Source organism: Eumetopias jubatus, unplaced genomic scaffold (assembly GCF_037043125.1).
Source record: "Eumetopias jubatus isolate StellerSeaLion01/CBP00866 unplaced genomic scaffold, mEumJub1_p1.0 scaffold_10, whole genome shotgun sequence".
Classification (NCBI taxonomy): Eukaryota; Metazoa; Chordata; class Mammalia; order Carnivora; family Otariidae; genus Eumetopias; species Eumetopias jubatus.
The window spans coordinates 54,188,664-54,324,763 of NW_028274816.1; the positions used below are offsets into that span (position 1 = coordinate 54,188,664).

The following is a 136,100-nucleotide window of genomic DNA, read 5'->3' on the forward strand; positions in this document are numbered from 1 at the left end:
AAAGGAATGCTACATCTGGACCTGATTTGGGCAAATATTGACACACATTTTTAGTGTTCATCTGTTATTCCCCAAAATGCTTTCCAGTGCAAGAAACAGGACTTGTAAGGAAAGTGTGGCCCTCCTAAAGGAAAGCTGCATTTGGATGTGATTTTTGTGAATATGCTTTGATTCATTAATAATATCATTGTGCAAGAATTACGATTCATGTGAGTCTGCTATGACACTTGATTACTTTGTGTGACTGCAGGAGTTAACAGGAGAATTTAAAGAATATAAATTTTGTGGTTCTCAATTTTCCATTGACTTTTTGGAAGAGTGAAAAACAGTCATCAGTAAGAAATAAGTAAAAATTGGTACATAAGCATAGTAGAATACAGTGTAAGCTAATCAAAGGATGTAGTAGATTAATTTGTTGATAGGGTAAATGCTTTTAACATATTGATGAATTTTTTAAAAGTTAGAAAGTAGTATGCATGCTATAATTGTAGTTTTGAAAAATATACAGAAGCATTTGCCTACGTAACATGAGGCATAGATCAAAGTATTCACAGTATATATCTGAGTGGTGAGTTCATGAGTTTGAATTTTCAAATACTTTCACTTACACGTTGAGTTTTTCTATACAATTTTATTTGCAATGTCCAGGCATTCATTTCAAGGCAGTTTATTGAGGTGTAATTTACATATGATATTTATTCTTTTTAGTATACAGTTCTATGAATTTTGACTAATGTGTCACTGAAATCAAGATATGAGACACTTCCATCAGTCCCAAAATTTCCCTCATGCCCTTTATACTCACCCCCTTCCCCATCCCCAGACAAGCCATGATGTGTTACTAGTCTCTGCTGTTTTGCCTTTTCCAGAATGTCATATAAATGGAATCACACAATATGTAGCCTCTGAGTCTGGCTTCTTTCCCTTAACATAATCTGAGATTCCCTCACGCTGTTGTATCAACAGTTTGTTCTTTTAACTGCCAAGTAGTATTGCATTGTATGTATATAACAGTTCGCTTTTCCACTCTCCAGTTAAGGGATATTTGGGTTGTTTTGAGGTTTTGCAGCTATGATAATGTTGCCATACACTTTTGCATATTTGCTTGAACCTGTTTTCATGGTATTGCTGTATTGTATGCAATGTATATGTTCTTTATAAGAAACTGCCCCACTGCATTTCAAAGTGGCTGTAGTATTTTGCATTTCTACAGCTATGTCTGGGAGCTCCACTTGCTCTGTATCCTTTTCTGCACCTGATATTGTCCAGCTTTCTCATTTGGGTCATTCTAATAGTGTGTAGTTCTATCTCATTATGGTTTTAACTTGAATTTCCCTAATGACTAGTGATGTTGATCATAGTAGAATATGTTTATTTGACATCATATATGTTCTTTGGTGAAGTGCTTGTTCAAAATTTTGCCCTTTTTAAAAATATGAGCTGTTTACTTTCTTAGTATTGAGTTTTGAGAATTCTTTATACAATCTGAATACAAGTCCATTTTATCATGTTTTGAAAATATTTTTTCCCAATCTGTAGATTCTCTATTTTTAAAACAGTGTCTTTTGAAAAGCGGAGGTTTTAAATTTTGATGAAGTACCAGCTTACCAATTTTCTTATATGGATCATACCAAGAACTCCTTGACTAACTCAAGATGATAAAGAAAATTACCCTACATGTTCTACACTTTTTATTGTTTAGGATTTACATTTAGGTCTAAGACCCATTTTGAGTTAATTTTTCATATGTTATGATGTATAGGTTGAGATTCATTCTTTTGCACATGGATGTTTAATTATTCCTGCTTACTTTGTTGAAAGACTATTTCTCCCATTGAATTGCTTTGGCACATTTGCCAAAAATCAATTGACCACATATATGTGGGTCTATTTCTGGACTCTATTATGTTCTACTGTTTTATGTGTCTATCCTTTCCCCAATACCACACTGTCTTGATTATAGTAGCTTTATAGTAAGTCTTGAGATCAGATAGTGTGAGTCTTCCAATAAGTGTTTTTTTATTTTTTATGCCATTCTTATTTCTTTGCTTCTTGCAGATTTTAGAAATAGCTTGTCAATTTCTGCAAAACTTCCTGCGGGGATATTAAGTGGGACTGTGTTGCATTTATAGATCAATTTAGGATAAATGGCTTAACAAAATTGAGTCTTCCATTCCATGAGAAGCTCTTATCTATTTGTTTGAGTGGTCTTTTAAATTTTTCAACAGTATTGTGTAATATACAGCATAGCGATCACACACACTCATGTCCCCCACCGCCCCACACATATATTTGGTGCTATTGTCAATGGTACTGCTTTTTTCTTTCTTGATTTCAATTTCCAATAGTTCCGAAAAAGTAGTGATGTTTGTATATTAGTCTTGTATCCAGTGACTTTGCTAAACCAATTTATAAGTTCTACTAGCTTTTTTGTTAATTCCTTGAACTTTTCTGCATAATCTTGGCGCCTGCAATTAGAGTTTTATTTCTTCCTTTCCTATCTTTTTTTCTCACCTTAGTGTGCTGGCTACTACCTCCCATTATGTTGACATGGAGTGGTGAGAGTAGAAGTCCTTGCCTTGCTTCCAAACTTCAGGTGAAAGTATCCAATCTTTTCTTCTTTTTTCCTTCTAGCAGTTTGTATTTTGTTTATTTTTTACATTAACTAACTGGAATTAAAATAAAAATTTTAAAAAAGCATTCAATCTTTCACCATTAAAAATGATGTTATCAATATTTTTGCCAATGTTCTTTATCAGCTTGAGGAAGTTTCCCTTTAATTCCTAGGTTTGGGTTTTTTTTTTTAAAGTCATGAATTGAAGTTCAATTTTGTCAAATGCTTCTTCTTCTAACTGAATTAGACAGTTTGACTTCTGTATATTGAAACAATCTGCATTTTCAGAATCTATACCATTTGTGATGAATTATCCTTTTTAGAAATTGCTAAATATGATATTTTGTTGGGAATTTCCATGTCTATGTTCATGAAGGATATTAGTCAATAGTTTCTGTTCTTATAATGTTACTGTTGGCTTTTGTTATCAGGGTAATGCTAGCTTCATAAAATGACTTAGGTTTCATGTTTAATTTTTTTGAAGATTTTGGTTAGAATGAAAATCATTTTTTTCCTGAAATATTTGGCTAGAATTTGCCAATAAAGCCATTTGCCCCTAGGTTTTCTTTGCTGGATTTTTTTTTTAATTTAAGTTCAATTTAATTAACATATACTGTATTATTAGTTTCAGAGGTAGAATTTAGTGATTCATTGTTGCATACAACACCCAGTGCTAGATGGTTTTATTCTATACAATGTTTAGGAGATATAGGACCATCCAGGCTGTCCACTTCTTGTGTATGCTTTGGTAAGTTGTATCTTTCAAGGAATTCACACAGTTTGTTGAAATTGTTAATTTTATAGGCGTAAAGGTGTTCCTAATGTTCTCATGAAGTTGTTCCTAGTATTTACAGGGACCTTGACACCTGCAAGCCATGTAATGGGTTGACATTCTGGAAATGCTGCTCCTGGTGGTTGGCAACAGGTATCCTTGCTTGATACAGTTTAATTCCATTTGGATTAGAGAACATACTTTGCATGGCTTTACTTTTAAATTTGGTAATGGTTTGCTTTATGGCCCAGAATATGATTTATCTTGGCAAATGTTCCAAATGCCCTTGAAAGTAATGTGTATTCAACCACTGTTGGACGAAGTGTTCTCTAAATGGCAAATAAGTCAAGCTGGGTGGTAATGTCGTTCGTTTCCTATATCCTTATTGATTTTCTGTCATCTTGTTTTGTCAATTACTAAGGGAACTATTAATTTTCCAAATATACTTAAGGTTTTCTCAGTTTTTGCTTCATGAATCTTGAAACTCTGTTGTTAGGTGCATACACATTTAGAATTGTATGTTACCTGCTGTACCCTTGGTAATATTCCTTGTATGAATTCTTTGTTGATATGAATATAGATAGTCCCAGCTTTCTTTTGATTAGTTTTAGCACAGCATACCTTTTTTCATCCTTAGTCTTTTAGCCTACTTAACCTCTTTATCTTTGAAAAGTGTTTCTTACAGAAAACACATAGCATGTTAGGTTTTGCTTTTTTATCCAATCTGACAATCTCCATTTTAAGTGGTGTGTTTAGAACATCTACATTTAATTATTGATATCACAGGACTTGAACCTACCATCTTGCTAATGTTTACTATTTCGACCATGTGTTATTTGTTCAATTTTCCTGCTTTTGGATTGAGTTTTTTTTTTTAATAATTCCATTTTGTCTCTACTACAGGCTTATTAGTTATATATCAGTTTAAATTTTTTTTAATGGTTGTTCTGGGGCTTATGAAATGCACCTATAATTTTTCACAGTCTACCTTCTAATATTATGCCAATTCATGTAGTGTAGAACAGCATACTTCCAATTTCTCTCTGCTCTGTTTTATGGTATTGTTACATTTTACTTCTTATATATGCTATAAACTCACAAAACTTTGCTCACATTTTTGCTTTAATGAATATTTTCAAGTGATTAAAAATAAGAAAAACTTTTACATTTGCCTCAATTTTAAGCATTTTCGAAGTTCATTCATTCTCTCTTTCCATTTCTTTCTCTCCCTCTCTCCCTTCCTTCCTTCCTTCTTTCCTTCCTCCCTCCCTCCTTCCTCCCTCCCTCCTTCCTTCCTTCCTTCCTTGCCTTCTTTCTTTTTCTTTCTTCCCTCTTTTGATTCAAATTTGCTTCTGGTATAGTATTCTTTCTGTCTGTAGAAATTCCTTTAATATTTCTTATAGTACTGATCTGCTGGTAGTAAATTCTATTAGCTTTTATTCATCTGAAAATCTTTATTTTGCATACTTTTTTGAAAAACATTTTCATTGGGTAGGAACTTTTGATTTTGTTTGATTTTGTTTCGGAATGTTAAAGATATCACTCCGTTGACTCCTGGCTTGAATGGTTTTTGATGAGAAGTCTGCTCTTTTTCTCATTTCTGTTCCTTGTATGTAATGTGTCCTTTTTCTCTGCCATCAATATTTCCTGTGCCTTGTTCATTTTCAGCTATTTGGCAATAACAGATCAAGTTTTTGTTTGTTTTTAAATCCTGTTTGGGTACTCTGAGGTTCTTGGAGCTGGTAGAGGTCTTTTATTATTTTCGGAAAATTCTCAGCTATTATCTCTGCAAACATTTTTCCTCTCATGCTTTCTTTCCTCTCTTCCTAGATTCCCAATTACATATATTAGACCATAAAAAAAGTTTTCCCACAGTTCTTTGATACTCTATTCTGTGTTCTTCACACTTTTTTAGTTTGGATGATTTCAATTGACCTATATTCAAGTTCTGACACTTTTCTCAGCTTTGTTGAGCCTACTCATGAGTTCTTCAAAAGCATCCTTTGTGATAAATTTTCTTTTCTAGCCTTTCCTATTTGATTCTTTGTTAATTTCCACTGAAATTCCCCCATCTGTTCATGTATATTGTCTGCTATTCTCACAAAAGCGCTCACTACATCAATCAGTTATGTAAAATTCTGATATTTCCAAAATATGCTCATCTCAATGTGTGACTTATTTAGTCTGCTGTTGCTTGGCAGAGGATTGTTTGTTCTTTTCATCTTGTAATTTTTTAATTGCATGCCAAATAACATTTATGAAACAGTGGAGACTGAAGTAAATACTATTTTTGTCTGCAACTGGGCACTGCTATTCTGCTAGGATGTTAGGGTGAACCAATCTGGTCAGGAATTATGTTGGAATTAAATTCTGTTGTTGCAAAAGTTATCTTCAGTACACCACTTCAAATTTTTCTAATGTTACCTTGTGCTTAGGGTAGGGGCTGGAGTGCTGGAGGATTCTTCTCCATGTTCCTCCTTCACCCTCTGCTTTTGGCCATCCCTGTGTACCTGTGTGCCACAGGATTCTCTGTCCATGTTCTTACCATTTTCCCAATGTAGCAGGCTATTGCTTAATGCTAGGAGCAAGCTAGCCTATTTATGGGAAAGAGGGATATTCTTTATTGTCTTGGTTTAGTCTCAGTTTTGAGTGGAGATTGGAGAGGACAGAGATCATATGCATTTGGGGGAGCTAGGACTACATAACCCTAAAAATGAGACAGAAGCTCTCTTCCCTCAGCTGTGAGCAAAAAAGGTGATACCACTATCTTGTGACCAATCTAAAGACAAGAGTTCACACAAAACGACAGAAGTGAGAGAATTCAAGAAATACAAAGTCTCCTTGGCTAACTCAGAGCCAGGTCTTAACCTACCTGTATCTTTTCATTTATATGAACTGAGAAATATGTTTGGCTTAAGCAACTCTAAGTTATATTTCTTGTTACTTACAACTAAAAGCACCCTAAATGATAAAACCACCATGAGCTCTCATGATCTTCCCTTGTAGGTGATGACAGTAAAGAAAGGCATTAGAAGCCCAATTTCTGATGATATTGTGCAACTTGAATTAGCACCTTGGAAGCCAGGTTAAGTGAGTACTTTGGTCACCTTGTTCATCCAATGAGGGAAATCTGATAGAAAAATGATAATGAACCAATATATAACACTACTGAATTGTACTAGGGCATTCTAGGCTGCATGGTCTTTGAGATCTAAAGAAATTTCACAGAAAGATAAAGGTGCTGACATCTAATTTATCTGTATCCTCAAAAACCCAGGGAATTTTGAAAATTAACCTCAGGAATTTTATTCTTTAGTTTTGGCCATAATGCCATCTAGTGAAATAGAGCAATCACATCATGAGTTCTTAACTATAGAGGATGATATCTCAGTAGTTTATTACTTCAGTAAAATTGGCAAATGTTAGTTGAAAAAAGCTTTAAATGAAGTATGCAAAAGACTAAGCCAAAATTTTGTTCGTCAGACAAAACTACTGTATATATGATGACACATAATCTTTCATACATCATCTGTGAAGCATGTATTTGAACATATATGTATACAGACTTAAATTAACTGGATATTATGAAGGTACAATCCACATTTTCACTAAACAATATGCATGATTCTTTGTCATTTTAGATTGATTACTTTTTGTAACTCCATTTTATAGGAACTTGGGAGAAATTTATTCAAACCCCTATTTATTTCCGGTTTAAAAAATTACCCCCATTGTACAGATTTTTTCTATTAAAATTGCTTTATCATAAATTATTATTCTATGTTTCCAAGTGGGTATGCACATTTTACATACAGATAGACAGATATGGTATTTCCATACATATGTATGTATGTAAAATGTGCATACTCACCTCGAAGTACTATACGTACTATATATAGTGTACATGCACTATATATACATGTACATACATAGTATGACTCTTCTCTAACAAACTTGTGTATTTTTCAATCCCACCAACAGGATGCATTGTTTTTGGAAGATAGAGACTAGCAAGTAAAAGACAATCCTATCTTAATAACCAATATATTTGATAAGATGTTTAGAAAAATTTAAGATTTTTCCTTTATTTGTGTGAGTGGGAGAAGGATAGGGATGGAGAACTTGATAAAATTAAAGCCCTCCAAAAGCATCACAGATTCTGCCTAAGGAGGTTTGAATTGGACAAAGGCTATAACTCTTAGAAATTAGTCAGATCCAAAGAACTTTGACGTCAATATGGAGACTAAAGAACCAAAGTATTGTAATTTTGACATTTATTAAGAAAGTATTTTTCATTAGTAACCATTTCTGACACTTTGCAAATATTACAGTTAAACTCTGCCTTAACACACAGGGTAGGAGTAAAAAGTCAATTATGTAAAATGCAGTGTAACCAAAAACATTGTTTATCAGTTTGTACTGTCATTTAAAGTGCACATATGTGTATACACACACTCACACACACACACACACACACACACACAGCACTAAACTTAAACTGATGGTATACTGTATAGAAAGAGACCAAATGGTAAGAATTCAGCTCATCCTCTTTAAGACAGGACAAAGGATGGGAACCAATCCCCACAGGGTCACAGCCAAATTTATGTTAATTTCAGATTGCAATATTGTTTGACATCCTACAATTCAAGGAATATCTTCCCACTTTAAGTGCTTATATTAAGGTTACTTGCAGGATTCCTCCTCCAAATACATTTTTAAATGTTTTTTTGGGGGGGGAATGAGCTTAACAAATTTTTTAAATATGATACTTTTATACATTTTTAGTCATTAGGCAAAAAGTACTGAGCACCTACACTGAGTTATGCAATGTCATGGTTTTGTAAACTCAGCAATGAATGAAGCCCCTTCCCTCACTAAGCTTACATTAGACTGGTCATGGATTTAGGCACACACATATTATACTTTTGTTACTCTTATCTTTTATAAGCCCTAGTACAATGATAGTTAAAGTCATGTGCAATGCCTGTTAAAAGTTGTGACAAAATTCCTTATGGAAACTCTCTTGTTAGATGTCTCTGCTGTGTGGTCTGACTATTATGAATGTTGAGGTTGGGCAGAAACATTACATTTTCATTAAAGAAATTTTTTCTACTATAATAACTCTAGTGAATGGAAAATTTCAGTTCCTATTTGAGAACTTCAAAACAAACAGAACTGTTTTATAGAACTTCATTTCTGTATGGATTCTCTGATAAAGGATAATCCTTACCATACTCCTCACTTTTATAGAATTTATCACCACTATGGACTCTCTGATGAATAAGTAGACCTGAGCTCCAACGGAAACCCTTACCACATGCATCACATTTGTATGGTTTCTCTCCTGTGTGGACTCTCTGATGAGCCTGAAGGTTTGATCTCTGACTGAAGCCCTTCCCACACACCTCACATTTGTATGGTTTTTCCCCAGTGTGGACTCTGTGATGAGCTTGAAGACTTGAAAACCCACTGAAACCCTTACCACACTGTTCACATTTATAGGGCCTCCCTTCTGTGTGGACCCTCTGATGTGCTTGAAGGCGTGAACTCTCACTGAAGCCCTTTGTGCATACCTCACATTTGTATGGTTTCCCTCCAGTGTGGACCCTCCGATGTGCTTCAAGGCGTGAACTCTGACTAAAGCCCTTCCCACACATCTCACATTTGTATGGTTTCACTCTAGTGTGGACTCTCTGATGACCTTGAAGATATGCTCTCTGACTGAAGCCCTTCCCACATACCTCACATATATATGGTCTCTCTCCAGTGTGGACACTCTGATGGCTTTGAAGGTATGATCTCTGACTGAAGCTCTTACCACACTCATCACATTGGTATGGCTTCTCTCCTGTGTGGACTCTCTGATGGGCCATAAGAGTTGAGGCCTTACTGAAGCCCTTACCACATTCTTCACATTTATAGGGTTTCTCTCCTGTGTGAACTCTCTGATGAATTTGGAGATTAAAGCTCCAACTGAAGCCTTTCCCACACTCCTCACATTTGAATGGTTTTTCACCAGTGTGGACTCTCTGATGGCCTTGAAGGTGTGAACTCCGACTGAAGCCCTTCCCACACTCCTCACACTTGTATGGTTTCTCTCCAGTATGAACTCTCTGATGTCCTTGAAGGTATGAATTGCGACTGAAGCCCTTCCCACACTCTTCACATTTGTATGGTTTTTCTCCAGTGTGGACTCTCTGATGGGCTTGAAGGTATGAACTCCGACTGAATCCCTTGTCACACTCCTCACATTTGTAAGGTTTCTCTCCCGTGTGGACTCTCTGATGAACATTAAGAACTGACCTATGACTGAAGCCTTTACCACATGCATTGCATTTGTATGGCTTCTCTCCACTGTGGACTCTCTGACGATCTTTAAGTTTTGAACTCCAGTTGAGGCCATTCCCACAGTCCTTGTAAGCTTTCTCTCCAATGTGAATTTTCTGATGACCTTGAAGATAAGAATTTTGGCTGAAGCTGTTACCACATGCATAATGTTTATATGGTTGTTCCCTAGTGTGGACCATCTGAAGGTCCTGAAAATGTGAGGCCAGACTGAAGTCATTACCACATTCCTCGGAATTATAAGGAATCTCTTCCATGTGAACTCTACGCTGGATGTTAAGACTTGAGCTACAAATAAAACCCTTCTCATATTCCACATCTGTATATAGTTTCTCTTCAGTGTGGATTTTCTGGTGGACTTGAAGACAAGAACTCTGATTAAAGACATTCCCATTCTCCTCATATTCATGGGGTTTCTCCACAGTACAGACCCTGAAAATACTATTAAGGTCTAAGCTATGACTGAAGTCTTTCTCATAAATATTGCATCTATAGGATGTCTCCCCTGTGTGAATAAGTTCACAAGTGTTAAGAGAGGAGCACTGACTGAAGTTCTCACCATATCCACATTTACATGGCTTCTCCTCTCTATGTTCTCTCTGATGGGATTGCAGATGTGAACTCTCAAAAACACAACCATCTCCTCTATGAACACTCTGATGAATATGAAGAGCTGAACTATAACTACAACCCTTTCTACACGGACTGTAGGAATGGGTCTTCCCTTCTAAGTGTAACTGCTGATAAACTTCTGATCTGGAGTCATTACTGAAGGCTCTTCTGTACTCATTACAGGGGTAGGGCTTTTGCCCTGTTTGAATTAAGTCTTGATTAAGCGATGAAACCTTCATGATGTTCCCTCCACAGTCATGGCAGCTGTAGTTTTTTTCTGTTCTGTGTATTCCCACATCATCATTATGATGTGATATCGAACTGGTGCCGTCACACTTACAGAAATTATTTTTCATCAAAATTTGCTGACATCTACACTGATAATTATGTGACTCTGTCAGATACATTTTCCTCCAAGAATGCTGGGCTCTCCAAGATGGAAATTCTTGACTTTTTAGGCAATTAGAAACATCCTCTATATGAGTCAATATACAGTTCTCATCTTCAGAAATATGAATTGGCACTCCTGCCCAAAGCTGGCAGGGAAAATCACCTTGGTTTTGAAATTGAGAAATATTCCCTTGAAAAATTTTCATGGAATCTTGACACCTGGTTAACCCGCCTGCACCCTGTTGCCAGGTCTGCTGGGAAGAAAGCTCTTTGGGAGAAATGTAGCCTAATCCCACTTCTTGATTACTCTCCATAATGTGTTGACTCTTGGTTCCTATAATGATAAAGAGAATTTAGACATGTGCACAAGTGAATGTTTTTGTTCAGATTTCAAGATTTTGCACTTAGGTCATGAAATGAAACTTCAATGAAATACAGGAAAATTCATGTTACTACCTCTAAGAATACTTAGAAAGTGGCTCTTCTGTGGTTATATCAGGAATATAAGGAGGATCCACATAATTCAGGCTATCTGTATGCCTCAAAATCAGGGCTTTGCAACACAACCTGGAAATATCAAACATGGTGGCCCTGTTCAAAAGGCCCAGTAAAACCATATAAGTATTATCATGGGTTTATCATGGGTTGCCTAGAGATCCCAAGGACAAAATAGAAAGGGGTATTCTCAAACTGGAAAGAATAGGATTCAAGCAGACAAATGCTTTTAGTCCTGATAATAACTTTTGCTTTTTTCTCTGGCGTGTGGGTATGGCAATATTTTAGTTTGTGTTAGGAGACAGTGTTAAATGCTGTTCAGACAAGGGTCAACACAGAGGCATTATATAGCCTCTCTCTAATAAGCTATTTATCTTCATGAGAATAATAAACTCTTCTAAGTCACTGTATACCGTATCAGTTTCTTTTTTTTTTTAAAAGATGTCTATTAGTTTCTTTAAAAATAAAAAAGATATTTCACAATTAGCAAAGGCCATTGTATAGATCAGAATGTGAAACACTGTGACAGAATTCAACTCCAAAGACAGAAAAAAAAAAAAATCGAGGGAGGGAGGAAGTGGAGGGAGGAACAGCCAAGTTCCCTGGCACCTTTTAGGTGTCTTTTGAGGCAAATCATCAAAAACCAAAACTCAATGAACACTGACTTTCGCTTGTGTCCTTTTACTGGAAAAATAATGTTTAGGGAATTAGAAGCACCAGGAGAATTGAAGACAGGCACATTTGGGTGGAAATGGTCTGTCACTTAGTTATCATCACTCAGCTTACAAGCAGACAGCAAATCTTCATATCCTGGTAAGAAGTATCCTCCCTGCAGACACTGGATTCAGCAGGGTTGATGTAATAACATGTACTTTTCTTTTTTTTCTTTAAAGATTTTATTTATTTGACAGAGAGATAAAGGGTGGGGGGAGCACACGCAGTGGGAGAAGCCGGCAGAGGGAGAAGGAGGCTCCCCACTGAGCAGGAAGCCCGATGCGGGACTCGATCCCGGGACCCAGGACTCATGACTGAGCCACCCAGATGCCCCAACATGTACTTTTCTAACACTTGGCAGCACATTAATTCTCTACAGCATCCAGAAAAGAAAGCAGTAAAACAGGATTCTTTTCACACATGAATACTATCCTCAAACATAATCATTCTTCCTTTTCTATTTGTTTGTCTGTCTGTCCATACTGGAACGCATTATCTACAAGAATGAGCGCTTTGTTTCCAGCAAACAGGAGTTACTCAATAAGCACATAATGAATAGGTCACAGGGTCAGTCATTTTCACTCTCAGAACTAAAAGGGCATGTATATGTGTTGTTGTTCATGGGAAAGAAACTGGTGATGGCAATTTTGCCACAAAGTTGAAAAGCTGTATAAAAGGCAGGGCTACACTTAGGGGATGACCTGCTGATGAGAAAAGCAAAGGTCACAGGAATCTCTTGTGGATTGAGTCTTTTTAATTTTTAAAATAAAATAGTGTATTTTTTTCTTGTATAAAATCTTACGGGTAACCCCCCATTATCCCCAACTAAAAAAAAAAAAGAAAAAAAGAAAATGCCACACTGATGACTGGGTGGCATTAGGTTCTGGGGCACTGCAATGACTGCAGGGTAACAGTGTATGGCACATCCATACGTACTCCTCTCGGTACTTTAAAAAAAAATGCTAGTGGGGCACCTGGATGGCTCAGTCAGTTAAGTGTCCAACTCTTGATTTCAGCTCAGGTCATGATCTCAGGCTGTGAGATCGAGCCCCACATCAGACTCTGTGCTGGGCGTGGAGCCTGCTTAAGATTCTCTCTCTCTCTCTCCCCTTGCCCTCCCCCCAAACACACACACACACACACACACACACACACACACACACTTAGTGATGGCTTCCAGTTATTATATTAATATTTTATCACCTAAAGATGAAGTGAAGGAACATACTACAGGAGGCAGATAAAATAAATAGCTTATGCATGAGAAATTTGGCATCCAGCTAGAGTTCATCATAATGCTTACAGTTTTGTTTGGTATCATCAGAAACACTCAGTATACATCCATAAAGATACAGGTTAATATGTTATATCTTTTGGGGCTAACATGGTGGCTTGAGGACATGATGGCGGCTTGCTAATCAAAACCCAGTTTTTTACAAAGCTGTTTCACTAGAAATTTGTATATCATTTATGACATGACCCCTCTCAAATATTTAAGAGATTAAAGTTTCCTTTTGGCCAGTGGCTTTACAATGTTAAAGCAATACAGGAAGGGGAAAAAAGGCCATTTCACTTAGTTTCAGGCTCTATGGAAAAATCACATATTTAACAACAGCAACCTGAACTTCCTTTAGCCAGTGGTGCATACCAAAACGCCTTGTCATTTCCTTTCCTTCTCTCAACATTTAAGTTCCATCTTAGTATCAAAGGCAGGGTGCTGATGAGAAATTGTGTTAAGTCAAATTAAAAAATGAACTTATTTGATGGAGAAAATATGCACTGCAAAAGAGCACTAAAAGACTTCATTTCAAGAAGGAAAGCTGAGAATTTATTTCATCTTCTTAGTGATCCTGCTTTAGAGTTGGAGAAAGCCAATAATTCCAGCATCCTCTATGAACGAATTTAACAAGAAAAACGTTATAGGTGTTGTAAATACCAAAGAATTCCTTTAAATTTAATAGTTAGCTAGTTAGTAATAGCTAATAATGAATGAAGAGAAAAAAAACCCTCAATTTATATTTTCTTTTTCTCTCCGCTTTTAATAGAAGCTAGTCAAGAATATCAATTCAGGTGACCCAGGCTGAGAATGACCCTACATTCTTACTGACCCCCCTTTTTTTAATGTAGCGTTCAATGATTCATTAGTTGCGTATAACACCCAGAGCTCATCACATCACGTGCCCTCCTTAATGCCCATCACCCAGTTACCCCATCCCCCCACCCACCTCCCTTTCCACAACCCTCAGTTTGTTTCCCGGAGTCTTACTGACCTTTTAGATAGTAAGAGAAAAGAAAGCACTTTGAGGGCAGTAGTGGATAGATAAATACTTACACAGCTGGCTAGTCTCCTCACCACTTCTGAGGCTTAGCTCTGTGAGAGTATATTTAACCTTTGGAGGATTTCTTCTGTCTCCACTGCTTTTCCTCACAACTGAATGAGTTCCATCTTTCTGTTTTGGAAGGTTATTAGTTATTGATTCAATTTCCTTAACAGATTGTCAATTTCTTCTTGTGTAAGTTTTGGCAAATTAGGCTTTTCATGGAATTGGTCCATTTCATCTAGGCTTAGAGTTTGTCCACAGTATTCCTTTATTATCCTTTTAATGCCCATAGGACCTGGGTGATGTCCACTCTTCCATGTCTGATATTAGTAATTTGTATCCTCTCTGTTTTCTTCTTAGTTGGCCTGACTAAACGCTTACCGATTTTAATTTTTCAAAGAACCAGACTTTGTTTTCATTTTTTTTCTCTATTGGTTTCCTGTTTTCAATTTGATTTCTGCTCTAATTCTTACTATTTCTTTACTTCTGCTGACTTTGGATCTAATTTGCTCTTCTTTTTCTAGTTTTCTAAGGTAGGAGCTTAGATGGTTGATTTTAGATCTTTCTTCTCTTCTAATATATCCCTTCAGTGCTTTAAATTTCCCTCCTAGATCCAATTTCTATTTAAAGGCTCCTTCGGCCCTGATCATCTGAATCGATGCTATTCTCATGGGCCTCCCTTAAATATGCGTGCTTCATGCCTCTTCCCTGTCATGTAGGTCATTAGCCATCAGGGAAATTCAAATCAAAACCACATTGAGATACCATATTACACCAGTTAGAATGGCAAAAATGGACAGGGAAAGAAGCAACCAATGTTGGAGAGGTTGTGGAGAAAGGGGAACCCTCTTACACTGTTGGTGGGAATGCAAGTTGGTACAGCCACTTTGGAAAACAGTGTGGAGGTTCCTCAAAAAGTTAAAAATAGAGCTACCCTATGACCCAGCAATTGCATTCCTGGGTATTTACCCCAAAGACACAGATGTAGTGAAAAGAAGGGCCATATGCACCCCAGTGTTCATAGCAGCAATGTCTTTAACAGCCAAACCGTGGAAAGAGCTGAGATGCCCTTCAACAGATGAATGGATGAAGAAGATGTGGTCCATATATACAATGGAATATTACTCTGCCATCAGAAACGATGAATACCCAACTTTTACATCCACATGGATGGGACTGGAGGAGATTATGCTAAGTGAAATAAGTCAAGCAGAGAAAGTCACTTATCATATGGTTTCACTTATTTGTGGAACATAAGGAACAACATGGAGGACATTAGGAGAAGGAAGGGAAAAATGGGGGGGGGAATTGGAGGGAGAGATGAACCATGAGAGACTATGGACTCTGAGAAACAAACAGGGTTTTAGAGGGGAGGGGGCAGGGGGGATTGGTTAGCCCGGTGATGAGTATTAAGCAGGGCACGTACTGCATGGAGCACTGGGTGTTATACGAAAACAATGGATCGTGGATCACCACATCAAAAACTAATGATGTAATGTATGGTGACTAACATAACATAATAAAATTTAAAAAATAAATAAATCAAATAAATTTCCCTACTAGCACTGCTTTCTCTGCATCCCTCAAATTTTGATAAGTTGTGCTTTAATTTTCATTTAGTTCAAAATGTCTTTAAATTTCTCTCGAGATTCGACTTTAATCCATGTGTTATTTAGATGTGTATTGTTGAATCTCCATATATTTTAAGATCTTCCAGTTATTTCATTTATTGATTTCTAGTAAAATTCAACTGTGGTCTGAGAGCAGACATTGTATGATTTCTATTCTTTAAAATTTTGTAAGGTATGTCTTACGGCCCAGAGTGTGGTGAATATCCCAAGTGAGCTTGAGAAAAATTCTACCTTTCTAATTATTCATGTTAAAAATGGCTCTGACACTCCCACTCCATGCCACAAGGCTATAATTTTAGAATCACAGTTTTAATTCAGTCTGCAGGGGGAAACACATAATGTATGAAAACAAGAACAGGTTATGTAGAATGGGGGACAAAATGCAGAAAACAAAGGTGACCCTTTATATTAGAGCATAAAATTGACCGGCCTATCACAGCCTGAGATCTAATATCAGAACCACTACTAACAATCAAAAAAATTATAAGAAAAAATAGACTAAACATATGTGTAATTTAAAAAACAGATTTGTATATTTTATTAGCAACATGTCATTTTCTCCACATCTTCCTTATGTCTGAAGTTAGTTAAGGCAAACGTGGTAAGTTTTCTATTAAAAAGTAAATTTTGGCAGGGAATTGTAATTCCAAATAAACATCTGTTTGGCACCTGTAAGACATCACTAAATATTTGTGAAAGGTTGTGTTAAAACTTGAGGTTTAGGGGCATCTGGGTGGCTCAGTCAGTTAAGCATCTGACTTTGGCTCAGATCATGATCTCAGGGTGCTGGGATCGATCCCCACATTGGGCTCTGCACTCCTGCGCTCAGTGGGGAGTCTGCTTCTCCTCTCCTCTCTGCCCCTCACCCTGCTTGTGTGCTCTCTCTCTCTCAAATAAATAAATAAAATCTTTAAAAAAAAAACCTTAAGGTTTAGTTAAGGTTAACATAAATTTAAATTACAGTTGCAGCAATCATTAACAGTGATGTTTGATATCCTAGTAAGCCATAAGGGAATTAAAATTATTGAAGGAAAAAGCTGAGAATAGCTGGGACCCACTGATAGGAATGGGAAGTTTCTTTGTTCGGTGCCAGATAATAATAAACTAAAGAAAGCAGAATTAAAGATGGGGAATTCTTAGGGACTGTCTCTAAGAAAAACAACTTCTCAGCTGTTCTTTTTCACTGTGGGGAGTGACAATCAGGTTGGGACAGAGAAGATCAGAGTGCAAGAAAATACCTATGAGAGATTATTTAAAGATAATGCTGAAGAAATCTGGCCCACCAGTAATCTCATGGTATTTCATTTTTATGTTTAAATTTTATTTACTTATTTATTTTTTATTTAAGAGAGAGGGAATGAGAGAGCAGGGGGAGGGGCAGAGGGAGAGGGAGAAGTAGACTCCCAACAGAGCATGGAGCTGGATGCGGGGCTTGATCCCAGGACCCAAGGAGCATGACCTGAGCTGAAGGCAGGAGCTTACCCAGCTGAGCCACCCAGGTGCCCCTCATGGCATTAAAAAAACAAAACAAAACAAAAAAAAACCTGGGAAGAAATCAGAGAGGGAGACAAACTATGAGTGACTCTGGACTCCGGGAAACAAATTAAAGGTTGCAGAAGGGAGGGGGGCAGGGGGAATGGGGTAACTGGGTGATGGGCATTAAGGAGGGCATGTGATCTGATGAGCACTGGGTGTTATACACAACTAATGAATCACTGAACACTACATCAAAAACTAATGATGTACTGTATATTGGCTAATTGAACTTAATTTTTTTAAAAGGGGAAAAATAAAAAAATAAATGGATTAGTGCTATGAAGCCAGAAAAGCTTCAATACTGAAAAAGCTTAATATGTGTTCTGAAAATACTTTGGTCTTAATTGAAGGGGAAGTTTGTTTCTGGGTTTCCTCAAGGTGCTCAAATGCTGGTACTGGCCTCAGGGTCCCTCAGGACACTAGAAGAGTCATTAGAACCAGAAGAGCTATGCCACTTTGGGGTGTGTGTGTGCGCGCACGTGTGTGTGTGTGTATGTTTTTTTTTCCAGAGTCAGCTGAGGCTTTATTTGGGAAAAGATACTTGAATTGGCTTTTAGTTGGCGGCATGGACAAGAGGGGGTACCCAGGGCAAAACACTCCCCACAAAGGTAGGCTGAGGACTAGGGCTGAGTCTTAGGTGGCTCTTCTGTTCCTGATGCTCCCCGGCACAGCTCCTTTCCCCCCAAAGGCTCTCTGGCAGCCACAAGAGTGGGGAGGCTGAGAGGGACCACCGTGGTTGTTCACTTGGACAGGACATCAGACGACTCAGACACCAGCTTCCTGTCACGGGTCTCGATCTTCTTCACAACCACAGCCTTCGAAGAGCGGCTGCGGCTGAAGGAACCAGCAGGGCCAAAGCTGGACTGGAAGGAGCTCAGGCCATAGCTGAGGCCAGGGCTTGTGAGGCCCCCATAGGCTGAGCTCAGGCCACCTGAGTAGCCACTGGTGGTCTTAGTATGGATACTCATGTTCTGCATCCCAGACTCCAGCCGGCTCTCCTCACCCTCCAGCAGCTTGCGGTAGGTGGCGATCTCGATGTCCAGGCCAGCTTGACGTTCATGAGCTCCTGGTACTCACACAGCTGCCGGGCCATGTCCTGCTTGGCTCGCTGCAGGGCGGCCTCCAGCTCGGCCACCTTAGCATTGGCGTCCTTAATGGCCAGCTCCCCACGCTGCTCAGCAGCAGCAATCGCCACCTCCAGGGCAGCCCTCTGGTTTTTGAGGGCCTCGATCTCAGCCTGGAGTCAGCTGATGCTCCGGTTCATCTCAGAAATCTCCGTCTTTGTGCAACGGAGGTCATCCCCATGCTTCCCAGCCAGTGTCTGCAGCTCCTCGTACTTGATCTGGTACATGGTCTCGGCCTCAGCCCGGCTGTGGTTGGCAATGTCCTCGTACTGGGCCTTGACCTTGGTGATGATGCTGTCCAGGTCCAGGGAGCGGCTGTTGTCCATGGACAGCACCACAGACGTGTCCGAGATCTGGGATTGCAGCTCACGGATCTCCTCTTCATACAGCTGCCTTAAGAAGCTGATCTCGTTGGTCAGCCCTTCCAGGCAGGACTCCAGCTCTACCTTGTTCATGTAAGCTTCGTCCACATCCTTCTTGATGAGGACAAATTCATTCTCCATGTCTGCACGCTCTTCGATCTCCTCCTCATATTTATTCTTGAAGTCCTCCACCAGCCCCTGCATGTTGCCAAGCTCCACCTCCAGCTTCAGCTTCTCCTGGCCCAGGGTGTCCAGCTGCCACCAGAGGTTGCTGATGTAGCTCTCGAACATGTCTATGTTGCTCCGAGCGGTTTTCTGCTGTTGTAGGAGGCTCCACTTGGTCTCCAGAATTTTGTTCTGCTGCTCCAGGTGCCTCACCTTGTCGATAAAGGAGGCAAATTTGTTGTTGAGGGTCTTGATCTGCTCCTTCTCTTGGGTGCGCACAGCTTGGATGTTGGGGTCCACCTCCAGATTAAGGGGGCTCAGCAGGCTCTGGTTCACTGAGACAGCCGTGATGCCGCCCATGCCCCCGGCCCCAACGCCGCAGCCCCTGACCACTCATGCTGCTGCTCAGGCCACCCCGGAAGCTGCTGCTGCCGCCGCCCACCCAGGAGAAGGTGGAGGAGCTGATGCGGGAGCCAGGCCCGCTCGTGTAGGAGCGGCTGCTGAAGGCCCGGGGGCCGGAGGTGGACATCTTGTAGGACTTCTGGGTCACCCTGATGGACATGGTGGAGGCCGGAGTGGAGGCTGGAGTGGAGGCGAGTAGGCTGAACCTGACAGAGGTTCCAGAAGGAGCCGAGAAGCTGCTTCTAGGTGGGTGCGTGTGTGTGTATTACACACACACATGCACACTCATGCCCAAGTTGCTCCTGGTAATGTGTATGTGGAAGTTTCTCTCCAGTAGCTGACAAATATAAAAATCTCACAACATTCTTCCTGGTGTATTTGACATCCTTGACATGTACTTCCGAGTTTGTCATTCCATCCCCAGGCTTTCTAGGAGCCTGAACAGTAGATAGGAATATAAACTGGGAAGGACTGAGATATGTTTAGTGCCTCTTGAGAAATAAGAAAACCTGGGCCACAAGGATTTGCTATCAAGAACATGAAAATGTATCCCTGGTGAGAGGGAACACTGCCTTCCTGTGGATTGGGGGTGGCCTCTTGCCAGATATTGTGCTCACTGATGTACAGAGTTACTGCTTTCCAGTCTCTTCCCACAGCGAAAAAAAAAAATTGCCAAATACTTTTCTGGAAAGTTTCGTGGATTCAGATCTAGCTGTAGCCAGCAAATTACCAAAAGGAGAAAACAGAGCAAGATAATTTGCAGGGAGCACCTTATTACTTGAAAGATGAAGGGGCACCTGGGTGGCTTAGTTGGTTAAGCGTTTGCCTTCCACTCAGGTCATGAAATGCTTATTTCAGATGTGCACATCTGTACATATACATACGTCTATACTGGGTTACATTACGTACCGGGGGGCATGATCAGCAAAGTATGAAAACCACTGGTCTAAATATTTGAGGAAGGTATAAACTTCATAATGAAACAATAGCAAGGCTCAAATGCAAAGTTCAAATGTGGAAACATGGAAAAATAACGGGTAGGTTTGTACCTTTTAGTTTCATGCCTACTTGGGCTAAAGTTTCAAAATATAAGGAATAAATTACCACTTGAAATAGATTCTTTCTCTCCCTCAGGATATGTGAACCCTGAGAGTACAATTTCTTCTTTTTTTCTGTTTACAATGGTCACCAGTTGAAAGGTATGCACTAGATCCTCAAGAGAATGAAGACTTGAAAACTGTCTGAAATCTACTTTATTTTTTTAATATTTCCTTTTTTAAAATTTTTTTAAAAGATTTTATTATTTATTTATTTATTTATTTATTTATTTATTTATTCGACAGAGAGAGAGAGACAGCGAGAGAGGGAACACAAACAGGGGAGTGGGAGAGGGAGAAGCAGGCCTCCCACTGAGCAGGAAGCCCGACAAGGGGCTTGATCCCAGGACTCTGGGATCATGACCTGAGCCAAAGGCAGACGCTTAACCGACTGAGCCATCCAGGTGCCCCTTTTTTTAAGTTTTTTTATTTTTATTTTTGATTATGTTATGTTAGTCGCCATACAGTACTTCATTAGTTTTTATGTAGTGTTCCATGATTCACTGTTTGCATATAACACCCAGTGCTTATTGCAACACATGCTCTCCTTAATACTCAGGCTAACCCATCCCCCCACCCTCGTCCCCTCTGAAATCCTCAGTTTGCTTCCCGGAGTCCACAGTCTCTCATGGTCACCCCGTCTGATTCTACTTTAACAATTGTTTATTTAATGGTTAACCTGGAGGGAGTAAAGACGAGGAAATACAAACTCATCTTTGAATACATTTTGAATACATACTCATTTTATAAGTCTTGTTTTTCTCACCCTGAATCCTCCTTGCCTGACAAGAAAAAGGGAATCTAGGGAATCTGTGTGTACGCCAATTTGGATAAGATGGATGGTCTGTAACTTAGAAAATCTTGCGAGGAAATGAATAGTTTAGAAACTGTTATTTATTGACATCTTTCTCTTTCCTGTTGTAAATGGAGAGATTTCTTCTATGAGGGACCTGCCAAGAGAGTGGTTTTAAGAATACTAATTTTAAAAATGTTTCTTTACCCAAATCAATTAAATCAGTTGCTATAGGCTGCAAGAAAGCCAACAGGGGATAATTATGTCTCTTTGGGTTATAATTCCAAAGCTAAACTTTGTACAGGATGGGTTTTCTCTTTGAATCTCTGAATCACCAGGTATTTTATTCTACAGAAATAAAATCACTAGTATCTAAGGACATTTAGATTGGGGTTTTATTGCTGTACTTTCTGTATTAGTAAAAAAAGGGGGGATAAACTAATACCGATCAATTAAAAAATGGCTAAATGATGCATGTTATATCCATATAATGTAATATTATATAGCCATGATTTAAAAAAAAAAAGTTATAATCTCTGAGTAGGTTGGATTTCCCCAAGGTATCATGGAAGAGAAAAATCAGTTTATTAAAACTAGTTAATTAAATTAAATTAAAAATTAGTATATTAAAAAATACAAAGAATATGTTCTATCTAAAGAATGTATTGTATCACGTGTGACCTTGAATCTTAACTAAGATGGCAGCAAAACATTATAGAAATGAAATAGCTTGCTTTGAAAATTTTTACTGACTCTTGACTACCCAGGAGCACCCTTAGCTACACAGTTGTCAGAGTCTTGTGGACTCCAAAAATGTTACTAAAATGTTTGGACTCACATAAATGTCTAACTTGAATATTCTACTTCAAAAAGAAAATTACAGGCCACTGGGTCTTATGTGCAACTAATGAATCATTGAAAACATTACACCAAAAATGAACGATGGCTAATTGAATTTAAAGTAAAAAAAAAAAAGAAAAAAGAAGAAAATTACAGGCCAGTATTCCTGATGAACATAGATGCAAATATTCTTAACAAAATATTATCAAACTGAATTCAACAATACATTAAAAGGATCATACACCATAATCAAGTGGGATTTATTCCAGGAATGCAAGGATGGTTTGACATTCTCAAATCAGTCAGTATGATACACCACATTAACAAAATAAAGGATAAAAATCAGATGATCATCTTGATAGATGCAGAACAAGCATCTGATAAAATTCAACATCCATTCATTATAAAAATTCTCAACAAAGTGAGTATAAAGGGAATGTACTTCAACATAATAAAGGCCATATATGAAAAGCCCATAGATAGTATGATATGGTGAAACAAAACTCAGGAACAAGGCAAGGATGTCCACTCTCACCCATTTTATACAGATTTCGAGAAATTAGGCAAGAAAAAGAAATAAAAGGCATCCAAATTAGAAAGGAAGAAGTAAAACTGTCACTATTTGTAGATGACATTATTATATACAGAAGCCTAAAGACTACACACACACACACACACACACACACACACACACACACACACAAACTGTTAGAATAAATGAATTCAGTAAAGTTGCAGAATAAAATAGCAATATATAAAACTCTGGGCATTTCTTTAAACTAATAACAAAGTATCAGAAAGAGAAATTAAGAAAACAATCCCATTTACAATTGTATCACAAAGAATAAAATATCTAGGAATAAATTTAACCAAGGAAGTGAAAGACCTATATGTTGGGAAAATTACAAGGCACAAAATTAATGAAAACAAGAATTAATGAAAGAAATTGAAGAAGACACAAATAAATGGAAATATATTCATGCTCATGGATTGGAAGAATTAATACTGTTAAAATGTCCATACTACCCAAAGCAATCTACAAATCCAATGCAATCCCTATCAAAATTCCAATGGCATTTTCTGCAGAAATGGAACAAACAACCCTAAAATTTGTATGACAAAAGACCCCAAACAGCCAAAGCAATCTTGAGAAAGAACAAAGCTAGAGGCATCACACTCCCTTATTTCAAATAATATTATAACACAACATAATTAAAATAGTGATGAGCACTGGGTGTTAATACACAGCTGATAAATTATTGAACACTACATCTGAAACTAATGACTTACTACACGTTGGCTAATTGAATTTAAATAAATAAATAATAAGTAGTATGGTACTGGCATAAAAAAGGCACACAGATCAATGGAACAGAATACAGCCCAGACATACACCCATGTTTATATGGTCAATTAATTTACAACAAAGGAGCAAAAATATACAATGGGGAAAAGAAGTCTCCTCAACAAATGGTCTTGGGAAAACTGGACAGCCACATGCAAAAGAATGAAACTGGACCATTTTCTTACACCATACACAAAAATTAACTCAAAATGGATTAAAGACTTGAACGTAAGACTAAAACCATAAAACTCCTAGAAGAAAACACAGACAGTAAGCTCCTTGACATCAGTCTTGGTGATTATTTTTTTATCTGACACCAAAAGGAAAAGCAGCAAAAGCAAAAATAAAAGGTGGGACAGCAACAAACTAAAAAGCTTCTGCACAGCAAAGTAAGCCGTCACCAAAATAAAAAGGCAGCCTACTGAATGGAAGAAAATAATTGTAAATCATATAGCTGATAAAGGGCTAATATACAAAAACAGGAATAACTCCTACAACTCAATAGCCGAAAAACCCCCAAACGATCCAGATAGAAAATGGGCAGAAGGTCTGAACAGATATCTTTCAAAGAAGACATACAGAAGGCCAACAGACAAGAAAAGATATGCAGCGTCACCCATAATCAGGGGAATGCAAATCAAAACCAGAATGAGGTATCACCTCCCACCTGTTACAATGGCCAGTATCAAAAAGACAAAAGAGAGAAAGTGTTGGCCAGGCTGCAGAGTGAAGGGAACCCTCATGCACTGTTGATGGGAATGGAAACCTACAGTATATAGATATATACCTACTTATATATACATATTATATATATGTGTATATAGTAATAGTACTTGGCCACAAGAATGTAATCTTGCCATTTGCAACAACCTGGATGGGCCTCGAGGGCGTTACGCTGAGTGAAGCAAGTCACACGGAGAAAGACGAACACCGTATGCTCTCTCTCATATGTAGATTAAAATACAACAACGAGATACCAAGCTTGCAGACACAGAGAACAGATCGGTGGTTTCGAGAGGAGGGGGTTGGGGGGTGGGAGAAATAGGTGAACTGATGGTTTTGGTGGTGTTGGTTTTTTGGTTTTTTTTTTTCAAGTTTAAAGAAGTTGAATAAGGATTTTAAGAAAACTGTAGCTAGGCCAGGAGACCGTCAGGATGAAGGATGAAGAGGATGAAAAGAGAGCAGAATGGGAAGAAGAGCCAGGCGTCTGGATAAGGAAGTTAATGCAAGAGTGTCTCAGTTGAAATTGCTTTTCAACTTCCATGAGGAGGACCAGTTATGATGTTGGCAATGATCACTTTGATATGGACTTTAGCTGACTGGCCATTCTTAATCTTTTAAGGATAACGGCTACCTATCTATACTCAAGGACACCTACACAATTAAAATTAGTACAGGCCTTCATCAGAAAACAAACAGCATTCTAGAGTATCCTTCGATTGTGCAGACTTATTCAACGCCTACCAGCTGTCCCATGGAGGACTGAAGACAGTGAGGACCACGCATCTATTAACCAACTCATTCATTCAAGGCAAAGAGAAAAGCAAGTCAAGGAACCTAAAGCAGAAGCATAATTATGTCGGGTCTGAAGGGCAGCAATGGGGCAGTGCAGAACAGAATGAATGGGCGGAAATAAACAATTACAGATAAATATGGAAAGCCAGAGGTGGTTGAGGGGATAGACATCGTAGGGCCTGACATGTTCTGACTTGCCTTAGGAGAGGCTCCCTAGCTGCTGTGTTACTGCAGGACGGTTCTTACCTAAATATCCATCTCTCTGGGTTTCTGTCTCCATCATCAAAAGCTTTTCTTCTCTCTCCAGCCGGAATATAAGCTCTGGCTTGGAGGGCTGATTCCCTGTAGAAAGGCAAGGAGAGCATAAGTTTTAAGTTTTGATGAAGTCCAACTGACCTTTTTTTTTTTTTCTTTTCTGAATCATGCTTTTGGGGTCTAAGAACTGTTTGCCTAACCCAAGGTCAAGAAGATTTTCTCCTGTGTTTCTTTCTAGAAGTTTCATACTTTTACATTTTCCATTACGTCTATTATCCACCTTGAATCAATTTCTTAGTGAGATGCGAGTCATGGGTCTAGATGCATACAGAAGTCTAAATGTTTCATCACCCTCTGTTGAAAAGACTATACTTTCTCCAGTCAATTGCTGTGGCACCTGTAATACATCTAAAATAGCTTCAGAATGGCTTCTTCCATCTCATTACAATAAGCAAATCCACTAAAAATTGTTCAGAATTGCAGTTTGTTTTCTCATCCTCCTCCCACTGTACCTAACACTAAGGGGATACAGTTATGTGCTGTGTTCCTTAGCTATGTCCGTAAGTTCTTTCTTTTCTCTCTTCAGTGTGGTTATGATATGTTTCAAATATAATTCATTTCATTTTTCTTTTAGTTTCAGATTACCATCCCTTTGCATTCTTACTTTTTTCTTTCAAGATTTTATTTAAATTCTAGTTAGGGCGCCTGGGTGGCTCAGTCATTAAGCGTCTGCCTTCGGCTCAGGTCGTGATCCCAGGGTCCTGGGATCGAGCCCCTGCATTGGGCTCCCTGCCCCGCGGGAAGCCTGCTTCTCCCTCTCCCGCTCCCCCTGCTTGTGTTCCCTCTCTCGCTGTGTCTCTGTCTGTCAAATAAATAAATACAATTTTTAAAAATAAATAAATAAAATTCTAGTTAGTTAACATATGGTGCAGTATTAGTTTCGGGGATAGAATTTAGTGATTCATCAGTTGCATATAACACCCAGTGCTCATTACAACAAGTGCTCTCCTTAATGCCCATCACCCAGTTACCCCTCTTACTTTTTTCTTCTTATTTAATTTGTATAATGTGTTGAAATAATGGATTTTCAAAAGTCCAAACCAGGCAGAAAGGCACATTCAAAGGAGTGTGACACATAACTTCCACACTCTTACCTCCCACCCACTATATGAAACTAATTTCATGAATCTTTAATTAATCCTTCTTAGGTTTCTTCTTATAAAGACAAGCAGATATATGTAGGTTTCCTTATTTCCCTTCTTTCTTACATGAATTGTAGTATACTATTAATGCTCTTTCGCACTTTGCTATCTTTAGGGAAAATTCCTAGAAGCGAACTGCTGGGAATATTGCTGGATAATTGTCAAATTCTCCTCCTTCAGGACCGTTTCATTTTGCTTTCCTATTTTCAGTGCATGAGAGTGCTTTATTTCCCACATCTTTTCCCAAAAAAGTACAGTGCTGAGTGTTTGAATTTTTGCTCATCTCATGCGTGAGAAATGGTATTTCAGGATGATTTTACTTAACATCTCCTTTATGTTTAATGAAATTGAACATCTACTCATGTGTGCATATATGTATATGAATATATCCACATGCACACACACACTCCTACCTACTAGTTCTAACCCCTGAGACCAAGAAACAAAGCCACCACAGTAGCAGTGGCAGTACCTAGCATTCAGACCTTGTTGTTAAATACCATTCTCCAAGAAAAGGATGATTCCAGAGCCAGGGTATAAAGTAAAAGATGAACACAGAACAGCATCTATGCCATAAAGTAAGGAAATGCTCAAAAAAACTGGTGGATGAGTAATATTCCATTGTATATATGGACCACATCTTTATCCATTCGTCTGTTGAAGGGCATCTCGGCTCTCTCCACAGTTTGGTTATTGTGGACATTGCTGGAACACTACCTCAAAAACTAATGACGGTGACTAACATAATATAATAATATTATATAATAAAATAAAATAAAATAAAAAGTGGTGGAGGCATATTACAAAAAGCCAAATTTGGAACAATTTTAGCATCAAAATAATTACAGTAATATTAGAAGCCATTTTTTAAAAAAACAATTCACAAGTCCCTACAAATAAATAAATAAATGATTAAGGCATGTGGGACTCTTGCTTACTGTAGAATGCCAAGAGCGGATTGCTAATGCAATCAGGAGGTACTAAAGAAGTACTAAAGTAGAAAATCATTTTGTAACAATCATGGTAAAGACCAGATAAGGCAAGGGTCATCACTGGATGCTAAATCTATAGGGAAATATTTGTGTGGTCTTAAAAAGCGCTGCCTTATGATTGCAAGAGAAATGAAGCAATAATTTTATAGTGGAGAAATTGGACATCTTGACTGAGTGATCAATGAGGGACAGATAGTGTGCCTCTACATGTGATAGTCTCAGAAGGACTACCAATGTCGAGTTCCAGCCAGAATGGATCATCTGAACCTAATTATAAGGAAGTATTAGGAATGTTATCTGAAAAATTGGGGGGGGGGTAGGGGGAAATAACAGTATTCTTCCAAAATGTCTACTGTTATAAAAGACAAAGAAATTGCTGGGGAATGCTCCAAATTAAAGGAGGCTAAAGAGACATGACAGTCAGACTAAACTCAAGACTAGACCTTACTCTGGAGAAAGAAAAATATGCTTTTAGGAATATAACTGGATCTACTGATAAAATCAGTAAAATACTGGGTGCCTGGGTGGCTCAGATGGTTAAGCGTCTGCCTTCAGCTCAGGTCATGATCCCAGGGTCCTGGGATCGAGTCCCACATCGGGCTCCCTACTCCTTGGGAGCCTGCTTCTCTCTCTGCTTCTCTCTCTCTCTCTGTCTCTCATGAATAAATAAAATAAAATCTTTAAAAAAAATCAGTAAAATACTTGGATAAAAGTATTATATTTGCACTGGGAATATGTAAGAGGATATTCTTATTTCTACAAAATACATTGTTCAGTGAAGAATTAAGCTTGCTCAAAGAGAGGTCTGGTCTTTGTCCTCAGCTCTTGGGAAGTGATCTCTAAGTCCTTGGGATTTCCTGTCTGGTAAGAGTGTCTTTCTCACGCAGAGGCTTTGGACAACATCAGATTGCTTACCAATGTGATTTATGGTGGGGCCTTTGGGCTACCTGCTGTCAGCTTGATTTCCAGAGGGGCTAGAAACTAAGGTCAGACACACAGGTGTCCAACCACATCTATATGGCCAAACCACAGTAAAAAATCTGGACACCAAGGCTCATGTGAGCCTCCCTGGTTGGTAATACTCCATGTATACTATGACTTGTCTTTGCTGGTAAGAGTTAGTACTATCTATGACTCCTCTGGGAGAGACAATTACAAGTTGGTGCTGGAAATCCCCTGGATTCTACCCCAGGTGCCTCTTCCCTTGTCTAATTTTAACTTGTACCCTTTTCATGTCATAAAGTGTAACCGTGAGTATAACAGCTTTCAGTGCCTTCTAGTGAATTATTGAGACTGAGGGTTATCGTGGGGACCCCTGAGCTTACAACTGGTGTCAGAGTAAGAGCAGTCTTGGGGACTTCCAAACTCTGCATATACACTGACGTATTTAGAGATAAAGGGCAGTGGTGTATATAAATTACCCTCAAATGGTTGAGAAAAAATATTATGAATATACATACATATGTTTTCATATATACACACAAATATATATGGAGAGAGAAAAAACATGGTCATAAATAAAATAAATGGGTAAAAATATTATTATAAGTGAATCTAGGTGAAAGCTATAGGGGTGTTCTTATTCTTTACTTTTGCAAATGTTCTGTAAGTTTGAAGTTATTTACAAAAACACTGTTAAAGGAAAAACCAAAATACCTCTGAAAAATCACGTTAATAAATAGTTATTGTTACTGGCACCCTGGAAAAACAAAAACAAAAACTAGGGCAACTCACTAAACTGACTTCATGACAAACAACAGGGCTGGACCACAATTTGCCCAGTTACATAGCTCGAAGGACAGAAACAGCTTGTCGGTGTTGTACGGGGATTATTAGGACTCTTATTTGCCCAAGCTCAGGGGATGATTTCAAGAGTCTCAGAGCTTCAAACACCCAAGACACCCCAGGGGGCTGACTTTCAGTCACCAAGCGCCTGTCCTCACCCACAGAGACCAGGTTCCTGAAGTTTTCCAGCATCACGTCTCGGTACAGCTTCCTCTGGGTAGAATCCAGCAGCCCCAGCTCCTCCTCACTGAAGACCACCGCCACATCCTTAAACATCACCGGCTCCTACAACACCAAACACAGGCAGACTATGTTTATGGAAAAGGGGCAGCACTGAGAAAGCATCAGGGATGGGAAGCTGTTCTAGAATCTGGGGGACGGAGTCAAAGTAGCTGCCTTCTACACCGCTCACTCAATCCACCAGAAGGGCTGCAAGAAAAGAAATCCTTGCAGATTATATTGCTGCCAAACAAACAAACAAACAAATAAATAGCTGCCTTTTGTTAGCGCTCCTGTAGGTAAGTCCCTGGAACTCTGCTGCACTGCAGGCTACTATAATTTTAAATTTTACCAAGAACGCCATGTGCCCCCAGAAAAGCTTTAGTTCCAATAGTGTGTGAGGATTCTCTCTTTTACATACGCACACATTTCACTTATTTAATTTGCCAAACATAAAGGCTATTGGTCACTCTTACTGTTGAAGTATGTAGTTCATCCTCTGTGCCCCATCTGCAGTGTGCAGCGGTGGTGTGGGCACAGTCCAGAGCCTGACTCCCTGTACTCACACTGGAATGCTCTGCCTCGTGCTAGCTATATGCCCTTGGAGAAGTTCTTCATTCTCTCATCCTCATGCTGATACCTATATACCATAGGGTACTGATAATAACATGAGTGACTATAGGTAAAGCACTTCGGAGCAGTGCCTGGCACAGAGTACCCAATAAATGTTAGCTATTATTATGATTATTACTATGATCATGTCTGTCATCCCAATGAAGCGCCGTATAGTAAGTCAATGATTTAGGATGTGATTAACTCATCCAAATAATGCACACTTAGCTTTAGATTATCTATCATAAACAACGTCGCAACAAAAATCATTTCGCATTGACCCTGGATTATGTCCTTAAATTCCAAAAAGTAGAAATGGTAATGCTGAATGACAACTTTCAGCATTTTGATTCAATGACGGGTGTCCCCTCCAAAAAAGATTTTTCCAGCTTATTCTTCTTCCAGGTATAAATCAGTAAACCTCTATACCTTGGCCAATACCAGATATGAATACTTAAAAAAAAAAAATCTCTGATAATCTCAGAAGTAAATTTGGGAAGAAAAACCAGTTATTTTGAAAAATTTTCACAAAGTTGATTAGTAACGAAGACCATTCTCTTTTCATGCATTTGCTGGTCATCTTTTGTTTTTGTTGTATTCAAAATATTAATTTTGGGGACATTAAGTCCTTTCCTCCAAATATGTTGTAAATATTTTTCATTCTACTTGGCTACTTGCTTGAAACTTTTTACTGTAGGGAAATCTAAATGTTTTGTATGAAGACCTTTGTTCTGGCTGGAGCTCCAAATGCCACAATGTCAGGCCTTGGTCTCTGAATGAAAACTCTGGTTTGGTTTTGGATTTTGTTCTGTTTTGCCCTTCTTTCCTCCAGTATCTCTTTCCTGATACTCTTTATCCAGAAGGGTAAGGCTTTGGAGTTGGCTGAACACTTGTCTGCTTGTAGGAACTTGAGCAGGAGTTGAACTTCCACGAATCTCTTACCTTCATGTTAACAGTGCAGATTATTCTAAATCGCCCTTGGAGCAGTGAATAAAGTGACAGGTGGAAAGTGCCTGCATGTCCTACAGTAGGACTACAATTTTTAAATTAAGTATCTGTATTGCTCTAATAAAATAAATACATGAAGGGCAAAACACACAAAAGTACACAAATGTACACAGACACACACAGAGAAAGCTTCAGATCTTGGGAAGAAAAAATCTAGCTCTTTTTGTATGAAAATATTGCACAATTTTTTTCTGAGTTCATTTTCTGTATGATCCTGTTAGACAAAACCGTCTCTTAGGTATTCTTTTTGTAAAGTACCTCAGGTACCACTTAGGAGAAAAAAATTTTTTTAGTTTTGAGTCCCTACAACAGAAGGACAAATTATATTAGAATTCTCTCAGAATCGCTTTTTTTTAATCAACTTTTCTTTTTTTTTTGTATGTATATTTCTTTATTTTTAAATTTCAAAAGCTGTAGTAGAAATACAAGAAAATAGAGCTTCAGTGCAAGAAAATGGAGCTTCAGTGTAAAATCAAGTTTTCATCTATAATTTCTGTACCAGGAATGGACCTTAAAATGACAAAATGACCTAGCGAAATTAAGACCATATTTTGAGTCAGAATTGCTTTTTGTGGGGCACCTGGGTGGCTCAGTCAGTTGAGCATCCAACTCTTGGTTTCGGCTCAGGTTATGATTTCAGGGTCATGGGATCAAGCCCCACATCGTGCCCCATGCTCAGTGGGGAGTCTGCTTCAGATTCTCTCCCGCAGAATAGTAAAAACTGAGGGGGGACAGCATCCACTAAAATAATATTAGCTGGCGAAATTAGGTGCTATAATTTTAAGTAAAAAAAATTCAAAATTATATCTATTATTGTATATAATAATACATATAAAATGACTGTGAAAAAAACAAGTAATTTATAAGCAGAGTGATGTGTGGGCTTTTTCATTTTTTAACTTTCTTTTTTTTTAAGATTTTATTTTTAAGTAATCTCACACCAGTGTGGGGCTCGAACTCACAACCCTGAGATCAAGAGTCGCATGCTCCACCAACTGAACCAGCCAGGTGCCCCCATTTAAAAATTTTCTATTCTCTTTTATGCTATTATTGTAAAAATAAAATGATAATAAGACAAAAACTGAAAAGAAAAAGGTTTTATTTTTCTTTTAAGATTTTATTTATTTGACAGAGAGAGAGACAACGAGAGTGGGAACACAAGCAGGGCGAGTGGGAGAGGGAGAAGCAGACTCCCTGCTGAGCAGGGAGCCGGATGCGGGGCTTGATCCCAGGACCTGGGATCATGACCTGAGTCGAAGGCAGACGCTTAACGCCTGAGCCACCCAGGTGCCCCAGGAAAAAGGTTTTAAAAAGAAACAAAAAGCATGGCACATAAATGGTTAACGTCTGCTGAAATTCTTTATTCTTGGCAAGGAAGAGAAAAAAGGTGTCCACCTAAGAAGTGAAATAAAATGTTCAGTGACAGAAATAAAAATCCGGCTCACCTGGAACTTGATCATTTTCTCCTCCTTTTCCTAGGGAAAGGCAGAGACCTGAGAAGGCAATACAAGGTAATAAGAAAGAAGCCATGAGAAAAAGGGAAATGTATCTTTGTGTAAAATTGACAAAGGTGTCCCTTGCCCCAGCAGATGCTGCCACACACACCTTGGCAGGCCGGGTGTGGGCTGGATTCCAGCTACCATGAGGTTATCCTGGCAGGATGCCCTCATGCATGGGACAGTCTGCACAGTGATATTCAGCACTCCTCACAGACCTCTCTGCTCCTAAGGAACTTACTCTGATCCTGGGAAGTGTGAAAAAGGAGAGGCAGTGGAATGTACTGGTTAAAAGTGGACTCTGGGCACAAAATTCAGTTTCAAAATCTGGCATTGTTGTGTATTTGCTGTACATTTGCTATATGTTGACACTGCTACAGAATAAACATATGTAATATATAATGTATAGGACATATATAAGAGTACAACATTTACTACATAATATGCACATATATTTAACCATGGTTAATTAATTAACCTCTCTAGGCTTCATTTCTGTAATCTGAAGCATTAGGACCATAATAGAACCAACATTATCAGATTGCTATTAGGATTACATGTGAATAAAAGAAAAATGTTGTAATTATACCAATGTTTTCTAGATATTAAAAATAGAGCTACTCTACGACCCAGCAATTGCACTACTAGGTATTTACCCCAAAGATACAGATGTAGTGAAAAGAAGGGGCACATGCACTCCAATGTTCATAGCAGCAATGTCCACAATAGCCAAACTGTGGAAGGAGTCCTTCAACAGATGAATGGATAAAGATGTGGTCCATATATACAATGGAATATTACTCAGTCATCAGAAAGGATGAGTACCTACCATTTGCATCAACCTGGAAGGAACTGGAGTGGATTATGCTAAGTGAAATAAGTCAAGCAGAGAAAGACAATTATCATATGGTTTCACTTATTTGTGGAACATAAGGAATAGCAAGGAGGACCACAGGGGAAGGGAGGGAAAATTGAATGGGAAGAAATCAGAGAGGGAGACAAACTATGAGAGACTCTGGACTCCAGGAAACAAACTGAGGGTTACAGAAGGGAGGGGGTGGGGAGATGGGGTAACCGGGTGATGGGTATTAAGGAGGGCACGTGTTGTGATGAGCACTGGGTGTTATACGCAACTAATGAATCGTTGAACACTACATCAAAAACTAATGATGTACTATACAGTGGCTAACAGAACAGAATAAAAAAAAAATCAGGTATTATTCTCCATCATAAAACCGTCCTTATAAATGTGTCTCGTAAGACATCTGGGTGGCAAAGATGGCCTCTTACTTAATAATCTGTTGCCCCCATAATAACGTTTGTTTAGACATTGAGACCACCCTTCTGAAAAGTTTAATGACTGATGGATATTCTTTTTTAAAATTATTTTTATTTTATTATTTATTTCTTTTCATTTGAGTATAGTTGACACACAATGTTACATTAGTTTCAGGTGTACAACACAGTGATTCCACAAGTTTATACATTATTCTATGTTCACCACAAGTATAGCAACCACCTGTCCCCATATTCTTCTTGAAGCCAGAGGAGTCTCAGATAGCATATCCCTCTCCTACATGGATATAATGAAAGATTAAAGAAGGCTGTGATGCCACCATATTGCTCTTATCTGTGTAAAGCACTGGCTCAGCACTTGATGCTTGCAAGGACTTGGGGACCAGAAGTTTAATTTCTTGGGCAAGGTTATTTATTGTTTTCAACAGGTATTTACTGTTATTTACTGTTTTCAAGCAACTTCAAGATCATTTGTGGAAGAGAAAGAACTCAAAAAAGGGCTGATCGTGGCCTGTGAATAAGGTAGAGCCTTCTTGCACCACCTTAGAGAGAGGTCTTCTCCCCCAGCAGAGTCCCCCTCTCCTCCTGAGTCCCTGCCTACATAGCCCACAGCTGAAGAATCCACGGAATGTATGTACAACTACCAAGAACAAGTATTGACTTGGCTTCGTAGTTAGCAGTGAGAGTTGAGTTTTCTTTCACTTACCCGATATTTATAGATCACCTTCTGAGAGGGATATAGTTCCTAGATCTCTAGTTGCTCTGAGCCTAAGTGTGGGAGACCAATTAGAAAATGAGCTATTACACACTGACAGATGCCAGAGTAGAGTGTAAACAGGGTCCTTTGGGGAAACATGGAAAGGGTCCCCAGACCTAGCCTGGATAAGGGAGAGAGATGGGCTCAATGAAGAAAATGAGGCCTGATGTTAGCCCTGGAGGATGACAGTGCCATATTAGCCACTCAAAGCTCAACAGGGTACTCAAACAGAACGGTACTCAAACAGAAGAGTATTCAAACAGACAGTACCTGGGGCAAATAAGAAGCCGAAAAGTGGTGAGAAGTCAAGAGCCAAATCACATGCTTTAGAGGAATTGCCTTGTTTAATCCTAACAACCCAAAGGATTAAGACAATTTTTACTGTTGAGAATACTGAAGCATTGAGAGGTTTTTGTTTTTGTTTTAATGGCAGCACTAGGGCTTATTAAGCTGTGCCTTAGTACAGGCGCTGGGGTTTGGCCATGATGCTTTTCATGTATAAAGCCCAGATGTTCTGTCAGTTCTTCTTGAGCAAGGACACCAGGAAATTGACAGCTAAGTGGATGTTGTACACAAGCTCATCATCTGTCATCTTCACATGGCTAATGGCCACTGCCAGACACAACACCTTCTTCATTTGGAATTTGATTGTGGACTTCACTTCATCCACTTTGGCCACCATGTTCTCATTGTGGGTCAACAAGGAAGGGAACTTACCAGGCTTATTCAGGCCTGGGCCCAGAATTAGTGGATCTGCTTGATCAGGGACCCTGAAGCCAAAAGGGCATCATACTTCTTGGCCAACTTCTTGACTAATTTTTTATTCTTACTGAGTCTTCAGTGCCTCCATGCCAATGTGGGGAATATCCACGGCCTTGACCTCATCACAGTACTGCTGATCCCCTAAATCACACATGGAGAACTTAGGGCAAGGAGTAGACTTAATTAAGCCTGATGGTGCCCAAGGAGGGTTTGTCCTTCTGAGGGTCATAGTTCTTCAGGCTGGTTTGCAGCTCCACAGTCTCTGAAAACTTCCAGTGCTTGTGCTGGTTGCTGTGCAGGACTTCCCTCATTGCTTTGTACAGCCTGTCCCAGGAGACTTTGCTGCTCATGCTGCTGCACACTGCAGTAACTGGAAAAGCTGAAGCATTGAGATTTTAAGTTATTTATTCATAATTATCCATTCAGTCAGCAGAGCAGCCAGGATTATCATCCCAGAGTCCATGTTCTTAATTACTAGGATGGTGGCTTTCAATCTACCAGTTCACTGGTTATCATTGGGAAGTTAATAAAAAAATGAAAACAAAACCAATGCCCAGGACCCAGTGCAGGGTCTATAAATTGGTATCTGTGGAGGAAGAGTTTTCATGAAAATGAATCCCCTTCCCCTCAGGTGACTATATTTTGCAGAAAGGGTTGCAAACATAGATTCTGAGATTAATAGAGGCAGTTTGCAAGCTGAGCCTATGCAATCAACCATTAGATCATTCAGCATCTCAATGAGTATAGGGAATGACTGGAGAACACATAAGCCAGGAGCAGAGCAGGGTCTGGGACCCAGGCCTTATGACTCCCAGCTCCCCACTGCTCCCCATTATAAGGTGCTCCTGGAGTTGTCTCTAAGGGTTGTGGATGTTTCTTCAGGCACATACTCAGCATGAATACAGGCTTCCAGTTTAGACTTGCCTGATGAGATTTATCAAGCAATAGGAGTTACTAATCACCCAAGGGACTTTAAGAATTCAGAATATGAAGCAACTCATGTTAAACAGGCATTTAAACAGTGGTCATCCCACAGAATGTTCTTGTTTCTTTATATGTTAGAGTTAGTCTGATTATATCCCTTTCTTGGTTAAAACATGTGCATGGCTGCCCAGTGCCTTTAGAATAAAGTCTAGATTCTTAGCAAGCCATCCATAGAGGAATCTTCCATGTCTGCTCTCCCCTGTAAACTCCAAGCTGTGTAAATCACTTGATCTCACAGGAAAGCCTCCAGGATTTTGTATGTGAAGAAAGGATTTACAAAAACGAGTATGGGCAGTAGTTTGCCCCCATGCATCCTAGATCTTCTTAGCTTTTTACATCAGCTTATATGTCCCCTGTTCTAAGATACCTTTTAACGGCTTTGCTACAGCCTTATCAACTCCTAAAACCCATTTTGCCAGTCTAATAAAAGCAGAGTGTTGTGGCCAAGAGCCTAGGCTACAGAATCAGGTTGCCAAGCTTTAATCAAGATTCTGCCACTTACTAGCAGAGTAAACTTTGCAAGTTAATTAACCTCTTGATGCTTCTGTTTCTTCATTTGTAAAATGGAAGATAAAAGTAGGGTTATTATGAAGAACAAATGAGCTAATGCATCCAAGCATTAGAAAGTCAGTGTAGTTCATAATAAGCACCCAACAAATGTTAGCTGTTATTACTATTATCCTCGTTGTTGTCACCATGAAATAAATATAGAAGCCACATATCAGCCCTAGTTTGCTTTTAAGAATATTTATTTTAGGTCAGTAATTGTCAATAGGCATATACCACCTTTTGAACATTCTGAAAAAGTGGGTGGCTTCAGCATCCTACTCAATCTGATTGAGATAAAGGGCAGGAAATACTTATATTGTTTGTTTCTCCCACATCCATTTTCAGAAAATTTGAATACAAGAAGGTCCCTGTTCCTTGATGCCTGTTGGAAAGCTAGACAAACCACAAACAGGTATTGAATAACTCCTCTCTGCCGAAACCTATACTTGGCAATAAGCACAGTGAACTTGACGTAGTCCCTACTACATAGGAACCTGCAACTGAGTGGGACAGAAGGAGCAGAAACACCAGTGAACTCAAAGGCAGGTCAACAGAAATGATCAGAACTGAAGCTCATGAAAATTAGGTGCATTCTGTTGTTTATTTCATGGTGTGTTCTGGAAATGTTAATAGGATTGTTCAGATCTTTTGTATTCTTACTGAACAAGCCTGCTTGTTCTATCGGTCACTGAGCGGAGTACTGAAATCTCCATATGAAATTATGGATTTCTCCATTTCTTCTTTTCTCTCTTCTTCTTTTAGTTCTGTCCAGTTTTCTTCATGTAGTTTGAAGCTATGTTGTTTTGTGAATACACATTTAGGACTATTATGTCTACTTGATGAACTGACCCTTGGTGTAAGTGTCCCTCTTTATCCCTGGTAACAGTCCTTGGTCTGAAGTCTACTTTGTCTAATATTACTATAGCCATTCCAGCTTTCTCTTGACCAGTGTTTCCACAGCACACCTTTTTTGGGTAATCCCTTTAACTTTTAACCTATGTCCTTATATGTAAAGTAGGCTCTCCAGACAGCATATACTTGGTTGTTTTTTATCCAATTTTATAATCTCTTAATCAATGTATTTAGGCCATTAGCATTTAATGTAACTTTTTATATGGTTGGACTTAAGTCTACCGTTTTACCCTGCTTTTCCTCCCTGGTTTTCTTTTTTTTTAATTTAAATTCAATTAACCAACATATAGTATATCATTAGTTTCAGGCGTAGAGTTCAATAATTCATCAGCTGCATGTAACACCCAGTGCTCATCACATCATGTGCCCTCCTTAAATGCCCATCACCCAATTACCCCATCCCCCTACCCACTGCCCCTCCAGCAACTCTGTTTGTTTCCTATAGTTAAGAGTCTGGGTGTTATACTTAACTAATGAATTGTTGAACACTGCATCAAGGACTAATTATGTACTATACAGTGGCTAACTGGACATAATAAAAATAAATAAATAAATAAAATGAGAAGGTACTAATAAATCAAAATATTGGGAGGTTTAAAGTAAAAAAAAAAAAAAAAAAGAGTCTCTCATGGTTTATCTCCCTCTCTGATTACTTCCCATTCAGTTTTCCCTCCCTTCCCCTATGACCCTGTGCTGTTTCTTATATTCCATATATGAGTGAAACCATATGATAATTGTCTCTGATTGACTTATTTCGTTCAACATAATACCCTCCAGTTCCATCCACACTGATGTAAATGGTAAATAGTCATCCTTTCTGATGGCTGAGTAATATTCCATTGTGTATATGTATATACACAGGTACCCCTGTACCACGACATTTTAATTTTTTTATTCTTTATTTAAATTCAATTTAGTTAACACATACTGTATGATTAGTTTTAGGGGTAGAATTTAGTGATTCATCAGCTGCATATAACACCCAGTGCTCATTACAAGTACATATTCGTCATGTCAAAACAAGAAGAAAAAAATAGACTTTAAATGTTGCACTTTTAAGGCACATTGGAAGTATTTTGTTATTGAATTAGACAGCAAAGCCTTTTGCTTATTATGCAGAGACAACATGGCTATGCTAAAAGAAAACAATACATGTCAATATTACCAGACTAAGTACTCATTACAAATATCTTCAATTCATGGTAAAGCAGTGGTCAGAAAAATTAGAAAATTTAAAATGTCTCATCAGAGCATAATTTCTTCACAAAAAATAAGTAATGAAAATGAAGCTACAACCAAAGTAAGTTTAGATTTTGATATTCAGCTTCTATTTCTAACCCAAGCAAAGAAAGGTAATTTACTGATGATGAGTTAATTAAGTCTTGTTTGATTGTAGCAGCCAAAGAAATGTGTCCAGAGAAAACAAACTTAAGATTATTAGACCTGGGGCAAGAATAGTGCTTGAAGAGTTGAAGATAATGGAAACATTATAGTCAATTAAAATACAAGGAAAATGATCCTGATAAATTTTATTTGGCTCTTGATAATTCAACATATATTACTGACATTGTTCAGTAGTTGTTCATTCAAGGCATCGATGTCAAGTTTGAAGTGACTAAATAATTAGCCTCTAGGAATAGTCTGTGTGGAACAATTACAGTTAAAAATATTTTCTAAGTTGAAAAAATATTAATTCAAAATAACCTTAAGTGTAACCTAAAAGGATGTGTTAAAACTGATTACAAATTTAAAAGCTTATACAAATGTGTTTAAAGACTATGGTCATTCACTGTATTATTCAAAGCAGGTGCTTTGCAGAAAATACTGTAATCTATTATGTGCTACTGAGCCAGCAGTGTGAACAGTGAACTTCATTCAGTCTCAAAGACTTAACCATCATCAGTTTAATGAATTTTGTCAGAAATAGCACTGGGTGTTATATGAAAACAATGGATCGTGGATCACCACATCAAAAATTAATGATGTATTGTATGGTGACTAACATAACATTATACATATATTTTATATATATATATATGTGTGTGTGTGTGTTAAATAAAACAGAAACAGAATATCCTAACTTGCCTCACCATACAGCAGTTCAGTGGCAGAACAGCAGTAAAATTTTATTATGACTTTTTAAAAAAATCTCAGAGCTGGGACCGAAGTTTTCCTGAATGAGAAAAATTGACCCCAGCCATGCTGAATGGCTTTGGAAATTAGCTTTGGCTAGACTTGATGATGTTAATGAATCCAACCTAAAAGTAGAAGTATGGTAGTAATAAAGTCATTTTGATAGCAACTGATTTTGTTTAAATCACAAGTAATGCCAAACTGCTTTATAGATTTCAAGGCTGTCAAAAGTTAAAATGAGCACAATCTCCATTCCCACATAAATTTGTAATATTTGTATTTTCTGAGCTTAAAGTACATTAATCCCAGCAGTGTTTTCAGATCTTGATGCAAGTGCAAAGGAACTTTCCATATTTCAAAACTGGTTTAACCTAAGAGAATTCTATAAATGCATTCGCTATTAGTTCCCTATTGCTAGCACAAGTTACCACAAACTTGGTGCCTTAAAACAGTACAATTTATTCTTTTTTAGTTATGGAGGTCAGAAGTCTAAGATCAGTTTTTGGGCTAAGGTCAAGGTGTCAGCATGGCTGGTCCCTTCTAGGGGAGAATCCATTTCCTTGCTTTTTCCAACTTCTACAGGCACCTGCATTCCTTGGTCCATGGTCATGTCACTCCAATCTCTGCTTCTGTTATCCCATTGCCTTCTCCTGACACTGATCTCCCGCCTTCCTCCTATAGGGACCGTTGTGATTACAGTGTGCCCACTTGGATAATCTTGCCATCCCAAGATCCATAACTTAATCACATCTGCAAAGTCTCTTCTACCATGTAAAGTAACACTTATGGGTTTGGGGAATTAGGATGTGGACATCTTTGGGGAGCCACTATTCAGGCTTCCAGATGCATCTTCCAGTTTATTATTATGCACAATTAAAATTACAAACTTGTGGACTGGTATCAGTATTTAGTAGTACTTATTTGTTTAAAAGGTCATTTTAAGTAAGTGATAAAATGTATAAAATCTCATTACAGAGCAGCATAAACAGAAAAACATTTGCAGTCAATTTTGATGACAGGGGAATACTAACCTTGAAAGTCAGTTAAGTTAAATGTTATTCCCCAAAATATTTCTATTCTCATTAGTATACCTGTATTACAAAAAAAAAAAAAATTGTACTCAATCATTATATTTTGGATTTTGTTAATAAAAATGCTGTGGATATTTCTCTCTTGAGACAGACCTAAATAGTATTCTTGATTCTGCTGCTCTCCTGGAAAAGCCGAAAATATTTACAATCTGGGCCTTTATAGAAAAAGATTGTGAACCCCTGGACAAATTCAATTAAACCCAGAGTTCTTCGAAAAGATCAATAAAATTAAACTTCTTGCCAGACCAACAAAGAACAACAGAGAAAAGACACAAATTATCAAAATCAAGAATGAAAGAAGGGATATCATTATAGACTCAACAGACATTAGAAGAATAATAAGGGAATGTTACAAGAAACTTTGCATTCATCAATTCAATATGGTAGATAAAGTTATTGAATTCCTTAAAAGACACAAAATACAAAATATTCAGAGAAATCAAAATTAAAAACTTTTGCTCTGCAAAAGATGCTGTTAAGAGCATGAAAAGAGGAGCGCCCAGGTGGCGCAGTCCGTTGGGCACCCGACTCTTGGTTTTGGCTCACGTCATGATCTCAGGGTCATGAGACTGTGCCCTGTCAGGCTCCACACTCAGTGTGGAGTCTGCTTGAGATTCTCTCTCTTCCTCTCCCCTACTCTGAGTGCTCTTTCTCAAATACATAAATCTTTTTTTAAAAAAAAAGAACATGAGGGGTGCCTGGGTGGCTCAGTCATTAAGTGTCTGCCTTCAGCTCAGGTCATGATCCCAGGGTCCTGGGGTCCCTGCATCAGGCTCCCTGCTCAGTGCGAAGCCTGCTTCTCCCTCTCCCACTCCCCCTGCTTGTGTTCCCTCTCTCTCACTGTGTCTCTATAAAATCTTTACAAAAAATTTAAAAAGAGCATGAAAAGACAAGCTACAGGCAGAGAAGAAATATCTGCAAATCACATATTTAACAAAGGAATTGTATCCACAATATATATAAATAACTCTCAAAAATCAACAAGGAAAACACAATCCAATTACCCAAATTAAAACTGAGCAAAACATATAGACAGAACACTTCAGCAAAGAAGATATAAGGATGGCAAATAAGCTAAAGAAAAGCTGTATCTGCTGAATATCATTGGTCATTAGGGAAATGTAAATTAAAGTCACGATGATATTGCAATACATACTTATTAGAATGGCTAAAATTAAAAATAAAATACAGACAATGCTAAGTGATGACAGAGATGTGGAGCAACTGGAACTCTCTCTCTCATACATCATTAGTGGAAATACAGAAAGGTAGATATACTGGAGAACAGTTGCGTAGTTTCTTATAATGTAAAACATACACTTCCAATAGGACCCAACATTCCCATTCCTGGTTATATATACTAGAGAAATAAGCACCAAAACCTGTACACAAATGTTTCTAGCAGCTTATTCATAACTGCCAAGAACTGGAAACAAACCAAATATCCTTCAATGGATGAATGGATAAACTATAGTATATACATTTATGGAAATGTAGTATTAACCAGCAATAAAAACAGATGAAGTATTGATACATACAATGTCAAAAGCATTATGCTGAGTGAAAGAATCCAGCCTCAAAAGTTTACATATGGAAAAAAAAGTTTACATATGGTATGAGTTCATTTATATGACATTCTCAAAAAGACAAACCTATATAGGGTTATAGTGGTTGCTGGTAGTTACAGATATGGTGAATGGGTGGTAATAAAGGGAATACAGGAGGGAAGTTTTTGGGGCTGATGGGACTGCTCTGCATCTGATGATGGTGGTGATTATACAAATCCATACCTGCATTAAAATTAATAAAATTGCACCCCAAAAAGAAATAGTAAATTTTACTATAAAATCATTGGTTTTTAAAAACCCATTTCCTCATCTGTAAAATAAAGGTAATAGGCTTGTTATGAAAACTAATTTAGTATACATAAACTACTGGAAACACTGCCTCCAGGCATAACAGTCTACAAATATTTGCTGTTATCATTTCTTAGGAAATATGGTTTTTTTTTTTAATTGAAGTAGAGTTGACACACAATGTTACTTGAATTGTAGGCGTACAACATAATGATTCTTAGGAAATGTGTTTTAGGTCATCAAAATAATTGCCCACCAACTTTTCAATACTCTGAAAAACTGGTGGATTCGATAGCTCACCAATATTAATGAATATCTCCATGGGCTATTTCTATTCCGTTTTGCTACCTAATTCCAATTTCAGGAATTCTGGCTGCAAATGTTTGATTCCAGCAGTCTGTTGAGTAGCTATTCTAAACACAAATCCTTGCCAATCTTATACTGAGAACTGGACACAGTTATGGAGAAAAATATGACATGGTCCCAGAAACACAAGACCTTCAAGTGTATGGGAAGAGAGGGATAACATACAAAGAACAAGAAGACATAGGTAAGTCAAATTCTATATGGGAAAACAAAATTCATCACCATCCCTCTCCAAAGTGCAATACTCTTATGTCCTGGAGGCTTCTCAAGTAAGTAACATTCTCCAAGATGCAAAGGATGAAAACCCTAGGGTAGCTGCTAACATCTCCCTTTCTTGGTCTTGGATATATAAAAAAAAAAAGCTTGATAATCAATTTTTGGCAATTATGACAATCAACCAACCACTATCATACTGACTCAATGTTGGGAATTTGTGTTAAAATACTGAAACAAAAAGATGGGGGGTTTTGGGGGGTGGTTAATACAACACTGACAAATGTTAACAAGGATTAAATGTGGGTGATGGTTCCACTGGGGTTCATCATTTTACTCTTATTACATCTATGTTTATAAATTTCCACAGTAAAAACTTAAGAGGGAAATAAAACCTACACCTATTTTGTAAAACTTAAGTAAAAAAATCCAAATATATACCTATACATATATATGTGTGTGTATATATATATGTGTGTTATAAACATTAAAACATTAAAATGTTATCTCTACAACCTGTGGTTATGGACAATTAAACTCTTCTGTTTATACTTTGTATATCTTCTTAATTCTCTACAACATGCAATCTATAATCATTTCTATAATCAGAGTATGAACTATAAATTTCTTTCTAGGATTTAGCCTCTTTTAATTAAAGTATAGTTGATATATTAGTTTCAGGTATGACACAATGATTCGACAATTCTATATATTATGCAGTGCTCCCCATGATAAGTACCGTTATCATCTGTCACACACAAATTTAATACAGTATTCTTGATTCTATTCTGTACTTTTCATCCCTGTGACTTATTTATTTTATAACAGGAAGTTTGTACCTCTTAATTCCCGTCACCTATTTCACGCATTGCCTCCACCCCTCTCTCCTCTAGCAAACACCAGTTTGTTCTCTGTATTTATGAGTCTGTTTCTGTTTTGTTGTTATTGTTGTTTCCTTTTGTGTTTTAGATTCCACATATATGTGAAATCATATGGTATTTGTCTTTCTCGGATTTATTTCTCTTAGAACTATAAATATTATTTCAAATACAACACAATTATATTGCAGATAACTGAAAATATCTTAGCAAAAACTGAAAACTCATTGACATAGCTTTCATGGCCTACAAAAATCTAAAACATGACTTCTCAACCTGATAATAAACATGGTAAGAACTAAAGCAATAGATTGAAACCTAAATTTAAATCCCAGCTCAGCCTATTAGCTGTGTGAACCTAAGATAAACAACATATGCACTCTGTGTCTCCCTTTTCTCATCTACAACATGGGAATAACAGTATCCAGGAGACCCCAGAGGGCTCCTGTTAGGATTGAATATGTTAATTCATATAAAACTCCTAGAATATTATTTAGCAATAAATGTTTAAACATAATCGTTAGGAGACAGGAAGATGGCGGCAGAGTAGAAGTACCCAAGGCTTGCTTCATCCCACAAATACAACTAGATAACTATCAGATGATCCTAAATACCCCAGAAATTGACCTGAAGACTGACAGAACAAACTCTACAACTAAACAAAGAGAAGACACTACACTGAAGAAGAAAGGAAATGTGGAGATGTGGTTTAGGGGAGAAACAGATCCTGGCTGCTGTGGAGGGGAGGGAGCCATGGTCGCAGAGAAGGGTGAGACAGAGAAATGCACAAGAACATTTCCCCATTGCCATTGGCTTGGAAAGTGAGAGGGGCTGAATTTTGTGAGTTCTTATAATCAGTGGGGCTTAAAGCCTAGAGCTTCTTGGTGGGTTGGTTTGTTTTGTTTTGTTTTTGCATTGCACTTTTTAATTGCACAGGCAGTTTTAAATAAATGGAGAAAGGAGCTTCCAAAAGTTACACTAGCAGTGAAATATTCCATCAAGCATTTACATAGTGAGCTTCTACAGTTTTACAAAAAATTCCTGATTTTACTTGAACTGTACATGAGGGAAAGGAGCCCCCTCGGGTAGGTGTTCTCTCTGCTTGCAAAAGCAAACTAAAGGACCTAAAACTGGAAGCAAGCCTGGGATGCCAAGAAAGGGGTTAAAGAAATGATAAAGGGCCATTCATAAATTTCATGTTTAAGTGATCCTTACATAAGAATTTTAGGGCAAACTACTGCCCTTATGATAAGGTACAACCTCAAAAGCTATAATTCTGGGTTATAATAATATGTCTGAGTACCTTGGATTTCTGGATGACAAAAGATAATATTGGGGGTGACCCATAAGGTTTGAACAAATACTTTAGAAGAATTCCCTAGGACTGTGCACGCTTTACTTTGAAAGCCTGGAGTTTTAAAGGTCAGCAGGCTTGGCTGGGATAAAGCCCAGCAGCACTGTGCTGCTCTTGAGGAAAAGGCACATAAACAAGCCAGGGGCATAGAGCATGAAAACCGTGATCTGAAGAGCAGCTGGGGCACACAGTAGGGAGATTATTTGCTCTTCTCAGAGCATGTCCCTGAGAGGCAGCATTCATGGAGATACTTCTCTGGGAACAAAGGAGATGGCTGGTGCCATTTCCCTCCCTCACCCCTCAGCATAAACACAGAGCCACCTGTGGGAAACAGTGCAATGCAGACACTGGCCCCCTAACTTGCTTACACCAAGCCCCACCCCACTGTGCTCCAGCGGAACTGCCTTTCTCAGTCATGCTTACCTCAGTGACAGCACAGCATGCCCCTCCCCTAGAAAACCAACACAGAACCTGCCCATACCACATCTCTTGACCAGAGTTTTACAGGGCTTCAGTTCTGGTAGAGGTGGTGAAAACACCATGTCTCCTGACCAGAGTTTTACAGGGCCTCAGTTCTGGTGGAGGTGATGAAAAGTCTCATTTCACAAGTGGACCAAGCACCCAGATCAAACTTGCCACATTCAGGCCAGGGACCTATCACTGCCCACAGTAGGCAAGGAGAGCATCTGCAGACAACTGGCCTGAAGGATAGAGCAGCTAGAACGCAACAGCAGAGTGCATGCAGCACACACTGGAGACACTTCCTGAAGTGTCAGGCCCTGGGTACTACATGACCTCTTCTTCATAAAGCCATTACTTTCAGGAGCAAAGATTTTTCTAAGACAGAGAATCAGGCAGAGACTTAGACAAAATGAGAAGATAGAAGAATTTATCCCAAATGAATGAACAAGATAAGACCACAGCCAGAGATCTAAGTGAAACAGATATAACTAACATGCCTGATGGAGAATTTAAAGCAATGATCATTAGCATACTCACTGGACTTGAGAAAGAATGATACATCAGTGAGACCCTTAACACAGAGATAAGAGTTAAAAAAGAATCAGAGATGAAGAATGCAATAAACAAGATTAGAAATACCCTTGATACAATCAACAACAGGCTGGAAGAAGAACGAATTAATGACCTAGAAGACAAAGTAATGAAAAGTTATGAAACTATAAAAAAGCAGAGAAATGATTAGGCAAAGGATGCAAGGATATACTTAGGGAACTCAGTGACTCCATCAAACATAATAACATTCATATTATTGGAGTCCCAGAAGAAGAAAAGAAAAAAAAGTGGGGGAGAAAGTTTATTTGAAGAAATAATAGTTGAAACTTCCCTAACCTGGGGAAGGAAACAGACATCCAGATCCCACAGGCACAAAGAACTCCCAACAAAACCAACAAAAGCAGGCCAACGCCAAGACACATTGTAATTAAATTTACAAATACAGTGATAAGAAAAAAAAACTTAAAAGCAGCGAGACAAAAGAAGTCAGTAACTTACAAGGGAAAACCCATGAGGCTAGCAGGAGATTTCTCAACAGAAAATGCAAGCCAGAAGGGAGTGGCATGATATATTCAAAATGCTCAATGGGAAAAACTGCAGCCAAGAATACTCTATCCAGCAAGGCTATCATTCAGAATAGAAGGAGAGATAAAGAGCTTCCCAGAAAAACAAAAACTAAAGGAGTTGTGACCACTAAATCAGTCCAGCAAGAAATATTAAAGGGAACTCTTTGAATGGAAAGGAGAGACCAAAAGTGACAATATGAATGTAGGAAAAACAAAAGCAGTAAAAATGAGTATTTCTGTAAAAAAAAAAAATCAGTCAAGGAACTCACACATACAAAAAAAGCATGGGGAAGAGAGGAGAAAAGAATGTGTTCAAACTTAACCATCTAGTTAATATAGACTGCTATATGCAGAAGAGGTTATATACAAAACTAATGGCAACCCTATATCAAAAACCACCAATAAACATGCAAAAAATAAAGAGAAAGAAATCCAAATATATCACTAAGGAAAATAAGCAAACCATGAAAGAGAGAAAGACAAGAAAGAATCAGAGAAAATCTCCAGAAACAATCACAAAATAAGTAATAAAATGTCAATAAATACATATCTATTGATAATTACTTTGACTGTAAATGGACTAAACATACCAATAAAAAAAACTTAGGGTGTCAGAATGGATTAAAAAAAAAAGACCCATCTATATGCTGCCTACAAGAGACTCATTTTCAACCTAATAACACCTGTAGATGGACAGTGAGGGGTGGAGAAATATTTACCATGCAAATGGATGTCAAAAGAAAACCGGAGTAGCAATACTTACATTAGACAAACTACACTTTAAAACAAAGACTGTAACAAGAGACAAAGAAGGACACTATATAATAAAGGGGACAGGCCAATAAGAGGATATTAACAATTGTAAATATTTATACCCCCAACATGGGAGCACTCAAATATATAAAACAGTTAATAACAAACATAAAGGAACTGTATGATAATAATACAATAATAGTAGGGGACTTTAACACCCCACTTATATCAATAGACAGAGCATCTAAGCAGAAAATCAACAAGGAAACAATGGCTTGAACGACACACTGGACCAGATGAACTCAACAAGTATAGTCAGAACATTCCATCCTAAAACGGCAGAATACATATTCTTTACAAATGCACATGGAATATTCTCCAGAATAGATCATATATTAGGTCACAAATCAGCCCTCAACAAATACAAAAACACTGAGATTATACTATGCATATTTTCTGACCACAACACTATGAGACTTGAAGTCAACCATAAGAATAAATCTGGAGAGACCACAAATACATGGAGGTTAAATAACGTGCTACTAAACAATGAATGGGTCAACCAGGAAATAAAGAAGTTAAAAAATACATGGAGACAAAAGTGAAAACATGGTGGTCCAAAACCTTTAGGATGCATCAAAAGCTGTCCTAAGAAGGAAGTATATAGCAATAAAGGCCTACCTCAAGGAGCAAGAAAAATCTCAAATAAACAACCTAAGCTTACATCTAAAGGAGCTAGAAAAAGAACAACAAAGCTTAAAGCCAGCAGAAGGAAGAAAATAATAACGATTATAGCAGACACTTCTCAAAAGAAGACATACAAATGGCTAACAGAAACATGAAAAAATGTTCATCATCATTAGCCATCAGGGAAATTCAAATCAAAACCACACTGAGATATCATCTTACACCAGTTAGAATGGCAAAAATTGACAAGGCAAGAAACAACCAATGTTGGAGAGGTTGTGGAGAAAGGGGAACCCTCTTACACTGTTGGTGGGAATGCAAATTTGTACAGCCACTTTGGAAAACAGTGTGGAGATTCCTCAAAAAATGAAAAATAGAGCTACCCTATGACCCAGCAATTGCACTCCTGGGTATTTACCCCAAAGACACAGATGTAGTGAAAAGAAGGGCCATATGCACCCCAATGTTCATAGCAGCAATGTCTGCAACAGCCAAACTGTGGAAAGAGCCGAGATGCCCTTCAACAGATGAATGGATAAAGAAGATGTGGTCCGTATATACAATGGAATTTTACTCAGCCATCAGAAAGGATGAGTACCCAACTTTTACATCAACATGGATGAGACTGGAGGAGATTATGCTCAGTGAAATAAGTCAAGCGGAGAAAGTCAATTATCATATGGTTTCACTTATTTATGGAACCTAAGGAATAGCATGGAGGACATTAGGAGAAGGAATTGAAGGGGAGGAAATCAGAAGGAGAGATGAACCATGAGAGACTATGGACTCTGAGAAACAAACTGAGGGTTTTTGAGGCGAGGGGGTGAATGAAACAGCAGAAAGAGAAATCAAGGCATCGATCCCATTTGCAACTGCACCAAACACTGTAAAATACCTAGGAAAAAATCTAACCAAAGAGGTGAAAGACCTGTACTCTGAAAACTAGAAAAAAACTGATGAAAGAAATTGAAGAGGAAACAAAGGAACGGAAAGACACTCCATCTTCATGGTGTGTTCGTGAACTGGAAGAACAAATATTGTTAAAATTTCTACACTATCCAAAGCAATCTACGCATTTAATGCAATCCTGATTAAAAAGCCAACAGTATTTTTCACAGACCTAGAACAAACAATCCTAAAATTTGTATGGAACCACAAAAAAACCCAAATAGCCAAAGCAACCTTGAAAAAGAAAGCAAAGCTGGAGGCATCACAATTCCAGACTTCAAGTTATATTACAAAAGTAAAGAGATCAAAACAGTATGGTACAGCACAAAAATAGACACATAGATCAGTGGAACACACTAGAAAACCCAGAATTGGACCCACAACTATATGGTCAATTAACCTTAGACAAAGCACGAAAACATATCCAATGGAAGAAACACTGTCTTTTCAACAAATGGTGTTGGGAAAACTGGACAGCATCATGCAAAAGAATGAAACTGGACTGCTTTCTTACACCACACACAAAAATAAATCCAAAATGTATGTAAGACCTAAATGTGAGGCAGGAAACCATCAAAATTCTAGAGGAGAACAGGAGCAGTAATCTCTTTGACATTGGCCATAGCAACTTCTTTCTAGATGTGTCTCCTGAGGCAAGGGAAACAAGAACAAAAATAAACTATTGGGATTACATCAAAATAAAAAGCTTCTGCACAGTGAAGGAAACAATCAACAAAACTAAAAGGTAACCTATGGAATGGGAGAAGATATTTGCAAATGACATATCTGATAAAGGGTTAGTATCCAAATATATAAAGAACTTACACCAATCAACACCCCCAAAAATAATACAGTTAAAAAATGGGCAGAAGACACGAACAGACCTGTCTCCCCATAAGACATCCAGATGCTCAACATTACTTATTATCAGGGAAATGCAAATCAAAACTTACAATGAGATATCATCTCACATCTGTCAGAATGGCTAAAATCAACAACACAAGAAACAACAAAGTTGGCGAGGAAGTGGAGAAAGGGGAACCCTCTTACACTGTTGGTGGGAAAGCAGACTAGTGCAACCAATGTGGAAAATATATGGAGATTCCTCAAAAAGTTAAAAACAGAACTACCCTATGATCTAGCAATTGCACTACTAGATATTTACACAAAGGATACAAAAATAGTGATTCAAAGGGGAACATGGACACCGATTGATGTTTATGGCAGCATTTATCTACAATAGCCAAATTATGGAAACAGCCCAAGTGCTCAAGGACTGACGAATGGATAAGGAAGATATGGTATATATACACAATGGAGTGTTACTCAGCCATAAAAAAAGAATGAAACATTGCCATTTGCAACGATGTGGATGGAGCTACAGAGTACTATGCTAAGTGCAGTAAGTCAGTCAGAGAAAGATAAATACCATATGTTTTCCCTCATAAGTGGAATTAAAGAAACAAAACAAACTAGCAAAGGAAAAAAGAGGGAAAGGCAAACCAAGAAACAGACTCTCAACTATATAGAACAAACTGATGGTTACCAGAATGGAGGTTGGTGGAGGGATGGGTGACACAGGAGATGGGGATTAAGGAGTGCATTTGTGATGAGCACCGGGTGATGTATAGAACTGTTGAATCACTATATTGTACACCTGAAACTAATATTACGCTCTGTGTTAACCAACTGGAATTTAAATAAAAGCTTTAAAAAAGTAAATATAATTGTTATTATTCATGCCCAAGTACTCCCCCATTCCTTTCTGTATTTATTTATTCAACAAAAGTCAGGGCATCTTCCCGGTAGAAGAACTTGCAGATGAGTTAAGGAAATATCTTCTTCCCTGAGAGGAGATAACATAAGAGGAAGAGAGATGCTAAGACCTACTCAGACGAGGCTCTGCTTCCAGAAGCCAAAGCACCATTCCCTCCTCCCAGCAGCCTTTTTCAAGAAGTCCAGGCTGGGGAAGGACAGGAGGCTGAGAGAAATCACAGCTTCATTAGAACTCCCGCATAAATTACAGTGGACATCCCAGACAACACCCAGGAATGACCCTCTACAAAAACTTAAATTTAGATTAAAAAAAAAAAGGGAATCTGGGTGCAGCCTCCCCTCCTTCAGGACACTGCAGCAGGAGCTCTGACCCCATCCCAGGTTCACAGATGCTTTCAGGGAACTAAGCGCTTCTCCAGAAATTACAAAGTACTGCTATTAAGAGACCTTTTTTTTTTTTTTTTTTTACCCCAAGCCAGACTTTTAAGTCTTTCTCTTCTACATCCTCATTTAACTCTCAAAATAACTCTATTAGGTAGACACTAATACCAACTTAAAGAGGAATGAGGCAGAGACACGAATTCTCCGAGTATTATACGGCTGGGAAGCGGCAGCACTGGCTGGTGGCCGGGGAGAGGGTCGGGGAAATGCAGAACCCAGGGGACCCTCACTCCCAGCGACCTGGGAACCTGGCCCGGGCCCCGAGCCCGGTAGGCACTCACCGCCCCGCACTCCACAGAGCTCATTCAGACGGAACACAAACCCCGCCCTTCGCCGCTGGCGGATTCTCTTCCCCAGGGTCCAAGGCCTGATGACCACGGGCCCACCGCAAAGTGAGGCCAAGTCAGTGCGGCCGCCAGGAGGGCGCCGGGGGAGGGAGGGCTCACCTTTCGCAGAGTAATGAAGGCCGCGGCCTCGCGTACCTGGAGCGGAAGCGACTCTGCCGACAGAGAGCTCTTGGACTACGCTTCCCAGAATTCCCGACGGGAGCAGGGACGCAGCCTCGGCCTCCTGCAGCGGAAGTTATCCTGCGGCGCTGTGTTCCCGGACTACACTTCCCAGAATTCCCAGGACACCCCGTCGCCTTCCTAGGGTGGAAGTGTTGGCTGTCGCACCGAGAGGCTGGATTGTATTTAAAAGCATGCGGGTCCCGGGCTTCTGGGTGGTTCAGTTGGTTAAGCGACTGCCTTTGGCTTGGGTCATGATCCTGGAGTCCCGGCTTCGAGTCCCGCATCGGGTCCCTGCTCGGCGAGGGGCCTATTTCTCTCTCTAACCCTCCCCACTCTCATGTACTCTGTCTCATTTCACTCTCTCAAAATAAATAAACAAATCTAAAAAAAAAAAAAATCGTGCGGGTCCGCAGCGAATTCCGGAACCCCGAAATGCTGCCAAGTGTATAGAACTCTTTTATGTACTTCTGTATTTTCTCCAGCCAACGATGCCTTCAGGGCATCTTTCCGGAGGGCGTCTTTCAGGAGCGTAATGCGTCTGACGTTGTGGACTACAAGTCCCGGAATCTCCTGCGGAGTGGTCCTTTCCTGAAGGCTCTTCTCTTTTTGGCACAGTGTTTAGATAGTTGGTATTCTCTTTTGGATAGTCAGCCTGAATTAATTCTGTACGGTTAGTCGAGCTTGGCCGCCCCCTCCCCCGTCGTTTTTTTGAATTTTTTTCTTCCAAACGTGACAAAAACTAAGACAAAAAAACAAAACAAAAACAAAAACAAAGAACTCAACCGAAGCAAACTATCCACCTATTCTAAGAAACTACGTTATAGAGACTAGAGAACCTTGAAATATGAGAAAGAGGAAAGGGAAGGAAGGAAAACAGATTATAGAAAGGAAGCGATGGATGCGGGGTTTGGGAGGGGCGGAATGCAGATACTATAAGGAAATTGTGCTGACCTGTACTGAGTACCAAATTTGACAAATATAGAGTCTCAACCTTACTTTTACTGGATTGCCTTTTTTTTTTTTATGGGCATACATGCATCTAGAACTCACAGTGCTCTGTACCCTGAACTATTCATCCCAAGATCCACAAGAATGGACGTGGATGCCAAGAATCCACAAGAAACAGATGCAACCATTGATCAGGCCTTAAAGCAGAAGCAACAAATGTTTCCCACATTTCCTTCACTTTAATTGCTGATTATGAAACGTGAGTCATAAGGCAAATGGAAGGAACTGTATTGATAGAGATAAAGCATTGTAATATGGGAAGGAATTAAGACCTTTATATTATCTTCTGCCAATTATTCCATGAAGTGCTTTCTCTGTTTCATTTTTACCATTTAGAAATTGATCTTTAACTAGTTAATTGTCCTATTTAGAAACAAAACCTTTGCCTAACAAAAACAGATCCTTGGTGCCACTACATCATCAATCCACTCAACCTGCTCCCAGCCTTTGGCAACCATGCATCTTATTTCTTTTCCTATAGTTTTTTTTTCTTTTGCAGTATGCCATACCAGTAGGATCATAAAATGTACACTTTTTTGTCTCAATTCTTACACTTAGCATAATACTTGTGAAATTCATCCTTATTGTTGCATAAATCTAGTAATTACTTCTGGTTTATTTCTTTTTAATGTTACTAGTACTTACATTGTATGGATAGACCAATTTTTTTTAGTTATTAATGGGATTTTGATTAGAAAAAATGAGAAAGTAATCTTTTGCTTTATATTTCCCTGGTGACATGATGTAGAGTATCTTTTCATATGCTTATGTGTATATCTTCTTTGGTGAGGTGTCAAAGTCTTTGACCCACTTTTTAATTGGATTGTTTGTCTTCCTGTTGAGTGTTGAGAGTTCTTTGCATATTTTGGATAAAGGTCCTTTATCAGCCTTTTGCAAATGTTTTCTCCCAGTCTGTGGCTTATCTTCCCGTTTGTCTTGAGGTTGTCTTTTGCAGAGCAGAAGTTTTAATGAAGTCCAGTTTGTCAACTATTTCTTTCAGGGATCATGCCCTTGGTGTTGTATCTACAAAGGCACAGCCATCTTCAAGATCATCTAAATTTTCCCCTGTATTATCTTTTGGAGTTTTACATTTGGATTTTACAATTAAGTCTTTGATCCATTTTGAGTTAATTTTGTGAAGGATGCACGGTCTGTGTCTAGATTCTTTTTTTTTTTTTTTGCATTAGGACATCCAATTGTTCCAGAAGCATTTGTTGAAAAGACTATTTCTGAATCATTGTTTTGCCTTTGCTCCTTTGTCAAAGGTCAGTTGACTGTTTTTATATGAGTCTATTTCTGGGCTCTATCCTGGTGTATTGATCTCTTTGTCTATTCTTTTTTTTTAAGATTTATTTATTTATCTGAGAGAGGGAGAGAGAGAGAGAACAAGCAAGAGGGGCAGAGGGAGAGAGAATCTCAAGCGGACTGCACTCAGAGCATGGAGCCCAACATGGGGCTTGATCTTAGGACCCTGAGATCACAACCTGAGTGGAAACCAAGAGTCAGATTCTCAACCGACTGCACCACCGAGGCACCTCTCTTTGTCTATTCTTTCATCAATACCTCCACTGTCTTCATCACTGTAGCTACACTGTGGCATAGTAAGTCTTGAAGTCAAGCAGTGTCAGTACTCCAACTTTTTTTTTTAAGATTTTATTTATTTGACACAGAGAGAGAGAGAGTACAAGCAGGGAGAGCAGCAGGCAGAGGGGGAGGAAGAAGCAGGCTCCCTGCTCAGAAGGGAGCCCAAAGTGGGGCTTGATCCCAGGACCCTGGGTTCATGACCTGAGCCGAAGGCAAACACTTAACTGTCTGAGCCACCCAGGTGCCCCAGTACTCCAACATTTTTATTCTTCAATATTGTGTTGGCTATTCTGGGTCTTTTCCTCTCCATATAAAGTTTAGAATAAGTTTTTCAATATCCACCAAATAACTTGCTAGGATTGTGACTGAGATTGCATTGAATTTATAGATGAAACTGGGAAGAACTGGCATCTTGACTATATTGAGTCTTCCTATCCATGAACATGGAATATCTTTCCATTTATTTAGTTATTCTTTGATTTCTTTCATTAGAGTTTTGTAGTTTTCCTCATATAGATCGCATACACATTTTGTTAGATCTGTAATTAAGTATTTCATTTAGGGGATTGCTAATGGTATTATGTTTTAATTTAAAATTCTACTTCCTCATTGTTGGTATATAGGAAAACGATTGACTTTTGTATTAACTTTGTATCCTGCAAACTTGCTATGATGGCTTATTAGTTCTGGGAATTCTTTGTCAGTTCTTTAGGACTTTCTACATAGATGATTGTATCATCTGTGAACAATGACAGTTTTATTTCTTCCTTCCAACCTGTATATTTTTAATTTCCTTTTTCTGTCTTAATGCATTAGCTACAACTTCCAGTGTGTTGTTGAAAAGAGTGTTGAATGGGAACATTCTTGTCCTGTTCTTGATCTTAGTGGGAAACCTTTTAGATTCTCCACACTAAGTATGATATTAGCTGTGGGAGGTTTTCTTGTCAGTAAGTGCCTACATCAAGAGACAAGCAAAATCTCAAATAAACAACCTAACTTTACACCTCAAGGAACTAGAAAAAGAAGAAAAACCCCAAAGTTAGTAAAAGGAATGAAATAACAAAGATCAGAGCAGAAATAAATGAAATAGAGACTAAAAAGGCAAATAGAAAAGATCAATGAAACTAAGAGCTGGTTCTTTAAAAAAGGATAAACAAAATTGACACACCTTTAGCTAGACTCACCAAGAAAGGAGGGAGGACTCAAATAAAATTAGAAATGAAAGAGGAGAAGTTATAACTGATACCACAGAAATATGAAGGATCATAAGAGACTACTATGAATAATTATATGCCAACAAATTTGACAAAATAAAAGAAATGGCTAAATCCATAAAAACATATAACCTACCAAGACCAAATCATGAGGAAATAGATAATCTGAATAGACAAATTACTAGTAAGGAGATTGAATTAGTAATTAACCTCCCAACAAACAAAAGTCCAGGAGCAGATGGCTTCATTGGTGAATTCTACCAAACATTGAAAGCATTAATACTTATCCTTCTCAGACTCTTACCAAAAAAAAAGAAGATAAGGGAACACTTCCAAACATATTTTTTCAAGGCCAACATTACCCTGATCCCAAAACCAGGCAAGGAGACCACAAAAAAATAAAATGACAGGCCAATATCCCTGATTAACATAGATACAAAAATCCTCAACAAAATATTAAACCAAATTCAATAATACATCAAAAGGATCACACACTGTGATCAGGTGAGATTTATTCCAGGGATGCAAGGATGGTTTAACATCTACAAATCAATCAGTGTGATATACCACATTAATAAAATGAAAGATAAAGGTCATATGATTTCAATAGATGCAGAAAAGAACGTTTGATAAAATTCAACATGCTTTGTGATAAAAAGTCTCAACAACATTTCTAAAAGATTTTGCCTGCTGGCTCATTGTCATTTGTCTAGCACTAACTATACCTGTCATAATTCTTGCTCATTTCAGTATCCACATTCACAACCTTGGTTTCTTGACATTCATGCCACTTGTGATCTTGTCTTCCATCCTACCTGGGGAACTCACTTCCATGGTCATACTCTAGACCTTAAATCACCAATAGCTGCAATCCTTCCAGAATCTCTATTCAAAGCATCACCCTCTGACCAACATATCTTCCCAGATTTTTCTATTCTATGTTGTACCCTGACTTTGACCTCATCAATTTCTACAATTCATTGATCCTACTACTTTTTCAGTCTCCCTTATTCTCCTCATATCCTTGATGTCAGCCAAGTTGTTTCCCTTCTGTCTGAAATAGCAAACTTACACTTTTGTCTCATTGCTCAAACTGTGTCCCATAGACCTGTAGACTCAAGGAATACCAAAAAAGTGAGTATTCTGTTTTTTCTCAGTTTTGTAGAAGAGACATGCAGAGAAAAGGGGATTATGAATGGATGCTGTGTGAACCAGTCAATGGCATGTGCTCCCAAAGACTGCAGTTTTTGGTTTATTTGCTGACCTAGGAGCTCTAAATCCATCATTTAGTATCCTGCTTTAGAAAGCAAGGTGCAATGCAAATGAGAGTGGTGATGCTATTGCATGAGGAATAGTGATTTCCCTCTGTTTTTATTTTTAAATAACCATCATATTTGGTATTGGACAGTTGTGGTTTACAAATTATTTGTGAGAGACTGTCAGCGTTCATGACCTTGTCTAGGAAGTGCTGCTTTAGAGGCACAGAGATAACTCAGAGAAGTAGATATGTGCAATGGCTGAACTCTTTTAAACATGAAAGAGGTATGATTAAATTCATGATATGTATTTTGGGGAAAAAAACTTTTCCAAATACTGTTGGCTCTGTCGGTCAGTTGTTTTGTAGGACAGTGCTGGCAATATTGCTCTTACTGTGCAATATGCACACCCTGAGATTCAGGGGTTTCCATTCCAGGAATTTCTCCTACAGTAACCCTCAGAACTCAAGAACAAATGGACATGGATGTTTATTGCAGTATACTTTGCAAGACTATGGATGCTTAATAGGATGAAATTGGCAATTGAAAGGTAAAAGAAAAAAATGGACTCAAAATTGTCACACTTCCTTTCAAACTCTTTTAACCTTGCTCTTCTGGTGGACATTTGTATGCATGGTTGGGAAATAATGCCTTTGAAATAGGATGCAGTGCCATTCAAAGATATGCTATGGTCTTTACTGAGAAGAAGCTGATGCTACTGACAAGATCAAGATAAACCTACCTATGAAGAATTCCTGCCCCAAAAGATGAATCTTAATCTAATCTGCCTTTTAAACCTAAATTGTAGTTTATCAGGAGAAATTGTAGAAAATGTTAAATAACAGCATAAGGAAACACTTTTAAAAATCCAGAATGTGAGGAATCCTCCCAACAACTGACCTGGTTTCTTCAATAGGTCAAGGGCACGAATTAAAAATATATGGAAGAGAGTACTCCTCTAGACTGAAATAGACTGAAGAGACAGCAATCAGATACAATTAATAGATATTTTTGAAATGATTGGAAAATTTGAGGTTGTGTTAGGTATGAAATAATATTAAGGAATTATTATTAACTTTCTTCAATGTGATAGCTGTATTGTGGTTATACCAGAAAAGGTAATTTTTGAAGTATACCTGGAAATATTAGGGGGAAAATAATGCACTGTCATGGTTTGCTTTAAAGTATTGAAGACAAAAAGAAAGATAAAATTGATAGATCAAGGAAGTGTGGCAAATGTTGATAACTGTTGAATCTGGGGGATGAGGGTTAACATTATGGAATATTTCACTCTCTTCTGTACTTCTGTATATGTTTGAAAACTTTTTAAAAAGATTTTATTTATTTATTTATTTATTTGACAGAGACACAGCAAGAGAGGGAACACAAGCAAGGGGAGTGGGAGAGGGAAAAGCAGGCTTCCCACCAAGCAGGGAACCTGATGCAAGGCTCTATACCAAGACCCTGGGATCATGACCTGAGCTGAAGGCAGACGCTTAACAACTGAGCCACCCAGGCGCCGCTATGTTTGAAATTTTTCATGATAAAAAGGTATAAACATTTTTTAGTTCTTGTCCTGAAAAAAAGGTGGAAATGAAGTGCATTTTTGTTGTTGGATTTTCTGGTTTGAGTCTAACCCTCACTAGCTTACCTTAATGAAAAATCATGGTATCACTGGTTTCCATATTTTAAGACATTTTCTTGTATTTACAATATCAAGAGTAGGATGGAGGTAGGTTATGTGATGCATGAACTTGAACAAAAAGTTAATTCAAATTTTTATACAATGTTTATCTGCTCATATTAAAATAATGTCTCCATACCAAGCAGCTCCTTTCATTTGACTCACAGCCCACATTTCATAATGAGCAGTTAAAGTCAAAGAAAAGCCGAAATTTGTTGCTGCTTCTACTTTATGCTTTAATAAAACTTGCTTCACTTTGTTACCCCAGACCCTGGGGTGGTTGCTGCTTGCTGCGATTGTTACCTGCATTGTGCCTCAGAGTCCTCTGTTTGCCCTTCCAGTAACCTAGTCACCAATGCTGTACATGTACAGATTCCTCTTCCAGAAGGCCAAGGACGTGTTCCAGCTGACCCTGTGCCAAGAAAGAAGGCACAGCTGCTCACGCGACTCAGCTCCCTCGGAGGAAACTCCCCCACCGACACACTTCTCTGGAGCGGAAGTGACTCTGCCCACAGAGCTTGGACTGTGTTCCCAGAATTCCCGAGGAGATGACGGTCACGGCCACACCCCCCGGAATGGAAGATTGCCGAATACCACACGCAAAGCGGAAAGATAGGATGCAGATTTTCCATTCCAGCCCCATAAAACAGAGTAAAGAAGGGGCTGGGAGAAAACACTTTATTAGATGCACACATGGCAGTTTTTAAATTACCTTTTTGTTATGAATTCTGGCTGAATTTCATTACACTCAGCATATTCAGTATTATTTCAGTATTATGAAATTCGTTGTTATTCCTTTATGGCTCATCATGTGATCCCTTTTTGTAAATATTTTATGTGTGTCTGAAAAGATGTGTATTTTGTAGTTGTTGCCAGAACCTTTTGTTCCCCCACCCTCAAATGGGTGTCAAAAATGGTGCAGAGCTTCTAGGCTTTTCAGCTCTTTTACTAGACCATCACCCCAAGAGAAAAGTTGCCCCAAGTGCATAACTCCCCCACTTTTTCTGAATTTTTGACAGAGAGACACAGCGAGAGAGAGAGCACAAGCAGGGGGAGTGGAAGAGGAAGAAGCAGGCTCCCCGCTGAGCAGGGAGCCTGATATGGGGCTCGATCCCAGGACACTGGGACCATGACATGAGCCGAAGGCAGACGCTTAATGACTAAGTCACCCAGGCTCCCCGATCCTCTCAACAGTTTTAAAAATGTGTCTACCCATCATCTTCCAGATGTTTATTCCAAATTACCTATTTTGTTATCATTGGAAGTTTAAGTGTACTGAAACACTGTCTATTACATTTTTAAATTTTCCTGTCATTTTATCCAAAAACCAACTTATTATCTGATTGATCCTCCTTAATATATAAACTACTAGATAAGTATTTTAAAAAACATTTCCTTTTGGGAGGGGTTGTTAAATTCAGAATCACATGGTATGATTTTTTTTCTTCCAAGTTTTTATTTAAATTCCAGCTAATTAACATACAGTGTAATATTAGTTTCACGTGTAGGATTTAGTGATTCATCACTTACATGCCACACCCAGTGCTCATCACAAGTGCCCTCCTTAATACCCATCACCCGTTTAACCCATCCCCTGCTCACCTCCTCTCCAGCAACCCTCAATTTGTTCTCTATAGTTAAGAGCCTGTTTGGTTTCTCTCTCTCTCTTTTCCTGCCTATGTTCATCTGTTTTGTTTCTTAAATTCCACATATGAGTGAAATCTTATGGTATTTTTCTTTCTCTGATTCACTTATTTTACTTGGCATAATACACTCTAGCAACATGAATGTTGCAAACATGAACATGAATGTAGCAACATGAATTTTGCAAATGGCAAGATTTCGTTCTTTATTATGGCTGAGTAAATTGCCTAGTTTTCTAGGCACCACAACGTCTTTATCCATTCATCAGTTGATGGACATTTGGGTTCTTTCCACAATTTGGCTATAGTTGGTAATCCTGCTATAAACATCTGGGTGCATGTGTCCCTTTGAATCAGTGTTTTTGTATTCTTTGGGCAAATACCTAGTGGTGCAATTGCTAGGTCTAGGGTAGTTCTATTTTTAACTTTTTGAGGAACCTCCATACTGTTTTCCAGAGTGGCCACACCAGTTCGCATTCCCATCAACAGTATAGGAGGGTTCCCCTTTCTCATCATCAACAACATCTGTTGTTTCTAATTTGGTACCCTGTATGATTTCTTAAATCATTTGTATGTTCATTCTCCGGAACATTTCCTATAAAGAGTGTGTTTCCTGGGCAGCTATCCTAATTTGGGCTTAAATAAATCTCTCTTCCTTACCTTTAGAGATTGTAAAAGTTTCTTCATTTTGTGTTGACAGCTGTTACATCATTTTTCTTTCACTCCTGAGTGAGAGTATGTGCCCAGCATTTGGGATAGTTTCAGTTGGACATTGTATTGGAGCTTGTTCAGCTATATTCAGCAACACATTTGTGCTTATTGTCAAAAATCTAGGCTTTAACTTATAGTTTACAGAAAATATTGACATTTCAGGATAATAAATGCCAGAGGAGCCATCAGAAAAATCCAGAATATGAGCAATCCTACATGACATCTCAGCTAGTATTTCAGCAGGCCAAAGGCAAACAAAACAGGAGAAGGGTAGCTGTTCTAGATTGCAAGAGGCTCAAGTGACATTAACAACAAATACAATTAACGTACCAGCATAAAGGAAAACAACAGAAAACTAGGCAATTAAACTTCCTCTTCTTTTTTCTCTCTTTCTGCTAATTTTCTGGATTAAGCCGTTACCTCATCCCCTGTCCTCCTTCAATCACATCCTCCATAAGACAACTTATAGTTTTTGTATGAGGAAGGGGGAAATAAGTGATGGGATACTAAAAGCTCAAAAAAGAAAAATTCAGCCTATAGGGCTGGGACACCACTGGTCCCTGGCCTAGGCTGAGGAGGCCTAGACGCTGCTAGGACTCAAGTCTCCCCACCACACGGGGAATAATGGCCGCACCCTCCCCTGGAGCGGAAGTTCCTGCGACTCCCTTCCCAGAACCCCGAGCCACACACCAGGGACACACCCCACACTCCTGAAGAGGAAATGTCATCCACTGCACGGAACTTCTGGACTACACTTCCCAGAATCCCAAAGAAGTTTAGAGCTACAGCCCCGCCCGCCTGGAGTGCAAGTGCTTCCGACTACACCTCCCAGAATCCTCTGCGGGATCGTGCTTCCGCCCTCCCGCCTCTATTTCTTTTCTTTTCTTTTTTTTTTGTTAAAGATTTTATTTATTTATCATGAGAGACAGAGGGAGAGAGAGAGAGAGAAGCAGAGGGAGAAGCAGGCTCCCAAGGAGCAGGGAACCTGATGCGGGACTCGATCCCAGGACCCGGGGATCATGACCTGAGCCGAAGGCAGATGCTTAACCATCTGAGCCACCCAGGCGCCCCCGCCTCTATTTCTTTTGGTTAATTAAATTCTACCTGAGTCACTTCTCCAGCGTTATTAGCGTTTGACTTTTTTCTTTTTGTAATTTTTTTTTCTCAAAAATTAGTACATGGGGAAAGAGCGAAGCTTTTCATGTGAAAAGAAACTAACACTTTTTAGCAGAAAAGGGATGTGCATGACAAAAAACAAGATTTTAAAGGGAGTTGGTCTGTGCTATATAAGTATAAGGAATATGGTATCTGACTTGATTTGACTTGATTGCCTCTTTACATGTGCCTGTATTCATCTACCTCTGACTGTGCTATCTGGCATGAACTGTTTATTTCAAGAGGCCAAGAATCCACAAGGAATTCCAAGCACAGATCAGGCTATGAAACAGAAACAGCAATGTTACATATGACAAGTGAAAGGAACTGCACTGGCAAGGAGTTGGAGAAAATATTGTAATGGGGAAAAGGCTCTTTCCTTTAAATTTTTTTTAGTTCAAACACAGGCTTCCCTCTGACTACTCCTGTGTTGCTCTTTAATATTATATATTTGCTATGAGTATTTTTCTTTTATTCAGGAGAGGGGAGGTAGGTTGAGGTGGGAGATGGAGTCCAGGTAACTGTGACAGGTGAAACTATAGGAAGTATGTACTTACCTTTCCTTCTGGGTGGAAAACAGTTTTTAAAGGAAACAATTATACAGAAGTATTGAGGATAGTAAAATGAAACACTTAACTTCTACACTTAAAAAAATTTTCCCACACTGGCTTCACTTATCATTTTTTAAATTTTGTTTCTGAAGTATTTTAAAGCTATTCTTTGACATTGTTATTTCCTTCCAAATAGTACATATATCACTTAAAAATAACAGTATTTTCTTATGTACACACAAAATCATTACCTTATGAAATGAAATGAACAATTCTTAGTATTATCTAATCTGTATGCCAGTTTGAGTTCCTGTTTATTGAAAAAAATGTTTTTTACAGCTAGTTTATTCCAATCAATATCCAAACAGATGAATTGTATTTGATCATCTCACCTGAAACTCATTTATTCTAAAACTGTATCTACCCTCCCCAACACATATCATCACCATCATTTTTCATGTTCTTGGACTGTTGTAGAAAACAAGATGTTAACTTAGGTATCCAAGTTTGCATTTGTCTAATGGCCTCCTCACACTTTCTCCCCCAATCTTCTAAATTTCCTGTAAAGTAGAATTTTTATTTGAAGGCTAGGTTGGATACAGGGTCATTAGGGGAGGTAAGAATACTTCATAGAAGGGACTGGAAATATTTGAACAAGAAACCATATTCCCTTAAATTAAACCAATGCAAAAATCCTGGACAAGTTTCCCTTTGGAAAGAAAAACAAAAAGAAATAACAGCAGATATGTAAAAACAGACAGGGCTTAAAGCAAGGAAACCATTACCATTATACACACACACACACACACACACACACACACACTTAAAGGATCACCACAATAAGTCTAGTTAACATCCATTACCACACATAGTTACAATTTTTTTCTGGTGATTATAACTTTTAAGATCTACTCTCTCAGCAACTTTCAAATATATGATTCTTATTATTAACTATGGTCACCATGCTGTACAACTGCAGAACTTAATATATAACTTGAGGTTTTACTTTTTGACTACTCACCCTTTTCAACCATTCCTCATCCCCTGACTCTGGAAACAAATCTTTTGTTTCTATGAGTTTGGTTTTTTTGTTTTAGGTTCCACATATAAGTGAGAGCATATGTTATTTTTCTCCTCTGGATAATTTCAAATAACTTGTCTTCAAGTTCACAGATTCTCTGCTCTGCTTGATCAAGTTCATTTTGACACTCTCTATTGTGGTTTTTTCCATTTCATTCATTGTTATTCTTCAACTCTAGAATGTGTTCAACTCTTTTTAAAAAAAAATCTATTTCTCTGCTGAAATCCTAGTTCATGCATTGTTTTCCTGATTTAATTGAGTTGTCTGTTCTCTCGGTAGCTTGCTGAGCTTTCTTTAAAAAATTATTTTGAATTGTCAGGCAATTCTGAGACCTCCTTTCTATGGGATTGATTACTGGAAAATTATTGTTTCTTTGGTGGTATCCTATTTCCTTGATTTTTTTGTGTTCTTTGGAGTCTTGCATTGCTAGTTTTGCATTTAATGAAGACACCTCCTCCAGTCTTTACTGGCTGGCTTCAGGAGAGAAATACCTTCACCAGTCAGTTTGGCCAAGGATTCTGAGGCTTTCTTAGACCTTTTCTATGGATGCATCCATTCCATACCTTTTGTTCCCTCTTAGGGAAAGTTCTTAAAATGTATGCCTTCTCTTGATCCCTCAAAGCCAGGTCGAATGCTGAGAGCTTCCCATTTGTTTTCCCTAGGGCAGTGCTCTGAAGTTCTCAAATTTGTGAGTTTTCTCCCAATCTCACAGGGTTGGGATGGCTTTCTGCAGCTGCTCACTGGCCATCTGCAAAGGCTCACACTCACCATCCGGGAGAGCACATACTGGCAGCCAGCCATGTTCAGGGCAGAGTGAGGTGTGCAGAGCATTGGGGGGGGGATGTCTGTGAGCCAGTTGGAAAGGGGGTCCACAGATGGGGTGTTCCCAGCAGCTTATAGGCAGGCTTCCTGATGTGGTCTGCAAAGGGGTTAGTGGAATGAACAGCAGAGTGGTTGGTAGCATCCCTTTGATGAATTCTTAACAATGCTTTCTGTGCTCCCAGTCTCTCTCAATAGTCCAAATAACCTAAATGTTGTGGGTGAGGAAAGAAGTGGGCTTTTTGGGCAGCATCCCACACAGGTGAGCAAGACAGGTACTCACTCACACACTCTCACTTACCCCCATGGGAGAAATAAAGAGAGTTTCTCTTGCCACTAAGCTGTGGCACCTTGGGGAAGTGTTGTGGGGTAAAGTGAAACTGTTATTACCCTCTTCAATGTGTCTATTTTTACTTCAAAGGTGTGCCGGAACTTTGTTAGACTCCTGGACTTCCAGAAAAGACTTTTGTTCATGGGTGGTTGTCAAAATCAATGTTCTATGGGGTGAGGGGATGATTGTAGAAAACTCCTATTCTACCACGTTGCTGATGTCACTCTCTTTAAGAATTTTATTTACAAAGCTAAATGTAAAAAATGGCAGGAGCTCCTTCTTTTTAAGGCTGAATAATATTCCATTGTGTGTATATACCATATTTTCTTTATCCACGTATCTGTCGATGGACATTTGGGTTGTTTCTTAACATGGCTATTGGGAATAGTGCTGCAACGAACATGAGAATGCAGATCTCATCCTTTCAGTTCTTTGGGGTATATTTCCATAAATGGGATTATATTGTAGTTACATTTTTAATTTTGGGAGGAATCTCCACTGCTGTTTTCAATATAGGCTATACCATTTTAATTCCCACAGTGTAGAAGAGTTCCAATTCTCCACATCCTCAACACTTGTTATCTCCTGGGTTGTTGTTGTTGTTTTTAATAATAGCCATCCTACTGGTGTGAATTGATATCTTATTGTGGTTTTGATTTGCATTTCAGTGATCAGGGATGTTGAGCATCTTCTTATAAACCTGTTGGACATTTGTACATCTTCTTTGGGAAGTGTCTGTTCAAGTCCTGTGCCCATTTTAAAATCAGGTTGTTGTGTTGGCTTTTGCCTTTGGATTTTATGTTTTTATATTTTATACATCAACCCCTTATCAGATATATGCTCTCCATAGATTTTCTCCCATTCCACAGATTGCCTTCTCATTCTTTTGATTGTTTCCTTTGCTGTGTGGAAGCTTTTTAGTTTGTTGTCATCCCACTTGTCTACTTTCACTTTTGTCAATTGTGCTTTTGTTGTCATATCCAAGAAATCACTGCCAAGGCCAATGTAAAGAAGTTTTTCCCTATGTTTTCTTCTAGGAGTTTTATGGTTTCAGGTTTAATATTTAAGTCTTTAATCTATTTGAATTTATTTTTGTGAGTGTTGTAAGATAAGGTCCAATTTCATTCTTTAGCATGTTGAGGACTTTATGCTAAGTGAAATAAGCCAGTCACAGGACAGAAATGGCATGATTCTACTTAAATGAGTTACCTAATTAATTTCAAATTCATCGGAGCAGAGAATAGAATGGTGATTACCAGGAGCCGGGGGAAGGGGGAAATGGAGAGCTGTTCAATTGGTGTAAAGTTTCAGTTATGCAAGGTAAATTAGTTCTCAAGGTCTGCTGTACAGCATAGTGCCTAAAATCAACAATACAGTATTATATAGTCAAAAGTTTGCTGAGAGGGTAGATCTCAAGTCATCACCAAAAAAAAATAAATAAATAAAAAAAATAAAAAAAAGAGAAGAAAATTTTTGGAGGCGTTAGATATGTCTGTTACCTTGATTGTTGTGATGGTTTTATAGGTGTACGCACATGTCTAAACTCATTAAATTGTATAGATTAAATATCTGCAGTTTTTGTGTATCAATTATACCTCAAGAAAGCTGAGAGCGAGAGCTAAATGTGACATGCAAGGGCTTCCCCTGGCCAAACAGGAATATTGTTTGTGGCACCTATGCTAAGGCTGAAGGTTGCTCTCTGTCCTGAGGAAAAGTTGCACCAACTCTGGACCCCAGAAGTCTCTTTCTCTGGTAAATACCAGACCATGATCACTGTGGATTTCACCCCTGACTAACCCTTTTACCACATCCATATTATCTTATTGATAGTACATAATCTTATTAAGATACAACTTTATTCCCTAGAATGGCTCTGTCCAAATCAGGTGTAAGAAACCTGTTCACCAAGATGTCCCACACCAGCTTCTTACCATGCCTTCCAGTTTGCCTATAGATGTTGAGGCCAGTCTTCCAAGCCCTTTATGTCTGCAACTATCAAGGCTGACAGAGTATATTTCTTGTATTTTCTCCTTCACCACTGTTGAATTACCTGAATCTCACTGTACTCTTTGACCTTAAGACTCCCATTGAAACAGCAATTACAGTTGCCACCTGATCAGTCTGGGTCCAATAAGGAGACAGAAACCACACAGTGATTAAAATGGAAATTTAATATACAAATTATTAAACTTTAAAAAAGTAACAGTACAACATTTTAAAACTCTGTGTGGTACAATACTGAGAGTATCCAAGGAAAGACAAACTTGGACAAACATCAGACTTTATGAAGAAAATACGGCTGTAGCCCACTGGATGGCAGAGAAGTTTTCTGTTTTGCCTGAGTCAGAGGTTGTCCCTGGTTGCTGGTCAAGTGCGTGGTTTGTAGGCAAGTTGCAATGGGTGTTGGGATGCATGGGCATGCAGAATGAGGAAGGGTGCAGATGTCATCCATTGGGGGAACAGATGAGCCACAGTCAGTGGCCAGGTACACGGATGTGTAAAGGGAATGGGTGTGCCTGTGGGTAGAAGACCTAGAATGTGCAAAGTCCACATCCAGAGGTCCATGGGAATGTGATCAACAGGCTAGAGCTGCAGGATCATCAAGGGACTGTGCATTCTGGATGTTTGGCTAGTGCAGAGTAGGACCAGATGTCCTCACTTCCACACTGCTGACCAATCATGCAGCTGCTACAGACATCAGGAGATCCTTCCCTCCTGCAATCTCCCTCCAACACCCTCTGCTGAGAAAGTTTAACATTGTGTTTACTGCAAAGGAGAAATGCTCAAAGAAATTTCTTTCATTATTATAGAGTGTGTATCAAAGGGTGAATTTGGAACTTAAAGGCAATAACTTGCCCCTAGACTGAACTGCAATCATTGCCACTTCCAAAGTCCCAGCTACTGGTCTGTAAAAGTTGGGTTACATAGGAAGACATACAGAATGAGGGTCAGTAAGCCAAGGATTGTAAAACATGGAATAATCAGCACAGAAACACAAAGGAAGGCCACATAGGGAGAGGAGAGCTGGCTTTCCCACAGTCCATTTACAGTAATTGCTCATGCAAGGAGCTATACTACAGCAGCCACCTGGTGATAGGTCAAGCCCATTGCCTTCCATCTCTGGCAGCAACTTTCTAAAGCAAAACCTCACAATCTTCCACCAGGACTTGCTTTCTCCAAACAACCTACCCTTCTCCACCATGAGCTCTACTCACAACCCATTAGGGAAAAACATCATATTAAGGATTGCTGAATGCCTAGTGACAAAATTGTTATCACAAGCATCTGAATATAGAGAAAGGAAAATAATTTTGGAAAAGCATTTCCTACATTATGCATATCCCCACTTGGATTAAACAGTCCAAACAACCCTTGAAACAACACTGAGAAGTGAAGTGTAGAGTGGTGGAGGGGACAACTCCCAGTACCACTCTGTGCTGTAAAACTTGGGTATCAAGTCAGGGGTCATCTGTAATGATCTTTTACAACATGATTTTTTTCTCCAAACTCTATGTGGAAATTTTTACATCATTTTTAATGGTGATATTTTGTTTCATTACATGTAAGTACCATAATTTACTCAATCTCTTACATATCTTCAGGTTGTTTACAACTTTTATTATTGTAAATATTCTTGGAATATATTCCCTTCTGAAACCATCTTTCCCCACTTGTGCAATTATACTGTAAAGATAAATTCTGAGAAGTGGAATTATTAATTCAAAGATAATGCACTTTATACGCTTTGATACATATCGACAGATTTCTCTCCAGAAATGTTGCACCTGTATTTTTTCCCACCAACCACTGGTTTTTCCATTCCCTTACTGACACTGGGTTTTATTAATGTTTCACTGTTGCTCACCTGGATCGGTAAGAAAGCAACATTTTAGGGATGGTTTTATTTGATTTTGAATGGCTGTTCCATATATAAACCATAACTTGTAGGAAATTATAATGTAAGAAAAACTAGGAAGAAAAGATGATCTAAATGAAGAAGCCTATTGGTCAACTAAGATACCAACAAAAGACATTATTTGTGAAGATGAAAAAAGATATTGTGAATATATCTCCTCCTCCCAAAACCATCTGTAATCCCAAATTAAATCACAATTATGGAAGGAACTTGACAAAACGAGCACCTTCTAAAACCCCATTTTTATAGGGGTGCCTGGCTGGTTCAGTTGGTCGGGCGACTGCCTTCGGCTCAGGTCATGATCCTGGAGTCCCAGGATCGAGTCCCGCATTGCGCTCCCTGCTTAGTGTGGAGTCTGCTTCTCCATCTGACCCTCCCCCCTCTCATGTGTTCTCTCTATCTCTCATGCTCTCCCTCTCAAATAAAATCTTTTAAAAAATAAAACCCCATTTTTATTAAACAAGATTGTTGAGAAGTGGTGGTGCCAGCTTCTGACAATGAACACTCATGGTCTTCTGTCAGTTGTTAGCCACTTCATTAAATATTAGTTTTACTTAATTCACTTTATTAAGACTATCTGCAGGACATCTAGTCTAGTTAATTTCTTATTGACAAACTTTTCCCATTATTACACCTTACAGAGTTTATCTATTGCATGGGATTTATGTCTACAGATTGCACTTTTGCTACAGTTTTACCACCTGTGCATTATCTGGAACATTTCTTTTTTATGCACAGACCAACAAATGAAGATTCTCACTGAAGAAGTCCTAGCCACACCTTTTTAGATAGCTTCACTGCCACATATAGCCTTAACGACTGAAAAGTTTTGAACTCAATTATAAAGTTGCTTTCTTATGTGAACTCCAGTGACTGTGAAATATGTTGCTGTTAAATCCCTCTATCATAGTTGGCATAGCCTGGGCAATACTAGCAACAAATAAACTGCCAAAATATCAGTAGTATAACACAATAAATATTTATTTCTTACTCAAGAAAAACAAAGTCCCACACAGGTCAGATAGCCACCTTTTATCAGTCCAGCCTCCAAGGTCACCATGACAGGAAAGACGGCCAGAGGACATCACAAGATGTTTCTAAGGGCCAGGCCTGGAAGTAGCTTATATTACTTTTGCTCATACTCTGTTGCTTGGCACTCTATCACATGGACCAGCTCTTAACTGCAAGGGTTTCTGGGAAATGGGAGTCTCTATGTGACCCAAGAAATAGAACCACCAAGATAAACACACAGCCATGCCCATAAAATATCACTTTTATAGAGCTTCTCCCTGTGTAGAAAATCTAATGGATTTGAAAACCCGAGAATGGACTAACATTCTTACCACACTAATAACATGGGTTTCATTTCTGAGCACTCTTTTGAATATCTTTCTAGTGGGTACTCTCTTTAAAAAATCTACAGATTTTGGCAAGGATCCATGGCGGCTTTGGTTGCTGTTTGTGGTGATCTAGGGAGGAAAAAGTTAACGCATTTCGTAAAGGCTGCTCTCTGCCTCACGGATCCTGGGACTCACGCGGTGCTGTGGAGGAGTTGTTCACAATATAAGCACGTAGCCGGCAATGAGGACCTGCCTGTTCCAATGGAAAATCCTTATAAGGAGCCTCTTAAAAAAAAAAATGTATCTTGTGTGGAAAACGTGTAGATTATAAGAATGTACAGCTTTTGTCCCAGTTTATTTCTCCATTTACTGGATGCATTTATGGAAGGCACATAACAGGTCTTTGTGGGAAGAAACAGAAAGAAATCACAAAAGCAATTAAGAGAGCTCAAATAATGGGGTTTATGCCAGTTACATACAAGGATCCTGCATATCTCAAAGACCCTAAAGTTTGTAACATCAAGTATCGGGAATAAATTGTAGGAGTCTTCACATCCATCAATAAACATATTTTACAATAAAAAAAATCTACAGATTTTGGCTGGCCTGAAGTCTTCACTTGTACCCATCTCAATTATAATTTCCTTCCTGGGCATATCCGTTCACGGAAATTTGATCTCCAATTATTGTCATTGCCACAAACCGTCCATCTGTCAATTATCACTACTTTGCCACTGCAGCATATGACAGTTGATGGGAGTTTTGCAGAAGTTCTTGAGATCCACAGTAGGTCCCTGGAATGCTCTTAAGAACCCTTGCTTCAGAGCTGCAGGGTGACATGATGGGTGGCAGCGGCCTTGTCCTTTGCTGCCCCAGCCCTCCCAATGACTGAGTAAGCCTCTATCACCTGGAATACATAGACTTGCTTGCTTTCCTGATTGGCCCCTTTGAGAATTACATTGAGTACGTTTCTGTCCTCTTGTGTAGTCTTTGATGAGTAAGAAGGTCTGAGCTATAACTAAAGCCATTGCCATGCTCACAACATGTATATTGCACCTCATCTGCATGTGTTCTCTGGTGAGCAAGAAGATATGAGTTACGACTGAAGCCCTTCCCACATTCTTTACACTTATAGGGCTTCTCTCCTGTGTGGACTCTGAGATGCACATGAAGATCTGAATTCCGACTGAAGCCCTTACCACACTCATCACATTTATACGGTTTCTCTCTGGTGTGGTCTCTTTGATGTAAGTGAAAATATGAACTATAACTGAAGCCTTTACCGCACACTTCACATTTGTAAGGCTTTTCTCCCGTGTGAACCCTCTGATGAGTGTGAAGAACTGAACTGTATGCAAAAGGCTTTCCGCACACGTTGCATCTATAGGGCTTCTCCCCTGTGTGGACTCTCTGGTGAATGTGGAGGTGTGTGCTTTGGCTGAAACCTTTTCCACACTCACCGCACCTGTAAGGCTTCTCCCCTGTGTGCAGCCTCCGGTGGACTTGAAGAACAGAGCTTGAACTGAAGCATTTGCCACACTCACTGCATTTGTAGGGCTTCTCTCCAGTGTGGACTCTCTGGTGGACAAGAAGATTGGAGCTCTGATCAAAGCCCTTCCCACACTCCTCACATTTATAGGGCTTTTTCCCTGTGTGGACTCCCTGATGAATACAAAGAAGTGACCTAAATCCGAACCCCTTCCCACATACATCACATCTATAGGGCATCTCCCCTGTGTGGACCCGGTGATGGTTGTGAAGAGAGGAGTTACGCCTGAAGACCTTGCCACATTCGAGACATTTATAGGGTTTGTCTCCCAAGGGGACCTTTTGATATCTCGGAAGGTCTGGGCTCTGCTTGCAGCCCTCTGCCCACTCTTGATATTCATAAGCTTTGTCATCTGAATGAGTTTTATAATGAACAATAAGATCTGAGCTCTGACTAAAGTCCTTTCCACACTGGTCACATCTACAAGACTTTTCTATGTGAGCGCTGTGATGAACAGGAGGGTCTGCACCATCTATGAAGCCCACATCATAGTTATTACATTTGACAGGTTGTGGCACCACAAGGACCATGTTATGTTGTTTGGCTGTTGATTTCATAGCCAAGTGTTTCCCATAGTCAGTGTAGCTACAAGGTTCCTCTTCTTTACATTCTTGGGAATCACCATGATCATACGATGTCTGACTGATGCTGTCATCACACTGAGCACATCCATATAGTTTCTCTTCCACATGCATTCTCTCATATTGTCCTTGAGAATTCTGGGGCTCAGTCATCATGTTGGCTCCCTTCCAAGATTCTGGGGTAAAGACTCGTGTCAGGCCTTTCCCTTCTGTGCCATCTTGATTTTCTAAATTAATGGCATTTATTACATAGTTTTCATTTTCAGAAATCTGAAGAGACACTCCTGCCCACTCTTCACAGAGAGAAACATCTCCTTCTAAATATTGGGGATAATTTCCTTGAAGATTCATGACATACTCCTGACTCACAGTTAATTCACTGATCCTTTGTTTCCAAATCTGCCAGCAGTAGAGCACCTCTTGAGAGAGATAACTCAACCCTTTCCCCTGAAGATGTGAAATGTTGTTTTTAATCCTGTCTCCTATGAGGAGAAAGAGAATTTGGCTAAGAGAACAAGTAAGTCATCCCTCCAGAGGTATTGAGAAATGAAGTAGGATGCGGTGGGAAGCTGTCACTGGTCCCTATTGATATGGAAACAATCAGAAGCACAGTACTTCTAATCTATGAGCTGACAATTAAAAATCAGATGTTGCAGAGAAATCAAAAGAAATCCTGGGAACAATTTATAAAGAAAGAAATTCACCTCCCTCCTATAAGAGCAGCTGATAAAACACCTTTAATCATTTTGCTACAAAAGGAATGGAGATGGGGTGCTTGGCTGGCTCAGTCGGTTAAGGATCCAACTCTTGATTTCAGCTCAGGTCATGATCTCAGGGGCGTGAGATTGACCTCACGGGGGGCTCCATGCTGAGTATGGAACCTGCTTGGGATTCTCCCTCTTGTTCTCCCTCTGCCCCTCCTCCCACTCGCACACTTTCTCTCAAAGCAAAAAAAAAAAAAAAAAACGTATGGGGAAGACTCCCATAAGATTTATGGTGTCTGTTTGTGTACAACACAATAATTGGAATGCTGGACATGGTGACAGCACAAAGGATCACAAAGACCTTCCAAGATACCATATAGTGTTGCAGAAACAAGCAACAAATCTTGTCTCTTGCTAATGTCCCTTCCTTCACATGACTGTCACACGAGGTAGGATTATCATGTATGTTTCTCTACAGCCTGCCCAACTGTATGTGGTCAACTTAAAACAGCAATGGGGACTGATAGAGGGATGATATTGTGAAATATGGTCCTGAGGTTGGTGGGGGAGGTACATGTACACCTTTGAGGCAGGCTTAAAGAGACATCCTTTCCTCTGACGTTCTCTGGATTCCACGAAGAGATAAAGTCCACCAAGGTCCTATAATCCATCCAGTGACTTTTTTCTTTTTTTTTTTTAATAAGTAATCTCTACTCCCAATGTGGGGCTTGAGCTCATGGCCTTGAGATCAAGAGTCACATGCTCTAAGATCCTGTAATCCATTTCCCTAACATCTCCTCTTTAATTAATTGCAGAATTTCAAATAGCCATGACTATGAGAATGAGCAATGTGAATGACCTGGCCCCACAGAAGCAAGATTGTACCAAAGGGTCATAAGACATAAGGAGATGAGGTAGAAGAGGATGGTCAACACTTGGCACCCTAAAATGGGCTTCAGAATGCCATGAACACTATGGTCAAGACCATCTGGACACAGCTTTTGGTTCAAGGTAGTTTCTGAGTCATTTTATTGAGAGTGATGTTAGTGTGTGAGGTGGTGTCAGAGAAAGGGGGACTTGGAGCTACCCACAAGAGGCCTAAAGGAGCAGTTTTCCAGTTGTTTCGATTGTATCCCTAGTAAGAAAAGCATTTGCACTGTGACCCAGTATGCACAAATAGACACTGTTAAATAAAAGTTCTACAAGCTGATACTTACCTTACTAGGTGCAATGTACTCTGATAAATTCTTTTGTGTTCTGGTCCATTAATCTATCTTGCTTTTTAAAAACTGATTATGATAGAGTAACTTGATTTCAGAATGGAAATTCTGAAACTGACTCACGGACAGTGTTGAATCCTGCAGACTAGCCATATGTCTATAATCTATAGACATTGTGGTACTTAGTTTCACATGGTTATTAAAAGGTCTTGGGGTGCCTGGGTGGCTCAGTTGGCTAAGTGTCTGACTCTTGATTTCGGCTCAGGTCATATCTCAGGGTTGTGAGATCGAGCTCCGCATTGGGCTCCACGCTGAGCTATGGAGACTGCTTAAGTTTCTCTCCCTCTCTCTCTGCTCCCCCGCCCCCTCCACTCACATGTGCAAGCATGGACGCTTTCTCTCTCCCTAAAAAAAACAAACAAAAAAACAGAACACAGGGTGTACAGCCAGATAAGGGTTCACATCATATTTCTTATAAGCTGTGTGACCACAGGCAAGTTACTTAACTATTCTGTGCCTCAGTTGTTTCCTTTGTAAAAGAAGGAATAGCAACTATCTCATAGACTAAACCAAGGTAATGCATATCTGTACGTGAGCCTCTGAGAAATTAAAACTATATATTTATCAGTAAGAAAGCAAATAAGCTGACACTTATACCACACTCACCGTACACCAGATCCTGGTTTAGTTCCTTTAACACTAGTTTGCCCAAAACACTGGTTTTTCTCCAGAAGCAACCAAGGGACCAAGGCCCGTGGTCGTGTGTGAACTTTATCAACCTCGCTTTGGGAAACATGAGAGCAGATGACAGCCTAAAATGAGAGGAGGCCAGGGTGGTCTCACTAACTGTATTGGAGGTCCATGGGCCAGGGGGTGTAAGATGTGAGGGGTGTCCTCACCAACACTTCACAGGAGGCCACTCACTCATGTCAATCTGTTAAAACTCACTAACTTCAGGGGTCTCCTTGGCATGTGTGTGTCTCAGGTATTCTCACCGGTGGCCAAAGTTTCTCTTTGTGCTCCAACTGGAATATTCTATCTGGCTTGAAACTGATTATTCGAGGAAACAGGACAGAGGCTTGTTGTCCTCACCCACTGAAACAAGGTTCCTGAAGTTCTCCAGCATCACGTCCTGGTACAGGTTTATCTGGGCCTTGTCCAGTAGAGCCAGCTCTTCCTCCGTGAAGACCACAGCCACGTCCTTGAAGGTCACAGCTTCCTGAAACATCAAGCACACGCCACATGGATCATCCACAGATGACTACTGGCAGAAGAGCACAGCTGGAAGCTTTGCGGGTCATTAGGTTGCTGTCTTTCTGCTCCAAGCCCTCCAGTTTAAACCACACTTTGTAACGCTGGAATCATGGCTCTGCAAATCACACTTTGAATCTGAGAACTGGCTCTGTGCGAGGCTCTGCCACTAGGGGGCACAAGAAGGATTCTGCAAGGTTGGGGGAGAAAGAAAGGACTTACTTGTTCCTGGCCTGTCTGCCTCCTGTTCTGGTATCACCTCTGCAATGCTATGTTCCGCTGGTAGCAGCAGCAGTCCCTTTCCCTAGCGATATCTGAAGTCTGGGTCCCTGACCCCTAGGCTTCTTGACTGAGCTCAGAGACACCAGCCGGCCAGCACCCCCACCCCTTCACAGTTCTGCATTTCAGCTCCACAAGGCCCCTCTTCTAAGTTTCCAAGTTCCCATAATTTAATCTGTCTCTTTGGTTCCCTCAACCAGGTTGTTAGTTACTTCCCATAGTTGGTACTTCCATGATACTGTAGAGTTCTCTCTTTACCCCTCAGTTACCTGGCTCACAACTCTAAACCTAGTCAACAATTCTGTTGAATTCTTCCTGTTCAAACAGCCAGCATCCTTTTTGTGTCCTGAACAGACCCTTACTAGTGCAAAAGAAATGAGAAACATAGAAGAAATTCAAAGTTTTGGGTAGGCCAAGTTTCTCTTCTTTTGTCCGCATTGCCTGGGTCCCCATTAACTGTCCACAGTTGCACAATGTTGCAGTAAACATCCATGAACATCTGTCTTTGAGTACTTATAAGACCATTTCCATAGAATTCCTAGACCAGAGACTACTGAATTAGTTGGGTATGCATATTTTACATTTTGACTGATATTGTCCAAATTATCCTCCAAAAAGGCTGTGCTGATACACCGCCTAATAGTGTCTGGGTGTTCATTCTCTATCATACATCAAGACTTGAGATTTTATTTTCTCTGTCATGGCAGATTAATCTATTTCTATTGGACTAAGCAGACAAGGCAACTAAAAGCATTGGCTGCCAGATTAAAAAAAAAAAAGTAAAAAGGAAATTATTGGAACATGTGGGAGCATTTGGGTATCAATTAAGTATTTAAAAAAAACAGTAGAATCGGTAGTGGAATTACTGGCTCATATGGTAATTCTATTTTTAATTTTTTGAGGAACCTCCATACTGTTTTCCATAGTGCCTGCACCAATTTTCACTCCCACCACCAGTGCACAAGGGTTCTTTTTTTCTCCGCATCCTGGCCAACACTTGTTATTTCTTGTGTTATTTTATTTTAGCCATTCTGACAGGTATAAGATGATATCTCATTATGTTTTTTTTCTAGTTTTATTTTTATTTTTTAAAAGATTTTATTTATTTATTAGAGAGAGAATGAGAGACAGAGAGCACGAGAGGGAAGAGGGTCAGAGGGAGAAGCAGACTCCCTGCTGAGCAGGGAGCCCGACGTGGGACTCAATCCCAGGACTCTAGGATCATGACCTGAGCCAAAGGCAGTCACTTAACCAACTGAGCCACCCAGGCGCCCCTCATTGTGGGTTTTTTTTTTTTAAGATTTTATTTATTTACTTGGGAGAGAGAGAGAATGAGAGAGACAGCACAAGTCAGGGAAAGGGCAGAAGGGCAGAGGGGCAGGAGAAGCAGACTCCCTTCTGAGCAAGGAGCCCGACCCAGGGCTCCATTCCAGGATCCTAGGATCATGACCTGAGTTGAAGGCAGACGCTTAACCAACTGAGCCACCCATGCACTTCATCGTTGTGGTTTTGATTTGCATTTTCCTGATGACAAGTGATGTTGAGCATCTTTTCATGTGTTTGTTGGCCATCTGTATGTCTTCTTTGGAAAAATGTCTATTCGTGTACTCTGTTCATTTTTAAATTGGATTATTTGGTATTTTTTGGTGTTGAGTTGTGTAAGTTCTTTATACATTTTGGATATTAACCCCTTATCAGAGATAGCATTTGCAAATATCTTCTCCCATCCAGTAAATTGTCTTTGTTTTGTTGCTGCTTTCCTTCTCGGTGCAAAAGCTTTCTATTTTGGTGTAGTCCCAAGAGTTTAATGTTGCTTTTGTCTTCCTTCCCAGAGGAGACATATCCAGAAAAATGTTTCTACCACTAATGTCAAAGAAGTAACTGCCTATGTTTTCTTCTAGGAATTTAATGGGTTTCAGGTCTGACATTTAGCTCTTTAATCCATTTTGAGTTTATTTTTATGCATGGTATTTACCCAAAGGAAATGAAAACACTAATTCAGAAAGATATGTGCACCCCTATGTTCACTGCAACATTGTTTACAATAGCCAAGATATGGAAGCAACACAAGTGCCCATCGATATAGACGAATGGATAAAGAAGATGTGGTATACATATACAATGGAATATTAGTCATAAAAAGGAATGAAATCCTGCCATCTGCAACCACATGGATGGACCTAGAGGGTATAATATTAACTAAGTCACTCAGAGACAGACAAATACCATATTGTTTTCACTCACATGTGGAATTTAAAAAAAAAAAAAACAAATGATTAAAGGAAAAAAAAAAGAGACACACGAGATTCTTAAATACAGAGAACAAACTGGTGGTTGCCAGAGGGGAGGTGGGTGGGGATGTGAGGAAAACAGATAGAGGGGATTAAGAGTACACTTATCATGATGAGCACCAAGAAAAGTATGGAATTGTTGAATCATTACATTGTACACCTGAAACGAATGTAACACTGTATGTTAATTTTACTTGAATAAAAATATAAATTTCTTGAGTGATGACAGTAATGTGGAAATGTAGGAAAACACCCTTATTCTTAGCAGGTACATACTGAAGTATTTAGGGATGAATAATGATGACTGTGATTTATTCTCAACTGGGTCAGCAAAATGAAATATAGATATTATGTGTGTGTACGTGTATTATGTATATGTGTGTAATTGTTAACAACTTGTGAATCTAGGTGAAGATTAAACATTATACTGCTCTTTCCATTTTTCCATAAATTAAAAAAAATTCAAAATAAAAAATTGAGGGGAGGGCGCCTGGGTGGCTCTGTTGGTTAAGCGTCTGCCTTCGGCTCAGGTCATGATCCTGGAGTCCCGGGATCGAGTCCCGCATCGGGCTCCCTGCTCAGCAGGGAGTCTGCTCCTCCCTCTGACCCTCTTCCCTCTCATGTTCTCTCTCTCTCAAAAAAAAAAAAAGGTGGGGCCTTTAGGAGGTAATTAGGTCATGAGAGTAGAGCCTCAGGAATGGGATTAGGGCCCTCATAAAAGATTTCCCAGAGAGCTCACCCCTTCTGCCATGTGAGGACACAGCAAGAAGATGACCACCTATAAATCAGAAAGCGGGCTCTCACCAAACACCAAATCTGCCAGATCCTTGATCTTGGACTTCCTAATCTCCAGAGCTGTGAAAATAAGTTTCAGTTGTTCCTAAACCACCCAGTATATCTTAGAGGCACTGCTTTCCTCGGTGGGAGGTAACAAAATGGAGTTGGAGCGAGTGACCCAGGAAGTACAGATACCCGACAGCCGATGTGGGGCACACACTAGGGAGAAGGGGTTCAGAATGCAGGCTCACCCAGCCTAAGCCCCTTCTCCCTTCTTGGCCTCCACTGTCTGGGAAAACAAAACACCCATTTCCCACCACCCTTTGCAGCTGGGCAGATCGCTTGCTGGGATCCTATGCAGAAACTGCCATATGATGCAGGTGCAAGGACAGTCCAAAAATATTAATAAACCAAATTTATAAACTAATATAGATATAATCAAAGATTTTAAAATCTGTTTCTCGGCACATAGCACCATCTATGAAGTCCTCTTGTAAAATCTGGAACCTAAATTTATTCAAGCACTCAGTGCTCCCACTTATAGGAAACACTGTAGCCAGAGGAACCCACTGAACGACCCCAAAAAGAGGCATTTTTGAGATAACCAGGGAAAACTGATTATTGCCAGGGTATTAGATGATACCAAAGAATTACTGATAATCTCAGCCATTTTTTTTTATTTTCCATAGAAATACATACTGAAATATACAGAAGTGTATGGTAAATTAGATTGCCAATTAGCAAAATTCCCTCATGCTCCCCAGTTCCACTCAAGAACCACCGTGTATTTCTTTGCCCCTGGACTTTGGATTTGGCCATGTGACTTGTTCCAGTTCTAAGCCTGGGCCTTAAGAGGTCCTGCATGTTTCTGCTCGTTTCCATGCTCTGCCAGCACCCAACACGTCCGTGCTAACCAATACAAAACTGCTACCAAATAAGTATCTCTGGGACTGACTTTGGGACCAAGAGGCAACAGTTGGGGAAACTGTTATCAGAGGATGGAAAAATGGTAGCCTGGGTGATAAAGTGTGAAACATTTGGTAAAACAATTGCTGGCAGTAAGGTAGAAGATGGAAAATGTACCTAATGGGACTCAGTGTGGACTCAGGCAAGATGGTTTCCAGGCAGAGGAAATGAGTGGGAGCTCGTTTATTTTAAAGCTATTCCAAGTAATGAGCTCAAAACAAAACCGATATAAAATGAAATAATATTCTATCTGGGATCTTCTTTTAAAATGCTTTGGGACATCTGATTCTTGGTTTCAGCTCAGGTCATAATCTGCGGGTCATGAGATCAAGCCCCGCATCCAACTCCATGCTCAGCGTGGAATCTGCCTCTCCCTCTTTCCCTCTCTCTCTCAAATAAATAAATAAATCTTAAAATAAAATAAAATAAAATCCTTTGGGAAAGAAAAAAGGAAAGTGAAAAAGAGATAGATTAAGCAGATGTGGCAAAATATTGAACCTGCACTATGGGTACTACACACAGAGATTCATAGTACTATTTTCTCTTTTTGTGTATTTTCATAATTAAAACATTTTTCATGATTTAGAAAAAATCCTTACTCTACCCTCTGATGGCCTTTTTGATGCATCAGCTTGAGCTAGACTACAGTCCCATTATGGAAGCAAACATTAATCTAGGTGTTGCTGTGAAGATATTTTGTAGATGTGATTAAAGTCCATAATCAGATGACTTGGAGGGAGACTATTTTAAATAATGTGGGTGGGCCTGATCCAATCAGTCGAAGGGCCTCAAGACCAAAACTGAGGCTTCCCTAAGAGAAGAAATTATACTTGTAGACAGTAGCATCAGTCTGTGTCTAAGAGTTCCAGCCTGCCCTAGGACTTCCGATTTGCCCAGCCCCCACTGTCTCATAAAATAAACCTCTTACAAATCTCAATATATAGCTCATACTGTTCCTGCTTCACTGGCTGAACCCTGATGGGTACATCCGCACTCAAATCTTGCTACTTACATGTACTGGACCCAGCGCTACTCCAAGTGTGGTCATGTATATACCGACCATGCCCTCAGATGCTGTGGCAATACTACATTTCTATAAGAGTTTCTGAATGCAGGGTGCCTGAGTGGCTCAGTTGGTTAAGCGACCAACTCTTGATTTCGGCTCAGGTCATGATCTCAGGGTTGTGGGATCCAGCCCCACGTCAGGCTCCATGCTCAGCGGGGAGTCTGCTTCTCTCTCTCTCCCTCTCCTTTTGCCCCTCCCCCCACCCACACCCACTTTCTCTCTAAAATAAATAATCTTTTCGAAAAAGAGTTTCTGAACTCTTACTCTTGATTGCTATATTGATCTCTCAGTGACAAGCAGCTCATGGACTGGCACTTGTGCGCAAACCTCATGTGGAGTAGCACCGAACTAGACATCTGGACACCTCGGAGCCTTATTCATTTCTGCAAAGGGAGTGACACCACCAATCTCACGTTACGAGCAAGGCAAAGTGCCTAACACGGAGCCATCCCTCAAAAATGGGTGACCTCCCTTCAGAGAATAGAGGTGTCTAGCTCCTCAGAAAGCACATGGCCTTTAAGAGGGAGAAAGGAAACCTTAACTTACCTGGAATTTAATCATACTGTCTTCCTCTTGGAAGGAGCAGGATCCTGAGAAAGTAGAACTGCAAAGAAAGAATCCATGAGAGCATGGGTTTGACAAGCTGTGAGTGAATCCTGGTTTCTCCTTATCTGTACAATTTTCTCACACATTCTTCTCTCCCGAGATATCTTTACCTCTCTTCTTATTCCCAACAGACTCCATCCCATCTCCTCAAGCCTTGTCCCCTGCCCCATCCCACCCGGATTCCTGTATAACTCCTGTATCACTCCCCAAGCTTTTGGGTCCAAACTGCCACACTTTTTCTTTTTCTCAGACTTGTGAATGTATTGGCATCGCCTATATCCTAGTTACTCTGGAAAAGAGGCTCCAGAGTTTTTTTTTTTAATTTAATTTTTTAAAGATTTTATTTTTATTTATTTGACAGAGAGAGTGCGAGAGAGGGAACACAAGCAGGTGGAGTGGGAGAGGGAGAAGCAGGCCTCCCGCTGAGCAGAGAGCCTGATGTGCCGCTTGATCCCGTACAGACACTTAACGACTGAGCCACCCAGGCGCCCCTGATTTTTATTTTAATTCCAGTTAGTTAATATACTGTGTTATATTAGTTTCATGTACACAATATAGTGATTCAACACTTCTATACATCACCCTGTGCTCATCAGGACAAGTGCACCCCTTAATCCGACTTGGACAGGGATCTCAGGATGATGGGGGGCCCTCCCTCTGAGTCCACTTTTGCATGTGAGACTTGCTCTGAAGAACTTTCAGTTAGCTCAGATCTTAACTCTCGGCTTCCAAAATGATCTCTCTCCAGCCCTTGTTCTATCCTCTGGGGCCCCATGACTCTTGCAAATATTTGATGATATACCTATGACATGAAAGGCACATGCTCTCTGCTCTGGAAAAGCTCACAGGCTCCTGAACTAGAAACTCTCTAGGACCGCAGGTGGACCAAAGCCATGGGAACTTAGGACTCCACATCCACTCAACTCTCTTCTCCATCCTGCCTGTTATCAGGGAATCCCCTTGCCCTCCAGCTTCCGATTGAGTTCAGCCAAGAGAGAAAGTCATCAGGAGAAGGGACGGAAGTGAAGTCGGAGTATTTATTCCCCTAGCTCTTTCCCTGGGAGTTGCTTTGGACTGGCTCTGTTTCATGTCCCTTGACCGAAGGTCACAGCGCCTGTTGGTGGCCCTTGTCTCAAATCTTTCCCCTGATCTGCAAACTGCTTCCTCCCTTAGCCCTTCCATCCTAGGCGGAGTAAGTTACCCTGCTATGACCAGATCTGGGAAATTGCAGTATCCTTTCTTGATGACCACACCCTGCCTGCATTTTTGGAAACTGTCCCTTTATTTTAAGCTCTCCTCAAGTTATCATTTTGACTCTGGTGTCTATTTCCTGTCTGATAAACTCTGCCTCTGACCTTTCAGAAGAAATTTAGTGTATAAAATTTCTGCTTTAGGACTGTGGGAACCTCAAAGATTAAAAGATAAAAACCAAAAACCAGGTCTCTGTTCTCCCCCATAATGCTCTCTTAAAACTACCTGTGGTGAAGGACCAGTTTCATATTCTTTTCCCCATTATTTTCGATCTATCACCGACTAATATTTTGGTAAAATACAGTTTAGAAGAAATTTCTAGAGAAAGGAAATAGAGAGGCATACAAATTACAGGCCCATTTAAAAATTATCAGATTAATCAATTATCACACAATTACTGAAACTGCTATACCAATTTTTAAATGTTTCCACTCAATTTCTGAAATTATCTGGTCATAGAGCAAGTAGCTCTCCATCCGGCACCCGTTTGCTGGCCACCCCTTGAGTGGCATGTTCTAGCAGCTTACAGGGTGACAGAATTGGGTTAATAGAATATGAAATGACTCCTGGCAAACCCTCACTCTTTCCCCTCCCCTTCCCTGCCTTTAGCAGAAAGCCTTAATCACCCTTATTCTGGGCTCCAACAAAGATTTGCTAAACCTCTTAGTACGGGGCCAATCACATAGTTTTATAATCGTTAAAACCTACTGAGGAACATTTCTCCCTAACCTTGTCCAAAAAAAACCAATAAATCCCAAAGACATAACCAAGCCTTCATCCTTTATCTGCTGTACCCGGTAAAGATCCTGCCGTTTATCAAGCACTCAGTGTTTGAGATTAACAAACACATAAATAGAATCAGCTCTGATACACTAGATGCTCTTGCAAAGAGACAAGCACACCAGGCTCTCTGCTTCCAGAAATCTGTTCTCTCCTAACAGCCAACAATGGGTCAGCTTGATTTACGTGCACACACGTACACACACGCACCCACACACATGTGGGAGGGAGTTTGGCTTCCCAGATTTCTGGTTTCAAGCCCTCCCTGCCTTTATAAAGTTGGGGCCCTGGCAGGAACCAGACGGCACATTCAAATTTGAGGCGGAAAGTTAATAAATAGACTACTTACAGGGGTGTAGGCTGGGCGTAAGGAAGCCATGGGGGAGAAGGCACTAGGCTGGGGAGTGACAGGCAGGTGCCATTACTACATCTGAGCCTGAAGGGGTAATAGGAAGGCGATTCCTGGGCCTGGAACAGAGTGTGCAAAAGGTCCCTGATGGGAACTGTAACTCTTTGTTGAGAAGTGTGGCCAGCCTACAGAGAATTGGGGGGACCAGATACTCCAACTCACTCTTTTCTCTCCCTCTCTCTCCAAACTCTCCTGTTGTGACTTCCCACTGGCCGAGGACAACCAGGCCAGAGGGCAGTGGCGGGGTCTCAGGGCAGATGGCAGGGTGGAAAGGTGAAGTGGATCTGGAGGTGGGGAACTGAGAGAATGTGGCACATTATGCGCCAAGACCCTTGTTTTTCCCCCACCTGCCCAAGCGCACAGAGCTCTCTCCCACAAATGCTCCTCTCGCTCACTTGATCCAATCATCACCCTGATCTGAGTCACTGCAGCAGGACAGAGACCAGGTGCCCACAGCAACCTCTTGAGGGGAAGAGGACCCAAGGGGAAAGCAGCAGTTGAATCTGGAACTGCAACTGCCCACAAACACAATCGGAAATATAAGCCCCAGGTTCTCCCCAAAATCCTGCTTCCAGATTCCTAGCTCTTTTTCTCAGTATTTCTAGAGGATTCAGGACTGAGGAGAGAGACTAGCCTGAACTCTTCTGGATGTACCTAGCAATCATCTGGGGAAAAGGATAAAGACCATTTCTTCCATGTGTGTGAGAGTAAATGTCATGTGATGATGACGAAGGTGTATATCTGTGATCTGTGAGCATCTGAGCCAAAGGACTCTATGAGATCTAACTTCAGCCCTAAGGGCCGTGGCAGGACTGCAGGGAGGGACGTCTCTAGTCCATGCCAATTTGCCTTTGGACTGAGAAGAAAAATGCATCCCTTCCTCAGGATGCTTTTCTCCCACCTGTTGGAGAATTATTATAATATACTGCTTCTGTTAGAACAAAGAAACAAAGCACTTTTACAGCTACTAACTGAAAAACTGTGTGTGTTCTATGAGAATGGCACAGTTTCAGTGTGGTCTCCTTGTGCAGAACCCAACTTACACAAATGTGCACAGCAGTCATACCCTCAGAAAGCCCGTCCAAAAACCTAAGACTAGGGGTGCCTGGGTGGCTCAGTTGAGCGTCCAACTCTTGGTTTCAGCTCAGGTTATGATCTCATGGGTCGTGGGATCGAGCCCCATGTGAGGCTCCTCACTGACTGGGGAGTCTGCTTGAAGATTCTCTCCTTCTTGCCCCTTCCCCCCCACAGAAATAAATCTTTAAAAAAATCTAAGGGGCATCTGGGTGGCGCAGTCAGTTAAATATCCAACTCTTGGTTTCAGCTCAGGGTCCTGGGATCAAGCCCCACATGGGGCTCCACACTCAGAGGGGAGTCCACTTGGGACTCTCTCTCTCCCTCTGCCCCTCCCCACCCCCACATGCTCTCTCAAATAAATAAATCTTTAAAAAATAAACAAAACCTAAGACTAGTGAGATGTGGCTGGGTGAACATGACAAAGCCTGTCACTGGCTAGTCCAAGTGACTACGAAGTATAGGACTACAGAAGGGCTTTTCTAATGACCTTCCCAAATCCCCTGCCCATGGGAATCATTCTTCTTCTGTCAGACCACAGGATCTTATACCAACATCCACTATAACTTTCCACATTGTACGGAAAGTTTTCTGGTTGCTTTTTGCTTTCGCTCCTGTAGCGTGTGCTCTTGATGAATGGAAATTATACTATTCATATACATGTGGAAAGTTTAGCATGCAATAGGTGCCAAATGAATGAATGAAGTCTGGGCCTTTGCCAGACTTAATTCTCTGACTGAAAACATCAGATCATGAGATCAAAAGTGCAAGGAAAACTGACCATACATGACCCACACATTCCGTGCTGACTCAGAAAAGGCAGCAGAGCCTAGCTGTTAAGAAAAGGCTGTGGGGGGGGGGGGGGGAATCCCTGGGTGGCTCAGTCGGTTGGTAGCGTCTGCCTTTGGCTCAGGTCACGATCGCAGGGTCCTGGAATGGAGCCCCGCACTGGGCTCCCTCCCCTCTGCCCCTCTCCCCCTCTTGTGTGCTTTCTCTCTCTTTCTCATTCTTTTTCACTCTCTATCTCAAATAAATAAATAAAATCTTTTAAAAAAGTAGACTCTGAAACCAAACCACCTGGACCTGAGGCCTGGCTTCATCATCTGTGTGCCCTTGGGCAAACTATCTCCTGGTGCCTCAGTTCCTTCCTGTATACAAGACAGGATGTTGAGAGAATCTATTTCTCAGTGTCATGTGGGAGCTCGGTAAGTCATTACATGGGAAGTGCTCGGAGCAGTGCCTAGCGTACAACGACCAGTCAAAACGTGTTGGCTCTCGTGTACTGGGCTGCCTGCTAAGTGTTCCATATGTCAAAGTAAAATTCAGTCCCTGATCCCAAGGTGGGCAAACTTAGGGGGCAGAGAGGCGAGCAAATAAATTCACTGGAACGTGAGAAGGACTGCAACAGACATTCCACAAAACCGAACAAAGACCCAGGAAATAGGAACGCAGCACACCCCGGGAGGGGCCCAGGCTCTCAGGCAAGGCTTTTGAGAGATGATAATGGAGCTGTAGCTGAGGCCTGAAGAAACAGCAGGCACTTGCCAAACTGACAAAGGAAAAGGCTAATGAGCAACGGTGGCCGTGCGGGTGAAAAAACATGCATGTGGAGTGCTGGGGTCCCATCAAAGGCCAGGACACAGACTTGCAGGGCAGGTTGGCTGAGATAACGCTGGGAACATCACCAGGGGCCAAATCCTGGAGAATCTCGAAGAGTCTGAACGCTGTGTTGCTATTATTATCATCCTTCAAGTCTGGGTTTGGGAGTTACTTCCTCAGGAAGCCCTCCTTGATAACCCCCACTACAGGAGGTACTGTCTGCCTCTGTTCAAGCTGTTCTAACAGACTACCACAGACTGGGTGGCTTATAAACAACAGAAATTTACTTCTTACAGTTCTGGAGGCTGGAAGCCCAAAATGAGGGCGCCAGCACCATGAGGTGAGGGCCATCTTCTGGATCACAGACTTCTTGTTGTATCCTCATGTGACGAAATGGGCAGGGGAGCTCTCTAGAGCCCCTTTTATAAAGGCATTGATCTCATTCATGAGGGCTCTGCCCTCATGCCATGATCACCTTCCAAAGCCCTACCTCTTAATACCATCCTGTTGGGCCTTAGAGTTTCAAGCATATGAATTTCAGGGGATACAAACATTCAGACCATGGCAGATACCTACTGTGGCTGGCATTTCTCCTGTCATAGCACTATACTGTGGCTGCTTAATTATCTTCCACCTCTGGCTACAAGCTCAGAGAGAACAAGAATGGCATTTCCTCGTTCAACACATATTTATTAAGTGCCTACTGCCTGCGAGGCAGTGATCTGGACACTGAAGATATAGCAATGGTAAGGGCCATGGAGAAAAAAAAATGGGGCAGGGGGATAGGGAGTGAAATGGGGTGTTCAGGAGAAGACTCACTGGGGTGATCTGTAGGCAAAGACCTAACGAAGAAAGGGAGTGAACAATACAAGCATCTGTACAAAGAGCATTCTAGACAGAGGGAACAGCAAGCATCAGCACCCGGAGGCGGCAATATGCATGGTATGTGGCTGAAGTGGAGTGAGCGAGGGAATAAGCAATCAGAGATGAAATAAAAGTAAATGCGAGCCAGATGGTATGCGGTCTTCTAGGCCATTTTAAGGACTTTGGCTATTACTCTCATTAGATGGGAACAATGGGAGGATTTTGAACAGAGGAGTGACACGATCTCATTTAGGCATCAACAGGATTCCTCTGACTGCTGTTAAGAATGGACTAACGGTGGCAAGAGAGGGGGAGCAGGAAGACCAGGTAGGAGGTTATCACGATAATCCCAGCAAGGGATGATGGTGTCTTGGGTCAGGGGAGCAGAGGTGGAGGTACTGAGAGGTTGCTGGGGTCTGCGTTCATATTGAAGATACAGTCAATGGGATCTGCTGATCACTTGCATCTGGGGTGGAAAGCGTGGAGTGGAGGCTTTGGCCTCACTGACTGGAAGGATGGAGTTGCCATTTACAGAAATGGGGAAGGTTTTGTAGGGGCCAATTCTGTGGAGGATCAGGAGCTCAGTTTTGGAAATCTTAGGTTTGAAGTGTTGAAAAACACAAATAATATATTTGCAGAGATAGAAGATAAAATTATCCCATTCGCAAGAGACAAAAGACGTAAAACACCTATGAATCAATTTCATTACAAAAGGAAGAAAACCTCAGAGTTTTATTGAAACACCTGAAGCTCTGACCACACCCCTGAGCTCACAGTGATTCCCAGGGCCCAGGGGTCTAGTCTGAGGGGGAATTTGCAACATCTGGCCCCCACATATGATATGCAACTAAGAGTAAATTCAACCTCTCTATGCTTCCTCAGGACACTTCCTAGCTAGTTAACTGGAAAACTGTTTCAAAAATACTTTATCATAAAAATTTCGAAGCCATGCAGAGGTAGACAGAATGGTCTAATGAACCCCCAGGTGCCAATCATGCAGTTTAAGCAATTATCAACACATGGTCACTCTTGTTTCAACTATATCTCTACCCCTCCCCACATCCTTGCATATTATTTGGAAGTATATCCCTGACACCATATTCATCATATAGCTTAATCCAGAAATACTTCATTATGTCACTCTAAAAGGTATGAAATAGTTTTAAAAGTGCTAATATTACACCTAAAATAATTAACATAAATTCTCTAATTTTATCAAATGTACAGTCAGTGCTCAAATTTCTAATTTGTTGACTGCAGTCAAACAATCTGACATTTGCTCTGTGTCTTATAAGCCTCAAAGTTTGCATTCCCTGCCTCCCAGCATTGCAAGGTGAGGATGGGGTTAATAACTTGGGGCAGTTCTCTTGAAACTGTATTCAGATTTCTAACTAGAGAGAGGAGAAAAGTCAAGATGTAAGCAGAAAGAGTTAGGGGTCCCCCGAGAAAGATGAGACATAGCTTCTTGACATAAGAAAAGTTACTTTAGTTATTCTAGGTCCCAGTCATCTTGAGATCTAAGCCTGACTGGCACTATTTGTCCAAAGAACTTTCTTCCTCAAAGAACTTCCTGGGATACGTTGAAATTGCAGAATAGACCTCAGTAGTTAATAATTTTAACGGAACAAAAGAATGTAAGAATAAACAGCCACTATCAGGCCAGGAGATAGCCTGATCGTATCAGGGACAATCAATCAATGGTAAAACTCGCAGGGCTGATTCAAACGTGAAGAGTGACCGGAAGCACATTCTTGAGTTCTCTTTTCAGGATCTAAACCCCTTTGAGTACCCAGATGCCAGACCAACTGGAGCCACAGAACTGATGAAGCTGACCCTTGCCGGCCCTCATGACTTCCATCAGACCTGGGCTCTGTCACCTTAAGATGACTTTTGCCCCCCAATTCCAGGCTGAATTCCCCATTGCACAGACCCCTTCATGAATATGTATGCACCATTACCTTAAAATGTGCCCAGTTTTGTTATTCCAGGAGACACTGCTTTGGAAAATATCCCCCAGTGTTCCCCTCTATTTGTTGCAAGTAAAATTCTTCCTTTTCCTATTTTTGGGCTTGGTTATATCTTTTGGCTCAATACCCACCAAAAGTGAACCCAGTTTTGGGGAACAAAGATGCCCCCCCCGCCCGGAGTCAGAGCTGCCAAATCCCAAACACAGCGTTCAGAATCCAAGACTCCAAGAATCTAGGGCTGCTGAGTCCGAATTGCCCGCCCTGCCGAGGCCAGGAATGTACAGCCCAAGCAGTCCCCCATACTCGGAGATGAACCGCTTGAGCCAATCCCTCTCTGCAGTCAGGGACGCTTGGCCCAAACCCTTACTCCCCCAAACTTGAGCCAACCCGCCCCGGCCCAGAGATGCACATTCCAAGGCTGACACCAACCCCAACGCGGGGATGCACAGCCCCTATCCCGAAACCTTGCAGCGGCGCTACCGGAGTCAGTCCCCCCAAACCGAGCTCAAGCTCTCCCACCTCTTCCCAGGGAATGCTGGGCGAGCCCCTCAACACTCCGCCCCGCCGAGGAGGCTCTTCCATTGGCCACCAGTCCCCGCTTCCAACTCCTCCCACCCATCGACAGGGCCGGGTCACAGCTACACACACCCTCCACCCCCATCGCCCCCTTCGGGGGTGCGGTCCGGGCCGGACTCACCTTAGCGCCGCAGACAATATCGCCCACAGTGAGCGCCTGTGCCCAAAGCGCATGCGCAAGAAGCCTGTGGACTACAACCCCCAGAAGGCCCTGCGCCGCGCCGCCGCCGCGCCGGGAGGCTCCCTGGGGATCAGTGGCCCCGCTGGGACCACCTGCACTCTTACCATTTATTTAAAACAATAAAATAATAATGGTGATAAAATAACAGTGAAATGTTAACAATAATTAAGACAAATCACTCTCCACCCGTGATATGAAGGATGGCCAAGATTCAATATCCCACCACCTGGAAATGAGCACTTGTTCCCATTTTAGTGAAAACCCTTACAGGTTCTTATTCTGCGGACACACCCTTTAATTTTTCTAAAAGACTCATTTAAATACCCTTTTCACGGTTTGTTTTTATTGAAGGGGACTCTGGAAAATCTTCCACACTTGAGAGTTCCGAGTCTTCTCATGTTTCCGCTTCTCTGGAGAAGCAGAGAGGATTATTAACACCCAGTGCCTTCTGTTCTGAATCAGGGAATAGCACGAATCGGGAGTGGGGGGTGGGGAGCGAGTCTTATAAGAGACCTATTTCCACAAATCACGGAGACATGGAAAGGTTTCAGATTCCCTTTGAGAAATCTCCCCTGGTGGCACTTACAAAATTTTTGCATTTTAAGATCACTGTTTTTTTTTTTTTTTTAAGATTTTATTTATTTATTTGAGAGAGAGAGAGAGAGAGAGAGAGCACATGAAAGGGGGAGGGTCAGAGGGAGAAGCAGACTCCCTGCCGAGCAGGGAGCCCGACGCGGGACTCGATCCCAGAACTCCAGGATCATGACCTGAGCCGAAGGCAGTCGCTCAACCAACTGAGCCACCCAGGCGCCCCATTAAAGGAAGTATCTGTTTTGTGCCCTCACGAGGTAAGAAAACTGGGTAAGGATTTCACCAGAAACCCACAGTTCTGGCCTGGAAGAAAAGCACCCCAAAACGGGTGAGAACATACTCTTTTTGCCAGCTCTAGTCCTGGACTAGACAGATAATTGAAGACCCCCACCTCCAAGCAGTGGGCAGGCTATCCAGCTATATAGCTTGGCATTGCAACTCATGGCACATGCGGGAACAGCGAAATTCTCTTGGCCTCACTCTGTCTTTTGATATCTTGACGTTAGTTTCATTGTGATTTTAAAAAAATCTAGTAAGATCTGCCACAGAGGCGGGAGTGACCCTTAAATTTGGGAGATCCTAAAACTACTGGATGGAGGAAGAGGTTTCCTTTAACATGCCTCAGTAATATCTGTGATAAATACGTCAATTCTCCACATCTGAGTTCATTTATTCCCTTTTAGTTTCTCCTTTTTGACCTCATTTTCTACTACTTTCTCGCTTGCCCATTCTGGTCCAACCACCTTAACAGTTGTATCCCCAGTGCTGAGACACATAGTGCCTGACACATAGTATCTACTGATTAACCAAATGTCAGTCAGAAGTAAAAATTCAAGGGGTTGAATATGATCTGCATGTACTCCTGATGGCCAAATTACAGAATACAGTGTTACACTGTGACCCTGGGGTCCAAGGCAATGACAGGCTTAGGTGTTTCCAGTGCTCTGAGGGACACATCTGGATGCAGGAGATCTCCCAAGTGAGAATAAACCAAATTTAATTTCTGACCTACCATCATACCACCTCATCCTAGTGGGCTAGTAGACTATCTCACTTAGTTGGCGTACTTCATTCTCCATCTCATGATGGAGTAACACTGGGTTGGGTTTTATACCTGAGATATTTATATTCAGGCTGAGGACTGTTCTGAGGAACAGTTACAACTTGTCTGGACCCACAAAATCTACTTGGAAATAGGTATCTTGGGACGCCTGGGTGGCTCAGTTGGTTAAGTGCCCGCTTTCAGCTCTGGTCATGATCTCAGGGTCCTGGGATCGAGCCCCACGTTGGGCTTCCTGCTCAGCAGAGAGCCTGCTTCTCCCTCTCCTCCCCGCTCATGCTCTCTCTCGCTATTTCTGTCTCTCTCTCTCAAATAAATAAAATCTCTAAAAAAAATTTTTTTTAAAAGGAAGCATATCTAAAGTCTCTGACTCTACCTTCTAAAATGATCACATCACCCTGTTGGTAGGATGCAACGTTACTGTCACAATCAACTTTATATTCTATACCAGACTTACCGCCCCTACCAACCCGCTTCAGCTAGAGCCAGCTTGTTCATCATTTAGAGACTACCAGTTTCTGACTCTGCCCAGCAGATGGTGTTTTTACAACTCTCCAGAGGCCCTGAAACTTGTATTAACCTTCCTACCATGTAACATTCAGAGAATGCAGAGAATAACAACAGAGGGAGACATCTTACTTCATTGTTCCTGATTTTGCAGAGAAAGAACCGCACTTCCACGCCTGACTCCAACCAATCCATAGTGGTTACAGCACTCCCTTGACGCTCTTGTATCCCTTGCTGCCACTAACATAGCAGCAGCCGACTGGCACCTGGGTAAACTTTAGGCAACCCAGTGGGATCTCGAGGACGGCCTCTAGCAGGTAGAAAGGACTGAACCGAATCACTCTCCCATGCTGTTAGTAGGTATGGTGGTTTTTTGTAGATCCATCCACAAGTTCTCCGGAACTCCTTGCAAGAGGTGGAACCTAATGCCCCTCCCCAGAAACTCAGTGACTCCTAAGGAAGAGAAGAAAGCAGAAGGGATGGTCATTTCAGAGACTGGGTCACAGAAGGCCCTGTGGCTTCCTGCTTGCGCTCTCCTCTCTGGCCACTTGCTCTGAGGGAAGGCAGCTGCCGTGTCATGAAGGCCCTCGGGTAGTCCTGTAGAGAAGCCCACGTGGTGAGGAACTCAGGCCTTTTCCAACATCCACTGAGGAACTGAGGCCTCCTGTTCAAAGCTCGATGATGCTCAAAGCCATCCTGGAAGCAGATCAAGCCCTGGTCAAGCTTTCAGATGACTAGCTGCAGCCAACACGTGACAGCTACTTCCAGGACACTGGGGAGATACTGCCCAGACCAATTCAAGAACCTGTGCTCCTCCCTGTTTTTATCTTATTTTTTCTTCCCTTCCCCTATGTTCATCGCTTTTGTTTCTTAAATTCCCCATATTAGTGAAATCATACAGTATTTGTCTTTCTCGGACTCATTTCTCTTGGCGTAGTACCCTCCAGTTCCGTCCACGTCACTGCAAATGGCAAGATTTCGTAAAAACAGAGAGGGAGGCAAACCCTAAGAGACTCTTCACTCTAGGAAACAAACAGGGTTGCTGGAGGGGAGGTGGGGGGGGATGGGGTAACTGGGTGATGGGCATTAAGGAGGGCACTGGGTTTTATATGCCACTGATGAATCATTAAATTCTACCCCTGAACTAAAAAAAAAAAAAAAATTAAAATTAAAAAATTAAAAATTAAAATTTTGGAGCTTTTAAAAAATGCGTAAAATAAAACTACAGAAAAAAAATTTGCGGTCCTCCTTTGGAAATCCATTTAGAGAGTTTAACATATCAACCACAAACCTTGAGGGTCTGAGGGGCAGGGACGGTGTCTCCATGTGTTCTTTGGCTATAAAACCCACCCCATGACTAGAATGATGCAGCTGCTATTCCACAAAACACATCGGGCTCCTTGCTCCTTGGGAGCCTGCTTCTCCCTCTGCTTCTCTCTCTCTCTCTCTCTCCCTCTGTCTCTCATGAATAAATAAATAAAATCTTAAAAAAAAAAAAAACCACTTGAGATTTTTTCCAATCCCCTTCAGAAAGCTAACCGTTTCAGCTATGGACACTTTGCTTCTGACCCCCAGACATGGCCCCAGGAAAGGAAGTCAGACTAGGAGGGGACATATCCTGGTGCGCTGCCTTCTAGGAAGCCAGGCTTGGGGGCTCACTGGTCCCAGAGGGCCAGAATGCAGAGTGGAGCACCCAAGCTCCTCCCAATTACCCAGACCACCCTCGTTTCTGACCAAGCCAACAAAAATTATGCAGCATCTAATTCACAAATTTCTCAGTTCATTTGTATACCTTGTATTTGGTACTAGGTGCTAAGTAAACAGTAGAAAAAGCAACAACAACAGAAGTATAGAGGTTGTGACATGGATCTTTGACCATAAGGCACTGTTCCACCAGACTAATTTTTTTTAAAAAAATAGCTTTACTATTGTTATAAAATTGATATATATACTGTGTTAAAAAGTAAAATACATACAAGTACACAAATGTTATTACACACCCCGCAAACCACTTACTAGAGATAAGCAGTTATCATACTGACCTTTCACACATTTTTGTGTCTTTCTCTCTATATAAACATACACACGCAAAAAGCATATTAACAAAACGGGGCCATACTAAAATGGCTCTCCAACTTTCTTGGTTCACAAAATGGTTTGTGGGCAACCTTCAATGTCTATGTAGGTGTACCTGAATATTTTTAGTGGTTTTCACTCATTTACATGTGACTTAATTTATTACACTTGGAGTATTAATTTTTTTTTATTTTGCTATGGTAAGAAAATGCTAAGAAACTCAGTCATATGCATACATCTTTTTCCATATGTGCAACTACCTCCCAAGTATCAATTACTACACACTTATTGCCACTTCAAAGGTTACACGAATCTGAACTTGATACACTGACAAATTCTTTCCCAAAACACTACTTTTTTTCACCCCCCCACCAATAAACTCACAGGTGCAGGTTTCCACAGATCCCCACTGATGGTGGTTTTGGTGACTCTTATTTTTCCACGGCTATTCTGACAAGTTCAAATGGTATTTCTGATTCTTTAAAATGCTCTAATAGTTGTCTTGTCTGTTTAAAAACATGAAATGAAATGGGGCAGAAGCATTATACTCATGATAGCAATAAAACAAATTAACCTATAAATTCAATGCAACGCCAATCGGCTTTCGTGTTTAACACCTGGTAAAATGAGGGGTGCCTGGGTGGCTCAGTCGGTTGAGCGTCCGACTCTTATCTCGTCTCAGGTCTGGATCTCGGGGTTGTGAGTTCAAGCCCCACACTGGGCTCCGTGCCGGGCCCATATGGAGCCTACTTCAAAACAAAACAGAACAAACCTGATAAAATGAAACGGCTCCGCAGTTCAGTACGACCTCTCTAGGAGAGCAGTTTATCTCTAGGAGATGAAACACATTCACCACAACGTGACATAAAAAGGTGTATGTGGAGACACATCATCCACACCTGCCAAGAGGGGGACCCTCCCTCTAACTGTTCCTGCTCTTCTAAAAGCGACTGGCCTCAACCCACAGTAACACCATCTTTCAATTTCTGTAAAATCGATCTTCTAAAAGGTACACACAATATTGGTTTTAGCAAGGTGGCCATTCTTTCCTACATTTGTCCCATCTGCGGGTATTTTCCACCCCCCCCCCCCACCAAGGCATCCACGTCCACCACCTGCTCCTCTCATTTAGAAGAGCTCCCTCCTGGGCCGACTCTGAGGAGGGTGACGATCTTTACTGAGGCCCCGCCCTGCTTCCTTAAGGACGGCCCGCCGGCCGACACACTCTCGGAGACGAGGAAGCCTGCGACTCAAGCGCTCTTCCCGCTTCTCGAACTTCCGGGTCTTTCCTTCCTCCGCAGAAAGGGCCGCGTGACCAGGTCAGCCTCCCCCAGCAGCCGACCCTACACAGCACGTTCCCAAAGGCTTCCTCCCGCACCGGCGCTCGGGTGAGCAGAAAGTTCGGGATGCCATCCGAACGCTCGCCTACTTGTCAGGTTTCTCACTCCCGTGCACGCGCTGATGATTCCGCAGGCCCGAGCTGTAGCTGAAGCCCTTCCCGCACTCCCCGCACGTGTAGGGCTTCTCGCCCGTGTGGACCCTCTGGTGGACGTGAAGACAGGAGCTTCGGCCAAAGCCCTTCCCACACTCCTCGCATCTGTAGGGCTTCTCGCCCGTGTGGACCCTCTGATGACCCTGAAGGTGTGAGCTCTGACTGTAGCCCTTCCCGCACACGTCGCATCTATAAGGCTTCTCCCCGGTGTGCACCCTCTTGTGACTGAGGAGCCCTGAGCCGTATCTGAAGCCCTTGCCACACTCGTAACACGTGTAGGGCTTCTCGCCCGTGTGCAACCTCTGGTGGGTGCGGAGATTGGAGCCGTAACTGAAGCCCTTGCCGCACTGATCACACGTGTAGGGCTTCTTGCCCGTGTGGATGCGCTGGTGCTTGTAGAGACTTGAGGTGCACCGGAAGCCCTTACCGCACTCCTCGCATTTGTAAGGTTTCTCGCCGGTGTGCACCCTCTGGTGGATGAGGAGCCCTGAGCTGTAACTGAAGCCTTTGCCGCACTCGGCGCATTTGTAGGGCTTCTCGCCCGTGTGCGTCCTCTGATGGATGAGGAGGTCGGAGCTGTAAATGAAGCCCTTCCCACACACGTCGCACACGAAGGGCCGCTCGCCCGTGTGGACCCTCTGGTGACTATGCAGGTCTGAGTTCCGCCGGAAGCCCTTCCCGCACTCGACGCACTTATAGGGCTTCTCGCCGGTGTGGACCCTCTGGTGGACGTGCAGGTCCGAGCTGCGGCCGAAGCCCTTCCCGCACTCGCACTTGTAGGGCTTCTCGCCCGTGTGCAGCCTCTGGTGCCGGAGGAGCCCCGAGCTGTAACTGAAACTCTTGCCGCACACGTCGCATTCGAAGAGCCGCTGCCCCGTGTGGACGCGCTGGTGCGCCTGGAGGTACGAGTTGTAGCTGAAACCCTTGTCGCACTTGTCACACTGGTAGGGCTTCTGGCCCGCGTGCGCCTTCTGGTGGCTGCTGAGGTGGGAGCTGCACGTGAAGCCCTTCCCGCACTGGGCGCAGCTGTAGGGCTTCTCCCCGGGGTGCACGTGCTGGTGCTTGTGGAGCGCCGACTTGGCGTAGAAGCCCTTGCCGCACTCGCTGCACGTGTAGGGCTTCTCGCCCGTGTGCAGCCGCTGGTGCACCTGCAGCACCGAGCTGTAGCTGAAGCCCTTCCCGCACTCGCCGCATTTGTACGGCTTCTCGCCGGTGTGGACCCTCTGATGGACCAGCAGGTTTGAGCTGCGGCCGAAGGCCTTCCCACACTCCTCGCACGCGTACGGCTTCTTGCCCGTATGCACGCCCTGGTGAATGAGGAGGATCGACTGGTAGCGGAAGCCCTTCCCACACACATCGCAGCTGTAGGGCATCTCCGCGGCAGGGGCCCGGGGCCTGCTGGGCCCGCGCGGGTTCTGCAGCGGGCCCCGGCCGCACTCCTTACTTTTAGAGGCTTTCTCGCCCGAAAGAGTCCTTTGCGGTCTCTCGAGGTGGGCGGTCGGCCTCAAGCCCGGGCCGAACTCGTTTTTATGGGGTTTCTCTCTCGAGGGCCCTCTTGGATGAGTGGGAAGGTGGGACTCTTCCCTGCAGCCGTTTCCACAGTCATTTCTTTTCCGGTCATACTCTTGGGGGTTGTTAGGGCGATGAAGTATCGGCTTTTTAATGCGGTCCCTTCCACACCGATAGCAATTACAGGGTCTCTCTCTTTCAGGGAATCTGTGGTCAATGTGACAACGTGATACCCAGCTGAAGTCGTAACTGTCCCCCTCATGTTTATATATTGTATCTGGCCTGTCAAGTTTTTTACACCTTTCACGAATGTTCCACGGCTCATTCACAAAGGCTTTCATCCAAGAATCTTGACCGGATACCGGTCTTACAGCTTTCCAGGGTGGAAACTCTTGATTTTCTGAGCCGATGGGTCTCTGTAGACTGCCCACCAGATTGTCAATGTGTGAACCCCGAGCAGGTGCTCCTTCCCACCCTTGGCAGGGAGAAGCGTCTTCTGAGAACTGGAAACTTTTCCCTTGAAGATTTACTCTATGATCCTGACTCCCAGTTAATTCACCAGTCACCTGTTCCCAGATTTTCCAGTAGGAGAGCTCCCTGGAGGAAAGGCACTTTAATTCTCTTTCTTGAATATACTCCATTTCCTTTGCATTCTTGTCTCCTATGGGGTGAGAGACAATTCAGAGATGAGAACAAATACAAGATTGGCTCAGGGATCTCAAGCCAGGTCATGCTTTCAGACTCGGGCCAGTAATGAGCCTAGAGCAAAATTCACCTGTGTGTATCGTAACTACCAGGGCACTTCTTTTATGTCTAAAAAAAAGAGGTTCCTGTTAACAAGCTTTGAAGCTAAATGTGAATATGATCCTACTAGTAACAAACTACATCTCATCATCTACTTGCCGAGCAAGAAATTCCCAACAGATTCCTGCAGAGAAAATTCACTTCTCCACTTACTGCTGTTGTTGTTAACAATAATATTCAACATTACTGAAACGCTCCCTATATGCTAACGATATACACCCGCTAACTCCTTTTACCTCCAGAATAACATTGAGCTGGGGACCCTTACCATTTTCACTTTATGAATGAGGGTCCCACGGCACAAAGAGGGTGAGTAACCTGGTGCAGTCACCCCGCCATGCTGTGCGGAAGGGGAGGGTGGGGAGTCAAACACAGAAGTCTGGTTTTAGGGCCACACTTAGTGCTGTCCCCCACAGTGACTCAAATTCTGGGCATGTGTGAGCTGAACCTGGGGGAGGAACGAAGCACCAAATCCTCCAAAGTGCACCAGCTGTGTCCCAGTCTTCTGGGAGCATGTCAGTTAGGAATCCACATGACACAAGGCACAGAGGCATAAAAATATTCAACGTATCCCTGTCACTGCCTGCGAATCATCAAATTGTCACATTTACTGTGTAGGTCCAGGTAAGTTAAAATCTGTCCGTGCTTTTTGATATTCTTTATTGGTGATTTTTACCTTCAAGGGCCGAAATAACACAAATCTGTTTATAACTGAGGATGCCTAGGATATAGGAGTTAAATGGGTTCAGTGGGTATAAATAGGACATAGGAGTTAACTGGCTTATCTTACACTGCCCGGCTGTTTCTATCAGAGGGAGGCAAGTCCAGGGACCCGCTCCGTCACTCTGGGTACATCATCTGAAAAGCATGAAGGAATCACGAGAAGGTGGGAACTGAGTAGCAGAAATGAGGTCACAGAACAATCACCTACAACAGTATGTGGTGTCCTCAGGTAAGATCGAGGGTTGGAAGGGGTCTTAGGTGACAAGCTTACCCCCTCCCTGCCTGCTCAGGACTCCAGGCTCCACAGTTCTCGCCTAGGTGCGCATCTCTTGGATTTTCTCTGTTATCCAAGTCTTTCTGCCTTTTTTTCCAAAGGGTACGGTATCTTATCAGGTTTGAAAGGTTGTTGCCCTGAAAATACAAGGCTTAGGCGCATTTTTGAGGTGCAAAAAGTAATCAGAAAATGTAGCCCTAATTCCATGACTTTCAAGCCTTTGAAGGACAGGCAGAGAGAAGATTCAAGATTGGCCAAAAGAAACTTCTTTATAACAGTTCTATCTAAAAAGTGGGATTTAACCTGTATACAAAGACCAGAAATACCCTCTCCCCAGGGAACAAGAACGCTCCAATCAAGGTAAGTGTCAATCACCCAGACATTCCCTTACCCACAGACAGCAGGTTCCTAAAGTTCTCCAGCATCACGTCTCGGTACAACTTCCTCTGGGCGCAGTCCAGCAGCCTCAGCTCCTCCTCAGTGAAGACCACCGCCACGTCCCTGAAGGTCAATGGCTCCTAAAACGTGAAACACCATTAACACAAACACCAGATGAAAGGTAAAATTGGAGTCACTAAGAAGAGTAGGCAAGCAAGCAGGAAGTTGCTCCATCTGGCAGGTCAAACCAAGTTTTGTTAATGTCCGATGCCAATAATGTCGATTCTAAGCAACGGATCTTCCATGGTTAACCAGAGAGCAAAGCAAGGAACGCTAACTACTGTTGGTTCGGTGTAAGTAAGCACTTCTGAAGGCAGTTCCATAGAATTACAATGCTTCAGTCAAACAGTCTGTTCATTTGACAATTTGACTCTGACTTGTAGAATACCTAAACTTTTCCTCCACAGCGACTGTGCCAACAGTGTGTAATGTTAGAGTGCACATGTCTGCACACACCCCAAAACCACCTTCTCCGCCAGAAGGACTGTTCTTCACCAACCAGCCCCTCGCCCCTCCATCAGCGGTTGGGCAAATCCTGCTCTTTGCTCGCTAGCCCCCAACCCCCTCCCCACACACACGCCTTTTATGGGCCTCCATGTCCTCGCTGAACAGAAGCAACCAGTGGGTGCTTATGCAACCGTATCCACAACCAGATGAGGCCCTTCAAATCATGCTGTGTCCTCCTCAGTCATGAGCTGAGGCCCAAGGTTTCTTGTGAAGGAGTGTGAATGCTTTACTAATGCAATACTGTGAGCACTGCAGAAGTCAAAATGATTATAAACCCCTGTCCTCGGGGAGCCTGGCTGGCTCAGTCAGAAGAGTGTGCTACTCTTGATCTCAGGGTCATGAGTTCAAGCCCCATGTTGGGTGTAGAGATTACCAAAAAATAATGATAATAATACACTTAAAAAAAAAAATCCCTGTCCTCAAGGATTCTATAAATCAAGACACAGGTTAGCAATGGTCTTCTAAATCACAGTTTGTGATCTTTTCTGTTCCATGGCCTCCTCTGGCAGTCTGGTGACACTTACGGACTCTTACTCAGAATAATGTTGTAAATGCATAAAATAAAACAAAGGATTGTTTTAAAGGCTAATTGTACAGGAATACAATGTTCAAAAATAATAAAACACAAAGGATGTGCTTCTTTGTACACATTAAATATCAAGAATGAATTAACTACTGTAATTTCAAATTAGTAATGAGCGTAAGTAAAATTCTGCAACATCTACACCAGCTAAGACTTAGTGTGGTTAAAAAAAGAAAGCAAAATCAGCAAAGGGAAAAGCCCTGTGGGGTGAAGTCTAGAGGAAGCCAGGTGTAAACAGGTGTACTGCTCTAACAAATCGTAGCCATGAATACAACTACACACTGAGCCCCTTGGGTCTGGCAAATCTCTGAACGTGGGAGTGGTCTCAGGGACCCCTGAACCAGGAGGTGAAGTAACCTGGCCATGGTCTCACAGCCAGTTAAAGACAGAGGTCTAGTTCAGGCTGAACACACAGAGGTCTAGTTCCAGAGCCACTAAACCTTAACAACTGTCCTATAAAGGCCAAGATGTGAGTCACCAGGGGACCAGAAATGAGTCTATAAAGCAAATGATACCTTAATACCTTATATTTATAGAAAAACTACTGTAAGGCAGGCTCTAGCCTTAGTATTTTTTAAAGATTTATTTACTTGTCAGAGCACGAACAGGGGGAGCAGAGGCAGAGGGAGAAGCGGACTCCCCCCTGAGCAGGGAGCCCGACGCAGTGCTCCATCCCAGGACGCTGGGATCATGACCTGAGCCGAAGGCAGATGCTTAACCGACTGGGCCACCCAGGCATCCCTCTAGCCTAAGTATTTTTACATGATTGATCTCACTTAATCCTCAAAGAACTCATGGAAAATGAGAACTTTCTGGAGTGTCGGGAATGTTCTCTCATCGGCTCTATTATCACTAACTACTCACAAGGCAGTGACTAGGGCTATCTCCGCTTCACTGATGAGAAACCTGAGGTCTCAGAAAGGGAGTATTATTTGTCGGAGATCATACACCTAACAAGAGGTGAGTCAGGATTGAACTCCGGCAGCCTGGCTAACCATGCGGAAACCACTCTACTATCCTGCTGCCCCAGTGAGAATCAGAGGGGCCAGGCCAGAGGAACCCACCTCCCCATTTTGGAAAAAGAGTGCCACCAAGAAAGCACACTTCCAAGCGCAATCCTAGATCAATCCCAAGACTAGAGGCAGTGTAACGGTGGGGAGAAAGCTTGGGCCAGAGGCAGTCTGACAATTAATTAAACCTATGCAGACCTGCCACTATCTCCCGAATCTTTAAATCCAGCCCTGCCGTCTACACTGAGCCCTGCCGACTCCAACCACCACCTGGGTGTCTAATGGTATCGTGAAGCAGAAACAGCCCAACCAGAAGTGAGTCCTTCCTCCCAAATAGTTCTCTTCTAACCTGCCCAACGTGGGTAAACACAAGTACCATCGACCTTCAAGGCATCCTTGATTCTTTCCTTTTCCTTATTTCCTACATCTAATTCATTAAAAAAAAAAAAAAATTCTGCCAATTATTATTCCAAAGTAGACTTTAAATCTCTCCGTTTCTCCCCGTCATAACTTCCACCTCTCTAATCCGACTCGTCATCATCCTTTGCTCGGATGACTGCAGGAACCTTCTCTCAATTCACCCGGCCTACGCCCCTCAAGACAATGAGAGCAATGATCTTGTTTTTAACCTGTCTCCCCCTTCTAGAATGCCAGCCCCATGAAGGCAGGGGTGTTTTATCTGTTTTGCTCTCTGATATATCACCAGGGCTTAGAATAATGTTTGGCCCATAGTAGGTGTCCAACAGATATTTGCTGAATGAATAGGGAAAGGAGGAATAATAACTTCTGAACTTCAAAAGTACATATTCAATATAAACAGTAAAACAATACAGAGACATACAAGTAACTCAGTGGACCAGGATGCAGGAACAGTCCCATTACAGGAAAGCTAAGTCAATATATAGGTATATATATGTGTATATATATATATATATATACCTATTAAATATTTATACATGTACATGTATAAATATATACAAAATATATAAATGATAAAAGTAGTACTTTAGGGGCGCCTGGGTGGCTCAGTTGTTAAGCGTCTGCCTTCGGCTCAGGTCATGATCCCAGGGTCCTGGGATCGAGCCCCGCATCGGGCTCCCTGCTCCGCGGGAAGCCTGTTCCCCCTCTCCCACTCCCCCTGCTTGTGTTCCCTCTCTCGCTGTGTGTCTCTCTGTCAAATAAATAAATAAAATCTTTAAAAAAAAAAAAGTAGTACTTTAGTTGACTTGCAAATGAATGACAAATATAATAAATGGCACCATAATGATTGGCTATCCATCTTGAAGAAAATGGAATTGTCAGCCTTACACCTCTTACAAAAACAAGTTACAGCCATATTAGAGATTAAAACGTTCTTAATCTAAATAAAAACCCATTTACGTGCCTTTTTGTGATTAAGCTTAGAACGGATAAGGCTAGATATGGAACCAGATTTTCAAAAGGGAACTAACAAATCATTTAACTAGGCGAAAATATTACACTTCTTTATGGTCGGTCAACTCACCATTCACAAAGTCAAGGTTGAAAGTTTTGATGGGTGAGTTAACAACCCGACTCTTGAAAGAGCTCCTTTCATTAATTGATGCAAATGGGTGAAAGCCTTTCATAAGCAATTCTCAGATGAGAAAACACAACTGCAGCAAACATATGAAGATGGTCATCATGCACCCACTGTGTGACGAACTGCGAAACACATGAGAGGTCTTAGCCACACACCCAGCTCCATCAGATTAGCAAAAATATACTGAGAAAGCCTTGGGGGAAAATCTTGCCAAAAAAAATTTAATCAGAATTCTCAGAAGTGTAGGGGCGCCTGGGTGGCTCAGTCGGTTAAGCATCTGCCTTCGGCTCGGGTCATGATCTCAGGGTCCTGGGATCGAGCCCCGCATCGGGCTCCCTGCTCAGCAGAGAGCCTGTTTCTCCCTCTCCTTCTGCCTGCCGCTCTGCCTACTTGTGCTCTCTCTCTGTGTGTGTGTGTCAAATAAAGAAATAAAAATCTTTAAAAAAGAAAAAAAGGAATTCTCAGAAGCGTAAAAAAAAAAAAAATCACTGTTATGATTACGGGAAAATATAACCTCAAGAGAGGCGCTAACCAGAAGAAGGAACATCACTGAAGCAGAAGCCAGTGAATGGAGCACAGAGCAGCCTCCTGGAATATGACGGAAAATTCCAAAGAGAACAAAAGGTGAAGGATAGGGAGGACAGATCCAGAAGTTACACCTTTCATAACAGGAATTCCAGGGGGTCCAAATGAATAAAAGAATAGTAACAGTAGACATCCAGGCAGGAAAAGAATTAATGTCAGAAGATCGCAGAGCAAGGGCAGTTAAGGGGTGACCCTTGCAAATGACGCTCAGCCAAGCTGCTGTCAACAGACCTTTCCGGGGGGAAAAAATGCTAAAGTAACTAATAAGTCAGAATAAACTCTGTTCACCAGAAGATGAATGGAGAAGCCATGAGAAAAAGACCAGCCCGAGACGGAATGCCAGTTCTCAAGGGATGAATGAAGAATTTTCAGCTTAGGCAATTTGCCAGTTGGGCATAAAGGTTAGAACAGACATTTTTCAGCATGGGAATGCTCAGTGCGTACAGCCTCCACAAGTCTCCGGGAAGAGCAAATTGTGGAGTCACATTAAGGCAACCACAGATAAATCAAAATGAAGGCAGGAATGAAGAAACCGGTGAAAAGGACACACGGTGGACAATGACCTCTAGACACAGAACTGAGACAAGTCCCCTGTGGGAATCGGTGGTGACAAATCCGAAGGTAATGATAGTAAAAACAGCATCATATCGGGAGTCGGTGGGAAGTAAAGAAGTGTTCATTTCTTCAGCCCTCAGAGTAGGAAGTTCATCAATAACATTTAAAATTAAAGCATATTATAAAAATGACTCAAAGTTTCCAAATTTTTCTATGTCTTTCCATAAAAAAAGAAAGCTTTATAAAATAATCTCACATGTGCTGAAAAAATATGTACTTAAAATTTTACAGTTGTGGGCGCCTGGGTGGCTCAGTTGGTTAAGCGACTGCCTTCAGCTCAGGTCATGATCCTGGAGTCCCGGGATGGAGTCCCGCATCAGGCTCCCTGCTCAGCGGGGAGTCTGCTTCTCCCTCGTACCCTCTCCCCCTCATGCTCTCTCTCTATCTCATTCTCTCTCTCAAATAATAAAATCTTTAAAAAGAAATTTTACAATTGATTTCTTTTTCTTTCGACTTAAAAGTTAACACATATGCATGTATCTACCGTGTGTGTGTGTGTGTGTGTGTGAGAGAGAGAGAGAGAGAGAGAGAGAAAGCACAAGCATGTGCACATCTTTCTACGTCCTAATAGTTTCATCCACTTTATCTCACTGGACAGCAGCACAAAATCTAAACAAGAGAACAAGTGAAACCATAATAATCCATCAATCCAATGGATGGACACAGAGTCCACTCCCCGACATTTTTTTTTCTTTCTTTGCTCTTATGAACAACACTGCAATGATCATTCTGCAGACACTTGCTCTGATTTAGAATGAACCTGTAGAGTGGGGAATATTGGAGCAGACACATGCGGAACTTCCAGAAAGGCTAAAAATGCCCCTTGCAATTGTGTGCAAGTACCTGTTTCTCCGTTGGGCTCACAGTGAATGCTGATCTTTCAAATCTTTGGTCATCTGCTAAAAAAAAAAAGAAAAGAATCCTACCTTGTTTGAATCTGTACTGCTTTGACTAATAGAGGTTGATCGTCTTTTCATATAATTATTGGCCATTTGTGTTTCTTCTTTCTGAACAAGAACGTTTGGGCATTTGAAACCCTCTTCCAAAAATAAAGATATTATACTTTATAATTTTGTCATAGATGAAATGTCTTTTCCCTGATTATGCTCTCTTTTAACATTGTTCATGGGGTACTTCTGGGTAGGGCGTATAATCTGGAGACTATAACATCTGTAAATGAATCACAGAAAGGTCCCATAGAGGAGAAAAACTCAGGGAAGAAGGATTCATTATCTGGAGAGTAACCTCTCTGCATAATTTAGGCTCGGGCCCTTAGATGAAATGATTATTTAGTGGCAGGAGCATGTAGAGAAGAATGGCAAATTACAGCCATACCGACCCAGGTTCAAATCCAGAATTCCCTGCTCGTTTCTTCCTTTCTAACCCCGGATCCTATCATCTCTCTCACATGCTACTTTGTGGATAAATGCAATGAGCAATGTAATTACTCGCCCAATACATGGTTTTCTCTGTTCCCTTTTACCAAGGGAGGGGGATATTTTTATGCTCTGATGCCTGGCGTGTTATTTCTGGAGTGAAAAGAGATCTCAACCCACCTGAAACTCGGTCTTGTCCTCCCCATCCTGAGAAAGGGCTGAGGCTTGAGAGCAGACAGCTGCAGGAGAAGGAAGCCATAAGACGAGGGGGCTCCCGCCTGGGCTCACGGACCATCTACTGGGACCCCAGCAAGGTCTGCTGCTTCACACACTGGATTCTTCTCCTCCACCTCACCTGTCCTCTCTCCACCCCCGGCTCCGATCCTCCCCCGCCGCACTCCCTTCCTGAGCTCTCACCTCTCTCCCCAGGCCTTGAGGTCCAAGTCTCCATGATCGCCTCTCCTAAGTTTTCCCAGAGTGGAAGCAATTTTATTTCTCTTCTGGTCTTCCTAATCCGAAGAAGCAGAAGATCCAGGCCTTCTTCACTCTTAAGGATCTCCAAGTTCTGACAAGGAGCATCGGATGGCTCCCTGGGCTCAGAAGGAAGGACCTGCCTCCACCTTCACGCTCCACAGCCTGGTTGGTTCCCATGTTCCAGGGACCTGTGGGCTCAAGAGGGGAACTCAACTTTATCCAGTCCTTTCTTCTGGTCCCCAAAGCTCTGGGTCTCTAGTATGGTGCACACCCTCTAGAGACCATTTGCTTGGTGGACGCTTACTGAGTCGCTATATGCATAGTCCCTGCTCCGGAGAGACTCATGGTCCACAGGGCCAAGAACGCTGCAGATGGCTGAAGACAGTCCGAGAAGTTTCTGCGGGAGGGCCTAGCAGCGGAAGCGTTGCAGTGAGACACAGGGGCCCTACAGAAGGGTGCAGATGCCACAGACGCAAGACCTGTGTTTTGTGAAGGAGAATCTGGAGTGTGAATGCTTTACTCGTGTGATACTGTGAGCATTGCAGAAATAAAAACAATGAAAAATCCCTGTCTTCAGGGCGCCTGGCTGGCTCAGTTGGAAGAGTGTGCTACTCTCGATCTCAGGGTCATGAGTTCAAGCCCCCACGTTGGGTGTAGAGATTACAAAAAAATAAAAATAATAAACTTAAAAAAAAAAAAATCCCGGTCCTCAAGGATTCTATAAATCAAGATTCAGGTTAGCAAAGGTCTTCTAAATCAGTTTGTGATCTTTCTGTTCTATGGCCTGATTTGGCAGTCTGTTGATACTACGGACTCTTACCTAGAATAATGTTGTAAATGCATAAAATAAAACACACAGGATTACTTTAAAGCCTAATTATACTAGAATACAACGTTCAAAAATAATAAAATGCCAGGGATGTGCTTCTTTTTACACATTAAATATCAAGAATTAACTAACTACTGTATTTTCAAAATAGTAACGAGCATAAGTAATATTCTGAAACACCTGCACCAACTATAATATAAAAATATCTATGATTTACATGGATAACAGATTCACAGGTTCTGATACTACTGTGGTTTGTCACCTGCATTCATAATTACAGGAAATGCTAATTTTCAGTTCAACTAGTACGGATTTTTTTCCCACTCAAGCTCATGAACCCCCTGCATTATGCCCACAGACTGGAGTTCAAGGGCTCCTTTTCTAAGTGAGACCTTCTCCTGCTGCCACCGGATTGAATTAGTCACTGTGGGACCCAGAACCACTTTAAGTTGCTGGCTTGCCACCTTTAACACAGTGCCCCGTTAAGATCTCTAAATCATCAGGGCGCCTAGGGGGCTCAGTTGGTTAAGCAGCTGACTCTTGATTTTGGCTCAGGTCATGATCTCAGGGTCCAGGGATCAAGCCCTGTGCCGCACTAAGTGGGGAGTCTGCTTCAGGAGTCTCTCCCTCTGCCCCTCCCCTCTCTCGTGCTCTCTCTCTCTCTCTCTCCCTCTGAAATAAACAAATCTTTAAAAAAAGAGAGAGAGATCTCCACAAATCATCAACGGAATGGGGCCTTCTTCCTTTATTCGTGTTCTTCATTTTGCACGGGCCCGGCACATTGGACACGTTTAACAAATGCCATCAATGGGATGTGAAGCCCAGAGATGACCGGAACTCTCGGAACCAGCTCAGAACCAGTCAGTATGTAGTGCAAACACATGGACCGTGAGTTCCCTCCTTTCCTCTCTTTGCCTCATCTGCTTTCTCCTGAGACCCAAGCCATAGGGCAGGTTCAGACAAACAGATACGGACCCTTGGGGGGCCCACTCCAAGATACTCCCACAGTGGACGGCTTCAGGAGCTCACGTATCCACTTTGCCCCATAACCGTCGGTCCCAGACCTCTGCACAGCCTGCTCCGGCAAGTGCCTCCCTGTCTCCCACGATTTGTGCACTGCCCTGCATGAGGGACTGCCCTCTGCACTCCTGAAGCAAGTGCGCAAGACTGGGCCACCTACTAACCTCCTACTGGGAGGACAAAGACCTGTAACAGGGTCCTCCAGACCAATGCCATTGAAATTCAACTCCTCAGGACCCTCCAGGATTGTGCTCCAGAAACCTTAGTCTGCTCAAAAGTCACCACGAGAGACCGTTGAAACAGACTGCTGGAGCCCACCTCCAAAGATTCTGACTCAGTAGCTCTGCAGTGGAGCGCAAGATTCTGTTTCTAACAAGTTCCCAGGTGATGCTGATACAGCTTCTCCGGGCCCACGGTTTACAGGAGCAGGTACTAACACAGTCGCGCTTCCTCCAGGGGTTTCTAGTTTACACAGAATTTCCTGTGGTTCCTCCTCATATCCCCGACCTCCAAAAGTCAGGACTGCCTCAAGCTTTAGTGCATGAAGTTCTTCTCTATCTCTACTCACTCACTTCCTCAGTGAACACATCCAGCCTTGGGACATCAGAAAGCGTCCATATACCGATGACTCAAGGTCAACTTGACATGTCCACTTGGCTGTCTAAAAGATGTCTCAAACTTAACTCGCCCAAAACCAAACACCAGATTTGTCTTTTCAAATAAGCCGGCCACATATTTTGAAATGATCTTTGATTTTTTTCTTCTCTTTTTCATACACCACATCCAACCATCAGCAAAAACCTTCAAATGATCGCCAGCATCTGACCAATTCTCTCATTATTACAGTCCAAACCACCGTCATCTCTTGCCTTAACTACTGCGATTGACTCCTAACTAGTCTCTCTGCTTCTATTCCTGTCCCCCTACAATCTACTTCCAACACGGCAGCCGAGATGATCTTTTCTTTTTTTTTTTTTTTGAAGATTTATTTATTTATTTAAGAGAGTGCATGCGCAAGGCAGCGCATGCGCACAGGAGGAGGGGCAGAGGGAGAGAGAATCTCAAGCAGGCTCCCTGCTGAGTGCAGACTCTGATGCAGGGCCCACATGACCCTGAGATCATGACCTGAGCTGAAATCAAGAGTCGGACGCTTAATTGACTGCGCCACCCAGGCGCCCCAGCCAGAATGGTCTTTTAAATATACAAGTAAAGGCATGTCACTCCTCTGGCCAAGAACTTCACCTCGCTCAAAACCTTCACTAAAGTCCTTTCAATGTCCAAAAGACCCTACACTATCTGACCTCCCAATACCCAATTTCCCATTTATCCTTCTTTCTCATTCTGCTCGGCCTCTCTGGCCTCCTTTCTGTTCTTCACATAGACCAGTCAGTCATGCCCCCAACTTGGGGCCTTCACTGCCGTTCCCTTTCCCCCGTGTCACGGGCCTCTCACTTCCTTTGGGTCCCTACTCACCACCTTTCCAGTGAAATCACCACCTTTTTACTGAAATCATCCCTGATTATCCTACTTATGATTGCAAGTCCCTCTGCCAGCCCTCCCAAAGCATCTTCCCTGCTTCATTTTTCCACTTATCACCTAACCTACCATCTGTTTGTCTTGTTTACTATCGTTCTGTACCCACGGGAATAGGAGCTCTATGAGGGCTGGGATTTTAGTCTGCTCTGGGCACAATGTAGGCACCCAATACATACTTAAACGGAAACTGGGACTGAAGTGAACTCAGCCTGCTGATCCTGGGATCCTGGGTTCTTTGATACCAGCTCCAGAGCAGAAGGGTTTTGTTCTGCCATGTGTTCGCTTAGTCAGTTACGTGCTAAGGACCACGCTGGGCCTGTTGGGACACAGTGGTGAGCAGGGCAGGCAAGGACTGCGCTCGAGGAGCTGACATTCTAGCTGGGAAGACAGCACACACATTCACTGAAATTCTACTATGTGTCAGGCGCTTAGGTTTAAAGAAAGATATACTCTTTTACCATATGGAGCTCACAATGTGGAGGGAAAGAAGATGACTAATATCACTGGTGACACAGGCCTGTGGGATAAAGGGGTAATGGGAGTAAGGAGACACTGGCAAGGTAGAAATAACAGGACTAGATAAATGATTACATGTGCGGATGAAAAGGAGAAAGCAAATAGGAGTCTGGAGTTGAAGTTTAAGGAAAACAGGTAAATTATGTGTTTCAATCCAGACAGCCAGACGAGAGGCAGGGTTGGGAAGCTGCAGGTCTTGACTCTCAATACTGGAGTGGTCAAACGGCCTGGGGGTATGTTCTGGCTCAGCCACTTTGTAGCTGTGTGAACACTAGAAGAGAGACAAATCTCTGAAGAAGTCTGTTCTTTCTAATGTGAAGACAGTACTTCTTACTCGCAGAGTTGGAAGAATTCAGTCTTTCTCTCTCACAAACATACACATGGATACCTACTTGAATAAAGCTCATGGCTAGTACGGGGCACACTGAAAATCCTCAGCCAACTGCTATCATTGCTGGTATTCATTCATCCTAGCACTAACCTAGGAAGACAGGCACCCATTTGTTTTTATTTCAGATGTTATAACAAACACTGAGGACACTGAAGAAAATAAGATGGACAAGGTACTTGTCCTTACAGGGCTTGCTTTCTGGTGGGTAAACAAATCTACAAACAAGGTGATTTCTGAATACAAAAAGGGCAATGAAGAAAATAAGAGCAACTATTTATGAAGCAGAACATAAGTTCTCTGGGACCGAACACAGGTGGCAGGTGTGGGAGGGGCAGCATTAATCAGATTGTCGAGGATGGTCTCCAAGGCCTGCATGAAAATAAATCGGCCATGAAAAGATTTGGGATGGGAAGAGTACAGAGGGAGGGGCAAGTGAATTCCGGTTATAACACCTCAGCATAACTGGTATACAATAAGCACTTAGTTAATGCATACTATTAGTTACTATAATTATTTCTTCCCTGAACCTAGCACAGCCCTGAAGCACTGTAAGCCTGAGTGATTTACTGACTAAATGAAAATAATAGAAGCCAGGGAGAGAATACACTAAATCAAGACACCGGGAAGTTCCCCCAACTTTAGGAGAAAAAAATAACACTTCTGGGGGGAAGGCAGCCATGGCTGAGGGGCCTGAATGGGCATTTGTCAAGACCACAGTATGAAGAGTAAGGTCAGGAGAGTGGGCCCTTGTTTGGGAAGAGAGCTGGCATTGCCATAAAACAACAAGAAATCGAAATTCTACTCACTTGGAGCTGAAGAGACCGGGGATTATTCCTTTCTCTTCCATGCAATTCTCTCTGAGAAAGGAACAGTCCCCAAGAAGGCAAGGCCATGAAATAAAAATGAGCCAGGAGATAACATGATTTTATCACCCTTCCCAACACATAACAGGGAGAAATCTCTGAGTGCAAGGTGAATGTAACCTAGCCTTCCTATAATCTACTCCTACTACCAGGAAGGGGAACCTCCCTCCCTCCCCCCAGGGCTCAAACAGAGGGCCCACACCATTCCTGCTGTGGGCCTTGTCTACAAGCCTGCATTCACTGTAGCTCCCAGGAGACAGTCAGATGGCCCACAGACACATGAAAAGATGCTCAACATCACTCATCATCAGGAAAATAAAAATCAAAACCACAATGAGCTATCACCTTACACCTGTCAGAATAGCTAGAAGCAAAAAGACAAAGAGTAACAAGTGTTAATGAGGATGTGGAGAAAAAGGAATCCTGGTAATACAGATTGGTGCAGCCACTGTGGAAAGAAAGCAGCATGGAGGTTCCTCAAAGAATTAAAAAATAGAGAAGAATTAAAAATAGAACTACCATATGACCCACTAATTGCCTTAGTGGGTTTTTATCTGAAGAAACAAAAACACTAATTCACCCCTGTGTTTACTGCAGCATTATTTACAACAGCCAAATTATGGAAGCAACCCAAGTGTCCAGCCATAGATGGCCGAAGATGTGGTATTTGTATATACAATGGAATATTACTCAGCCATACAAAAGGGTAAAATCTTGCCATTCCCAACAACATGGATGGACCTAGAAGGTATAATGCTAAGTGAAATGAATCAGCTAGAGAAAGACAAATACCATATTATTTCCCTTAAATATGGAAGTTAAGAAAAAACACAAAAGAACAAAGAAAAAAAAGAAACAAAAAGCCAGACAAACACAGAGAACAAGCTGGTGGTTGCCATGGAAGAGGTGGGTGGAATGAGAGGACACCTATCTTGATGAGCACTGAACAATGTACAGAACTGTTGGATCATTATAAGCCTGAAACTAACATAGCAGTGTATGTTTTTTTTTTTTTAAAGATTTTATTCATTTATTTGAGACAGAGACAATGAGAGATAGAGAGCATGAGAGGGAGGAGGGTCAGAGGGAGAAGCAGACTCCCCGCGGAGCAGGGAGCCCGATGCGGGACTCGATCCCGGGACTCCAGGATCATGACCTGAGCCAAAGGCAGTCGCTTAACCAACTGAGCCACCCAGGCGCCCCATAGCAGTGTATGTTTAAAACTATTTTTAAACACCTAAATATATACCTAAAGATATACCATGTTCATGCAATTAAAGACTCCAGGTTGTTATCTGTTCTCTCCGATGCAATCTCAAACAAAATCTCAATCTTTTTGCAAAATTTGACATGCTGATACTAAAATATATATTGAAATAAAAAAAAAAACTAGAATAGTCAAAACAATCCTACTCAAAGAAGGAAAACTTTGGACAAAATTTGGACTCATTCCTTCTGACTTTAAGATTTATTCTAAAGCTACAGTAATCAAGAAATAGTGGTATTTTTAGAAAGATTTTATTTATTTATTTGTCAGACAGAGAGCACACAAGCAGGGGGAGCGGCAGAGGGAGAAGCAGGCTCCCCACTGAGCAAGGAGCCGGATGCAGGGGCTCGATCCCAGGACCCTGAGATCATGATCTGAGCTGAAGGCAGACGCTTAACTGACTGGACCACCCGGGCATCCGAAGAAATAGTGGTACTGAGAACAATGGAGAAATAGATCAATGAGAAGAGTCTTTTCAGCCTATGGAGTTGGAACAATTGGAAAAAGTCTTATGTACCCCTCCTTAAGTCATACACAAAAATTCATGCAATATGGGTTAAAGACCTACTATTTAAAAAAAAATCTGAATTAAGAGCTGTGGCTCTCCTAGGCTGTGTGACACAGTGGAATTCAACCCGTGTGCCTCCGATGCTGCAAAAAACAGACCTAGCACCACCACATCAGCAAAATCACCGCTTAAAACTCGTACGGCTTTTAATAACTCTCAAGGGAATACACACAGAACATGAAAATTCAACTTCTGCAGCTCCTTATGGAAATGACTTCACAGAAAAGTCTGAAATTCATACAGAAGTGGGTGTGCGGCTACCATGAAAGAAGTCCAGATATTGTCAATCGGAGACTGCCTGCATTGGAGTCTCCCAAAGCGAGCGATGCCGGTCTCAAAGCCACAGCTGCTGACCTGGAACTGCTCCTTCCAAGTCTGCGGGAGAGGGTGCCCAGCGCTGCTGCCCGAGCCCCGCCCCGCCATCCCAACCCGGGATGCCCAGGGCATTCGCCTCCTCAAACCTCTCCTTCGCCAGGCGGAGCTGACGAAATCCCCTGGCTCTGACCTCCGCCACACGTCCCCTTCCCCCCAGATCCTAAAGACCCGGCCCCCGTCCCTGCGGCCGGAAAGAAGACTTCCAAGAAACCCCATGTCCCATAACCTACTCACCATCGCAGAAGAAATTATGGCAGCGCTGCGGTGGCCGGAAGCGGAAGTGGGCGACTCGGGAGGGCCCGGACTACACTTCCCAGAATCCTCTGCGGCGCGCGGTCTTATTAAGAGGTCCAGCCGGTGACGTAAAAAAGCGTACACCTGGAGCCCCGCCCAAGGCCAGGTGTAAGGCGGAGTGCCCAGCAGGTGTACCCTGGTATGTGGGAGGACACATGAGGTTCTGGCTCTCAGCTTTAGAGCACCCCACTACACCTTTTTTCTCTTTCCTTAAAAAAAAGTTATTACTCGCTGCTAACGTTCACGTTGTAGAAAATCTGACACTACTCTCCAACAAACAAATCCATAATCCCATCAACCAGGGGATATAAAGCATTGATGTTTTGGTGTAAATTTTATATGTATGCAATACACATTTTAATTCCAAAAGCACTGCATGATCAACGTTAAGGAAAAAAAACAGTAAAAAGATTTTTTAAAAAAGAAAAGAATGTTAAGAAAAGTAAGGAGGAGGGGCGCCTTGGTGGCTCAGTCGTTAAGCGTCTGCCTTCAGCTCAGATCATGATTCTGGAGTCCTGGGATAGAGTCCCGCAACAGGCTCTCTGCTCAGCAGGAAGCCTGCTTCTCCCTCTCCCACTCCCCCTGCTTGTATTCCCTCTCTCGCTGTGTCTCTCTCTGTCAAATAAATAAAATCTTAAAAAAAAAAAAGTAAGAAAAAGAACTAAATTAAAGTCCTCTGTAATCCTAGCACCCAGAAACAAGCATCATTAATATCTTAGCCCGTGTATTTCCAGATTTCCTCTTTGAGTAAATAAATATTTAAAAATTTTTGTCCCCACAAAATAGGCATAATATTTTAGAACTGTTTTTTCCTCCCATTTGATGTATCATGGGTAGCTTCCTATGCCACTAAATAATAAATTCATTTTAAGTGGTTGCTTAGGATTCTTTAGTTTTAGATCCGTTACCACCTTGTCCACCAATGAAGTTAGATTTCTAATCTCAGTGCGTCAAAACTAAGAATAATCGTTTTCTTTAATTTCTTACAATTTGATAGCCCAAACATGCTGCCTCCTTACTGATTGCATTTCTTTGCTCATGGAGATGTTGAATAAATGTCAATATGTAAGTGGTGGGTAAATTGCCTTTTTATATCCTTGGCCCATTTTTATCTTTTGTTTATTTATTTGGACGTTCTTCTTGCATACAGATGGTATTGGTATTGACTCTGTCCTATATGATGATTTTTTCTACCGTTTGGACTTCTATAAAGACGTTTTTAAAAACCACCAAACCTTTATTTGATCAAATTGATCAGTCCTTTCATTTTGGATTCTGTATTTTTCCATATGATTATAAAGACTTCCTTCCCTGATATCCAATAAGTACACATCTATATTCACTTCTGTTCTAAAAATGTACCTGAGATTTGTTTTATTCAGGCATGGCAAGACACACAGATACAGAAATGATTGTCATGAAGGAAGAAGTTTATACTCACAGATAGATCCCTAGAAACAGAAGGTATGGCACACCACTCAGGGCCCCACGGAGAAGGACCAGGATTGATCAGGAGACAGAAGAGGAGGGGAGAACATGGTCCAGAGCCTTTATTGGGTTTTCATGGGAAGGAATGGGTGAATCAGGGTAAATATAATGAATAAGTTTAGGATTGGATAATTTAAATAATTTTGGTGGGCTACAGGCTATAGGCATGGTTCCTGGGTGTCCAGTACCTGGTCCTGGATTGATTTAGGGCAGAGGAATATTGCCTTGGTGTGTGAGTTTGATAAACGACATGGTTGGGGGTGTGGGCTCTGGATTGGTTTGTTTGTATATCAAAGGCACTCTCATAAAGTAGATTGCAGTCTATGAATTAGCTAGCCCTGGGAGGGGGCAGTCTTTCTGGGATCAAGGCCTCAAATGCCAGAACATTGAAATACAGAAAATAAGAAGATATAGTCAACTCAACTTTTAGGGGGTTTATTGTTCTATTTTATTCCTGTGTGATTTATTTCAGTATAAGGTGTGAAGGAGAGATCTACTTTTCTTTTTCACCAAATGGTGAAAAATGTTGACTTTTCTCAACAAAATTTACTGAAAAATTCATTTCTCTACTGATTTAAAATGTCATCTTACTCATTTACTACATAATTGTATACTTAAATATTTTCTGGGATACAGTTGTTCCAATGATAGAGATGTCTTTCTGTGCCAGGATAAAATACTTCAGTTAGAGTTATTACTATTGTATAACATATTTCTTTATCTCTCCCTCTTTATTCTGTTTTTTTTTTAATTTAATCCTAGAAATTCTAACACTCTATTCCAGATGAACTATTTACTTGTTTTGACAAATTCTCAAGACTTATCAAGGGTTCCTCTTGCTCAGAAAAATAACCCAATCACAGCATTACATGCCACCAGGCATGTGGTCACAAACCCACCCTTCTTTGCTTGAGTGTGAACAGTTTTAGTTCCCAGCCTAAGTCCTGCCATTTTTACAACCCTCTGTCTTTGCCGCTGTTGATCACTCTGAAATGTCCATCCCTTTATTCACTTCTGGAACCTTACCCAATTTTTAAGGCTCAATTGAATATCCACTTCCTCCATGGAAACTGTATGAGTTCCATGACAAATGAACAGATCAGCCTCTCGTTCAGGAGAGTTTTGTGTGAGTACAGTTAATGAGATCTCATTTTTGGAACTTTCTCATTTTCCTGGGAAAGCAATACATTGGAGTGTTTTTACCTGAGGAACTAAGGAAGAGCCCCTATAAGAGGAAGGCAGATGAATCTGTCCCAAGGCTCTAGATGAAGCCTCAGCCTTCACCTCAAGTTTACCTGTTGTGAGGATCTCATATTAAATATGAAGTGGTATAGTATCACTTGAAGGTAAATAGTGATAAGCAGAAATCAATTAAGTAGAAAATAGAAAACCAATGAAACCAAAAGACAGTTTTCTGAAAGCATCAATAAAATTGATAAACCAAGAATAAATGAGAAGACATGATCAAAATCAGAAATGAAAGAGGGTATCACTACTGCCAATCATACAAACCTTAAAAGGATTATAAAAGGACATTATGAATAACTTTATGACATCAAATTAGACAACTTAGGTGAAATGAACAAAATCCTAGAAGGGCATCAATTATCAAAAATGACTCAAGAAGAAATGGAAAAATCTGATTAGACCTATAGCAAGTTAAGGAGTTGAATTAGTAATTAAAAATCTGTCCACAAAGAAAAGCCCAAGCCCAAACCCAAGCAGCTTTATTGGTAAATTCTATCAAATATTTAAGGAAGTAAAAATACTAAACATACACAAAACTTCCCAACTCAGTCTATGAGGCCAGTATTACCATGATTTCAAAGCCAGACAAAGATATCATGACGAACAAAACTATAGACCATTATTCCTCACGAACAAAGACATAAAAATCCTTGACAAAATATTAGCAAACTGAACTACCCCATAACCAACTGGGATTTATACCAGGAATGCAAAGTTGGTTTAACATCTGAAAACCGAGTCATGTAACACATTATATCAATATAATAAAGGCCAAAAAAATCATCATCCCAATAAGGTATAGGAAAAGCATTTCACAAATGAATGTTCATGACAAAAGCTTAACAAAATAGGGATACAAGGGAACTTCCTTGACTTGATAACAAAGTCTACATCTAACAGATCAATTAAGAGACTAGAACTAAACCCTTTTGCTTATTGTTGATTTTTCAACAAAGATACTAAGGTTTTCTTAGAGTAGCGATAAATCCAAACACTGCAAATACTCAGTGTCTCTAGATGGTATTATGATGGGCAAGGGGTTCAGAATTGTTTTTCTAATGTAATAGAAATAAAAACAATCTCTTAAAGCTTTTCTGTATCTCAGACACAAATTCCATTGTCTTTGACAGCCTGCTGCCAGGCCTCGCTCACTCGTCCACACTAGAAAAGATAGTGGAATTTTTATCCGGATTCGTTCACCTAAATGCCCCTGAATTTTGTGGTTTTAGGTCCCAGTGATTTAGTAACCATTCTCATGATAAGATGAGATTATCCTGAGTGCAGGAGAATCTGAATCTCTCTAATATGTTCCAGAGATTATATCTGTCCCTCTGTGTAAATGTGTGTTCTGTAAATTGCCGAACTCCCTGACAAGGCAGATTCCATCTGTGTCCTATATCTTAAGACCCAAAGACTGGACAGTTTAGGAAGTACCCTTGTCATAAACTCTGGTGGTTCGGGGACGCCTGGGTGGCTCAGTTGGTTAAGTGTCTGCCTTCGGCTCAGGTCGTGGTCCCGGGGTCCTGGGATCGAGTCCCGCATCGGGCTCCCTGCTCGGCGGGGAGCCTGCTTCTCCCTCTGCCTCTGCCTCTCTCTCTCTCATTATTCTCATGAATAAATAAATAAAATCTTTAAAAAAAATAAAAAAATAAACTCTGGTGGTTCGGGGAGGTCATGAGCAAGGTTAACATCCCATCTCCTCATCATTTCCTAGAGAACTCAATAGCAAATAATTCCTTTTCCAGGTGTGATGAGGAATGGTGTTCTTAGCAGCATAACTCTGAGCTGATTTGCTGTGAGAATGGGAGCAATGTCTGTTTCCTGTGACTTCAATACCTCTACAATACTGGGTGCCTCGGCTGGGGTCCCCAGTCTGGCATATGGGGCAATAGGCCCTACTGGTTGATCGTTCAAATTAAAGCCTGCAACAAGACTTTGGTCCATCTGGCCAAGGTGGTTTTACCTGTTAACAGTTCAATCTATGGCTTTAATAATCCATTTTTTTCTTTTCTTTTCTTTTTAAAGACTTTACTTATGTACTTGACAGACACAGACACAGCGAGAAAGGGAACACAAGCAGAGGCAGTGGGAGAGGGGGAAGCAGGCTTCCTTCTGAGCAGGACCCTGGGATCATGACTTGAGCCAAAGGCAGACAGACGCTTAACGACTGAGCCACCCAGGGGCCCCAATCCATTTTTTTCTATTAACCCTGCTACTTGTGTGTTATAGGAGAGATGAAACTTCCACTTAATGGTATGTTTTTTTGCCTAGTCTGGCATTTTATGACCTTTGAGATGTAACGCCCAATTACTATCTATTTAATGAGGGTATCTATACACAGTACTCAGTTTCTCTAATCCCTTAATGGTAGCAGCCTGGCTTATATGGTGGCAGGAAAAAGCTTGGGTTAAGCCAGATGCAGTGTCCATATAAACCAGCCATATTTAGAACCCTCACTCGTGGGGGAAGGAGGGATATAATCAATTTGCCAGTCCCTCACCAGTTGGGAACTCCAGTGAATCGTCCCAGATATACTTTTGGCAGTTGCCGTGGGTGTTGTTTAGACCATACAGGACAGGCTCTTGATGCATTAACCAAGGGCAATCTAGCATCCCTGGCAATATGCCATCCCACCGGGGCATTGCAATGGCTACTCTTTCTATGTGCTCAATATGCTGTATCTATTGAAGGCTCAGTAGCTAAAGCTTGTACCTGAGCCGGGGCATCAGCTTCCTGATTGTAAGGGTGTATCAGTACCTTGTGAGCCAGGACATGGAAAACAGTGAAGGCTGTCTTGGGGTCTTGTAGATGGACCCAAAGTCTTCCCATGTATCTTGACCCAACAAGAGATTATTATTCATAGCCATTCACCCCTAAGCTTCCCATTGTCCAAGTCATAGGGTTAATCCCTGTAGAGCAGCCCAGCTGTTAGGGTAGGAGGGTTAACAGCCAGGGCTCATGAGTAATCAATCACCAGCCAGACTGCTCTGAGCTCAGGCTACTGGCTGCTATGGTTTGTTTCTGTTTCCATCCAGATGGTGCTGGTGTTGGGCTGAAGAGGACTGCTTTCTGTGTGGGTGGGTTCCCTTGACTAGGCCCATCTGTATACCAGGCATCAGCAGGAATCTCCCTTGCCCCTTCCTTACAGGCTGTGAGTCTGTCATAGAAATAGGGGTGAGGCATTTAGGGGATAAATATCCTCCATAGGGCCCAGGAGCACCCCATTTCTAGAGACAGTGGACTTGTGGACAGAGCACTCCTCTGATGCAAATAGACACGCCAGTTAGTCAAGTGGGGGTTTGAGCCATGGTGAAGGTGGGTCGATGGAACATATATTTAACCCACTCCTTGATAGGGAAATTCTCATCGCAATGGGTTGCTCCTCAGTGAGAGGCTCCACCTGGAGGAGTGCTGTGTGCTCTGCTGGGAGCTGTTGCTCTATGGGGGTATATCAGCTTTCTGCCCATTTCCAGAGCTTAGACCAAAATCTTGGGGATATTGTCTCCATCTCTTGTTTCTGCCATAGTGCCCAATCCATACCTTCTGGAGCCATGGACACATTTAACTCAAATGGGAGCCCTACTTGTCAGATGCCCAGAGCTTTAGTCTGCTTCACTAGTATTTCCGCCTTCTCAAAGGTAGCTTACTGCTCTGATCCCCAGGCCTACACGTGCCCTTTCTTTATCAGGTGATATAAGAGATGGAGGCACTGCACCAGGTGGGGAACAAAAGTCCTCCACAAACCCCAATATCCTTACAAAGGTGTGCACCTCTTTCATACTGTTAGGGGTTGGGTAGGCTTGCATCTTATCAATCACAGCTTCAGGGTCAACATTGGTCTGACCCAACAAGACAACTCCCAGAAACTTTACAGTGGTGCCTGGGCCTTGAATTTTCTGTGGGTTCATTGCCTTACCTCTCCCTCACAGATGCTCCAGCAGAGCCTGCAAAGTGTCCTGCAACAAAGGCAAATCTTCATATGTTAACATTACAACATCATTGGTAAATGTTTTGTTATGTATATTTTACCACAATGTTTTAATAATGGAAACATTAAATCCCCTGTAATAACATGACATAAAGACTACTGATGTGTGTAAATACACACACACACACACACACACACACACACACATTGTATGTTCTTGCCATCTCATTGATGTGGGGAAAGAGAACAGGGACAGATCTTGGACTACCATCCCATGACATACAGTGGGGCTATGCAGGTAACCTTGGGGGAACACTTGAAAAGTCCATTGTTGCCCCTTCCAGGTGAAGGCACTAATCTTGTGACTCAGTGGCCAAGATACACTGAAAAAGGCATTTGCTAAGTCCAGCAGAGCATGATACATTCCTAGGACTGTGGCTAAGGTGTCTAAGATGGCGGCAATGTTAGGCACAAACACATGGATGGGGATGGGGAACACTACCTTATTTAGTGTCCAGTAGTCCATCGTCATCTGCCATGAGTCATCTGGCTTTTTTACTGGCCCTCCTGGGCTGTTGAAACTACTCTGGGCAGGGTGTCAATTACCTACCCAGTGTAGTTCTTGGATGGTTTCCCAATGCACCCAAGCAGTTTATATTATTTGATATTTACCATTCTACGTGGGAATGGCAGGCTTATTAGCTCCCAATTGGCACTTCCCTTCAGCGTGGGTTTGATTACTCTAACCTGGAGGTATCAGAGATTTGCAGTTTGATCTTGTAGGCTATCAATGTCCAATATGTTCTCTGGTATTGGAAAGATAAAAACCTCATAATCTCAGGGTGGGTGGGGAATGCCCAAGAGGACCTTTCTGACTATAACTGTCTGTCCTGCATAACTATCAATGGCACTGAGGGGGCAGGAAACCTCTGAGGATTACCATATATTAAAGTACATTTAGCTTCAGTACCCACCAGAGCTGTCAGCATTTTATGTATTTCTGGAGGACCGATGAATAGTGAGCTCAACAAGGGACCTCTGATCACCTCTAATGGCCCTTCCTTAGAGGCAGTCTTGCCCTGCATCTTATGCCCAGGATGAGGGGGGCACCCATCCTAAATAGGTCTGTATTCCTGAGGCTTCTGCCAGAGCAGGTGGGGCATCAGCGATGATAGGAGCAGATGAGACAGGTCTAAAGTGTTGCTCAGGTTTTAAGGCTTTCTACAGGCCAACCCAATCTATCTGTTTAGGCAGGGTCCCTGCATCAATGAGATCATACCATATTTGCTTCCAGGTTATTCTGACTGGACCCTATATAGGGAGTTGGGATAGCCTTTTGGATTTCTGGGCTTCCTCTCTATCTCCAGCCTTCCCAGTCGCCCATGTCCATTCCCAGGACCTATCAGTTTCCCGCAGTTCAGCAATGGACTGCCCAACATGGTAAATATCTTATCTCATAACTGGGCTCAGCATGGATACCAGTGTTGGGGGGCAAACTGGAGAATCTTGGCTTTTATCCCTGCAGTGAATGTGTTCTGATCAGGACCTTCAAAGACAGGAGCACAGATCACCTGTCTCATTCCCAGATCCCTGAGAATTTGTTATACCTCCTCTATAGATTTCCAAGGTCCCACATGCCCAGGGAGATATTCCTTCATTGGGTCAAGTCTCCCAGCAGGATAAAATAATCCAATCTATAAGAAAGTGAGTACCCTGAATCCCCTGGACACCACACAGGTGCTGCCAGAGAGCAGGAGGTGTGGTGATCATGCTCATTTTCTCTGCCTCCTGCTGGGTCAGGGAAACACCATCACCCCTGCTATCCTATAACCACACCAACCATGCCAGGATATTTTCCCTGGCCTTTTTCTGAAACTTGGCAGCTATATATCAGTAAGCTCAGTGGGAGTGTATTCTCCCAACATAGGTGTTTCCTGAACTGAAGGCTATTCTGTGTCTTGGGGTTGTTGCTTTGCTTTTGTTTTCTGTTGTATTAGGGGTTGGATGGCATGGGGTATTCCATCCACTTTACTGTCAATCACCACAACCTCCTGTTCATTCTCATTATTCTCCCAGGGATTCCATGTTGGAGCAGCCTAATCAGGCTTAGTCACAAGCACCCAGGCCTTAGTCCAAGGCAGCTTGCACCCTCCTAGCTTTGCAAAAGGGCATGTGAAGGTCTCTAACTTATTACCCTGGGCTCCCATCATGTCTGTCAGCCCAAAGCCACCAGACTCATGGACATTCTCATGTGCTTTTCTAATCTTCGCTTCTCTTCTAACTTTCCAACATGAGCTCCAGCCTCTAGTTGGGCATCAGTGGCCAGTTGAACTGCCCACTAATAGAGGTCCATCCACCATGACCACCATATGCTTCCTTTCCTAGCCACAGAGCACAATGCACAATTACTCCAGCAAGCATACCAGTTTGGTAGGTGGCAATTTTAATAAGCAAAGGGAACTTACAAATGAGGCTTGTCTTGGGCAGCTGAAAGATGAGTGGATCCCCACACTCACCCTCCAGATCTTCAAATTTTGTAAAGAAGACCTAACTGTGCTCAGTCATGTATACAATGCAGGTGTTTTCAACACCACATCATCATTTCAAGACTGTGTCCTAGAAGCAGGCTCTGGGAGGGGGGAAAGGCAAGCAGAACCCACATCCCCAGGACAGGGGAGGGGGTGAGGAGCCTCCAAGTGCCTGTGTCCAGGCTATGGACATGCTGGTCAATCAGCAGTCATGTCTTTTTGATGACGTGCCCCCAAAACCACATATCCAACAAAGGGCTAGTATATAGGATATGTAAAGAAACTCAATAGCACAAAACTAAACAATATAATTAGAAATTAGAAATGGCAAGAGATGAACAGACATTTCTCCAAAGAATATACACAGATGGCAAATAAGCACATTCAACTTCCTTAATCATTAGGGGAATGCAAATTAAATTTTTTAAAGATTTTATTATTTATTTGAGAGACAGAGGGATAGAGCACAAGCAGAGGGAGCAGCAGAGAGAGAGGGAGAAGCAGGCTCCCCGCTGAGCAGGGAGCCCGATGCAGGGCTCGATCCCAGGACCCCAGGATCATGACCTGAGCCGAAGGCAGACGCTCAACCGACTGAGCCACCCAGGCGCCCCTAGGGGAATGCAAATTAAAAGCACAATGAGATATCCCTCCAAATCTGTTAGAATTGACGAAGTAAAAAATAGTGACACCACCAATTGCTGACAAGGATGCAGAGAAAAGGGATCACTCACGTTGATCACTCACATCACTCACGATGGTACAACTACTTTGGAACAATTTGGAAGTTACTTTAAAATTAAATATGAAATTGGGGTAACTGGGTGGTTCAGTCAGTTGTGCCCCCAAGTCTTGGTTTCAGTTCAGGTCGTGATCTCATGGGTTGTGAGATTGAGTCCCGCCTCTGGCTCAACGGTCGGCAGGGAATCTGCTTGAGATTCTCTTTCTCCCTCTCCTTCTGCCCCTCCCCCCAAGTTTGTGAGCACTCTCTCTCTCTCTCTCTCTAAAATAAATAAATCTAAAAAAAAAAACTAAATATGAAATCACTTTACACAACTGCACTCTTGGGACTTATCCCAGAACAATGGAAATTTATGTTCACACAAACACCTGTACACAAGTGTTCACAGCAGGTTTATTCTGAAATAGCCCAAATCTTAAAACAATCCAGATGTCCTTCAATGGGTGAATAGTTCAGCAAACTGCAGTGCATCCAAATCATAGGATACCACTCAGCAATAAAAATAAATGAACTACTGATACATGAGACAAGTTGGATGAATCTCCAGAGAATTATTCTCAGGTTGAAAAAAAGCCAGTCCCAAAAGGTTATCTACCTTTTGCATTATTCCATTTATAAACATTCTTGAAATGACAAAATTATAGAAATAGAAAATAGTTCAGTGGTTGCCAAGGTGCTAAGTGGGGGAGAGGGTGTGCTTACAAAGAAGCATTCTTGCAGTGACAACACTGTTCTGTATCTTGAATGTGGTGGTAGATACATGAGCCTACACAGGTGATAAAATTGCACAGAACTGAATACACACAGCCAAGCACAAATGAGTACAAGGGAAACTGGGGATTCTGCCCATGATCACTGGATCCTATCAATGTCTCTACCCTGGCTGTGATTCTGTATTATGGTTCTGCAAGATATTTAGTGAGAAAATCTGGGTAAAGGGTACAGGAAATTTCTCAATTATTTCTTAACAGCTACATGTGAAGCTACAGGTATCTCAAGATAAAGTTTTGTTCTGTTTTTTAAAAAAGCATTAACCAAGACTTAAAAAGAAATCTTTTGGACCAAATCTTTCCAAAAGTCAGCTGGGCAAAAACTTTATGCACTAAGAATAATATGACAGATACACCCTAACTATTCACTAAAATTATGAAAAGCATAGTCTATTTCATTTGATGGATTAAAGGAAAAGCATAATTGATGTAGGAAACTAAGTTTTTTTTTCAGTCTTTACCTTAGGAAATGCACTATAAAAAAAGAAATACAGATAAAGAGCTGAAACATGGTGATGGTTGCATAATATGAATGTACTTAATGCCACTGACCTGCACACTTTTAAAAAATGTTAAAATGGTAAATTTTGTGATATGTATAGTTTACCACAATGTTTAAAAAATGGAAACATAAAACCTGTAATAGCATGATGTAAAGGACACACATATATGTTGTAGGTTCTTGCCAACGTTTTCCTATGCATACAACATACAGACATGCTAAAAGGAAAAGTTGTGGTCATACACTAAATAGTAACTGTAACCTGCTTTATCTCCTAACACAGGCCAGACGCCCCTGCCCGTCAGCAAATCCGTGCTCCCAGTGTCACCATTCCCATGCATCCCTCCACCTTCCTGCTAGTCTCGTCTCCCAGGGACGTTTGCAATTATCCGTGTTCACAAAGCCGCCATGGAAACACCTTCCCGCGCTCCTGATTTCATACCAATGACCATACACATGAAAGGCATCACGGGGGGAATTTCCCTTTAAGAGACCCGGGTGGGGGAAAGAAACTGGGAGCAGCCATGAAACGTGTCACGCGGGTCCCACGAGGCCAGCAGCTCAGACGCCCTGGGCTGGGGGTGGGGGAGTCTAGAAACCATGACCGGAAGGGTCGAACCACGTGCGCCACAGGGGGAGGTCGGGGTGATGAAGCTCTGGTTAGGGAAGCCTGTTCACCTGCCCCACTTCCAGGACACCTAGATTGGCTGCGAGCCTCCCACCCACTGCCGCACATGCGCGGCGGTAAAAAAAAAAAAAAAACAAAAAAACGAGGTCACCCTCCACACACACACACGGGTGGCGCTGTTTTCTGCTTCTGCAAGAACTGTGCTACTTGAGGCTCCCACCCAGACTGCGCCCAACACATGTGCATGCACCCAGAATTATGCCATAACCTTGTCCCCCTCCAATGTTCCAATCTGCAGCTTTAACTGGTCCTTTAAATGGCCTTGGGCCTCTGGACACCTGTCCCTAATCCCGCCTCCCACAGAAACATCCAGGCCTGAACTCGGAGCACACTCCCGTTGAGTAGCAGAATCTGCAGCAACAAATCGCTACCTTCACCAACCTGGGGTCTTCAGCTCAAGCACCACGCAGACTCACAGTGGATTTGGGGACTCCTCCTTGTCTAAACACCCACGTAGCACCCCTCCACCCCTACCAGGTTCCTGAACCCAGCAAGCCCAAATCATCACGCCTAATAAACACATAAGTATACCAGGATTAGACTCAGGAGGACGCCTTGACTAACTTCAATTTTGTTCTAACCTACAGCCATGCCTCATAGGTCACCCCTGCCTCCCCCACCCCACCTCATCACCACCAGATTCCACCTGTGTACAGGATTCCATCCCAAACATGCGAACGCTACACCCAATAGCTGGTGCCTCCACCAGTTTGGGTCTGCAGGCTACTTACTAGAAAAAGCCATCACAGATTCCTGCCAGGAACATATTTTTGTGCCCACAAACCACCACTCCCTCCACCCCCTCCTTCCACCCATCTGAATATTCTGTGGACTCTCCCACTACACAAGGTGCATTGCATTGAGGCTGTTTCCCCTGGACAACCTCAGTCAGCCCCTGGACACACCCGCCTGTCAAGAACGGTGCTTCTCCATACCATTTCCTCCCAAATTCCTTCACATGTGGGCACGTGCACAGCTCCATCCCACTGAGAACTTACATCTCTAACCTGGGTTTCCATCAATGTCAGTTTCATATCCTCACGCACCACCATTTGTCCCCATATCCCAGGCTTGGCCCACGGAGTCTGATGTAATGTCCCTGCCTGCATCTCTGAAGAGAAAGGTGGGCCTGTCTAGCTGTTTTTCTCTCTGACAGTCTCAGTTTGCAGTCCTTACTGAATTCTGGACTCTTGAACCCCAACACCCCCAAAACAAACACAGACACAAAGATGCTCAACATCACTCATCAGGGAAATACAAATCAAAACTGCAATGAGATATCACCTCATACCTGTCAGAATGGCTAAAATCAATAACATAGGAAACAACAGATGTTGGCAAGGATGTAGAGAAAGGGGAACCCTCTTACACTGTTGGTGGGAATGCAAATTGGTGCAGCCACTCTGGAAAACAGTATGGAGGTTCCCCAAAAAGTTAAAAATAGAACTACCATATACTAATTTACCCAAAGGATAAAAAGTGCTGATTCCAAGAGACACATGCATCCTAATATTTCTAGCAGCATTATCAACAATAGCCAAATTATGGAAGAAGTCCAAGTGTCCATTGATTGATGGATGGATAAAGAAGATGTGGTATGTATATATACACACACACACACAATGGAATATTGCTCATTCATAAAAAAGAATGAAATCTTGCCATTTGCAATGATGTGGATGGAACTAGAAGTGTATTATGCTAAGAAAAATAAATCAGACGAAGACCAATACCATATGATTTCACTCATGTGTGGAATTTAAGAAATGAAACAGGATCATAGCGGGGAAAAAAGAGAGAGGCAAACCATAAAACAGACTCTTAACTATAGAGGACACACTGAGGGTTGCTGGAGGGAAGGTGGGCAGTGGGATGGGTTAAATGGGTGATGGATAATTAAGGTGGGCACTTGTGATGAGCACTGAGTGTTACATGTAAGTGATGAATCATTAAATTCTCCTGAAACTAATATTATACTATATGTTAACTAGAATTTAAAAAAACCTTGAAACAAAAAGAAAAGAAAAGAAAATGAAAACACAACATACCAAACTTATGGGATGTAGCTGAAGCTGGACTTACAGGGAAATTTATAGCTGTAAATACCTATATTAAAACAAAAAGAATCTCAAATTAATAACCTAACCTTTTCCTTTAAGACACCGAAATAAGAAAAAAAAAGACATTGAAATAAGAACTTTAATTAAAGCAATCAGGAGGAAATGAGATTAGAGCAAATAATAAAATATAGAATAGAATACCATTAGAGAAAAATCAATGAAACCAAAAGTAGGTTCTTTGAAAAGATCAACAAAATGTAAAATATTTAGCTAGACTAAGAAAAAAAAAGACTCAAATTACTGAAATCAAAAGTTAAAGAGGGAATATTACTACCGTCCTTTCTGATACAAAAAGGATTATATGGGAAAGAGGAAAGATGGCGGAGGAGTAGGGGACCCTATTTCAGCTGGTCCCCGGAATTGAGCTGGATATCTACCAGACCACTCTGAGCACCCATGAAATCAGCCTGCTATGTAAGATCTGGATCTCTACAAACAGAATATCTCCGGCGGTTGGTTTCCAAGCTACCAGCTGGGAGCGGTGAGTCCCGGGGCAGATATCGGAGGATAAACGGCAGCGGGAGGGAGCCTGGCCGTGGGGATCCTACACCGCTGGTGAGTGACAGCCTCGTGTGCTCGGGACCAGGGACAGACTTGCAGACCAGTAGCGGAGGGGAAAGGGCTTTAGGGCAGCCCCAGGGGTGGAAACCCGGAGTGGTGGGGTCACCCCTGTGATCTGGCGGCGGCTGGCGGTTTTAGAAGCACAAAGGGCAGAGACGTGCTCTCACCTGGAGGCAGGACTGGGGACGCTGTGGAGGGGCGCACAACCCAGGACACTGCAGTTTATAGCAGCAGGACAGAAACGGAGACGGTGTGGCCTGGAGAGCTCACTGAAGAACAGACTGCAGTCTCTCTGCTCTGAGGCAGAGGGTTGGAAACGGTCTCTTCTGCTCTGACTCGCGGAAGAGATCAGAAAGCCGCCAGGGAAAGCCCCCAGAGAACAAAAGCCCCAAAAACTGATTCCTGCTGAGCCCATCCCCCGCCACAGGGGGTCAGGGCAACTCCGCCCAAATTGGGTTGCCTGAGTAATACCATGGCAGGCCCCTCCCCCAGAAGACAGGCTGGGAAGACAAGAGGCCAGCAACCCTAAGGTCCCAAGAAAACAGGTCCATCTTGCTTGGGTTCTGGTCAATAATTTGGACTCTATACATTCCCTCAAACACCCATCAACAGAATGACTGGGAGGAGGAGCCCCCAAAATAGAAAAGACTCAGAGATTATGACTTATGCTGCAGATTTACAAATGGATGCAGATCTAACCAAGATGTTGGAGATGGAATTCAGGCTAGCAATTGTGAAGACAATGGCTAGAATGGAGAAATCAATTAATGGCAACATAGAGTTTCTAAGGGCAGAAATGAAAGCTGAATTGGCAGAACTTAAAAATGCTATCAATGAGATCCAATCCAATCTAGATAATCTAACAGCTAGGGTAAGTGAGGCAGAAGAATGAATAAGCGACCTGGAAGACAATATAATAAATAAAAAGGGAAAAGAGGAGGCCAGGGAAAAACAACTCAGAATCCATGAAAATAGAATCAGAGAAATAAGTGACACCATGAAGCGTTCCAATGTCAGAATAATTGGAATCCTGGAGGAAGTGGGGAGAGAGAGAGGACTAGAAGATGTATTTGAGCAAATTGTAGCTGAGAACTTCCCTAATCTGGGGAATGAAACAAACATTCGCGTCCCAGAGGCAGAGAGGACCCCTCCCAAGATCAAGGAAAACAGGCCAACACCCCGGCATGTAATAGTAAAACTTGCAAATCTTAGAACCAAGGAAACCATCTTAAGGGCAGTTAGGGGGAAGAGATTCCTTACGTACAGAGGGAGGAACATCAGAATAATGTCAGACCTATCCACAAAGACCTGGCAAGCCAGAAAGGCCTGGCAAGACATATTCAGGGTACTAAATGAGAAGAACATGCAGCCAAGAATACTTTATCCAGCAAGGCTTCATTTAGAATGGATGGAGGGATGCAGAGCTTCCATGACCAGCAGAAACTGAAAGAATATGTGACCACTAAGCCGGCCCTGCAAGTAATATTAAGGGGGGGTTCTATAAAAGGAGAAAGACCCCAAGAGTGATATACAACAGAAATTTACAGGGACAATCTATAAAAACAACGTCTTCACAGGCAACATGATGACAATTAATTCATATCTTTCAATAATCACTCTCAACGTGAATGGCCTAAATGTTCCCATAAAATGGCACAGGGTTGCAGATTGGATAAAAAGACAGGGCCCATCCATATGCTGCCTACAAGAGACTCATTTTGAACCTAAAGATACATCCAGACTGAAAGTGAAGGGATGGAGATCAATCTTCCATGCCAGCGGACCTCAAAAGAAAGCTGGGGTAGCAATTCTTATATCAGACAAATTATATTTTAAACTAAAGTCTGTAGTTAGAGACACAGAAGGACACTATATCATTCTTAAAGGGTCTATCCAACAAGAAGATCTAACAATTGTAAATGTCTATGCCCCCAATATGGGAGCAGCCATCTACATAAGCCAACTGTTAACCAAAATAAAGAGTCATATTGATAACAATACGTTAATTGTAGGAGACCTCAGTACTCCACTCTCAGCAGTGGACAGATCATCTAAGCCGAAAATCAACAAGGAAACAAGAGCTTTGAATGATACATTGGACCAGATGGACCTCATAGATATTTACAGAACATTCCACCCTAAAACAACAGAATACTCATTCTTCTCGAGCGCACATGGAACTTTCTCCAGAATAGACCACAGACTGGGTCACAAATCAGGTCTCAACTGATACCAAAAGATTGAGATTATTCCCTGCATATTCTCAGACCGCAATGCTTTAAAAACTGGAACTCAATCACAAGAAAAAAATTGGCAGAAATTCAAACACTTGGAAGCTAAAGACCATTCTGCTCAAGAATGTTTGGGTCCACCAGGAAATCAAAGAAGAACTTAAACAATTCATGGAAATCAATGAGAACAAAAACACATTGGTCCAAAACCTATGAGATACTGCAAAGGCAGTCCTAAGGGGGAAATACATAGCCATCCAAGCCTCACTCAAAAAAATAAAAAAATCCCGAATTCACCAACTAACTCTACACCTTAAAGAACTAGAGAAAAAGCAACAAACGATGCCTAAGCCACGCATTAGAAGAGAAATAATTAAAATTAAAGCAGAGATCAATGAATTAGAAACCAGAAACACAGTAGATCAGATCAACAAAACTAAAAGTTGGTTCTTTGAAAGAATTAATAAGATCGATAAACCACTGGCCAGACTTATCCAAAAGAAAAGAGAAAGGACCCAAAGTAATAAAATTATGAATGAAAGGGGAGAGATCACGACTAACACCAAGGAAATAGAAACAATTATTAGAAATTATTAACAACTATATGCCAATAAACTGAGCAATCTGGATGAAATGGATGCCTTCCTGGAAACCTATAAGCTGCCAAGACTGAAACAGGAAGAAATTGACAACCCGAATAGGCCAATAACCAGTAACGAGATTGAAGCAGTGATCAAAAACCTCCCAAAAAACAAGAGTCCAGGGCCTGATGGAGTCCCTGGGGAATTCTACCAAACATTCAAAGAAGAAATAATATCTATTCTACTGAAACTGTTTCAAAAAATAGAAACAGAAGGAAAACTTCCAAACTCATTCTATAAGGCTAGCATTACCTTAATCCCCAAACCAGGCAGAGACCCCATCAAAAAGGAGAATTTCCGACCAATATCCCTGATGAATATGGATTCCAAAATCCTCAACAAAATCCTAGCTAATATGATCCAACAATACATAAAAGGATCATCCACCTTGACCAAGTGGGATTTATCCCCAGGATGCAAGGTGGTTCAACATTCGCAAATCAATCAATGGGATAGAACACATTAATAAGAGGAGGGAGAAGAGCCATATGGTCCTCTCAATTGATGCAGAAAAAGCATTTGACAAAATACAACATCCTTTCCTGATTAAAACTCTTCAGAGTATAGGGATAGAGGGAACATTCCTCAAGTTCATAAAATCCATCTATGAAAAACCCACAGCGAATATCATCCTCAATGGGGAAAAGCTGAGAGCCTTCCCTTAAGATCAGAAACACGTCAAGGATGCCCACTCTTGCCACTATTATTCAACATAGTACTAGAAGTCCTAGCAACAGCAACCAGACAACAAAAAGAAATAAAATGTATTCAAATTGGCAAAGAAGAAGTCAAACTCTCTCTTTTCGCAGACGACATGATACTTTATGTGGAAAACCCAAAAGACTCCACCCCCAAATTACTAGAACTCATACAGCAATTCAGTAACGTGGCAGGATACAAAATCAATGCACAGAAATCAGTTGCTTTCTTATACACTAACAACGCAACTGTAGAAAGAGAAATTAGAGAAACGATTCCATTTACAATAGCACCAAAACCCATAAGATACCTCAGAATAAACCTAACCAAAGAGGTAAAGGATCTATACTCTAGGAACTACAGAAAACTCATGAAAGAAATTGAAGAAGACACAAAAAATGGAAAAATATTCCATGCTTATGGATCGGAAGAATAAACATTGGTAAGATGTCTATGCTACCCAGAGCAATCTATACCTTCAATGCCATCCTGATCAAAATTCCAATGACATTTTTTTAAATGTTTTATTTATATATTCATGAGAGTCAGAGAGAGAGAGAGAGGCAGAGGGAGAAGCAGGCTCCCCACTGAGCAGGGAGCCCAATGCGGGACTAGATCCCAGGACCCCGGGATCATGACCTGAGCCGAAGGCAGACGCTTAACCATCTGAGCCACCCAGGCGCCCCTCCCATGACATTTTTCAAAGTGTTGGAACAAACAATCCTAAAATTTGTATGGAATCAGAAAAGACCCCGGATTGCCAGTGTTGAAAAAGAAAAACAAAGCTGGGGCATCACGTTGCCCAATGTCAAGCTATATTACAAAGCTGTGATCACCAACACAGCATGGTACTGGCACAAAAACAGACATATAGACCAATGGAACAGAATAGAGAACCCAGATATGGACTCTCAACTCTATGGTCAAATAAACTTTGACAAAGCAGGAAAAAACGTGCAATGGAAAAAAGACAGTCTCTTCAATAAATGATGCTGGGAAAATTGGACAGCCACATGCAGAAGAATGAAACCCGACCATTCTCTAACACCATTCACAAAGATAAACTCAAAGTGGATGAAAGACCTCAATGTGAGACAGGAATCCATCAAAATCCTAGAGGAGAACATAGGCAGTAACCTCTTTGACATCGCCCACAGCAACTTCTTTCAAGATACATCTCCAAAAGCTAGTGAAACAAAAGCAAAAATGAACTTTTGGGACTTCATCAAGATAAAAACTTCTGCACAGCAAAGGAAACAGTCAACAAAACAAAGAGGCAACCCACAGAATGGGAGAAGATATTTGCAAATGACACTACAGATAAAGGGCTGGTATCCAAGATCTATAAAGAACTTCTCAAACTCAACACCCAAAAAACAAATAATCAAGTCAAAAAGTTGGCAGAAGATATGAAAAGACACTTCTCTGAAGAAGACATACAAATGGCTAACAGACACATGAAAAAAGGTTCATCATCATTAGCCATCAGGGAAATTCAAATCAAAACCACACTGAGATACCACCTTACACCAGTTAGAATGCCAAAAATGGACAGGGAAAGAAACAACTAATGTTGGAGAGGTTGTGGAGAAAGGGGAACCCTCTTACACTGTTGGTGGGAATGCAAGTTGGTACAGCCACTTTGGAAAACAGTGTGGAGGTGCCTCAAAATTTTAAAAATAGAGCTACCCTATGAGCCAGCAATTGCACTCCTGGGTATTTACCCCAAAGACACAGATGTAGTGAAAAGAAAGGCCATATGCACCCCAATGTTCATAGCAGCAATGTCCACAATAGCCAAACTGTGGAAAGAGCCGAGATGCCCTTCAACAGATGAATGGATAAAGAAGATGTGGTCCGTATATACAATGGAATATTACTCAGCCATCAGAAAGGATGAATACCCAACTTTTATATCAACATGGATGGGACTGGAGGAGATTATGCTAAGTGAAATAAGTCAAGCAGAGAAAGTAAATTATCATATGGTTTCACTTATTTGTGGAACCTAAGGAATAGCATGGAGGACATTAGGAGAAGGAAGGGAAAAATGGGGGGGGGGAATTGGAGGGAGAGAGGAACCATGAGAGACGATGGACTCTGAGAAACAAACAGGGTTTTAGGGGGGAGGGGGAGGGGGAATTGGTTAGCCCGGTGATGGGTATTAAGGAGGGCGCGTACTGCATGGAGCACTGGGTGTTATATGAAAACAATGGATCGTGGATCACCACATCAAAAACTAATGATGTATTGTATGGTGACTAACATAACATAATAAATTTTTTTTAAAAAGTTCTGGAAAGTCAAAAAAAAAAGGATTATATGGGAATACTACTAACAACTATATGCCAACAAATTTGATAATTAACAAATCCCTAGAAAGACACAAATAATCAGAACTGACTCAAGAATAAATAGAAAATCAGAATAGACTTATGAGAAGAAAATTAATAATTTTTTAAAAGCACAAAGAAAACTCCAGAATTAGTGGTAATTCTTCACAAACTTTTCCAAAAAATAGAAGACAAGGAAACACATCCTAATTCACTTATAAGGCCAATATTGCCATGACACCAAAATCAGGGAATGATATATCTCAAGAAAACTATATGCCAATGTCTTTCATGAATATCGATGCAAACATTCTCAACAAAATACTAGGAATAAAAATGTCATGTGTAAATCATGCATCTGATAAGGAGTTTATATCTTGAATACAAAAATAGTGCTTACAACTCAATAATAAAGACAACCGAATTTTTAAAACAGGCAAATGATTTGAATACACATTTCTTCAAAGAAGAAATACAAGTGGACAATAAGCCCATTAAAAGATGCTCAGTGTCATTAGACCACAGGGAAATGTAAATCAAAGCCACAAAGAGATACCACCTCACATTCACTAGGATGGCTAGAACAAAAAAACACAGATAATAACAAATGTCGTTAAGGATGTAAAGAAATTATAACCCTTGCACACTGCTGGAGGTGTAAAATGCTTCAGTCACTCTGGAAAACAGTGTGGCTGCTCCTCAGATATTTCAACATAAAGTTTCCATACACTTGGAAATCCTACTCTATAGGTAGGTACCAGAGAGAAAGCATGTTCACACAAAAACTCGTACATGAATGTTCACAGAAACATTATTTATAATAGCCAAAAAGTACAAATAAGCCAATGTCCATTAACTGATGAATGGAGAGAGAAAAATGTGATATATTCATACAGCGGATTATTATTCAATAATAAAAAGGAATGGAGTTGTGGTACACTCTATAATATGGACAAGCCTTGAAAACATTAGGCTAAATGAAAAAATCAGTAACAAAAGTTCACAT

The 136,100-nt window shown here is 41.3% G+C and overlaps 3 protein-coding genes and 2 pseudogenes across 3 annotated transcripts; 1 reads left to right on the forward strand and 4 right to left on the reverse strand.

Annotated features, from left to right (window-relative positions):
- Window positions 1-7,474: 7,474 nt before the first annotated feature.
- On the reverse strand, window positions 7,475-52,965 carry ZNF112 (zinc finger protein 112). Its single transcript, XM_028088084.2, has 5 exons — window positions 52,428-52,965; window positions 32,595-32,642; window positions 29,469-29,595; window positions 25,323-25,418; window positions 7,475-11,070 (listed from the first exon to the last, which is right to left on the reverse strand). The coding sequence occupies exons 2-5, from the start codon at window positions 32,607-32,609 to the stop codon at window positions 8,570-8,572; spliced, it is 2,739 nt and encodes a 912-aa protein (XP_027943885.1). The 5' UTR covers window positions 32,610-32,642; window positions 52,428-52,965; the 3' UTR covers window positions 7,475-8,569.
- Window positions 16,866-20,102, reverse strand: LOC114197156 (keratin, type II cytoskeletal 8 pseudogene; annotated as a pseudogene).
- LOC148163244 (large ribosomal subunit protein uL1-like) lies at window positions 35,216-35,614 on the reverse strand. Its single transcript, XM_088026943.1, has 2 exons — window positions 35,529-35,614; window positions 35,216-35,468 (listed from the first exon to the last, which is right to left on the reverse strand). Exons 1-2 carry the CDS (start codon window positions 35,612-35,614, stop codon window positions 35,216-35,218), a joined length of 339 nt encoding a protein of 112 aa, XP_087883069.1.
- Window positions 52,966-70,878: 17,913 nt separating the features above from the next.
- On the forward strand, window positions 70,879-71,361 carry LOC114197043 (small ribosomal subunit protein bS18m pseudogene; annotated as a pseudogene).
- A 376-nt stretch (window positions 71,362-71,737) lies between these two features.
- Window positions 71,738-107,881, reverse strand: ZNF229 (zinc finger protein 229). The gene is made up of 8 exons (XM_088026944.1): window positions 106,903-107,881; window positions 106,666-106,724; window positions 100,202-100,328; window positions 96,438-98,670; window positions 82,014-82,071; window positions 75,934-76,056; window positions 75,504-75,649; window positions 71,738-73,418 (listed from the first exon to the last, which is right to left on the reverse strand). The coding sequence occupies exons 1-8, from the start codon at window positions 106,934-106,936 to the stop codon at window positions 71,738-71,740; spliced, it is 4,461 nt and encodes a 1,486-aa protein (XP_087883070.1). The 5' UTR covers window positions 106,937-107,881.
- Window positions 107,882-136,100: the final 28,219 nt, after the last annotated feature.

What these genes read in the sequence shown, in the direction of transcription:
- ZNF112 (XM_028088084.2), bottom strand. An exon ending in CAGGAACCTGGTCTCTGTGG is followed by an intron (nt 25,419 to 29,468) that starts GTGAGGACAGGC and finishes GCCTTTCTACAG; the next exon opens with GGAATCAGCCCTCCAAGCCA. An exon ending in CCAGAGAGATGGATATTTAG is followed by an intron (nt 11,071 to 25,322) that starts GTAAGAACCGTC and finishes TTATCATTATAG; the next exon opens with GAACCAAGAGTCAACACATT.
- LOC148163244 (XM_088026943.1), bottom strand. Translation starts at nt 35,614, where the DNA reads ATGTGTGATTTAGGGGATCAGCAGTACTGTGATGAGGTCAAGGCCGTG. An exon ending in ATGGAGGCACTGAAGACTCA is followed by an intron (nt 35,469 to 35,528) that starts GTAAGAATAAAA and finishes TTTTGGCTTCAG; the next exon opens with GGTCCCTGATCAAGCAGATC.
- ZNF229 (XM_088026944.1), bottom strand. Translation starts at nt 106,936, where the DNA reads ATGGAGACTTGGACCTCAAGGCCTGGGGAGAGAG. An exon ending in TAGGAACCTGCTGTCTGTGG is followed by an intron (nt 98,671 to 100,201) that starts GTAAGGGAATGT and finishes CTCACCCCATAG; the next exon opens with GAGACAAGAATGCAAAGGAA. An exon ending in ACTTCAGGAACCTTGTTTCA is followed by an intron (nt 75,650 to 75,933) that starts GTGGGTGAGGAC and finishes CTCTCATTTTAG; the next exon opens with GCTGTCATCTGCTCTCATGT.